Here is a 118,703-nt window from a genome sequence, read left to right on the forward strand (position 1 = left end):
ATATATATATATATATATATATATATATATATATATATATATACATATATATATATATACATATATATATATATATATATATATATATATATATATATATATATATATATATATATATATATATATATATATATTGTCAGTGCACAGTGTGTTGTTACTGAGCAAAAAGGAATGAATACCTAACCTAAACGAGGACTTGACCGGCTCATATGTGACACTCTCACCTCTGCCAAAATGACTCCTTTATGTGGCCACAGGCCCATCCTTTCAGCTGGCTCACCATAGAGCTTTCTGGGCTCTGTGTTAGACTGAATGGGGACCACACTGCCTGGAACTGGCTTCCACTAGCCTGCCAATCAATTTGTTTAACTCCCCAGGCGAGGGCAGCGATTGGTGGACCCTGCACACACACTCTCTTCCTGACAACAAAGAAACCCATATGCCCTCCCAGCAGGCATCGTCCTTGATATGGGGGCTTGTGCATTTAGAGACGCAGTTATAGGAATTTTGAGCTAATCGGATAAAAGGACTACCGTGAGTGAATTGAAGCACGGAGTAAATCAAGTGGAATGCACATTCAGGGTGTCAGTCATCATCTAAGCTTTGACTCTAGTCTGCTCTCCTACCAGCTAGCCTGCACCACCACCAACTAAAGACTTTTCAATCGCATGGATGTTAATACAATTTCACCATAATAACATGAACTAACAAGACTAATGCTACTTTCATTATTGTTAACAGGTGTGGGTCATGACCAAGCAGAATACGATTGACATGTCCTGTTTGGAATATGAATATAGAATGGAAAAAAAATGTTTTTTAAATGCTCATAGGTTCCACTAATTAGCAGTTTTATTTAAAGATGTGCTTCTTGCGAACCTTCATAATTTTCATAAAATTAGATAATACCATGTATTACATCTACAGTATAGAGTGTAGCCGTTTAAGTGTGATCTATCTTTAGGTGCGATTTTTAACTTTAGATAAAATGACATGCTTTGAGAAAATGCCTTCAATTCCACTTGAATGATTTTATCAATAAAAGTAAGTGAAAATATCCAAACATCCTTTTTTTTAGCTGCTTATCCTCACTAGGGCCACTGGCTTGCTGGTGCCTATATCCCACGTCATCAGGCAGCAGGCAGTGGACACAGCCAATTGCAGGGCATACACAGACAAACAACCATTTACACTTATAATCATACTCAAATCATATTCTCAAATAGTGGGGCGGACCCATTTTTTTGGGGGGCGGGGGCGCTTGCAGATGACGCCAGTGAAAAGGATTTGTCTTGCCACGCAAAGTGTAACTGTGTTAAAAGATTGGCATCCTTTTTTCAGCCACTTTAATACACTTGGGTTTTCTTCTGCTAAAGCAAACCTTTAACCACTATAAATGCTTTAAAAAATGTAGTTAACAGTTGGTGAAGTTGGTCTATATTGCTTTTTCCTTTTATCAATGTTAAAAAGGATACAGTTAAAAAATACACAATTTTGAAATGATAATCTTATTATGGCCGGTGTGGCTAGTGAGGGCTTTGCAAAATATAATTTAGAAGCATTGCCTTAGGACAATTTGGAGTGTCCAAAGATACCTAAAATGTATGTTTTTAGAATCTGGTAGGAGACTGTAGTGCTGGGAGAACTTGCAAACTTCAGTCAGGAAGGCCTGGGCAGACTGGAACTCAACACACCAAACACCAAAATGAGCATGACCTTTTGAGTGAGGCCATGTTCCAAAGCAGAAGTGGCAGCAGAGGAGAAGTGCAAACGGCAGAAAAAGAAAAATTAATTAATTAATTTCTGCCGTTAAAGTCATATCTCGGGATTCCTTCTGTTCAGGTCGTCTGTAGTAAGCTCCTGTATGTGTTCTCCAGAAGCGCGATAATATATGACTCCTACTCCTCCTCAACAAGTAGACATATTAATGTGAGTTTCATGTTGCTTTAAAATCAAATGAGGAGTTTGAATTTTCAAGTTTTGTTTTGTTTTATTTTGTTTCTTTTATCTGCTAAGTCATTTTTATGAATAAAAAGAGAAAACCCTATACAGAACCCACCGTATCTCGAAGTTTCACTGGGTTTGATAAATTATACCAACAGATTTCTCCTTGGTTTTTGTCGTGTTTTTTTCACCAACGCGGGTGATGTCACAGATGTTTTTCGTTTACGGTTGAAAAGAAAAAATAGCAGAAAAAGTACAATTGGTAGGTAGTAGGAAGTGGTCTGCAATAAAAGGCACGAGTGGCAAAGTCCTACTTCTGTATTCCTGCCACATCAGTGATATGTGAAAGAGTAACACAGTCAAGGAAATGCGTGAAAAAATATGGACATTCTGCTTTTTTTCTTTTTAAATAAATGTTTCATATGTGCTCATAGATGTCAATGATTTGTGGAGTCTGAAAAATAACACATAGAATTTGTCTATTCTAATAATTACTTCTGTTTTTTTCAGTCATTGTTAATATAAATGCCATAGATTTTTTTGTAACAATTATTACCCATATCACAACGCCTTTGCTTTAAAGCAATATACTTTTAAGAAACAATACCCAGCACAAGTACCCAGGTCTAAAACTGCTTTTGAGGATATGTTTTGGGTATAACTACTGATGTCTATACATGATCATTATTAACTTAGCTAGGATTAAAGGTCTTAATTATGCTCAAGGTGAACACATTTCAAAGTCCTTAATTGGTTTACTGAGCCTCTCCATTAATGTTTTTGGATTAGTAAAATCAGACTAATTACAAATAAACCTTCCAAACATATTGAAACAAATGGATCTCTGAGGATTTAGGCAGTAGAATTATCTTCTTAAATCATCGCTTTTACATCTGTGAGCCATTTGATGCCTGTAGCGCTCTTAATCACAAAGCCGATTGTTTTCACCCAACAAAATTATTTAGAAAATATCTCTTAATCTCATTCCCATGTCGAGTCTGTTTCGGTCAGACATAATCTGCCAGTCTGATTGAGCAGCATAATCCCTGCATGAGGAGCAGTCCAATCAACCCCCCCCCCCCCCCCCCCCCCACACACACACACACACACACACACCGCACCCCCCACACTGCCCCTCAAGCTTCTATTGGCTATCTCCACTGGTGGCTGGAGAAGTGACCCCACCCCCGTTTCCTCTGGCGTAGCTTCACTACTGTATGAGTCTGCCCTGGGGGCTAAACAATATGCCTCTGTTTTTCTAAATGAAACAAACTTAAATCTGTGTCTCCGCAGTCTGTCAGATGATTAGGATTTAGTCTTTCTCTGTCCTTTCCCTTTACTCTTTTACTCAATCCGTTTTTACCTTAAGGGCCCCAGCCCCACCTTTTTATCCTCTTAGCTGTCTTTTTCTATCCTTTCCTGTTCTGATGGTTTATAGCCTCCATGTCAGAATTTCTTTCTATTTCCACAGAAAACAGAATGCATCCTGCCCATCTGTCCTCACTTCCAGTCATCATGCATCAATTTTTCCTCGATCTTTTTCGCTACATAACTGTTAACATTACCACACCCACCTGCCATCCATTCACTGTACGTCTTCATGCTTTTTGAAATTGAAATATGTCAGTGCGGTCATATCCTGACCAGGCATAAATGTAGAGTGCAGTCAGAGCTGGTCTGTTTCATGCTGTATCAGTTGATAGGCAGTTGCTGTTTCCTTTAACCATTTTCAACCCCGTTGGGACAAAATATCCCACAGCTTTTGAAAAAAGGTCTGTGGGTATAGGAATTATAGTAATAAGATGAAATGGCATCCCAATGGTTCATCACCCATCTTTCTACAGATTCTAGTGGCTTTTAGCAACTTTTCCATACACAACAAACCTTTGCTGGGCCCACTGTCAACAAGATAGCTTGCGTTGTACAATTTCTCATCAATTAACCACCATCTAGAACTGTGAAAATATATTGATAATATGTGCTATGTATGTGTGTTTCTATAGATTTCACTGATTACTATGTATTGTAGGTGTTTGGCGATCATTTTCACTTATCTGCCATGTTTTTTTAAACAAGTATCATGGTCCATGGCAATGGTTCTCAACCGTTTTTCAGTGATGTAGCCCATGTGAAATATTTTTTCAGCAAAGCATTTTTGGGTTGGAAAAAAAGCATTAAAACTTACCATCAGTGTCTGATTAATTAAACTTTAGAGCCTTTCAAATTTCACGTATTGGTCCAATTAAAAATAGTCAACCTAAAGTGTCATTTTGGATCATAGAAGGAATTTGTTTTTAAAAAGAAATCACTTAATTATTAATAAATATTTTTCCACGAGAAATAATCATTTTAAGTATCAGACCTGTTCTAAACACAAACATAAAAAGTCCTGTTTTGGTCTTACAGTAGAGATCTGTTCACAAAAATGAATCATTAACATCATTATTAATAAATATTACAAAAACTACTCAACATAATTGAGTATGCAGAAATAATTACTAAAATAAAAAACACACAAATCCATTTAAAATAAAACAAACAGAAAAATATTCAACTTAAACAATCTTAAGAATCTGGCTTTTTACAAAAATGAAATTGTGCAACCGCCTGAACATAAAATTTGTTTGATGAACATTTTTGGGTATTAAATAAATGACTAAATGAATTAAATAAATATAAGAAATTGCAAGTTTGTGAAAACAAAAAATTTTAAAAAAAAAGAGTTCAAATATGCCATCTGATTTATTAAACTTTAGACCCTTTCATACTTCATTTATGTTGATCCACAAAAAAATAATCATTCTAAAGTGTCCTCTTTTGGATCAGTGAAGAAATAAATGATCAAATTTAAAGTTAATTATTAATGAATGAATAATTAATAAATAAATATTTAATGAACAGAATTATTAATAAATATTTTTCCACAAAAAAATAAACAATATAAAGTGTCAGACCTGTTCTGGGATTAGAGATCTGTTTACAAAAATAAATACTTGACTTGATTATTGATAAATATTGGTCCACAACATTGGTCCAAACTTTGTTTGATGAATTTATGTTTTTCTGAAACAATGAATTCAACAAATATTTGTAAAGGATTTTTGCATGTTTGTTTGTTTGTTTGTTTTGTTCAAAATATCGAGTACCCCCTGAAGTACCCCAGGGGTACAAGTACCCCAATTTGAGAACCACTGGTCTGTGGGATATGCAGTTCCCAGTGTTATTTCTTGGTGTAAATGGAAGAGGGAAATTTTTTTTCAATTTATTTATTTTTAACACATTTTCCAAGTATCTAGAATATCGAGACACGAATAAAAAAATCGGTCGCTGTTACTATAGCTGTTACTATAACTAATAATACTAAACAAGACACCCCCCAAAATAAAAAAAAATAAAGATTTGTTGTATTACACCTCACTAATAAGGTAAGATTTTGATTACCTTTTGTATTTATATAATTCTCTTGAGATTCATTTCACTGTTTTTATGTTAAAAATGAAGTATGTTTTCAAAAGAAATTCTCAAGATGATTAAAGCTATTTTTTTCATATACAGTGGGCACCCGTGTTACGAGATTAATCTGTTCCGCGGTTGGGCTTGTCAGATGAATTCACCGTATGGCGGGCAATCCAAACCTATGTTAAATAGCTTATGCATTGAGAACCCCTGGTAAAAACATCAAAATTCTACATACATATTAAAAATTGGTACCAAAATAATACAGTAAGTGCTACACATATATAACATTTATGTATACACTCAGAAAGTATTATAAAGAAAAAATATAGAAATGATTTATTTACCTTTGAGTGGAGCTTGTTATGCCCATATTCCCTAGTAAAGGTAGCGTACTTCATATTCCTTGATTATCTCCAGCTTTGTTTCCTTATAAATCATCTTCTTACTTCTCTCTCTAACATCACAATTAATCTTGGGACCCATGGACAACCCTTTCAAGTTTGAATTATGCAGTAAAATGCACTATAAATAGGGTTTTGTAATCACTCACAATCGAACAAAGCTTTACCGTTCTGCCATTTTGAAAAGAGTGAGGCCGACCAATAGCACACCAGCATCTCCGTGAGGAGACACTGACCAATAGCAGACCAGCATTGTAGTCACGCGTTGCATGGAAGCAGTTTGACAGTAAAAAGGAAATAAGTGCAATGAACTAAAAACGCCAGCAGATTGAGGCAAAACAACACAAATACCAGCCAACACCCTTGGGTCATGACAATTGTTTTTGTCGCAAACCCGGAAAAATACAGTAAAGAGGGGACGGAAAAACTCATTATTTCATGTCACAACATAAAAACAACATAAGCCAGGGACGCTGTAACATGGGAGTCCACTCTATAGGAAACCTAACAAAGTATTATTTAAGACACGGGTCAACACCGACTCGTAAAACATGGGATGGGAACTGAATGCTAACACAGGAGAAAGGTTAAGATGGGCCTGAAAGCACAAAGCACAACTTGCATTTCTTATACCCATTCATTTAAATTAAAGCCATTTTTTTCATATACAGTGGGCCCCCATGTTACGAGATTAAAGTCACCGAAAGGCAGGCAATCCAAACTTAAGTTAAATAGCTAATGCGCTTAGAACCCCAGGTAAAAACATCAAAATTGGTCAAACATATTAAATAATTGGTAACAAAATAGTATAGTAAGTGCTACATATATATGATTACATGTATACAATAATAAAACATCAGAAATAAAACATATACAAAGGATTTATTTAACTTTGAGTGGCGCTCATTATGCCTTTATTCCCTAGTAAGGGTAGCCTAGGCTAGGCTAGCTTCCTATTTCTTGATTACCTCCAGCTTTGTTTGCAAAGCCATTTTGAAACTAGTGAGGCCGACCAATAGCAGACCAGCATCTCCGTCATGTGATGGCAACAGAAAAGAAGTGCAATTACCTAAAATCGCCTGCAGATGGAGACAAAAGAACACAAATACAGCCAAGCTACTGTGGTCATGACAGTTGTTTTTGTCGCAAAGCCGGGAAAATATCGTAAAGGCGGAACGGAAAAACTGAGTAGTCCACATCGCAACATGAAAAAAACGTAAGCCAGGGATGCTGTAACACGGGGGTCCAACGTACAACAAATGGTTCAGTAAAGCGTCTTAAAACTACAATGACATGTTATCAGAATGTTAAGCTATAGCATCAAGCTATTTTATTCGTACTAGTCGTTTTTCGAGTACAGTTTTTATGTCTAGTTTCTTAGTCTAGCATTTCAGACTTAATTCCTAATGCTCGCTGTGATTATGTTTTGTTTTGGTGTATATTAGTGCTTGGTATTGTGTCCTAAAAGTGTATTGCGATATATTGTGAGACAACAAAGGCATGTTGCGATACTTATTGTTATATATTGGACAATGTTTGTACAGTTATGGCAGATATATTAACAAGGACTGAAAAAAACTGAAGTAGAAAAATTATATTTATTCTTTTTCAGAAGGCACATATCATTTACATCTATGATTGAACACATATTTACCATTCTTTTAGAAAAAAATGGAGGAAAATGGAGGAAAAAGGTGATTCAATCCTCACAGATCAACACTGAAAAAATATCTTCCTGCAAGATTCAATGTTCTTGTGGAGGCCATTAAAAACGTGGAAGGAGATGAATGAGTGTGTTGAACGAATGGCGGTAGGTGAACACACTTGAAGCTAAAAACTGCTTTGGAAGACAAATCCCTGGGCTTGAAAGATGGATCAAGGTGAAACAATTTTAGGTTTGTAAACAGCAAGTTACTTCATTATTGAAATTCATTATTCATTATTTATTAGTTTCATTTCAAAGTAATTAGTTACAATAACATATTACTGTATTTGAAATGTAATGCATTACACTACTTGTTGCACAATTTTTATATTACTCTCACCGGCATATCTGGAAATATAGATTTGCCATTCTCAATGTAGCTCATCACGCTCATTACACATCCAGTTGAAGCTTGGTTTAAGCCTGAAATCGGTAAAAATCATTTAATCTGTATTGTATTGTAAACCTTTACAGACAAGATACAACATCTTGTTTTTGTACTTTAATCCCTTTATTACTTACCTTCACAGCATAGTGATGCATCATTTATGCTTTAGGCAGAAACAGTTAGTGCGTTCCACAATTTCAAAGTTAATAATCAAATTCAAGTTCAGTCGGCTAGGCTAGACACAGACATTTAAAATAAAATAGATGGTTTCCGGGGGGGGCTAACGTTAGCCTACATCATCGTCACTGTGTTTAACATACTGTTTAACATGAGTTTTTGTAAGGTCATCATGATATATGTTGACCAGAACTATTCATAGGCTATTAAAAACAGTAAATGTACTGTGAAAATTAGTGTTTGCTTACCTTGTCATTATTGCTAGTTGCGAGAGGATTCTCGCTGACGAGGTTTCGAAATGCTGGTGAATCCACTGTGGAAAGCTGAAGCATATCTTCTAAGTAAGACATACTCCGCCATAAATCTCCTAACCTCTTGAGGTGGAAGTGGCATTCCTGAGCGAGAGAGCGATCATTTTGCCCTCTTTGTTTTTGCCCCACTCTGAAACCTCTGCGTGTTTACTTTTCACTAATTTCACATTTCTATAGCTACACTCTAAATAGTTTGTCAAACCACTGGTGCTATTTGTCACGCAGTAGTGTTGGGAGTAATGTATTACAGTAATTATATTACTCTTTGTAATGCATAGTTCCCAACACTAATGCCCTGATGGTAACTGAAACACTGACGGAATAAGTGGTGATGATAATGTTGTTTGGCCATTCCCCAGACCGCCACAAACTTAAAAAGCAAAAACAAGGTGGAGTTTGACGACCAAGAGGAGTAGCAATAATCTAAAAAAATGGTGTGGTCCAATTTCACCTTTCGATCCTAAATTAATGAATTGTGTGCTGTTCCACGTGTAAACATGTATGTTTGTTTTTTTTGTTTTTTGTTTATACGAACTGTCCGAAAATAGTGGTCCCCAAATGCAATTTAGTAATTAAGCACAGAGATGTCACTGTCATGCTGTAATTGAATTACGTGCTTTTAAAGCACCCTCTACTGGCTAATGATTTTATTTTCATTTCAGTGTAGCAGAAGTTGGGAGAATGTGTGCCTTCCTGCCAGGGTTGCATCTGTATCAAATTTAGTATTTAGTTGATGAAAAAAAAAAAAAACTGAAAAAAAAACACTCATCAAAAACTACTTTAATAGAAAGAATACAAATAAAATGTCAATTTTTCCAAATGAGGGCACTATGAATGCAATTGACATTACAGAACATTTGTTAAGCCTGTTCTTGCTTTGTGATACACTTTGGCTTTTATTAAAATTCCAACTGAACTCAGCAATTTATGTAGCCACCATAAAAAATGATCATTATTCACTGAAGTCCAATAATACTAGTATGTGCCTCAATTTTATTGCAGGAATTTGTGTTTGTTGTTTATTATTTTAGGGGTTCTATGGGGTCCAGAATTGGGAGGGCCTTTTTGTTCATACCTTATGTCTGAGAACAATAGACCATCTGTGGTCAAGAACAATTCCAACGTCACCATAACTTAGCCACATACAAACGGGGCGGGGTTAATGAGGTAGGAGTGAAGGGGGGTGGCGGGCAAAGAGCAAAAGGGTTTTCGTAGTGGAACAGGCGGCAAACTGGTGAAAATAACGTGAAGCTTCTGTTCCATTGCTCGAAGAGAGCAACTGTGTCATGCCTCCCTCTAGTGTCCATTAAATACTACAGTTACAATTTTTGACTGTACAGGATCACTCCTTAATTTAAAATTTTTGAAAAACATTTATTTCTCAATTATGACGATACATTTTTTACGACAGTTTATGGCAGCCTAAGCAAATTTTGTATGCTTTCTAAATGTCCCAACTAGACAGTAATATAATAAAAATTAGTGGTTGTGGGCTCTCTTGCACTTCACCTTTGTCTGTTGGGTTTGAATGTTCTCTGTGCCTGTGTCAGTTTTCTCCCGGTGCTCCGGTTTCTTCTAAAGTTCCGGAAAAAAATGCGTAGTATATATAATGGACAATCCAAATTTACCTTAGGTGTGTGTGTATGAATGTTTGTTGATTTGTGTGTCCTGCGATTGACTGGGAACCAGTTCTATGTATATCCTGCGCATAGCCCGAAGACAAATAATCTATAAATTGATACAAGCTTTGTAAATCAAATGTTCCGTTAAAGTAATTTGAATTTATTGAAAAACTACTGCAAGTGTCAAAGAAGAAAACAATCAAACTGGCTAATGATGCCTCAAGAGATGACTTGTAGGATGACCCGAAGCCGACTACATCTGGTAAGAGGTGAAAAGTCCTGACACATTTAAATGATTAACATTTCTTTACCTGCTATTGGACTTCAATTTAAAAAATTAAACCACATTTTCCTTAAAATGTGTGTGTGTGTGTGTGTTTTTTTTTCCAAAACCAGGCTTATGTCGGTTACATTGAAAATCGAGATATTGATATTTCCAAATGCAACACAAAATTCCCTTTAATTATATATAACACTTTAAAACTGATGAAGTCACAGTAATTTGAATGTTGTCAAGTTGCCAAATTATTAGTTTTAAGAAAAATGTGTTTAAAAATGTAGTACTTTTGTCTTTGAAATGTCCATAGCAACCTGACTTGAAACCTCCAGGAAGAGTTAAATGACTACCCTAGAGTAAATTCCAATAGCCCGGGAGAACCTCTGGGATGGACAGGCAAACAACCACAGATAATGTGCTGAGAATCAGCCAACCTTGAGGCCCTGGGAGCTGAGGTGGAGCTCTGATAGGGACAAGTACAGCAATTTGGCCAACTATCAGCCAATCTTGAGCCACTGGAAGGCAAGAGAGAGCTCTGGGAGGAACAGGTTGGTGGTGCAGCAACTTTGCCAACATTCAGTCATCCCTGAGCTCCCAGATGCCCAGGATGTTCCATGCGTCGGAAGGGAAATGCCAGTGAGTGCAGCAATTTTGCAGATAATCAGACAACCCTGAGCCTTTGGAAGCCTGGTGGGAGCTCTGGAAGGGACAGGCCGGTGAGCCCAGCAATTGTGTCAACAGGTAACCACCCTTGATGCCGTGAGACCCCAAGGGAAGCTGGTGAAGGAACAGTCCAGGGAGCCGTTTTCTACAATCAGCCTATCTTGAACCTCTGGAAGCCAAGAAGGAGCCAATCAGGCGAGCACAAACCTAAGCCTTAGAGGTGATTCAAGAGAGACGGGCAGGCAGGTGCGGTATGTGGCCAAAAATAAAGTACATTGGTACCTTACTTTTCGTGGTTAATTGTACCCCCCGCGATAAGTGAAAACTTCATACTATACATATTTCAGACAAACATTACTGCAATACATTAATTTAATGATATGATATCTTAAATCATTAAACCTTATACAGTAACTGTCATCCTTCCTCATCCATTTTGCTGTCTCGCCTGTGGCCATATTAGCATATTAGCGGAGCCAGAAAGTCTACTTAAAGTGAACGCGATAGAAAACATGATAAAAGTCACAGTTTACACTTGAAATTCCAATTTATTACAAAAGAAATCCGGGTACGAGATTTCCAACGGCACGGTGAACTCGCTTTCCTAATCCCGCCAGTGTGTGTGTGTGTGTTTTTTTGATTACCGGTGCTGCCTTGCTTGGGGCACATAAAGTGGTCATAGTAGCGCCACACGGAAGTCTAATTAAAGTGACGGCTGTAGCAAACAAGATAAGCTTCGCAGTTTACACTTGAATTTCCAATTTATTACAAACAAAATATAGGTACGGGATTTTCAAATGAGCAGCGTAACTTCTTCCTCCTCCTAATGCCGCGTTCAGATGGAGCGCGAAGAGTGTACGGTTTTGTGTTGTAGTCAATGGAGTTCGCGCAACGGGTGCGATGACGCGTCAAGCGTCGTGATGGACGCGATGGAGCGACGCGCGGCGCGTAATTATGCGTGACGCGAGAAGTTAAAAAAATTGAACATTTGTCGTGTGTTGCGTCGTGTCAGCCAATCAGCTTCGGGAACGTTCAACGTCTCAAGCAGGGGGCAGGAATGAATTATGGCGGCTGCTTTGTGGTCACCGGGAGCTATCCAACACGGCCAGCTGAGCTTTCAATACAAAACGGAGCCAAGCAAGAGCACTCACCTGGCTTGTAGAAAAGCGGAAGGGAGGACTTGGGACAACTGGTATGTGCAGCGTTTGCTCCCTTTTTTTTAACAGCTGTTGAACCGTAGTTACTGTGCTAAGCTAACGATAGTGCAGCACTGGCAATACAGTCTTTAGCACGGTATTGGCCACTTTTTGGCCATTGAAACTTTTTTTTTTTTTGGCAGACGTATTGCCGTGAAAGCGAGGGACATGCAGTGTAAAAAAAGAATAATAAAGGTGCTGTCGGAGAAAATATTGGCTCTGCCATATCTCGGAAAAGTGAACGTTCTCAGCAGTGCTCTACTTTCTGGATCCACTGTAAAGTGCACAGCAAGCTCACTCTCCTCCCCTCGCATGATACTGTTGCGTGAAAAGTGCACTTCATCTTGACCTCGCGACAAAACGCCTCGCGTAGAGCGTAAACAACGCGCTCCATCTGAACGCAGCATTAGAGCCTGCGCGTTTTCTAGTTGAGATCTGTGCTGGTCTCTTGGACAAACCAGAATGGAAATTGTGGTGGGAGTAGATTACAATCCTGACCTGATTGGTCGATAGTTGCGCTGGAAGCCAATCACGTGTCATATAGAAGTGCCAAACTCCCTCCTGAAATCACTTTTGAGTGGCCAGCAAGACATGCGATTGGCGTGACAATCAACCAATGAGAGCAGGAGTTGTAATCTATCCCCGCCCCATCTTCCGCTTGTTATGTAGACAAAGGCAAATAGCTCTATGTCAATCAGAAAACATGCAGACTCTTGGGAGGAGGAAAGCAACTTCACCGTGCTGTTGGAAATCTCTTACCTAGATTTCTTTTTAATACATTGGAATTTCAACTGTAAACTGTGGCTTTTATCATGTTTTGTATAGCGTTACTTAAAGTAGACTTCCTGGTGCGGGCTAATACCCGTGAGACCACAGCCACTCAAACTCACATATACTGTATAACAGGGGTGTCCAAAGGCGGTCCTCGAGGGCCGTTGTCCTGCATGTTTTCCAGGTTTCTTTTCCTGACACACCTGATTCAAATGATCAGGATCGTTATCAAGTTTCTGCTGAGCTTGCTGATGAGCTGATCATTTGAATCAGGTGTGTCAGGAAAAGAAACTTCGAAAACATGTAGGACAGCGGCCCTCGAGGACCGACTTTGGACACCCCTGCTGTATAAGGTTTAATAATTTAAGAGTAAGTAAATTTGCGAACTGTAGTCGTTGTCTGTCCAAGGAGTGTCCGTGGCAAACTGCATTTATAGTTACCTCTTCTGTCTGACATGCAGGAAACCTTTGTAGTGTGTCTATCGGCACTATAGTTTATTATTTATTTTTTTTAAATAAAACAAAAATCCATGGTGCACTGAGGCCGTGATAGGTAAGGCGCGATATAGCGAGGGATCACTGTATCCCCTTCCTCCTGGAATCGGGGGACGAGATACAGGAGTGACAGGCCAGCAAACGCATCATTTTTACAATGAACAATGAACCACGCGGCTTCCCGGAAGCTCAGGGAGGGTCCAGCCATCGAATGCAGCAAATTTGATACCAATAAGCCACTGCCGAGGCACCTGGTAGCCTCGGGGGAGCTTTGTGATGGACCGGCCGGTGAGCGCAGTATGTTCACGAACAATCAGACTCCCCGGAACCCCTAGGAGCCCAGGAGGAGCTCTGGAAGTCACACACCTTGTGAGCTTTATAAATTTTGCCGACAATCAGCCATTCCTGAGCCCCTGGCAGCTCAATTGTGAGGGACAATCCAGCAAGTGCTTTTGCCAACAATCAGCCATTCCTGGGCTCTGCTTAGCCTACGGAGTGATTCAAGATAGACAGGCATGCAGGAGCTTACCCCCTTCTCCCTGGAACCGAAGAAGAGATCCGTGAGGGCAAGGTCGTTAAGCACAGAAATGTTGCCAACAATCAGCAACCCTTGAGTTCCTAGAAGCCTAGGGGATCTCCAGGTGGTACAGGCCGGTTAGTCCATTTGGTTGACAATCAGCCACCCCTGAGCTCCTGGAAGCCCAGAGGCATATGCCACTGCGCACAGAATATTTCCTTACAATTTCCCTAACCTCTTGATGCCCATGGGAAGCTTTGGGAGGGACTGGCCAACAAGCAATTGCTTTAGGAGAGATAGGGGAATCTTTGGGAGGGACAGGCCGTGAGCTATAGTTCCAAGAGAATGAGCCTGAGAACGCAGAAGTTTTGCCAACAATCAGCCATCCCCGAGTCCCTGGAAGCCAAGGAGGCGCTATGGAAATGACACGCCGGTGAGCATGTGCTCTAAGACAGACAGTCCAGCAATCGCAGACATGTGGTCGAAAATCAAGCATCCACTTACCCCTGGAAGACCAGGGGGAGCTTTGGGAGTGACAGCTCGGTAAACGTAGATATTTTGCAGACAATCAGACACCCATGAGCCTAACCCTTGAAGCGCAGGGGGAGCTCCAGGAGGAGCAGGCGGGCCAACGCAGCACCTTTGCCAACCATGCACCACCACTGATCCTCTGGAAGCCCAGCTCTTGGAGGACATGGCCAGGGAGAACAGCAGTTTTGCCATTTTCATCCATGCCTGAGACCTTGGAAGTCCAGGGGGAGCTCCAAGAGGGACAGGCCAGCAAACACAACAGTCACTATATCGGCAAACTCATCTTATCCAAATCTCTGAGATTTTCCGATTGTACTGGTTCTGACAGGGCAGCTATATCTTCATCGTGTCATGTTTCACTCTCATCTCATTTTATAGGTATCTTGTTCTCTGAGTAGGGTATTTTCACTTCCTGCTTCCAGTCAAAATTTGCTTCATCGAAGACGACATCTCAGTGGATTAGAATCCTCCTCTTCTCTTTATCATACACGCGTTATCCCTTGGTAATGTTTGCATAACCAACAAAACAAAACTTCACATCCTTTTTGTCCCGTTTCCTTCTTTTTTTGTCTGGGATATAAGCATAAGCAATACATCCAAATACCTTAATGTGGCTCATGTCAGGTGTCTTTCAATACCATCTCTCATACGGGTGTCTCTTCCTTTCAGGTGAGCTGTGGGCAGCCTGTTCTGTATTTAAGCTACTGTGGCTACAGCCTCTGCCCAGAACAATTTTGGTAACTCTGCATGTGACAGCACGCTTCTGGCTGCTTCAACTAATATCTTGCTTTTTTTTTTTTTTGAACATCATTTTGCTGTGGTAAGTGAGGTACAGTCTTTTCACAGCAGATGCCCTGAGACTTCAGATATTCTTACTGTATAAGCCCTTTGATTAAAGGCATGCCAAAGCATTCCTATAAAGTGGGCATCTCCGTGATCCAAGATAAAGAAAAGAACAGTATCACTTTCAATCAAATGCATTACATTGAAGCCATACTTCAAAAATATGGACTGGATAATGCAAATCCTGTGGCAATCCTTGCAGATGCCAAGGTTAAGTTAAGGAAAAGTGATAGTGTCAGTAAGCCAATGTAACAACATATCTATCAGTATTCCTATCATGGTATCTTTGATTGCTGTATGTGCATGATGGTGAGCAAAACTCTGCCAAATAATACATTATTTAATTTTATGAAAGTTAGTGAGTCTCAAAACTCATTTCAATTTTGGGACTACAAGACAGTATTAATTCCCAAACACAAACCAGAAAGTTATTCATTACATCATTGAAAATAGTATTGGCTAAAAATATTAATCGCATGCAATATCGCATGTCTTTCTATTGAAGTCAAAATTCAATAATGTATACTTAATACAAAATAAATCCTACAGACCATTATTAGCTTTGAATCGATGACAGCAGTCAACATGGCTGTGAAGTCAATGTGAGACCAATCACTGTCATGTTTTCATGAGATAAAAATGCTAAACATTATTCTACATACAAGCAGGACCAAACAGGTAAACAAAAAGTAAATTGACAAGCCCTGGTTGTTACATATTTTGAGATTATGTAGTTGTGGTTTGCAGTTTAAGTATGAGTCGGTTGATTTGCCCTCTACAAATTCATATTATTTCTCTAATTTACTACCCTTGTTTCTCTTGTTCTGCCCTGAGGTTACTTTCTCTGTCACATTCTTACTCACCCACAGAGTCCCTTCTCTCGTATCTAAGGCGTGTGTTGCCTGGAGTCTCAACTGCTAATAATAACACATAATTGTTGCAGAATGACATAGTGTATATTCTTTAGAATTAAATAAATTTTCTTCATTGGCCTCATAATGACAGCAAAGAACCAAAGACTAAACAGTCAAGTGGATATAAGGGGAAAAAATACAGCTAAGGGAAATTTGAGCTCTTCTACAGCATGATGCTTTTGAATAGTGACAAGTTTCTAATGTATCAAGGTTAAATTGTATCTATGGAGCTTGGAAGGAAAAATGTGTATGTCTCATAAAGGAAAATGACATATATTCTTATTTTGGTTACACTGGATTTCTTAAAGCAAATCCATAAGAGCCTATGGAGAATTCCTGTTGGAGAGGCCATGGCTGAAGCCATATTTTGGCTGAAGCCTTCCTGGCTCGTCAAATCAGAATCTTGATAGTGTCATTGATAGAATAGAATAGAATAAAATATTGTCATTGTCACAGGTACAATGAAATTGAAAAGTTCTTACCAGTCAGTGCAACAGATAAGGTTAAAAAAATATGAATAAATAAGATAAAAGACAGCAACCAGGGCCCAAATGCACATCATGCATATGCACAATGCACATCACCTCAACACTTCAAAACTCATACATTTAACTATTCCAATACTCACCGCCACATGCACACAGTTCATTCAGTGTCTATTGGATATAGCAGCATTAAGACAGGTTATTGCAGTCGGGTAAAACCTGCGCTTGAATCTGTTTGTCCTTGGTCTGGTTGATCTGTACCACTTGCCTGAAGGCAACAGTTCAAACAGGGTGTAGCAAGGATGTGAAGTGTCTTTTAGGATGTTTGAGCTCTTCAGACAGCGCAAACTGTGGAGATCATCTAGTGTGGGGAGGGGGCAGCCAACAATCTTTTGGGCGGTGTCGATGACTCCCTGGAGGCCCGTCCTCTTAGCTGCTGTGCTGCTGTTGAACCAGCTGCGTATACTGTATGTTAGAACGCTCACAATGGAGGGTCTGTAGAAACACACCAATAGTTTCTGTGTGATGGCTTTCCTACAAGACATGTGATTGGCTATCGGCACGACTATCAACCAGGGAGGGCAGAAGTTGTAATCCACTCCTGTCCCGACTCCTGCTCTGTTAGGTAGTCCAAGAGGAGTGATGATTTACCTCATGAAACACACATGCTGTTAGATACATGCAAGGGAGACGAAGAATGAGGCTTCATCAAAACATTGTAAATCTCTTACCTAGATTTCTTTTGTAATTAATTGGAATTTCATGTGTAAACTCTCATTGACCTCCTGGCTAATATAATCCCTGCTCTCCGTGATACTACAGTAAAATTGATGAGAACGGCCAGGGACAACAGTACAGTTACTGTGCTGAATAAGGTTTAATAATTCAAAATGTAAGTAAATATGTATACTGCAGTAGTTCAACGTCCAAGGAGTGCCCGTGAAAATTGCATTTAAAGTTAACTCTCTCTCTCTCTCTCTCTCTCTCTCTCTCTCTCTCTCTCTCTCTCTCTCTCTCTCTCTCTCTCTCTCTCTCTAGTTCTGGGCCAAATTGTGCTCTGTCAGACATCGTTTATAATACAGCAGAGGAGGCTTTGGCCACAATGCATGTCCACTGGCATGATGAACATTAACCCCAACAGGATGAACCCTGGCTGACCTTTTACCATCACATTTATAGTTTAATGTTATGTTGCTGGGCTTATTTTTAAAACGGAGGACAGTGGATACCATGAAAGCACTTTAATGGGGTTTTTTTCCGATATTTTTCTTACCTGATGTGTACAAACCATTTCACTTGAAAATGTTTCCACAATTTACAGATTTTTTTTATTTTTTTATCCAAAGGCAACTGGGATAGTCCCCCACCAGATTAAGCACATAATGGGTTGTGCAGACGTACATTTTTTTTTCTTTCAGTTCTAAAGAAGCAGTCTTGTATTTCTTTTTCTTGCTTTAGTTTGTAGTTGAAAATGTAATTTACGTCATCCGTATTTCATACCATATAAAAAAAAGGGTGGCACGGAGGCATATTTGTGAGCACGTCTGTCTCCCAGTTGAGAGGTCCCAGGTTCAATTCTAGTTTGCCTCAGCCTTCCTTTGTGGAGTTTGCATGATCTCCCCATGCTCACATGGGTCTTATCTGGGCACTCCAGTCTCCTTACATATTCCAAAAACATGCATGGTAGGACAGAGAATTTGGACACTCAAAATTGCCTTGAGGTGTGAGTGTAAATGGTTGTTAGTCACCTGTTTGCCCTGGGATTAGCTGGCAACCATTCCAGGGTGACTTCCACCTACTGCGCGAAGACGGCTGCAATAGGCACCAGCAAGTTAGCGACCATGGTGAGGATCAGCAATCATAGAAAATGGATGGATAGATGATTGGTTGATAAAAAAGATCCACAAAAAAGGCAAAGTAGGTGCAGAGAATAAAGTGGATGGTCTAAAGAATAATCAAACATCATCAGGCTACCCCGGCTGCACTTAAATAATAGGTGATTGTATTTTGCGAACAGGTGTGCAGCCTGTGATTCTGCCCTCTGGAGATGGACCGGCTCAGCTCTGCAACAAAAGAGACCCCCACCAAGGGGAGACTGAATAGGACACCCCAATTTTGAGTTTGAACCAGCCTAACAGCCTGTTAATATTTGGTCTTGCTCAACCACAAATAAAGACACTTTTGCATAACCTCAACCACTGCTCTTCAGTCTACATCAACGGAGTCATGGCATTAGTTTAAGTGTCAGTTTGTCCCAAAAGAATACACAACTAATTTTCACAATTCTTACAGTTGTTACGGGTATGGTGACTGAATGTAACTGAGATCTAAATGTGGGTGGGGATAGAGTGTGGATGCATGAATGCAAATGCATGCGGCAGTAATTTAGTGTGGAAGAGAGTGTTGCTCATGTGTTGAAAAGGAGTGTTAACAGTTGAAATAAAATGAATACTGCAATATGAACTCGACCTCCTGTTATCCTCTTTCTGTCTTTCTTTCTTTCTTTCTTTCTTTCTTTCTTTCTTTCTTTCTTTCTTTCTTTCTTTCTTTCTTTTTCATCTACAGTATGCTGTACTAGAGCTGCTACCCGAGAGTAACTCAGGCCCTGGAGAGAGAATCTCCAGGGCTGGTCAGGATGCAGACAATAGGAGTCGTGACCATATTAGCATTCAAGATCTGGCAGAAGGGTACCCAAGATAACTTCTCCAGTCCTTACTGATCCAAATTCACCAAGAACTGAAGGCCCAGACCCCAACGGAGACAACGGCGCACCCATCTCACCGTGAATGCCGGAACCTCGTCAATGAGGCGAAGCTGTAGGGACTAAGAGGCTCTCAGCTACTGGCTTGATCTTGGAGATGTGGAAGGTTGGGTAAACATGCACAGAGCGAGGTAGGGTGAGGGGGACGGCCAAGTGGTTAATCACCTTTGGCATGGGTAAAGGCCCAATGAACCAGGGTGCCAGCATACGGGACACGATATGAAAGAGTAGGTCCTGGGTGGACAATCTTATGTTTTCTTGCCCACCCATTAGGTGAGTGCTGGAATGCAACTCATAATGGCCTCCTACCCTACAATAAAGGCAGGGATGGTTGGTGTGATGGTGGACCCATTCCTCTGGTAGTGTGACCCAGCTATATGAGCTCGGGATCAGTTCCTAGTGGGTCTTGCATTATTGCCTGGTTGATTATGGTTCTCAAGATGCCTCCCAATGCCTCTCCGGCCGTTGGTGTTGTAACTGAACATCAATACAGGTGACCAGGTCAATCACTCCGTGGAGGGGAGAAGGACCTTCTTGAGAAACAAGCTCATCCATGAGCCTGCCGAATAGTCCGTGCAGTAAGGCATCAACTAGGGCAGGGGCCTTGCAGTAACTTAGGCTGGCTTCTGGTCCAGAAGTAGAAGGTGTAATCAACCCTTCTTTCCCTTTCCTACTGACCCAACTCACCTTCTGGCAGCTCTTCCAAAATAGATGAATGCAGAGACACATGCCGGTGGTTCCCCACAAACTAGCCTGCCTTGTCCAAGTATAGGTGAGGTTACCTTAACCTGTTCTGAAGCAAATGATTGGGGATAGAGGGTGAACAGAAATAAGCAGTTGACTAATTCTGCGTGCACACCAAACGCGAACGAGGCGAAAAAGCGGAGAGTTTTGTATTGTAGTCAATGGACTTCGCATGACTGGGCGCGAATGCAAGTCGGGCGACGCGATGGACGCGAATGGTGCGACGCGAATGGCCGCGCGCGGTCATGAGAAGCGAAATTTCGCCTTTTGCGTGAAGTTCATTTTTTTTTACTTTTTCTGCGTTTTGCGTAGCGACAGCCAATCAACTTCGGGAACATTCAACGGCTCACGCTGGGGCCAGGAATGAATCATGGCGGCCGCTTTGCGGTCACTGGGAGCGATCCAACACGGCCAGCTGAGCCTTCAATAAAAACAGAGCTAAGCAAGAGCACTCACCTGGCTTGTAGAAAGGCGGAAGCGAGAACTTGGGACAACTGGTATGTGCAGCGTTTGCTTTACTTAACAGCTGTTGAACCGTAGCTACTGTGCAAGCTAACGATAGCGCAGCATTGTCAGTACAATATTTAGAACGGTCTCGGCCACTTGATTGCGACATTGAATCGTTTATTTTTTGGCAGGCGACTATTGCCGCTAAGCGAGGGACATGCATTGTAATAAAAAGAAGAAAGGTGCTGTCAGTGAAAATATTGGCTCTGTCACATCCCAGAAAAGTAAACGTTCTCAGCAATGCTCTTCTTTCCAGATCTACCGTAAAGTGCACAGCAAGCTCACTCCACTCCTCTCGCGCGACATAAAAAGTCGACAAAAAGTACAGCAGCGACAGAAAGCCCTGCGAGCGTAGCAACGGGAATATTCGCGTTCGGTGTGCACGCAGCATAGGAATGCAGAGGATAGTGAGAAATGCAATTTCGATTCCTTTGTATGTTAAGCACATGTGAAGAAATTGACAATAAACTTGACTTTGACTTTGACTTGACTTTGACTTTGCAAGTCTCAGGGCCACCATCATAGTGCAACGAGGTCCCAACCCAGGGGCAGATAGTCTAAACAATTCCAGACAGAATCGGTCAGGCAGGCAGAGGGGCCTTTGTTACAGGGACAGCAGTTGTTCAAGTATTTAGGGACAGGCAAGTCGAATCCAAGCAGGCAGAACAGGAAGGTGTGTCAGAGGGTTTAGCATATTTTAGAAAGAAGACAAGCTGGCAACAGAAAGTAGAAAAAAGCAGGCTGAGTGGGTGATCGGTTCACTTGGTGGTGATTAGACTGATTAAGTCGAATGTGGTGAGAAAATGGACTGGTAGGCTTTGACACCGTATTTTTATTGTTGATATTTTTCTTCGTATGTTTGTCCTTTTCTGTTGTGCTGTCCGTAACACGTACTGCGTTGTTGTTGTTTTTTCCCATAATGCTATTTATGTTCTCATGTTATGTCTTGTCATTTTAGGTCCCCTTCAAAATTGTGCTGCTCAGTGGGCTATCCTAAAATGAATCTTTAAAATTTGGGACAAAACTGCCCCATGTTTTAGATCAGTGAGTATAAAATTTGATCTGGCATTAAATTCTGTTCTCCTCTCTGCTTATATGGCTTAATGAACAAGTGGTAAACAGGATCTTCTGCAAAGGCTGTAGATATCAAGAACTGAATTTTTTTGTCGAAGGGAACCAATGGCAAAAAGACAAATATTTTTGTTGTAGAATGTGACTATAGAGACATCAGGATGGATTCATAATGTTTTAAATTTATAATTTAAAATGCTAACATTGCCAGAATATATGAGAAAGAGAGAACGAGAGAGAGAATGAAAGAGAGAGATCAAGAGGGAAAGAGACAGAGAGAGAACGGGCAGGGAGGGGAATTAAAGGGGAAAAACATTAAACGCAGGAAAGATGGGAGAGTGGGAGAAGGAGATGACTGTGAAAGAGGGAGACAGAGATCAGATTCATTTGGAGCAGGCAGTTCATGCTACGAAGGGACTAAACAAAGGAAAGTGACAGGAGACAAACCGGATAAAAAAAAATGACTGACTGATCGAGACAAATTAAAAAAAATAATAATCAGAGGGGAAGAAATAAAGTACATCTAAAGTCAATGTAAAGTCAGTCTTAATAAAGCACCAGAGAGGAGGAAGACAGAAAAAACCTGGAGTAACTAACAAGGGCTCAACCCAGTGGATAAGATGTCCAAGTCCCCAACCCGGCTGGGTCGACCCGGATCAGCAGGATCCCAGACCTGCATATTAAAAAAGAACATCCAAGGTAATCGTTCATGCATGCTGCGTATTGGAGAGAGGCTGATGAGAGCAGGCAGTGAGGGAAACTTGGTCCAGAGACGTTTACCAGCCCAGAGCCAAAACCAAAGCCAAGCTTCTGGACTAGGACAAGGAGATAATAGAGCAACGAAAGTTGAAGATGATGACAAAGCTCTTGAACCGACAGACAAGTGCTGCAATGAAGGTAAGATGGCCTCGTAAGTAACATAATGTGACAGCCAGTATCGGGAAAACCACCATTGGATGAGTATTAATTATATTTTTAGCTATAAAACTACAAACAACCTTTGATGCTGGAAATTTGTTTTTACTTCAGATAATTGTCAATATTTATAGTAGTCTTCAGATAGTTCAGTGAAGTTTGTTCAAAACTGTTATCGGTTTATTGAAATAAACATTTTGTCATGACCATAAGGGCTGTTAAAACAGTCCTTTTAGGTTAGGTGCAATATTATTTGGCAGGCATGAACTTGCACTTGACTATCTGCAAAACAAAAAACAAAAAACAAAAAAAAACAATTAAAAATGACAAATGTGATAAAATAGTAGAATTTGTGCAGCTTTCGTCAGCTTTGCCACTGATTCTTGGACATTGTTGGCAAGTCTGCTGATGCTGACAGGGACACATACAACCTGCAACTTTAACAAGATTGCCAGTACCTGCACTAGGTACACAGCCCCCAGCATGATAGAACCACTACCACATTCAACTGTGGGTAGCAAGTATTTCTTTTGGAATGCTGTGTTCTTTCCATGCCATGCCATGCCATGCATACCGTCCCTTAATATGTCCACATAACTCAAGTTTAGTTTCATTTGTCAATAGCTAATTATTCCATATTGAATCTGGCTTGTCCATATCTCAAGTGCCTCTATTATGCCATGTGCACAGAAAACTACTATTGCACATTACTCTCCGATACGGCATTCCTTGTGCACTGAGTAGTTGAATGACGCTGAATGACACCATCTGTACCAAGATCATGTTGTAAGTCTTTGAAGATGGTCTATAGGTTGTGTATAAGTGTGCATAGACAAGTATTCTAGTGTAGATAGGACAGCAAATGCAAATACTACATGTTATTAAATTGGTTTATCTGCGTTAGCATAGAGAATGTGATTGTGTCTCAAAGAAATGTTAACATTTGTCAGAGTTCAGTTCAGCTTTTACAGTCTTCTTATTCAAACACGTTCCTGATCTTCTTGAAGCAGTCAGCGTGTATAACTTATAAACACGCGCCCATGAGTCAAACACCTCAGAGCAACGTGTGTGTGGTGTGCGCGTGTGTGTGTTTGGGGGGGTTTGAGTGCACAAATCAACTACTGCTGCAGCACGTTACACAGTAATTAGGTAACATGACTAAGTCATCCACTAATGTGTTGCTGTGTGCAGGACTTTGCAGATGAAGTCAAGAGTGATTAAAATGTTGAATTAATTCATCATATGTCTCTGAGTTCACTGGTTATGTTGATTTTATCAGGTCACTGCATAGATGATGGGGGCATTTTGAAGTGGCACATACATATTTTAAATTGTTAAGGTCATGCATAATGCCCACAGTGCTAATAGAAAATGGCAACAGCTAAATTTAGCCATAAAAGAACAAATTCTCAGATCAACTTTATTTATACTGTGCATGAATTTAAAGCAGATATCTCTGCATTCTAAATGGGTGAAATTGGTTACGAGATGTTAAACACAATGAAAACAGTAAGCTAAGACAAATGAGGCCAATATACAAAACATCCATCCATCCACTAACCTAAACGCTTATTCTCACGAGGGTCATGAACATTTTGGAGTCTATCCCCGCTGTCTCCAGATAGTAGGCAACATACACTCTGAACTGGTTGTGCACCAATTGCAGGGCACAGAAAGAAAACCAACCATTCACACTCACAATCAGCAAACCCATTCAAGCATGGGGAGAACATGGAAACGCCAGACAGGAAGGCAGATTGTCAAATCGCAATCCTTGCAGGTGAGGTGGACATTCAGAACACTTTTTCACCCCAAAACGAGAATAAATAAATAAATACAAGCAATTAAAAAAAACTACAATACGACAGTGCAGAGTCTCATATAAGACAAAAGCCAAAGAAAAGATAAAATAATAAATAAAATAATTATCGTCAAATACATTTTTGAGACCCTTGACTAGTGCTTATCTAATAGGAAGCCAATTGAGCAATATAGTGTAAACTGTGACCATTGGATGGCAGAGTTGCCATACATACAACACATATACAGTATTTTTTTTTTTTTTCATATGATAGCACCCATGTTTACATAGACATAGCACATAATAGTCTGTCGGCCTTGAAAGGAGAGTGAAAAAGGTAAATATCCTGGCACTCGATGTTGCCCTTTCCAAAGACACTTGGCACTGAAAGAGTTAATGAAAGGTCATTTCAAAAACTAGGTGATACCACAAACTTGAAACCTTCAACCTTGAAACCTTACGCGCTATTTTTCCAAACAATGCTGAATACAGCGAGTTAAAGAGTGCATCCTCATAGAAAGTCAAAAGTCACTATAATCAGTGGTCCCCAACCTTTTGATCACCACGGTCAACGCCTTACATTTATATTGTAGACCGGGGGGTGCTCTAAAAGCCACATCATCCTTCTCAAGATGTATGCAAATATATGTAATCAAGTAAAAATACTGGCCAACAGCGGCCAGAGGCGGCACCAAAAGTTTTCAATGTCGCAATTCCACAGTGGCCGAGACCATGCTAAATATTGTGCTGACAATACTGCGCAATCATTAGCTTAGCACAGTAGCTATGGTTCAACAGCTGTTAAGTGAAGCAAACACTGCACATACCAGTTGTCCGAGGTTCTCGCTTCCGCCTTTCTACAAGCTAGGTGAGTGCTCTTGCTTGGCTCTGTTTTGTATTGAAAGCTCAGCTGGCCGTGTTGGATCGCTCCCGGTGACCGCAAAGCGGCCTCCATGATTCATTCCTGCCCCCTGCGTGAGCTGTTGAATGTTCCTGAAGTTGATTGGCTGTCGCGACGCGAAACGTGGAAAAAGTAAAAAAAAATGAACTTCACGCAAAAGGCGAAATTTCCCTTCTCATGACAGCGCGCGGCCATTCACGTCGCACCATTCGTGTCCATCGCGTCGCCCGACTTGCATTCGCGCCCAGTCACGCGAAATCCATTGATTACAATACAAAACTCTCCACTTTTTCGCCTCGTTCGCGTTCGGTGTGCGCGTACCATTAAACTAAATCATCTCCAAAACATTATTTCGGGTGCAGCCCACGCGGCCCGGTACCAGTTGATCCACGGACCGCACCGGTCTGCGGACCGGGGGTTGGGGACCACTGATGATAATTACTTGCCACCTGCTGGGCACTAAACGCACCAAAGCTCTCTTTAAATACCGCAAAAAAATAAAAATAAATTGTACACATGGTCTGAGTTTCTCCTTGTTGCTGCTGGTGTCAGTTACATCAGAGGCAATTTGGAAATGATCTCAAGCTATGCTCTTCAGCATACAGAGGTGCAGCCTTTCAAAATCCATTGGTAATAGGGGTTTTGATGACACTGTTCTACAGTTAGGAACCACGAGCAAACTTCAGCCATAGTTGCTCTTATAAGTGTTACACTCATGCTTCATTCACTTTTGCATGCGACTTGTTTTGGAAAAAGATTACATCATCCAAGTCTCCCACCGAACTACTCAAATTACTTCGGACAGTTGCATTGGTCAGTTTGACACAAGTCAAATCAAATCTATTTAGATAGCCCTGAATCACAATAGAGAATCAAAGAGCCTCACTGATCCACAATGGGTTCCTCCAATTTCAGGAAAGAATACCTTCTAGGATACCTGGAAAATTAGTTTTAAAAAATCCCACTTCCATAGTTTAGGTTACAGGCCCTGGGATTTTTTTGTTTGATTGGTATTTTATAATAATATAATATCTTAACCTTTAAATTGTTATGATAATATAAAAATATACAGGTGCCAGAGAAGTGAGCATTATCACCAAATGCCTACAATACATAGTAATCAGTGTCATTTATAGTAACACACATATATGTACATATTATGAATATATTTCTGCAGTACAAGATTGTTAATTGAGAAGCAAGCTACCTTGTTGACAGTACCATTCCAATACCTGTTGCCAATTTTTGAAAAGCTGTGGGACACATTGTCTGAGCGGGAGTCAAAGGGTTAAGGAAAACAGCACCGTTTATAAAAAGTCTGGGCAACTCCCTAGACCTGCAGCTGAGCCTGCGTAGCAACACTAAGTAAAAGTACACTCTTGCCACATAATCGATGGAAGTGTATTTCCTACGCCTTATGTAATCATAGTTTCATCATAAAAATTGCTGTACGTATGTACTGGAAGACAATCTTGCTAACTTATTTTTCCAATTAAAACAGATCTCTTGAGGGAATAACTAGAAGGGGCAAAGGAGCAAATCACAGGGTGAACATTGGTGCTTTATCCATCCCATCTATCCATTTTGTATAGCCAGTTATCCTCATAAGGGTCAAAGACTTACTGGTGCCTATCCCAGCTGACTTCGGACAGTAGGTGGGACACCCTCAACTGGTTGCCAGCCAATTGCAGGGCATGCAGAGAAGAACAACCATTCACGCACCATGTTCATGTATTTTTCATTTCATTTTCCATTCATTTCATGCAATGTGTGGAAAAATGCATTATTTGGGATACATAGGGAACCAAAAACAAAGCTATTTTACTGTATTTATCTCTATTTTTTTCATTTTACTTTTCAACAATATATTTACAATTGACATCCACTATTTGCAAGGAATTGCAGCGAGGCCAGCCAACATAGCAAAAATCTTCATGTAATTGACATGAACTGTTTTTAAGATATACAGTATAGTATAATTTTAACTGTTCAGCCCACTTGAGAATAATTTTTTCTCCATGCGGCTGGAGAGCTAAAACTGGTTTGACACCCTTGGGTTACCGCCGGTAGTAATCAAGTCAAGTCAAATTCATTTGTATAGCCCTGACCACCACAGTCTTCAAGGGCTTCACAAGTGAAAAACAAATAACATAGAACATCACAAATGACATCACAAATACACACTGGTATCTCCTAAACAAAGCTTCCACAAGAAGAAGGAAAAACTCAAAAACCTCATCAGGGGAAAATCAGAAACCTTCACAAGTGACCGCAACTGGGAGGAGCCCCCTTCCAGGCTCAACAAAATTTTGTATAAAATAAAACACATACATTCATCTATCCATCTTCTACTGTATTCCGGGATTGGGTCGCGGGGGCAGCATCTTGAGCAGGGAGGCTGGGAAGGAAATCATATATTAGGTTGTTATCATTATGTGCTTATTTCTTGTCTAGAATAGTGTGCATTGCTATCCATGTGAGCAGTCCTAGTTCATCTCGCCCCAGTCTTTAGATAAAGCTGTTGACGCAGGAAAGTGTGAGCTGGGACCTTGGCCCAGCTGTTGGTGGCGCCCGACTGGCTCTTTTCGTTATGTCTTGTAATGTGCAATGCTTTGCTGAATGAATTAAAAAAAAAGGCTTGGGCGTTGAATTAATGCAGGGGAACGCACGTGTTCATTCGCCCAAGCTTTTTCCCTATTCCATGGTTCCAGAACCTCATCCCCGACTCAGAGAGGGCACTCCACCCTCAGTGGTCTGACTGAGGACCATGGTCTCGGATTTCGAGGTGCTGATCTTCATCACAGCCGCTTCACACTCGGCTGTGAATACCTCCAGTGAGAGTTTGAGGTCACGATGTGAGTAGGCCAACAGCACCACATCATCTGTTAAAATAGGAGATGAAATGCTGAGACTCCCAAACTGGACCCCTCAATGCTGCGGCTGTACCTGGAAAATCTGTCCATTAAATTAATGATCAGAATGGGTGACAAAGGGCAGCCTTGGCGGAGTACAACCTTCACCAGAAACATGTTCGATTTACTGCCGGAAATGTGGACCAAACTCAGACATCAGTTGTATAGGGATTGTACTGCCCATATCCGGGCGTCCGGTACCCCGTACTCTCAAAGCACCCCCCACAGAGATCCCCAAGGGACACGGTCAAACGCCTTCTCCAAGTCCACAAAGCACATATAGACTGGTTGGGCGAAGTCCCATGCACCCTCGAGGATCCAACCGAGGGAGTAGATTTGGTCTTCTGTTACACGGCCAGGATGAAGGTTCCACTTCCTGCCAGACCCTCCTCTCCAGTACCCCTGAATAGACCTTACCAGGGAGGCTGGGGAGTGTGATCCCTCTGTAGTTGGAACACACTCTCCGGTCCCCCTTCTTAAAGAGGAGGACCACCATCCCAGTCTGCCAATCCAGAGGTGCTGGCTCTGATGTCCTACAACATGCAAAGCCTTCACGAACACCGGGCAGATCTCATTCACCCTTGGGGCCTTGCCACCAAGGGGTTTTTGGACCTCCTCGATGACTTGAGTCCCAGAGATGGGAGAGCCCACCTTGGAGACTCTGCTTCCTCAGAGGAAGACGTGTGGAATTTAGGTCTTCAAAGTATTCTGCCCACCGGTTCACGACATCCTGAGTTGAGGTCAGCAGTGCCCCATCCCCACTGTACATAGTGTTAATGGTGCACTGCTTCCCCCTCCTGAGACACTGGACGGTGGACCGGAATTTATTCGTAGCCACCCAGAAGTCGTTTTCCATGGTCTCACGAATTTCTCCCACACCCATGTTTTTGCCTTGGTGACCGCCAAAGTCGCAGTCCGGTACTCGCCAACTGTCTCCAAACTTCCAAAGGCCCAATAGGACTCCTTCTTCAGCTTGACAGCACCAATCACTGCTGGTTTTATATATATATATATATATATATATATATATATATATATATATATATATATATATATATATATATATATATATACACACACACACACACACACACACAGTGGGCCCCCGTGTAACGACATTAATCCATTCCTCGGTTGGGGTCGTAAGGCGAATTCATCGTATGATGGGCAATCCAAACCTATGTTAAATAGCTAATGCGCTTAGAACCCCAGGTAAAAACATCAAAATTGTACATACATCTTAAAAATTGGTACCAAAATAGTATAATAAGTGCTAAGTGTATATAATATACATGTATACAATCAAAAAGCATCATAAATAAAAAATATAGAAAGGATTTACTTACCTTTGAGTGGCGCTTGTTATGCCCATATTCCCTAGTAAGAGTGGCCTAGGCTAGGCTAGCTTTGTATTTCTTGATTATCTCCACCTTTGTTCCCGTATAAGTCATCTTTTTACTTCTCTCTTAAACATCACGAGCAATCTTGGGACCCATGGGTAACCTATTCAACTTTGAATTACGCAGTAAAATGCACTATAAATATGATAGAACAAACCTTTACCATTCCGCCATTTTGAAACGAGTGAGGCCAACCAATAGCAGACCAGCATCTCCATGAAGAGACACCGACCAAAGCAGACCAGTATTGTAGTGACACGTTGCAGGGGTGGCAACAGAAAATAAGTGCAATTACCTAAAAACGCCTGCAGATGGACACAAAACAACATAAATACAGCCAAGCCCCTAGGGTCATGACAGTTGTTTTTTTGTTGCAAAGTCTTACATAGGGGATGAAAAAACTCAGTATTCCACATCACAACATGAAAAAAAAGTAAGTCGGGGACGCTGTAACCCAGGGGTCCACTGTATTTTCTTTATATTATGTATGAATATATTTCTCTTGGTAAGCTCATATATTATAAATTCATTCATTCAATGCCAGGGACATATTTTCACTGGCTCAGTGGCAAATTGGGTGATCTTTCAACCAAGTGGTTATGGAGTCAATCGCCCAGGCATTGTGACTATGTCAAAGTGTCCTTGAGCAAGATAATGAGTTGCTCCTAATGCTGCCTCATCAGTAGGTAAACAAGTAGCCAGTGTCAAGTTCCTTGTAGTTGGAAAGCACTATATAAGTGAAATACCATTTACAATTGGCACTGGTGATTGTAATAATAATGCAATATATTAATTTTATTTTCCAGCTTAACTAAGTGGAGTAAACAAAGTGGTAGAGACTTTTATGGACAGAAAAATACATGAGGCAGCTGCAACAGTATGACATAACATAACTTTTGAGGTTTATGTGCTGGAATGATATGACTAATAAAATATTGTTCAATTGTATCATGTAGTATAATTGCCTTTGCTTAAATGTCATGTCATGTGTGTCTCTCAAAGCGAATTTCCTCTTTCTGCTCCTTGTACAAATCTCAGTGGATGCTGCTTTACAGTGTTATTTATTTGATTTGACAGCCACAATAGTTTCCTCTGAGACAGCTTCCAATTCAACGCTCTATTTAAAGCCAGAAAGAATTTGATTTTCAGAATATTCATGAGACATCTTCCGTTCTTACATTTTTTTAAACCAATGAAAATAAGTTTTGTTGTTCATATCTGCTATACTGCACACCAATTAACAATGAGTGTCCTCAGAAAGAGCTATTTGATCTGAAAACATTCACAGAGACTATTTTTGAGAATCTAACGCATTAAACCGCATGTCTCTTCAAATAAAGTTCATGACACAATTTGTTGCATGCTTTTTCTTGTCTCGCCCACAGTGTGGCTTTTTTAAGCATGATTTTGGTGGAAATGATGTGGTTAAAAGTTCTAGACAACATTTAGGGAGCAGTTGCGTCATGTTTTTGGAAAACTCTATGGTATGATTTTGAAAAATTTGGGCTGATGAACTTATTAACATTAATGCAGTGTTGGGGGAGAGGGCTTCTATTTATTTAAGTACATGGTATCATTCTTACATACTGTAGATCTAATGTACACTGTACTGTATTTACTGCATTCATTTAAATTATCTTTACCTAGGCCATGTTCCATATTCTGTCCATTTTGAGATATCCGTACATGTTTGAATGGCCAGAAGCTAATTCAGTGTTTTAAAAAAAGAAAGAAAGAAAGAAAGAAAGAAAGAAAGGATTAGCTGATTTGAATTCCTATAAGCCAGTGTGTTAAAGGCCCTGTGTTTTTGTTCCATCTGTTTTTTATAATAATAATAATAATAATAATAATAATAATATAAAGGTGCCAGAGAAGTGAACATTATAATCAGTGTAATCTATAGTTACACACATTTATTGCACATTTTATCAATATACTTCCACAGTACATGATGGTTAATTGATAACGCAAGCTAACTTGTTGACAGTGGGCCCAGCACTGGCTTGTGTATGGAAAAATCGATTGTGAAGAGTGTGTAGATAGTTGTGTAATGAACCGCTGAGATGCCATTTCATCTTATTGCTACCATAAGATGCATTGTGCCAACAGAAGTGAAAAGGGTAAAGTGTGAGTTTGAAGTTTTCAAACTGCTACCAAGATTTGAATGCGGTCTCACTTTGCACCCATTACTCTTCCGAGTCTCAATCTAAAGTCACGGCGCGCACTAATGTGAAAGAATAAATAGAATTAGTCTGAATTACTCCTTCTGTTGTTTTTTCAGTGTTTGATAATATATATATATATATATATATATATATATATATATATATATATATATATATATATATATATATATATATATATATATATATATATATATATATATATATATATGATAATAGAAACACACTGCTGCTCAGCACACAGTATAAAGCTGTGATTTGTATAAAGCTGTGGTTTCCCTCAGGGCCTCTGCTGAACTAGATCAATCAGATTTACTTTGTCAAGGAGTCGGGAGCACGCGAGAGGAACGGGATGGACAATTATCATGGTGCATACAAAAGCAAGATTGTAAAGGATCCTTTGTCACATCAGAATTTATTTTCATGAAAAATCACACGTAATTGATATGGCATTGATATGGCATGGGCCAAAACTATGAGGAGGAAAAACGGGCTTTGCTTGTATCTAAGACATTTATGCTCTGCCAAAGGGGCAGCTTGGATCAGTTGGTCGTACTCTTAGTATGAGTTTGCAGGTTTGATGCCCAACTCCCAAGAAGCCCTTCTGAAATATCCTTGAGGTAAACCCTAAGTCTTACAATGGGTGAAGGAAGCAACAATTCGAGCACTGTACATTGCAATCAAAATTTCAGAATCTTATCAGAATCTTTCTTATTTTCCTTCATAAACTCTGGATTCAAATATTGTACGGGAATAAAATGTGACTGTAGAAAGCGAAGTCAGATATGAAGGTCTGAAGTGATTTCAGAAAGTCACTATCAATCCTAAAATAATTAATCAAAGGTTAATCATAAAATCTTAACAATACTTTTAATCATCAAACATTTCAAGTTTTTCATTTATGAAAAAATTCAGCTAATTTTTGTACGCAAAATTATCTCGTGGGTCCGTTTAAACCTTTTTGTGGGCCAGGAAAGGGCTGTATGTTTGGTACCTCTGATTCAAAGCTACTGTATATCTGTAAACCAACACAAGGTCAATGGTGCGTTCTCAAAATTACCACCTAGGCAGAGCCAACAGAATATAGGCAGCATTATGTTTCATGCAGCTACAGATGAATTAGTCATGTGTGCATTGTTTATGTGGAGTTAAAACAGTAGCAAAGAATAGTAATGCAAACTCCCCTGATAAGCTCGTACAACAAATGAATATGGTTTGCTTGACACGGGGACGTTAGCAAACTTACCATGAACTTAAAACAGACTTGTTGCCTAGCTATCTAAGACTTGATTTACCTCCGCTGCTGCGGGTGAATAACTTTCTGGTAATTATTTTTAAGTTACTCCCGGAAGCAAGATCGTGACAATGACTTGATCATCTCCATCATCATTAGCTTACGGTGTGAAGCTCATGGGGTTTGCAGCATTTATTTAATGAAGCTGAGTTATTTTTTTTCTCGATTAACATTCTTTTACTGCAAGTTCAAAATAAACATGGCGGACGAAGTTATCAAAATAGAGGTCATCAACTATTATTTTTCAAATGTTACGGAGCTCTTTAACTTAGCGAGTATGGGTGAGCCAAAAAATAATTTGAATCAGAATCGCAATTCTCATTTACTATTATTTAAATTGATATAAAATGTAATTAAATCAATATTTTAAAAAAAATAAACAGATATCGATATGCTTCCTGTCGGCTTCTGTCTTTAAGCCCTGTGTCATGACGTCACCACGCAGCCCTTTCCAAGATTGTCAAGGTTGCACTGTTTGAAAGCAGTCTAATCTCTTTCCTACGCGTAGGGTTAGAGTTTAAATGTTTCTGTTTTGCTTTTCATTTACAGTAATTTGCTCTAGATGACTCTTGCTATGTTTTTATTTTGCCGCAAATTGTGCTAACAGGAATCTTGGTAAGTTACACAGTTGGGGGAAAAGAAGGAGGCAGGGTATATCAAAAAACAGGCTGTTTTCTCCTTTATTTTTAATTTCACTCTACTGATGTTGACGCCAAGATGTGCATTAAAAGCTACTAACTCCTATGAGAAAGTCTTGCATCATCACTTCAGAGTTTAGCTTGTTGTCGAGCTCGGACTAAGCTTACAGTATAGTTGTTTAAACATAGGGGTGTCCATATGTGCACGTGGCACCAGGACACCCTAGGCCGCAGTTCAATGATTGACTTTGTGGTGTCTCATCGGATTTGTGGCCATGTGTTTTGGACACTCGGGTGAAGAGAGAGGTGGAGCTGTCAACTAATCACCACCTGGTGATATGTTGGCTTCGATTGTGGGGCTGCAGGATGCCGGTCAGACCTGGCAGACCCAAACGTATTGTGAGGGTCTGCTGGGAACGTCTGGCAGAGTCCCCTGTCAGAAGAAGTTTCTATTCCCACTTCCGGCAGAATTTCTCCCATGTCCCGGGAGAGGCGTGGGACACTGAGTCAGCGTGGACCATGTTCCGCACCTCCATTGTTTAGGCGGCTGACCGGAGTTGCTTCCGTAAGGTGGTTGGTGTCTGTCGTGGTGGCAATCCCCAAACCTGCTGGTGGACACCAGCCGTAAGGGATGCCGTCAAGCTGAAGGGCCTGTGGGACTCGAATGTGGGAGGAGTTTGGTGAGGCCATGGAAAGCGACTTCTGGACGGCTCTGAGGATTTTCTGGTCCACCATCCATGGTGGATGTGTTCCACTCTGAGTTTCTAAAGGCTCTGGATGTTGTGGGGCTGTCTTGGTTGACAGGCCTCTACAACATCGCGTGGACATTGGGGACAGTGCCCCTGGATTGGCAGACTGGGGTGGTGGTCCCCCTTTTTAAGAAGGGGGACCGAAGGGTGTGTTCCAACAACAGAGGGATCACACTCCTCAGTGTCCCCAGTAAGGTCTATTCATGGGTGCTGGAGAGGAGGGAATGTCAGATTCAGGAGAAGCAGTGTGGTTTTCTTGCAAATGAATAAATATACTGTCTCTACTCTATTAAATATTTTGTTACAAACAATTGTGATAATGCTCCCGATTATCAATTTAGCTGCTCACATGAAAAAGTTCATATTTATTTCTTTGGTTATCGTAAATGTTCTGATATCAATATTTATATTTTCCTTTGGGCAACAGTTTAAAAAGTATAATAATGTTAACTTTTATATAAATATAATATCGTGGGATATGATTTCTACTTTTTTTGTTTTATCTTATACTATTCTATAAAAGCATTACAAAGCTATACAGTTAGCTTAAAAAATAGCAGATGTCATTTGCAGATGCTATTTTTGTGGAAAAAGCCATGCTCCTTACAAATCAAAACTTAAAATAAATATAAACTATTTCCCTTTGTTCTTCTCTCTTGCAAAAATGACCCACATAGTTTGATGATTCTTTGCTCTTGTACAGATTGAAGCAGAAAATGTTTTTAAGTCATTGAATCAAATCGTTTTGAATTGAAAATCGTTGAGAATGGAAAATTGTATTTGAATCGAATCAGAGAATCCAAAATTGGAATTGAATTGAATTGTGAGACTGCCAAAGATTCCCACCCCTAGTAGCCAGTGTGAGGAAATGAGCGAATCATTTGTCGAACATTTGATTAAAAAATAAAACTAGCTTGGTTTTGAAGGGGCAGCTCGGTGGAGCAGTGGTCAGCATGCCCACCTGACAGATCGGGGACTCGGGTTTGAATTCATCTCCTTCAGCCTTCCTTTGTGGAGTTTGCATGTTCTCTTTGAGTCCATGTGGGTTTTTTCCAGGTACTCCAGCTTCCTCCCAAAAACATGCAAGCCAGGTGAACTGGACACTCCAAGGCCTCGTCTTCACCTGGCTGGGGTTTTTGCAAACAGGCAGTAAATATCTCTGTTTTGCCCTATTTGCTATACATAGCCAGCCTTTTTTTTCATCATAGCTGAATGTTTCAACACCTCTAGCCAAAGTGGAGATTTGGCCAAGCCTCCGGTTTCGTAGTTGCGTGTGACCAGCTTCAACGGGGATTTGTGTCATCGCACTACTCTTTTTCTCACCGAAGATGCGGATACCGGTGACGTCAGAGGTGGAAGTTCTTTCTGATTGGACAAATCAGAGGTGGAAGTTCTTTCTGATTGGACAAATCAGAGGTGGAAGTTCTTTCTGATTAGACAGAATTTGCGACGTTACTGCCGCCTAGCGACTTGGCATGCTTGCACACGAATTTGAAACCACAGTATGCGGTTTCATATAGACATGACATTTTTAAATAATCAAACAACGACGAGAGGGAGTATATGCGGATTTAAATGAGGTGGTTACATGTAGACAAGGCCTAAATTGTCTTGAGGTGTGATTGAGTGTGTGAATGGTTGTTCGTCTCTGCTGTGCAACTGGCTGGCAAGCAGTTCAGGGTGTCCCCCGCTTGCTGCCCAGAGACAGCTGGGATAGGCTCCAGCCGGCCTGCGACCTTAATGAGGGTAAGTGGCTACAAAAAATGGATGGATGGTTTTGAAGGCTCTGCATTTCATGGACAAACTGATTTTTCCTTAGTAGCTTTACATTCAGCTCGTTTATGTTTGTCCGTATGTCCACAGTAAAAGATAAATCACGTTCAACTCTGAAAAATTGTCAGTATTTTCAAGTAGTTCCAAAAATGAAAAAAAAAATCTCCTGTTTGAGCATTCGTACACATCTTAAACTTGACTAGCAGACATTAGAATGGTACATTACGTCCGTGTAATCAGCGTAACTTTCCTCAAGAAAATGAATAAACTGGCGATGAAAATGAATAAACTGGTGATAGTGAAGTCCCTCAAATAAAGTAACAAGTTTCACAACTGGCTTTGAAACGTGATCAAGCTGCAACACAGTGATTTCTGGTAAATTATACAATGCAGGAACATTGCCTCCTTTTGTGCTCTTTCACGCTATCCTGAATTCTCTTGAACATCCCGATGTTTTTTCCTGTCAAATTTGGTGATCCTTCTGTGGTAACCCGAGCAAGCGTATTCCAAGGTAACATGCATCTGTACGAGCGCTGCTATGCTATTACGTAGTTCCTTTCCCATTTCCAAAAACTCCTCCATTATCTCGAAATTCTCATTAATCCCTCTAATAAAAATTAAAAGATGAGCATTGTCTTTTATTTTTTTGCTTTTGTCCAGTGCCAAAGAATATAATGGAAATTAAACCGCTTTTTTTTGTTTAGCTTACTAGTTAAACACCTGTCACTGGAATACATTCCCCCTCCCACCCTCTCTCTCTCTCTCTCTCTCTCTCTCTCTCTCTCTCTCTCTCTCTCTCTCTCTCTCTCTCTCTATCCATCTATCTTCCTTGAGGCTTTGCAAAGTAATGTCACTGCGCCTGCTGTGCCATGTGATGTTGAAATGCTTGACATTACAAGTCAAAATGAAACCAACACAGTCACTCACATCAAGCCTTAATTCTGTACCATCGGATTAAAAACACCAACGGGGCCGTATCCAGCGCGAAGGCCATAGTTTGTCCATATCCATACTAGGGTGTGCTTACTGAGACTTTTTTTTCGACCACTCAAATAATTAAAAAATGTTTTGTCTGCTTGTGCCTTGGCATGCCTGTCCCCGACTACTTATGTGCCTGCCAGCCAGTTTTGCTTGACGCTTTTCTGCCCATTGGGGTCCCCTGGTCCTTTTGGAGATGGCACACTCACTAAGAGTTGCATGTCTTAATGTCTGTAAGTCAACACTTGCCTGTCACAAGGCCTGCATGTCTTTTGGCCTTTTACGCCTTAAACATGTCTTTAAGTCATCATACTACTTGTAGTATCAAGCTTGGGTCTTTCTGTGAAATCTGTCTTATCGTCACATACTCTCTTGGAAGCTGTCTCATGTTACACCTGCTGGACCCCAAACCTGCCTGTCTCCTGCTGCTTGTGTGCTGCTGCTCTCATCAACCCGTCTTGTAATTAAATAACTGCTCTCAACTCCTACCCCTGACTCAAGCATGCTCATGGGTCCTATCCCACACCTTGACAGTGATGGAATCATTGGACACTAACTCACTGGGCAGGTGACACGACAATGATCCGACAAGAACAGAACAAAAATAGGAAAATAAGTACAAGCTAAATTGACGAGACAACACTGAACACCTGGACAAGACACAAGTGGTGCAGGGTGCTGATTTGTTGACACAGAGGAAGGAATCAAAACCATATAACAAACACAGAACTTGACAGAGTGTTGTCATAATATAAGGAGTTATTAAAATCCATCTGCATACATTGGGACCAATATTACAAAATTACATGGCATACCTAATTGAGACTCCAAGCATAACACAAGGAAAGGAATTTATTTGATCTGAAAACGTGAACTACACTCCATATTACTCTTTTGTTCACAAAGCTGTGACCTATTTGCCACTAAAATATCATCTTGGTGACATGATTGCTGCCTTATCCTTTTTTTTTCCTAACGCATTGTGCTTCCAACGAAGGTTTCACATTTTCTTTGTGGAAATAAATAATTGGTGATAAGAAAGTATATGTGTAAGTCTGTTATTAAATTAAGATTATGTTTTTGCTATCATTTTCTAAATTAAGAATAATGGTCTTGGTCTTTAGATTGAAGAATATAATGCAAAATCAATTTTTTTCATTTTGTTATTAGAAAAAACAGAATCTTAATAAGAAAAGTATGTAATTTATATCCTGAAATACACATTTTTGCTGTACAAAATGTTTCCTTTTTATAGAAAGAAAATTCTTATTGAATGGCTTTTTTAATTTACTTTTTACAGTATACATTACTATAGTCCAATTCAGCGTTATCCTTTATTAAATTAATGGGATTTGAGACTTTGAGGGTGAATTTAGGACATAACAATCTGAAGTGACAACATTAACACAAGATCTCTCTATGTGACCTTTGTAGCAAAGGACTGAATGTGACAAGGCAGTCATGAGAAGTCTTTGTGAGTGCATCAAACACTGCTGGGCCTAAATTTCATTTTCAAATGTCACTGTAGCCTAGAAGTTTATTTTTGCAAGGGGTTGTTTTTGCGATGCCCTCGAATCTCTGAGCCATTACTTTATGCTTGATTTTATAATGACATTTATCTTTATGGTTTTCAAATCTGTAACTTATCTATTGCACAAAGTTGATACGATTTGAATTTCACTAAATTCATTGAAGCACATCGAGTGGAATGTAAATGCGTTGTGTTGAAGCAGTGTTTGGCATTTAAAATCTTTCGCTGAGAAAAGTCAAAACCAAGACGACAACTGAGTTTATAATCTTTGTAAAGGTCCACACAATTTTAGAAAGAAAAAAATAGCATTTTCAACTCCTGAAAACCAATGCTACTTTAAGGTTAAAAAAAAAAAAAAAAGAAATCTGTAAAACAATACCTGCATGTTTGGACTGAATAATAGGGTTGATCTTTTGGGAAGTCAAGACATTTACCAAATTCTGTAAAAAGTTGTGGCCCAACAACAATGTTAAATTTTCAAGGCCCATTTAGCAAAATCGAAATATTTTATTTATGCACAGCTTTATCATTGGCACTGAAACGGTCCCAAAACAAAAAAGATTAGTTGTAGGTGTTCTTTTTTGTTGTTTTTTTAAATATGTGATTTTGCTTATTTTTTAGCAAATATATTACCCGTCCATCTATCCATTAGGTACTGCTTTGTCTGGCTCGGTTCATGGGTGCAGCAACTTGCCCAAGGAAACCCATACTTCCCTCGGCCATTGCGTCCAGCTCCTACACGAGGGTCCCCAGGCGTTCCCAGCACAGCCTGGTTTGCCCCCAGGGTCTCCTCCTGCTGGGATGTGCTAAAACACCTCACCAGAGAGGCATCCCGGAGGCATCCTAACCAGATGCCCAAGGCACCTTACCTGGCTCCTCTCATCATGAAGAAGCAGTGGCTGCCCGTCCCTCACAGATGACCGAACTTCTCACCCTATCTCTAAGGGAGAGCCCACACACCCTGCCATATGAAAGGGTTTGTTCCCTTGTATGAGGGATTTTGTTCTGTCTGTTACGATCCACAACTCATGACCTGAGGGCAGGAATATAATTCGACTGGTAAATATAGAGCTCTGCCTTTCAGCTAATCTTTCTCTTCAACACAACAGACCCGTACAGCGTCTGCATCACAGAAGATGCTGCACCAATCCACCTGTCAATCTCATGGTCCGTCCTTCCCTCACTCATGAACAAGACCCCAAGAAAATTGAACTCTTCCACTTGGGCAGGACCTCATCCCCGACCCTGAGAAGGCATTCCTTTTCCGACTGAGGACCATGGTCTCAGATTTGGAGGTGCTTCTTCTCAGCCGCTTCACACTCGGCTGCGAACCGCTCCAGTGAGAGTTGGAGGTCACAGTCTCTAGAAGCCAACAGCACCACATCATCTGCAACTAGCAGAGATGCAATGCTCAGACCCCCAAACCGGGTCCGGTTTGCCTCAATGCTTCAGCTACGCCTAGAAATTCTGTCTATAAAAATAATGAACAGAATCAGTGACAAAGTGCACAAGTGCACATAAATGTTTGAACATGGTGTTTGTTATGGACAATCCATGATGAGCAATGAAGTTCGATAACAAAGCACCACTCAGTTTCAGATTGGAATTTTCAAATAGTGTATGTTTTTTGTAATTCCTGTTATTTTTCTCAAAAAAGAAAAAAATGTACAGTATTTTGATATATTTTGGTATAGTGTTACTTCAGGAATCGATTTTTTGTCTTTTTAAGGTACAGAAGTGACAGGCAGTTAGTCCGCCACCAGAAGTAGCTGAGTTTGGCTCCAGCTCACCTATAACCCCGAAGATCAGCAGCAAATAATTCCTGCCCATTTAAATATTCAATTTAAATTTTTTGAAAAATTCAAGAGCATGTTCATTTTAAGGTCAATACTTCAAGCTCAAACACAGCATGGATGAATACATCATTACAAACATGAAGAGCTAAAATAGCTAGACTAGGCCCGGCCTTTATTCACAGGCTTACAGGGCCTGAAGGGAGATACTTTAAAGTAGCTGTGGAACCTTCTGTTCAATCCACCCTACATAAGCATGCTATGGAGTGATTTAACACTAGAAAGACCAGAGAGGTGCCATTTGACACTTCTGCCTATAAAGACCATCAAAGTGCTAAATGGCACCAAGGATTATAGCTTGCATCCTGAATCACCTGTGAATGGCTAACTGTGTTATGTAAATTGAACAAAATAGAAGTTGCACACTCACTTTATCTTGTTGGGGGAGCATCAGACTTGCAAATGTGGTCACTATGTGGTGGTTGAAGAGCTTGCACAGATCCATCTTTTGAAAAATTCATTCGTCTTCATGTGATCCCAGAAGGCCTTCAGGGATCACATGAAGACGAGGAGTATCATTGATTTATTGATTTCATTTATTGAACTTATAAACAAATTAAAACATAAATAAATTAATAAAGTCAGAAGTCATCATCAATAGGTGTCCTAGTTCAACACATGTTCAAAGGGAGAAGAAAGCAGGACTAAAACTTCAAGAGTGTCATATTTAGACATTAGTTTGTTTTGTATACAATAGAATAATGTATACAAAAAAAACCCTGAAAACCACGCATTTCTTAGCAGTTCTGGAATTTCTACAAATTCCAATGTCAAGTCATGTCTGATTCATCCATCCATTACCTTTCGGGGTTAGGTCGCGGGGTCAGCAGCTTGAGCAAGGAAGCCCAGACTTCTCTTTCCCTGGCCACTTCGTCCAGTTCCTCCGGCAGGATCCCCAGGCATTCCCAGGCCAGCCGAGAGACATAATCCCTCCAGCGTGTCCTGGGTTGTCCCTGGGGCCTTCTCCCAGTGGAACATGTCTGGAACACCTCACCAGGGAGGCGTCCAGGGGGCATCCTAACCAGATCCCCGCACCACCACAACTGACTCCTCTCAACACGGAGGAGGAGCAACTTGACGCTGAGCCCCTCTTGGATGACCGAGCTTCTCACCCTATCTCTAAGGGACAACCCAGCCATCTGCGGAGGAAACTAATTTTGTCTGCTTGTATCCGGGATCTCATTCTTTCAGTCACGACCCACAGCTCGTGACCACTGGTGAGGGCAGGAAGGATCCCCAGGCAATCCCAGCACCTTCGCCTTTCGGCTCATTTATTTCTTCACCACAACCAACTGGTATAGCATCCGCAACACAGCAGACGCTGCACCGATCTGCTTGTCAATGTCCCGTTCCATCCTACCTTCACTTATGAACAAGACCCCAAGATACTTAATCTTTTCCACTTGGTGAAGGACCTCATCTTAGACCGGGAGAGAGCACACCACCCTTTTCCAACTGAGGACCCTGGTCTCCGATTAGGAGAGCAGAGATTCCGAGAAATTTGTCGGATTCATTTTTTTTTTTTTTTTTTTTTACACACAGTCATTGCAAACCCTTCATTGAACGCACACACTTTTTTTATTAAATCATTCCATTTTTGTTTCATAAACTAATACCTTTTACGCACACGCATTTGCTTTATATTAGTTTTATATTATAATATTTTTAAAATCCCAAGTGGACCCTAAACTATAACAACCCTCTTTGATTAAAAAAAATACAGTGGCATGATTGGTTATCATATTATTTTATATATTACTTGTGCTGTTTTGAATTTAACTAAGATATATAATTTGAGTTTGATTAATTTGACAAATAATGGATTATGTCACTGGTTTTCAAGGTCTCTCTCCCAATAACAACCGATTCAAATAATTCGGTCATCACCAAGGTCTGCATGAGGTTGAAAATGATCCTAATCATTTAAAGGGAGAGAAATCAAGCAACGTTCAAAACGTTGTGAATCATTAATCATTCGTACAGATTTTATGGTATCTTAGAAAGACAAAGTGCCTTAACCCTGGCAGTAATAATGAACTAATATAATATGTAGAATGATTCCTTAGTTAAAAGTGCCTTAGTTAAATACATCTAAACTTTGAGATATGTTTCTTCTAACATTTTTTATATATATGTTTTACAACATAGATCTGCATTAATTACAGGGTCAATAAATTTATTTTCATTCTATCTTTCTTTTTCAATTGAGTCAACAGTGGTTGGTTTGATTGGTGGTGTTTGATTTTCTTGTTGCCGAAAGATCATTTGTTAGGCCGGATCGTTGGTGCAGTGGTTAACACGTTTGTGTTGCAGTTAAGAGAACTGGGTTCGCACATAACTTTATAAAAAAAAAAAAAAAAAAAAAAAAAAAAAAAAAAAAAGAACATCAGCTACCTCTTGATTTTCTTTCCTTTTTTTTTTTTTTTTTAATGCCCTGAATGGACAGTTTGAACTTTATTTCAGAACAACACTGTGTTGTTCACATCGGAGCCAGAGATTATCAAGTTATTTGAGGGTTGTTGCAATTATGCTTTTAGGGGTAACATCAAATAAAAAATGTACCAAGGGAATTCATGTCATATATTACTTGTACCATAAGTATAGTTTATTTTGACGCATTGACTGGCCTCCTCAGAACGTGTGACTACTACTATAATACAGTGGATTGACAGGCAGTGCATTCTCTTGTATGTTTGTATTTCTCATCACACTTCTGAAAAAAAAAAAGTCCCATTAAATATGCACCATGCGTTTATTTTTAAATGCTTACAAACGGAGGTTAGAGATTTATACTAAGAACTTCAAAAACCATCACTGGTAATGATAATAGCTTAACTTTGAAAATGCCATATAGAATGTGGTAGAATGGTAAAAGTGAATACACTCATGATAGCTGAGAGGAAGGGCTTTGTCCAACCAAAAAAACGAGGGATGGGTACAATGTTGGGAGTAGTGCAATACCAAAGAAATGTAATTACTGTAATGCATTACTTTTTGCTGTGTCTCATTCGTGTAATATACTACACCAAAAAAATAGTAATATTGTACTTGTTAAAAATGAGAGTTATGCAATGAAATACAATGCATTTTTAGCCTGAAAGTGGTGTTATTTTTTTCCACAAATTCGCCAAAAACAATGCGATGTCACACTCTGTCAGTCCGGCCACTCATTGCCCAACTCATCACACCTGCTCAACCCCCCTACCAATAAGCCTTGTACATCAACAGCTGCCACCACTCAACCACCCAGTATAAAACCCGGTCTCTGTCCCTCACAATCCGCCAGATTGTCTCCATGCGCCACGCCGAGCCTTCCAGCATTCCCGCCTGTCTGATTGCCCGTGTTTTGACCCCGTCCACTCTTGACCACCCGATAGTCTGCCGATCTAACCCGACCTCAAGCGCGTTGACCCCACCCGATCCCGATGACCCGATAGCCTGCCGGCCCCACGAGTTGGCCTGTGTCCCCGCGTCGCTTGCTCCCAGCCAACCGACCGCCTGCCATCTCCCAACTGTGCCTGGCGACCTATCACAACAGCCCGTCCCCGCCAGCCTTCAAACCAGCAAGTGTCCGCTCGTAAATAAAGATCCCTCAACAGCGCTGACCTGTCTCTGAATGCTCTTGGGTCCTCTCTATTTCTCCCTTGACATGCGAGGTCTGAGGAGAAAAGTTCAGGGCAAAATGTTTAATTGCTGTTGTTGGTATCTACAACAGCATAAAATGGTCTTACTATTGAAATGAATGCGGCGGCAGCAGACCACAGGTAGTATATAGCAGTGGTGGTCTATGCGTTTCACAAAGGCTTTCAGTGATTCGGCCCCCTCAGAAGCACACATACTGTACATATTACTGGTCTACACAGGCTATTTTCCAGAGCATTTGAACATATATAAACCCGCATCAGCAATTGAAACGTATCACGTATCACGCCAGGGAAAAACAACACGAAACCAAAATAACTCAAACTGCACAAAATAAAGCCACAACAGGAAAAATCCAGACAGAACATGACACCAGAAGCAAAATAAGTCAATAAGCCACAACAGGAAAAACCCAAACGTGACACCAAAAGCAGGCAAGCTTTAACAAGATTGTACACTAAATTACAAATTGCACTTTAATATAAGAACATGATTTTATTTCTTTACCAATAATTGAATATGAATAAACTAAAATTACTAAAAGATATTAAAAATGAAACAAAAAATATGCTTGACTCACCAAAACGCGTGTCTCCTACTTCTTTCAATACAAAATCCATTTTTCTTTCTTTCCTCAGAAAGACTTCAATGATTTTCTTATAGCGTTTCTGTGTTTCATTTCCAATAATAAATCCTTTTGTATTGACATGGACGCCAATGCTGAAAAGTCGTGTCGGTCCAATTTCCGTTTTGTTCTTTTGCAGCAATTGTGGGTTAAAAAAAAAAAGAGAAAGAAAAGAAAAAGTGAGTCGATGTGAATTTTCTGCTTCGATGTACGCTATGCCTCATGGTAGCTGTTAGCTTATGGTTGAGCAACATGTTTTTTTCTTTTTTTCCTGTTCTTTTCAATAACTTTATTTGACGACTTCCAACGTTAAACATGGTGGATCAATATAGCACCGCCTTCGTGCAGTGAGCATCCAGTCACGTCAAGTTAAATATGAGTCCTCTAGATGGCTCGATTGACTATAGCTTTTGATTAAGCATTAAGGCCACTGACATATCCATCTGCGCTTCTGCAGAGGCCCGCGCTGTGTCGATGCGAATGCCATGGTTTCTGGCAACAGCAGATTGCACACAGCATAGCGACACAAGTTAGCTGAATTTTAATTGGCTAAAAACTGTGATATTGCAAGAGCATAACCAAATGAATATAAAATGACATGAAAAGAGCAGAATACAAATAATTATATATATATATATATATATATATATATATATATATATATATATATATATATATATATATATATATATATATATATATATATATATATATATAGTAAAAATAAGTGTAAAATTAAAGTGATTTTTATTACAGTTATTATAATTATTATAGTTTATTATATTTATGATAATATCACATTATTTTAGGCTAGCAGGTTTAGGTTTACACAAGATGGACATACCCTCATTACTTTTAGTTCCTCAGAGATTAAGACAAAAACAATAGAATCATTAGGTGCACACCTAAAGAGCTGTCCACTTCACCAAATAGGACCATTAATCTGACAAACCATTTAGTGCAGTGCCATAGTAACGTGAAGTTAGCGAAAAGAAAACATGCAGAGCATGCGCTCTTTTGCTAGGGGATGCCACTTTGCCCTCAAGAGGTTAGCAGATTTGTTTTGCTGGCGCGTTCCACAGTGGATTCAATAGCATTTCGAAACCATGTCAGCAAGATCCCTGTCGCAACTAGCAATAATGACAAGGTAAGCTAATACTAATTTTCACTGTACAATTGCCATGAATAATAGTCTATAAATAGTTCTGGTCAATATGTATCATGATGAACCATACAAAACTCATGTTAAACACAATAATAATGATGTAGGATAGCTGCTAATGTTAGTCCCACGAAACCATCTATTTTTGAAACATCTCTCCCTAACCTAGCCGACTGAACTTGAATTAACATTGAAATTGCGGAATGCACTGTTTCTGCCTAAAGCATAAACAATGCATCACTATGCAGTGAAGCAAAGTAATAAAATAAATTACAATGCAAAAAACGATTTTGTAGCTTGTCTTTAAAGGTTTACAATGCAATACAGATTAAATGATTAGTACTGTTTTTTATGCATAAGACAACCTTTCACTAGATGTGTAATGAGAGTAATGAGTTACATTTAGAATGGCAAATCCATATTTTCAGTTTTGGTGGTGAGAGTAATTTAAAGGGAATACAACTGTAGTGTAATGCATTGCATTTCAAATACAGAACAGTAATATTGTAATGTAACCCATTACTCTGAAATGTCAGTAATAATAAATAATGCATTCCAGTTTTGAAGTAAATTACCCAACACTGGATAGGTACCTTTCACTTTTTTACCAATTCAGTTCAGATTCTTAGTTCCCAGGAATCGAAATATGTGCTGTACTTAAACATATCAATTTCCAGTGCTTATGTCATCAATGGCTCTTTTTTAGAACTTGAATCACATAATAAATTCATTTGTTTGTTGTATGAATTTACTTGGGGAGTGTGTATTTCACCTGCTTCTTTTACTTTTTCTTGTTTAACTGTTAATTTTGTTGCATTTATTGTACTTCGATGTTGTGTCATCTTTAGTGACTTGCCTCATTGCTCACTTTTGCAAGCTCCCTGCGATTGTCTGCTCTTGCCTATTCTGACATACATACTGATGATGTAACCCTTTTCATAATGAATTCACTTCTGATATCAGGGAAAGAAAATAATTATATATTATAATAATTATAATTATATATAATAATTATATATTCTTTCATTAAATACATTGTTACAATTTATTATTTATCAGTCATTTCTCAATTCTCTGTATTCTATTTGTCCTTGCCATCCTGCCATCAACGCTTTTAATCCTAGAGCATGCAACATTTGTTGTCCCCTCCTCTTGCAATGTAGACAGGACGACTGAACATCACCTCCCGAAGAAACATCACCTGAACAACTTTCTGTGCAACCCGGGTGGAACTCCAAACTCTCCTAGCACTCTATGCCGAAGCTTTGCTGCCAATAGCAGGGAAAGTGACCTCGAGATCTTGCTCATGCAACACTCCAAAGTGGAGAGGAAGAAGGAAGTGTTCCTGGATCATCTGAGACAGAAGTATCCACACCATGCTGCCATTCTCCTGGGACACCAGGAACACATGAGAGACCAGGTAAGGTCTTCATCAATTGTCTTCAAAAACTATGTAGCCTATGTCTAAATTTTCAATTACGACTACATTGTATACTCAATTTACCATCAAGTCAGAGGCTGAGGTGAGTCACTTAATATGTGCAAGTCACAAACAAGGTTCAAGTTGTAACCTTCAAGTCTCAATTTCTGTAAAGGAAAATCAAAGAACAGCTGTTAAGTCACCATCAAATTTCAAGCAAGCCAAAAAGCATTATTAGTCAAGCAAGACGTTAGTCAAGTCATACAATCTTTCTCATTAACAACAAATACTAAAGAGAAAATAAAACTAATCACAACACTAACTAGTTATTCACACCTTTACATTGCATGACCATATTTGCTGATGTTTAGTCATCTTAGTTGGTATATTGTCATTTGATTTGTCATTTGATTTAAAGATTAACCTTGAAAATATTTGAAAATATTTTACTGCAAAAAGAACTGCCTGCTGCTGGCAATATAGGTCATTTATTTTATGTAAGTTTAAAAGATGACCTGGGGGGAAAAGTTTAGATTTTATGTTAACATTACTTCGTTCAACCCATATGGGCCAGCTCCCTCTGTGTGAGGATCTTTCAATGCATTGTTTCCCAACTAGGGCTACATGAGCACATTGCAGGAGGTATGTAGAAACTCATTAAAGCTTGGATGACTGCTCAAAATATTATATTTAAAAAAAAAAAAAAACATAATCCTTGATACAGGAGACATAGTACTAAACATTATATGACTTATATATTGTACATGGATCCATAACAAAGACAGGTTTATTATTTATTTTGATTCATTGATATATAAACCACAACATTGGAATACGGAAGATTAGTTACTGTATTTGGTCAAGTATTGTTAACATAAGTGACTATATGGACCACAAATTGCAATTAAATAAAACATCAAAGTATTTTGATGACCATTCTTCTTAATAGAGTGCTTTGACAAGTATTTGCCCCATTCCTGATTTCTGTGTTTTTTGCATATATATCACTCACAAAGGTTTTATTTTTGTTTGTTTTTTTCATCAAACCAAATGTCATGTAGACTCTGTACCGGTCTGTTGTGGTTAAAAAAAACAAAAGAGCTGAGCCGAAGGGTAAAGTTCTCTATTTATCGGTCAATCTTTGTTTCTGCCATCATCCGTTGTCACGAGCTGTGGGTTGTAACCAAAAAGAACAAGATCCCAGATATAAGCGGCCGAAATGAATTTCCACCGCAGGGTGTCTGGGCTCTCTCCCTTAAAGATAGGATGAGAAGCTCAGTCATCTGGGTGGGACTCAGTGTCATTCGCCTTAAGAAGAGCCAGGGTTAACCCTAACCCTAATATTACTGTATTTGCAATGTAAGGCATTACACTACTATTGCATTACTGTTTAATTACTCTCTCAAAAATAACTGAAAAATATAGATTTGCCATTCTAAATGTTGCTCAATACTATTATTACGATCACATTCAGTGGAAGGTTGCCTTAAGCCTAAAAACAGTACAAATCATTTAATCCGTATTGTTTTGTAAACCTTTAACGACAACATACAAAATCATTTTTGTATTTTAATCCCTTTATTACTTTGTTTCACACCTTAGTGATACATTGTTTATGCTTTAGGCAGAAAGTGTTAGTGCATTCCATAATTTCAATGTTAATTATGAAATTTAGGTTCAACCACAGATAAGGACAGACATTTCAAAAATAAATGGTTTCGGTGGGGCTAACGTGAGCAGCTAGCTGTTTAACATGAGATTATGTATTTTTCATCTTGATACACATTGACCACAACTATTTATAGACTATAGCAATTTTACATTGAAAATTAGTGTTAGCTTACCTTGTCATTATTGCTCGTTGCGAAACGCTGGCAATTCCCTCGTGGAAAGCGGCAGCATACCTTCTACGCATGACACACTCTGCGACGAGTCTCCTAACCTCTTGAGATGGAATTGGCATCCCTGAGTGGGAGAACGATGATTTTGCCTGCTTTGTTTTATACCCACTCTCAATCCCCCGTGTGTTTTCTTTTCGCAAAATTCACGTAACTATGGCTCCACTCTAAATGGGTTGTCAAATTACTGGTGCGGTTTGGCGAAGTGGTCAGGTCTTTAGGTGTCGTGTACAAAGTACACGTAAATATTATATTCTTCTTGTCCTTAGCTCTGATGAACTGAAAGTAATGGGTGTATGCCCATCTTGTGTAGGTATTGTTCATATTCAAGCTGTCGTTTGCTAATCCTGCACTCATCTCTGCTGTTAGTAGGTACCAAAAATGGACAGTAAACATTTTACCCCAGAATTTTCTCCTGTGTTCTCATGGTGTTTTTGGCAAAATTGGGAATAAAAACACCACACCACAGATTAATAATGCATTGTAATGCTTTGCATTGCTCTCATTTGTATCGAGTAAAATATAACTATTTTTTGTGTGTAATGCATAACACTACCGCGTTACAGCAAAAAGTAATAGATTACAGCAGTGGCGGTCCGTGGATTTCACACTTAGGCCTTCAGTGAATGGACCCCTCATGCGCAAGTACACAGGCTTTTTTTCAGAGCATTTAAACATCAATAAACCCACATCAGCTATTAAAGCTTATCATTATACGTGCCGAAACTTAGAAAAAGTCATAATTTCAAATGATTTGTCCAAAATGTTTTATGAAGTCCACCAAGAGCAGAAAAGCTTTAACAAGATTGTACGGTAAATTACAAATGGCAATTTAATATAAGTGTCACGTCTGTATGGTCATGTTGAGTTGAATTGGGAGGAGGAAGGAACGGGATCCAACAAATGCAAGAAAACTGAGAAATATGTAGCTCAAAAAGAAACTTTTAACAAGGAAATGAGGCAGGACTGAATGGGAGCAAACCTGGATGGACAAAGTATCACCAAACAGGTGGATGAAATCAAACTAACGAGAACGCAGACAAAAAAGGCAGATGCGAGTGGAACAAAAACATGAACAAAACCCCACAACAACAAAAGCCAACCAAACATGACAATTGAATATGAATGACATAAAATGACAAAAACATATTAACTCACACAAATCGTCTGTCCCCAAATTATTTCAGTACAAAATCCATTCTTCTTTTTTTTCCTCAGAAAGACTTTCATGACTTGCTTGTAGAGTTTTTCTTTGTGTTTCATTTTCAATAATAAGTCCTTTTGTATTGACGTGGACACCAATGCTGAAAGTTGCGTCGGTCCAATTTCCGTTTTTCTCTTCTTCAGCCATTGTGGGTTAAAAAAAAAAAAAAAAAAAAAAGCATCTGTGGGTCTTGACTTCTATTTATGCTAACGCTAACGTTAGCTGGGTAAGCAACATGTTTTATTTTTTTCTTTATTGAGCTTCTTCCACCGTTAAACATGGAGGATAAATATAGCGCCGCCTTCCTGCAGTGAGCGTCCAATCACGTCACGTTCTACGTGAGGTTTCCTGAAGGCGGTTTTATGGGTCGATTGGCTGTTGTAGCTGTCTAACAAAACTATGGGCCCATACACAGTACGTCATTGCACACTGAACAGAAGCCTTCTACTTGTTCAAGCGAATGCTCCAGGTTGGCAGTCATTGTCTGCCTGGAAGTCTGCCTGGCGACACGCGTCAGCTCAGGGGTAGGGAACTCCGGTTCCTCGAGGGCCATATCCTTTCACACCTGTTTCAAATAATCAGCTCATCAACAAGCCCTGTGGAAGCCTGATAATGATCCTGATCTCTTCAATCAGGTCTGTCAAAATGAAACACCTAAAAAACAGGCAGGATTTTATGGCGTTATATTTGTGCCACAATTACGAGCATGTGGAAAAACATTTTGAGCGTCGGAAATAAAACTGAGCGAGCGAAAACAGATTTTGAGCGCAGAATAAAAGTTCTTGAAAAGAAGTTTCTCGCTCAAAATTCCTTTTTGCTCGCTCACAACAGCATTGTCGCGCTCAACATCTTGCTCTCGTTCCCAAAACCAGCCAATCAGAGCTTGTAAAAGCACATTGATTGACAGCTTGGTATTCAATGAGATTGCTTGTTGTGTTCACCCGGAACGAGCAAACGAGAGTGCGTCACATCGACGTGGGCAGGAGGAGGTGGGCTTATATTATTAAAGTACAAAAACTAACAAGGTATTTCTGTCAAACGATACAATACAGTAATAATAATAATATTAAAAGTAATTATCCAGCCCAAGTCCGTGTTGACGCACTCTCGTTTGCCCTTTCCAGGTGAACACAGGGCAAACGAGAGTGTCAACGGATAGCGTACAAGCAATCTCATTGGATACCAAGCTGTCAATCAAAGTGCTTTTACAAGCTTTGATTGGCTGGTTTTGTGGCACAAATGTAACGCGTGAGCAGAACTGAGCGAGCACAGAGGATGACTCGAGAGAGCGAGAGCTCGATGTTGAGCAAACGCGATGTTGAGCGAGGGAGGGAGGAGTATCGCGAGCGAGAGCGAGATGTTGAGCGAGAGAGGGCTATCCCGAGCGAGCAAAAAGGAATTTTGAGCGAGCAATTTCTTTTTCTGTGTTCAAACTCCATCGGTGCGCGCTCAAACTCTTATCATTACGCGCTCAATAGTTTTTTTCTTGCGCTCAAAATCTGTTTTTGCTCGCTCAGTTTGATTTTCTCCGCTCAAATTCTTTTTTCACGCACTCGTAATTGTGGCACAAATATAATGCCATAGGATATTGCTCTCGAGGAACCTGAGTTCCCTACCCCTGCGTTAGCTGAATTCTAATTGTCTAAAATCTGTACACTAAAATGGCAGCACTTGTAGTGGCGTAACCGTCTGGATATAATCCATCCATCCATTTTCTATAGCCGCTTATCCCCACAGAGGTCGCAGGCTTGCTGGCGCCTATCTCAGCTGGCTTCGGGCAGTAGGCGGGGGACACCCTGAACTGGTTGCCTGCCAATCGCAGGGCACACAATCGAACGACCAATCACATGCCCAATCACACCTAAGGACAATTCAGTATGTCCAATTCACCTGCCATGCATGTTTTTGGGGAGTGGGAGGAAGCCAGAGTGCCCGGAGAGAACCCACGCGGGCTCTAGGTGAACATGCAAACTCCACACAGGAAGGTCGGAGCCAGGTGGATTTGACCTTTGAACTGTGAGGCGGATGTGCTATTCACTGCGCCACCGAGCCGCCCTTCTGGATATAATATGACACAAAAAGAACAAAATATGGAGGATAATTTTACATATAAAATACACTGTACATATTTAGTAAAAATTAATTTAAACATAAATTGACTTTTATTATAGTTATTAAAATTCTTAAAATTTATTATAGTTATGATAATTTCAGGTAATATTTGGCCAACCTTTCTGGCAGTGGCAGCTCACCACTGCATTACAGTAATTACATTACTTATGTAATGCATTAGTCCCAACACTGAGAACAGGTATGCTATTCAGTAAGCTTTTATCTGGGGCAGCACTTTCCCCAAATTTTGTCTGAGAAGAGATTTGCTCTGTGTCAACATTCATAAGCACCAACACAACCCACTTTATCCAGCATATTAAGCATGGCACCTTGGGCTTCAAGCACAAACTCTCAGTTGTTTGAGTAATCATATGTGACAGCTGTCTCACATTTCTATAAGAATGTTTTGGTAGGTATCTAATTTATTCCATCACATTTGCAGGTCTAATGCAGAAACATATGCATATTTTTCATTTGTTGTGTGACATGCTGGATTCAAATGTCACACTTTTGTTACAAACCCACATCAGGTGGAAAAAACTGAAAAAGACAATGTGCATTTTAGCTCTTTGGGAAATAGTGTACCTGCTCAGTTACATTATGCAGTCGGGCAGCAAATGGTACTAACAATATAACATATAATACTACATTCCCATAAAAGGAACACTTGTTTATGCATAAGCAATAATGCCTTTTCAGGCTGACCTCTTCCAACATCTTTCAAGAATCTATGCATAACACAACTTTAGTTGTTATACAATCTTGGGTGAATAGTGTTGGGCAAGTTACTTCAAAACTGTAATGCATTATTTATTATGTATTACTATTTCAAAGTAATTAGTTACATTACAATATTGCTGTATTTTAAATTACTCTCACCGTCATAACTGGAAATATGGATTCTAAATGACGCTCATTACGCTCATTACACACCCAGTGAAAGGTTGTCTTTAGCCTAAAAACAGCATACATTATTTAATCTTTATTGTATTGTAAACCTTTAAAGACAAGATACAAAATATTATTTTTGTACTTTAATCCCTTGATTACTTAGCTTCACAGCATAATGATTGATGCATTGTTTATGCTGTAGGCAAAAACAGTTAGTGCAGTCTACATCTTCAATCTTAATCAAATTTAAGTTCAGCCGGCTAGGTTAGGGTCAGACGTTTCAAAAATAGATGGTTTTGGTGGGGCTATCTTTAGCAGCTAGCTTACATCATCATCATTGTGTTTAACGTGAATTTTTGCATGCTTCATCTTGATACACAATTATCAGAACTATTTATAGAGTATTATGAATAACAATTGTACAGTGATTATTAGCAGTAGCTTTCCTTGTCATTATTGCTAGTTGCTACTAGGATCTTGCTGACAAGGTTTCCAAATGCTGGGGCATCAACTATGGAAAGCGGCAGCCTATCTTCTACGTATGACATACTCCACCACGAGGCTCCTAACCTCTTTAGTGAGAGTTCTAATTATGCCTGATTTGTTTTATTCCCACTCTCACTCCTCTGCATGTTTTCTTTTTGCTAACTTCACATTACTATGCCATCGCTCTAAATGGTTTGTCAAATTACTGGTCTTATTTGACCAAGTTGACAGCTCCAGGTGTTGCGCACAAAGTGCACCTATTATAACTGTATGTTCTTCATGTCTTTATCTCTCATGTCTTTATCTCTGACGAACTGAAAGTAATGGGCACATGTTCATCTTGTGTACAGACCTTTCTCCTCAGCTCTCGCAGTATTTTTTTTTGGGGGGGGGCACTTGCAGGCTATAAATGAGTTGTAATGTATTACTCTACTCTCATTTGGAACAAGTACAATACAGTATTACTATTTTTGTGTGTGTAATATCTTACACTACCGCATAACATAATGCATATATAAGTTTCCATCAATCATTACTACATACCTCTGTGTTCCATCTAGTTGAGGACCCCCCAACCTTCTGAAAGCACCACCAGAGAAAATGTGTTAGCTGGAGAGAGCATGTCAGATGGAGAGACATTGACAATGACCGTTCCTTTCTCAAGGGGTTGTAAGGCTCGATCAAGTCTGCCAATTGGAAGATCAGGAAGTCAGGCAAAAGAGTCGGTTGGTATGTCAGTACACACATTCAAATCTTATGGATTCATCCATTTATGAACCATGTGAGCACAACTTAGTGTTCTGCATGACTGTTGTGACTTTGACGGATTTGTTTGTGAGCAGGGCTGTTTGTGTGCTATTTTTTCACTGTAAAATCGATTCAAGGACTTTGAATATGACCCTCCTGATTTCCTGTCTAGGGGTTCTGTACTTGCAGTATGGCGATGAGACAAAGCAGATCCGGATGCCTGCAGAAATCAGCAGTGAAGATACGCTGCGGGCTCTCTTTGTCACTGCTTTTCCTCAGCAGCTAACCATGAAGAAGCTTCAATCTCCCAACATGGCCATTTACATCAAAGATACACGTCGCAATGTTTACTTTGATCTAGAGGACATCAGGTGAGGTGATTAGGATGCTGCCATGGTGTTGCCATGGTGTATATTCAACTGTGATGTACAGTCAGGGCTTCAAAGACCTATTTTTTGGACTGCCTGGTAAGCCACTGTATCGTAGGCAGATGGGGAGGGGGGGGCGTTTGAGCGTGATATCCTTGCGATGCGATCGGTCTATTTGGGCCGCCGTGGCTCAGGCAGCAGAGTTGGTTGTCTAGTAACCGATGGGTCTGGTGTTCAAATCCTGCTCTGTCAGTCATGTATTGTTGTGGCCCTGGGCAAGACACTTTACCACCGTGCCTCCAGTGGCTGGTCGGAGGGGCTGTCGGCATGATATGGCAGCCCCACCTCTGACAGTCTGCCCCAGGGCAGCTGTGGCTCCACAATGTAAGTCAGAGCGTTTGGTAAAAGGAGTTGTCTGCATGAGCCCTTGAGTATTTGAGGATGGTAGAAGAGCACTATATACAGTAAGTGCGATATCCATTTACCATATTTGTTTAGATAGATAGATAGATAGATAGATAGATAGATAGATAGATAGATAGATAGATAGATAGATAGATAGATAGATAGATAGATAGATAGATAGATAGATAGATAGATAGATAGATAGATAGATAGATACTTTATTCATCCTCGTAGGGAAATTCACATTTCCAGCAGTATCCTCAAGTCGAGATATAAAATATGAGAAATAAAATACACAAAGATACACATAAGTCCAGTACAGAAGTATACTTAAGGTGCTTGTTAACAGTGTAAACAGAATAGTGTGAATCGTTGGAGTCTAGTGCAAGTATAATTAAGGTGCTTGTATAAAGTGAATAGTGCAGTGCAGAGTATGAGGTTTAGAGTTTAATGTGAGCTTTTACTGCCCCGGGTGGAGTTGAAGAGCCTCATGGCATGGGGGAGGAATGATCTCCTCAGCCTGTCCGTGGAGCAGGACAGTGACAGCAATCTGTCACTGAAGCTTTAGGCTACCTGTCTATTTGTTTAGGCTTCCTGTTAAGCCACTGTATTGTAGTCAAAGCCAAATGTTTTGAGGAAGTCAGCTAATCCTTCAAGACAACTTGTGCTTAAGTTACAGATGACACTGGTACGCTTTTATTTGGATTTTTTTCCCGGAAGCATAGTCACGGCAAAACTCGACCAGCTTGATCTTTGGTTCCCAAAGTGAGAGCAGGCTGCTCAAGGTGCTGGTCTGAAATCAGTCCTTCACACGGTATTTTTTTGCAAATTAAGTTCAAACTTTCAATTCCGGGCACTAAAAAAACAACAAAGTTAAACTGATGTTGTTTTTTTTTTTTAACTGATCCTCACACGTTCTTTTTTCGGTGTTGTAGCCTAGTTGCTGGCTATTATAAAGTCTTTTGAAAAGCACTTTACTGTGAACAATAGGGATCGAGTCTTTGTAAGGAGTTATTCCACTCCATCAACACCCCCTCCAACCTTGGCTTCACATGGCATGCCATCATGTCTTGTCTGCTTTCAGAAATATTACATCCCACTCCTGTCTGAAGGTTTATCATAGAGATACATCACATCTGTTCAACCGCCACAACAGGCCTACCAGCAAAGAAGGAAGGGTGAGTCACTCCATGCAAGCTCCGCATTTTTTCTCACACACAATGCATTTTAGAAAAGCTTTCAATACTGCTCTTTTAGTTTGACTTTACTCTGAAAATCTATTGTTAATGTTTTACACAAATAACCTGATTAATGACATTCTGAATACTTACTTCGGGAACATGCAGGATCATTGGAACTACATGCCGCATTTTTAACAGTGGGCATCTTTAAAATGGTTTGCTTTACATGTAAAGTAGGTTAGTGTTCATTCAACAAATGACCTAATTGGGTCTTATTACATTCTAAAAATACGTATACAATCGATCACGATGTGGTGTGATAGGATCCAAAAGCAACTTCCGGCAGATAGTTCATTTCTAATATTTATTAACAAAATCAAAACAGAAATGCAAACATCCTAAAGTAGAGAAGAGTAGAGAACTTGATATAATCTGTCATAATCTGACAGAGATTTCACAGAAGGAATTCAATTTTTAGACTAGGCTACTCTTCATGACATACAAGTCTTAATAACATTTTATGATGTGATTAAGTTTGAAAGAAAAGAAAGAAACATAAAAGTAAGGTTTTGGGTTCTGTAAAAGGGATTGATTATAGATTAAAACCACATTGTTCCTCCGCTTGTATCAGGCCACACAATTTCAATTTGGGTTCCTGTTTGGATTAGGTTTGGATTAATTTAATCATTCGAGGCCACGCATGCCCAAAACCCTCAAGGGCCGCCTATCCTGCTGGTTTTTGAAGTTTCTGTCCTCCTAACACACCTCATTCAAATGATCAGGTCATCAGCAAGATCAACGGAAGCCTGATAACAATCCTGATCATTTCAATCAGTTGCATTGGTTGGTGGAAACATCAAAAACATGCAGGATAGGCATGTTAGGCACTCACTGGAGCAGTCCACTGCCGAGTGTAAAGGGATAAAGATCAGCACCTCCAAATCTGATCTCATGGTCTTCCGTCAGAAAAGGTAGATGCCCTCTCCCAGTCGGGGTATGAGGTACTGCCCTATGTGGAAGAGTTCAAGTATCTTGGGGTCTTGTTCATGAGTGAGGTCAGGAAAGAAGGGGAGATCGACAGGCGGATCAGTGCAGAGTCTGCTGTAATGCGGACTCTCTGCCAGTCTGTCATGGCAAAGAAAGAACTGAACCGAAGGGCGAAGGTCTCTGTACAATCTGCATTCCTGCCCTCACCTATGGACACGACCTGTAGGTCCTGACCGAAAGAACGACATTCCGGATACAAGCAGCCCAAATGATTTTCCTCCGCATTGAGTGGAGCCAATTGAGGTAGTCTAGGAATCTAGTTAGAATGCCTCATAGACTCCTCTCTGGTGAGGTGTTTCGAGCATGTCCCATTGGGAGAAAGCCCAGAGGACAACCCAGGAGGAAAGGCCCCTGTTGGAGAGACTATGTTCTCTCAGAGGAGCTGGACGAAGTGGCCAGGGCAAGGGAAGTCTGGGTCTCCCTGTTGACCTGACCCCAGAAAAAGCAGAAGATAATGGATCGATGGATACATAAAGCGGCTCAGTGGATGAGTGCTGCTTTCAAATCGAGCTTGCTGCTGCCTTCCTGTGTGGAATTTACATGCTCTCCTTGAGGCCGCGCGGGTTCTCTCCGGGCACTCCGGCTTCTTCCCACACTCCCAAATTATGCAGTGCAGGTATATTTAACACTCTAAATTGTTCTTAGGTGTGATTTAGTGTAAGAGTGATTGTTCATCCCTCTGTGTCCTGCAATTGTCTGTCTAGGCTCTAGAAAATGGATGGATGAATTAAAAAAAATAAAAATAAAAATAAAATAAATACAATAAGAAAAGAAAAAGGTAAAATAAAAGTACTGACATCTTGGATTGCATAACAATAAAATATGAAAATAAATAATACATTTTAAAAAGAAAGCGGCAGAGCAAAAATGACATTAGGCAGGATAGGCAGTTTTAAACGTGAACTGAATTATAAACGTCTCTTCCAAACTGCCTTCGTTCTGCTACAGTATGTTGTTCTTTCGCAAAGAATATATGCTTCTTTACCATGTGTACGAATCGGGGGAAACTGACGCAAACTGCACTCAATCTGTCAAACTGTATTACTGGGGATTGCATACAAGAGTTCTTTAAATCATTGTACATTCTTCAAAAAGGAGCCATCGGAATACCACACAACATACCTTTCCTTAATACCAATAAGTTGTTCATATAGTCTAAAACTAGTTAATGTGTTGAGTTAATTGAATTGTGCTGTAAATTACGGGAACAACTAAATTTTGAAGTCCACCGCACACTCACAACAGACCATTTGCCTTGTTAATCACGGAGTTAACTTTTAAATTTACGGAGTTAAAATTTGGAAGAAGTTGTGTGTAAATGTGGGTTTAAACATAAGACAGTTTAAGAAGAAAAATATAGGTGTCAATGACAAAGAAAGACATCAACAAAAACACCTGTGTAATTTGGACGTGTATATTGTACTGTATCCATATTGATGTAGATATTGTGTTGCTTAGAAAACAATATTACATTACCGGAAGATAACATGAAACTTGTTATAACAATAACAATCGTCATTAATACATGTTTAGTCATTATCATCATACATGCTGGAAGTATTGTATAAATCAAGTACCTACAGTTCCTTTTTAATTTTGACAGGGACATGTCAGTGAGGCTGTCACAGTGTCTAGTTTGACTCGTTTTGTTTTTTCTATTGGTTTATTTTCTCTTTTTGTTTATGTTTGATTAATTTGATTTAATCCGTTTTTTTTTTTTTGATTTTCCAAAAAAAAGATAATCAATCAATCTCAGTGAGTTTGTTTGCACTGGTTTGCCATTAGTGCTATATTTTTTGGGAAAAGGACATTGAGATGGAGCAAATGGCCTATGTGACAGGTTCACCTATTAGACATTTGTGAGAAACTACACAAAGAAGGAGAAAAGGCATTTTTTTTCTTCTCATGCATGAGGAGGATGGAGAAAGACTAGACAATGTACGATTCTACTTCGTTCTGCCAATCTTCTCCACACCCTCTCTTTTTATTAGCTCGAGGGTTCCCTCGAGCAAATGTCAATGCAGGGTTGGGGAGGGGAGATATTTGTCACCTATGTAAACAACAGGTTTATGATGGTAAGGAATGCAGTTTAGTGTCCATGGTATCGTCTTCCTCAGGAGGAGGATGCGTGACTGGTTACAAAACCCCCGTTGGTCATGGGCCTGTCTCCTTCCCGCAAATGCTCGAGACGCGTCAGTTCATCTTCTTCACAACCAACACTAACAGAAAACATTCGTCCCAATCTACCAACATACTGAACACATAACAAAAATACTAACTGATTGCATAACAAACATACTAAGTGATTGCATAACAAATATGGGATGACCTATAGGCAATTATTCTAACAGGATGCAATTACACAGAGGTGAGCAACTTAATTTTTTTGCTGGTCCGACATTCGTTAGAGCCCCGCCCCCTTTCCATCATCATCAGTCCGTCATTTTTTCAAGCTTGACGAAATTGTAATTGTCTGTCTGTCAGTCTGTCGGTGTATTTGTATTTTTGCCAACCTTCTGCCACCACCAGAGGACGACATTTGACTTTTTTGTGATCGTCTTTCGTCCAGAGCTGGACTACCTCTGTCTGCGTGCACACTAATTATTTTTTCTGTTTTAGTACTTAAAGTTAACACCATGTCTGTGGTTCTGCAGTTACAAGGCAATTGAAAAACAACACAGTAATATAAGTGTAACATGAAAACAAAGCCAGCTAAGAGGTTTAAACCCTAGGCTATAAAACACCATCATTTTTATTAACGTATAGCTAAAGGAATGCAAGTAGGACAAGAGTGCAATTGGCTCGACTGAATGTTTCTCCACTGCTTGGTGGTTGGTGGTGCTGTAACATGACTATTGTCACATTGACAGCAAGGCTGATTGCACTTATTATTTATATTTTAAAGATATAACAATATAGCAGATAAAAATCCAAGTTAATTGAATTATATTTCAGAAAGCAATAACCGGCATGGCGGGCTGATGGACGTCTGGCGGCAAAGTGACATAAAATCCACTCAGACAATTACGACAGATGAAAATTGCAATTCTGATATTTTTCATGCACCATTTTTTGAGCATTCTCGTCATTCGTCGGTCCGTCTGCAAAATTGGCATCCGTCAGCGATGGACTGACAGACAGTCAGTCAGTGCTGAAGTGCCAACTTCTGCAATGACAGGCACTATCAGTGGCCGCTGATAGTGTTCATTCTTCGTGGGTTTGGCCCTCAATCAATTTGTGATCGAAAGTCCAGAGAATGTGATTATTTAATCAAAATTAACTAGGCTTCCTGAACAAAATGTTGTCTCTCATGGCATTTTCTTATGATATCCTCTGCATTAGAGCAAAAATTCAAGAGGCCATCAAATATTTGCTCAAGTATCTGTACTCTTCTGCCGCCTCCACATGTACCTCAAGGAATTTAAAAAAAAGTTGTTCAGCTGTATAGTCAGTCTTTTCAGTTAATGTTGAAATGAACAGGACTGAGCATGTGCCAAAAGACATTTGCTCAAGTTTTATGTGCTGTTGGATAAAATTTGTATCATGATGTTTAAGCTCCCGTTAATAAGATTAATACCACAATGGGAGACGAATCGCATTAGATATGACCAAGTTAACATAGTGAAATCATTTCTGATATTTCATAGTCTTTAAGTAGCAGCTTCTCTGAGGCAGTGGGCATGGAAAACAATATAAAAAGCCATGAAAATATAGCTTTATTTTCCCAGCAGCCAGAGCAGATCATTTTGTTGTTTTGGCCATCATGTATGGTTGTGCAAAAATGTTGGGGCAAGGAATGGGCAAGACTGTGAATGATGTGAATGCACGGGGCGATGTTTTAAATGTAAAACAGTTGTCACGGTGTAGGAACCTAACATCAGCCTCATTAAAAAAAGGTCAACAAAATTACATTTGATAGATGACCTTAACACAAACAGAACTTGGAAGCAGTCCATAGTGGGACTCAAAGCGTACTTATAGCCAGGATCATGCTTGCAACCAACAACTCATATACAGTAAAGATAAACCTACTTTGACATTCCTCTTTGGGCTTAATCTGGAGTGTGTGTGTGTGTGTGTGCGTGTGTGTGTGCGTGTAGGTGTGTGTGCGTGTGTGTGCGTGTGTGTGTGTGTGTGTGTGTGTGTGTGTGTGCACGTGTGTCTAACAAACCTGAGTCAGTCTTGCAATCTTCCAGAGGTGGCCATTCAACCAACACTGACAAAAAGGGCTGGGCCCTGAGGTACTCGCTTGTGCCCCCCCCCCCCCCCTTTTTTTTTTTTAATTCCGTCAACACGCTTTCTAGGATGGCTAATCAGGGTCACTTAGTGAGGAAAAAAAGACAGGTCAGATTTACATAATAAGATAGATAAGATAGCATTTATTATCATTACACCAGCAGTACAAGGCAAAAAAAATGGACTCAACAAGCTCTAATCATCAAAGAAAAATTCAACATGACAGGGAAGACGACAAGGCCCGACAGTATTCGCCACAAGGAATGTTTCGTTGATAGCATGAAACCTGGTACATGTGGAAAAATGGGAGGGATTTAAAAAAAAAAAAAAAAGCAAATCTTCAGCCATGCCCCAATTGAGGGAAATGGCAAAAAAGATGAAAGATTGGTATTTCAAGAACTCCTTGTCCTCTGGGGGCAGAAAATCCAAATACTGTTGTTGTTGTTTTGGAAGCAGGTCGATAAAGTGTGCTCGACCTCGAGTCCATAGCATGAGACTGAATGGGCTACAGTTACCCGAATTAGCAATAAATTGTTCAATGTGAGCTTCCTACTTCTCCATGATGACAACCATTCTGCTTGAGGAGTCAAAAACCGCATCAAGTTTGCGGTTTAGGTCACTCATAGCTAGAGTCTGTGCATTGGTGACTCATGCAATGCGTACAAAATGAGCAGCCTCTTCTCCTATCCGGCTGTACTCATCCATGCACTTTATCAATACAGCAGTAATCCACCGACTCCAATCACTGTGATAAAAAAATCCAATAATGCGGATGTCCTCAACGTACTCTATGAACAAAATCGACCGACAAACTACCCTCCACTTGTTCCATGGATTATTGCCATATCTGGCAGTGAGCATCCCAGGCAGGCAAGGCTCCCTCCTTCTTGCCCTTCTTGTCAAAAACATTTTCTCAATTCAATCAAGAGCCCATCTGACCAATTCCATGGCTAGATTAAAGGGCACAAGATACTGCAAGAGGCCACAATGATGTATAAAAACAAAAACATCATGCAACAAAGTGCAGCAATCGGTGGAGATAAGGATAGGAAGGAGAAGAGCAAAACGCATCCGCAAAAAGCCAAGTGGGGTGACTTGGCAAATAAAACATTTTTCACAAAGATGGAAACACCAGATATGTATCTAACAGAACAATTTGTAGAACTGTACTGTTTCCTCAATCATCCCTTGACCCTGATAAGCCTTGGATTTTGGCCCCTATTTATAAACCCTTGCTTTGGCTTATTGAGTAACATGTATGACAAAAATATGGAAACAATTCAAGAGTTTTAATGTCTTATGCATAGTTATACTACATAATTAAATTATTAGTCTGTTTTTCAGCGATGATTGTGTTGAATAAAGAGCTGCAATCAACAAAGAGCATTCTTACATACGTGTCCTTGCCCGTGAGCGCTGTGTGGATGGTGGTGTTGACTGCATCATCCGTGGACAGTTTCTGACGATATGCAAACTGTAGAGGGTGTCGGGAATGGTCTTTTTCATATGAGTCATGAGAATCCTCTCAAAACACCAAATTGTGATTGGGGTGAGCACTATGGGATGGTAGTCATTCAGGCAGTTGTTGAAGTTCTCCCCACATGCATCAAGGGTCAGCGATGGAGTAATAATTCCCCTAGCTTCTGCCTGTACTGTCGCTTGGCCTCTCTGATGGCTCTACTCAAGGTCATATCTGGCCTTTTTGTAGTCTCAGCAGTGCCTGAAACAATAGCAGATGCGTGTGCATGTAATTTGGCCCTCACATCACAGTTTATCCAGGGCTTTTGGTCGGGATGTATTCTGAGAGGTCCTGCCCCAAGTGGAGGAGTTCAAGTATCTTGGGGTCTTGTTCACGAGTGAGAGTAGGATGGAACGTGAGATCAACAGGCAGATCGGTGCAGCATCTGCGGTAATGCAGACTCTGTACCGGTCCGTCGTGGTGAAGAGAGAGTTGAGCCAAAGGGCAAAGCTCTCTATTTACCGGTCGATCTACACTCCTGCCCTCATCTGTGGTCACGAATTGTGGGTTGTGACCGGAAGAACGAGATCCCGGATACAAGCGGCCAAAATGTGTTTCCTACGCAGGGTGTCTGGGCTCTTGCTTCGAGATAGGGTGAAGAGCTCGGTCATCCGGGAGGGACTCTCCACATTGAGAGGAGCAAGTTGAAGTGGTTGGGACATCTGACTACAATGCCTCCCGAACACCTCCCTGGTGAAGTGTTCTGGGCATGTCCCACTGGGAGAAGGCCCCGGGGACGACCCATTACATTTTCTTTTATTTTTAAATTTCTTTTATTCTTAAATTTTATAATTTTACTCAGTGTTAAAATGACAATGAATCATGCAACTTTTAGTTAGAGTATCAAAATTACCCCTGTTTATTTATTTACTTTTTACTTGTTAGTTGTACTTGGCTTCTACTTACCTGATCAGCTTGTTCCTGTTTTATTAATAATAGAATCAAACCATAGCAATATCATAATATTATTTTGTTTTTGCAGATTGTCAATGGAATCCTCTATGGTAGCCACAGTCCTATCCATAGACTTTCATCATCCAGCCGTGGCACCTTTCATAGCTTGCAAGGCTCTATTTCTCCCCCAATGGTGCGTTCGATGCCATCTTCTCCCTCCAGGGTGGCCTATGGTGGAAGGAGCGCACAAGGTTTAGTAGGAGTGATGGATGCAGGCAATACTCTCTTGTCCCGCGACTGTCTATCAAATGCAACCCGATCCAGCAGTTTATGCACCAGCAGCAGTGCCATCTTAGAGAGGAGGGATGTCAAGCCTGGTAAAATAAATACAGTAGTTAAAGAAATCTACACACACGCACGCACGCACACACACACATACACACACACACACATATATATATATATATATATATATATATATATATATATATATATATATATATATTTATATATATATATATATATTTATATATATATATATATATATATATATATATATATATATATATATATATATATATATATATATATATATATATATATATACACACACACACACACACAAACACACACACACACACACAGTGGGCCGAGATGAATCCGTTCCGCGGTAGGGCTCGCAAGGCACATTCACCATATGGCAGGCAATCCAAACCTATGTTAAATAGCTAACACGTTTAGAACCTCAGGTAAAACATCAAAATTGTACATACATATAAAAATTGGTACCGAAATAGTATAGTAAGTGCTACTCATAATTAAAATACATGTATACAATCAGAAAACATCATAAATAAAAGATATAGAAAGGATTTATTAAGTGATGCTTGTTATGCCCAAAATCCCTAGTAAGGTTAGCCTAGGCTAACTTCGAATTTCTTGATTATCTCCAGCATCGTGTCCATATAAATCATCTTCTTACTTCTGTTTTTAACATCACTAGCAGCCTTGGGACCCATGGCTAACCCATTCAAGTTTGAATTAACCAGTAAAATGCACTATGAATACGGTTTTGTAACCACTCCCAATAGAAGAAAGCTTTACCATTCCGCCATTTTGAAATAAGTGAGGCTGACCATTGGCAGACCAACATTGTGTTGCATAGCATTGCATGGAGACATTGACGGCAACTGAAAATAAGTGCAATTACCTAAAAACGCCTGCAGATAGAGACAAAACAACACATATACAGCTAACCCCCTAGGGTCATGACAGTTGTTTTTGTTGCAAAACCGGGAAAATACCAAAGAGGGGACAAAAAAACTCAGTAATCCACATCGCAACATGAAAAAAAACATAAGCCAGGGACGCTGTATATACACACACACATACATACTTCACACATCATTCAGACACATCACTTAAGTCTTTACTTTGTTAAGTCAATCTGTTGTGTAACTCTTGGTCAAAGATGATCAAATAGTATAAATCCAGGTGAGTAAACAATGAGCGATTTTTTACAATTCTATTGATGTGTGCCTTAGATGAAGATGTTGGCAGCTGCAAGAGCATGGCTCTGGTGGCCCATGGAGAGGGAGGCCAGCGTTACCAAGACTCCAATTGCTCCTCCTTAGAGGATGGAGGGAGGAGAAGCTTTGCCTCCTCCCAGTGTAGTGGTTCGTTGACTTATGCTGCGGAAATGGCAGACGCCGGGATCACTGGGATTCATGGAGACGTACAACAGTACTGTGCTTCAGTCAACCCCCTGATGGGCTGTCGGGACATCTTGGAGCAGCACACGCAATCCCTGCACAGGTACAGTATGTTTCACAATCAGAGGCAATGTGACAACTGTCACTTTACAGCACCACCAAGTAATGGAGAAATATGTTCAGTTGAGTGAAAAAATGGGTTGGTTCAATACACAACTTGTCATTTACAGATAAAACATCAGACTTTACCAGAGATTTATTTGTAGTTGCCAGAGGCAGGCCGTGACTTTCACACGCACGACTTCTGGGATGTCAGACTCTCGAATAAATAGCCCCCATGCGCACATGTACACATTACTGGGCTAAAAAGGCTATATTCTGGAGCTTTTAAACGTCAATAAACCCGCATCAGCCTTTAAAACCATTTTACATGATGCTGTCAAAACTTTAAAAAATTAATAATTTTAAATAAAAATCCACGAAATTGTATGGTCCAAATTACAAATTACAGTTTAATATAAGAAGAACATTGTTTTATTTCTTTACTATTAATTGAATATGAATGAAATAAAATAACACAAACATAATAAAAATCAAACAACAATTAAAGAAAAGGCTTGCACTCACCAAAACAAATGTTTTTTAAAGAAAGGTTTTTTAAAAGCACCGCAGCGTATTGAGGAGATCGCTTTACCTTCGAACTGAGATGTACTGTATATCCACTCGGGTGTCCCCATAAGTTTTTAAAAGCACCGTAGCGCGTGTGTCCAGCCATGCTTTGGTGTTTCGTTTCTGCCTTTGTTAAAGTTTGCAAATCCAATGTAGCTCCAAACACCAAATCGAAAGGCATTCCCAGCAGAACTATTTGCCAGGATTAGCTGACACCCCTGGTAGCCCAAACAGTAATAGGTTAATTTATAGCTACGCTACACCTCTAAAGCAATCAGGCAAAGGCAACGCCGCATAGCTTGCTTGTTGAGCATTGCACCGCCTTCCTGCAGTGAGCATCTACTCACATCACGTTCAACGTGAGGCCTCTAGATGGCAATCTTGTGAATCGATTGGCTATTACAGCTGTCTATTAAGTTATACGGGCAACTCACATATCCATCTGCGCTTGCGCAAAAGCCCGCGCCGAGTTGATGCGAATGCCCTGGCTTCTGGTTAGGGCAGATTACATACAGCCTGGCGACAGAAGTTAGCTGAATTCTAATTGGCTAAAAACGTATACAACTTAAAACTACAACACTAGAAGGACCCTAACCAAATGGATATAATATGACACGAAAAGAACAGAATATGGAGAATAATTTTATGAATAGAACAATATATATATAAAATATATACTTAGTAGAAATGAATTTGAAATGAAATTGACTTTCATTATAGATATTATAATTATTATAGTTTATTATGATAATGATGTCGGGTTATGTTAGGCCAACAGAGAAGGCCTTGCTGGCCTGACGTTCCACCACTGGTAGTTGCTCTCATTTTTAGTCCTGTTTTCAAAAACCAAAACTCATACTGGACACAATCTCACCGACCAAAAGTTAAAAGTAACGTTTACAATTAAGTGTTAAGAGATTTTTTTGTGTTATCTTGCTTTGTAAATATGTTTTACATAAAGAAATTCCTTGCTGATAAGAAAAACCTGGGATGCATTTCTACTGCAGGTGGTCACTCTTTTAAGTTAACAGTGGGTCTGCACCCAAAGTTGCATTCTTTCTCTGATTGGCACTTGGCAAGGAAATGCAAGATAGACATTTTTAATTTCCTAATTAAAGTCGTGTTTTTGTTAAATTCAACCTCAGCGATACTTTGTTTTATTTGTAGTATATGTGACCAATAACATTTTGACAAATTAAGACAAATGATAATAAAACCATCTTCTGTAGTTGTAGGGCAGGCAGTTTTATATGTGAACTGACATCCATAATATAAGCTCATGTAAATTATAAAACCATCCAGTGGACATGATTGCAGTGTAATTGTAGAACCACAGACATGGTGTTAACATTGAGTGTAAGTACAAAAACAGAAAAAAGAATTAGTATGATTGCAGGCTGAAGTAGACCAGTGCCTGACAAATGACGGATCAGAAAAAAAAAGTCAAATTTCGCCCTCTAGTGGTGGCGAAAATACACTGATGAACTGACTTACAATTTCATCCGGCTTGAAAAAAGGATGGCCCGACGAAGACAGAAAGGGGACCGGGCTCTGAAGAATGTCTGTCACATCCCGTGTACGTAAACCTCTGTCCTTGCTCGCAGATTAGTGAGCAGAACCACTGGCCGCACACCTGCTCCTAATTCTAATCAGGACACTATTTAGGTGCGGTCAGAGCTAGAGGGCGTTGCTGGATTATTGCTTATTGCAGCCTTCAGTGTCCATGCCAGTTTCGACTCGTTTCCTCGAACCATAGCGTTTCTGCGTAAGAATTTCTGTTACTACTTTTGCTGTCAAGCCCTAGCTGTTTGTTCTGATTTTTATGTTGGAACTTTGCATTTCATGGCGACATCCTCCTGCCAGTTCAACCCCCAAGTCTCGTGAGTTACATGCCTTTTTGCATTGTCTCTTTTATTTGTACTTTTGAGCCTTTTTCACCTTTGTGTTGCACTTTGAAGAATTTCCGTTATTACTTCACGTGTTGCTTGCTCTTTTTGTAAATAAACCATTTAGTCCCACCCAAGCCCTTCTCTGAGTGTTCCAGGGTTCACTTCTCACTCGTCTGGGTCACGCATCGTGACAATGTTGGACCAGCAAAAAAATCGCAGTTGCCCACCTCTGTGTATATATATATATATATATATATATATATATATATATATATATATAGGTAGGTAGAATATTTTGTAGTTATTTATTTTTGCTCTTTTTTTATTTTTAACGTATATGAAAGACAAATGGAGGAAAAAACACACCTATAACACAATCATTGCATCAATTAAAGAAAAACAAAACTATTATTTGCTGTCAATTTTGTCTTTCAACTTTCCCCTGAAACATTTATATTGAATGGACATTTTCATATGGCGTAATTGTGTTATTTTTATCTCTTATTCAATTTTAAAAAAGGATCACATGATCACTGTTCCAAGACAACTCAGAAATTTTGAAACAACATTTGAAACATTTTGAGGGTGTAATGAAACGCAAAATGGAACCGTCAGGTGACAGTGTCAATTCTGATACAAACCTCCGCACAGTGTTTCGAATCTGACATTGGTTTCGGCCCATGTTTCGATTTCGCCATCACTACTGACCAGTCGTAGATGTGTTGCCGAAATAAGCGCCCACCATCCCTCACTCTGTCGCTGAGGAAGGAGAAAGAAACAAATTGAGAGCATAAACATGACATAAGGAAATTCAGTAAGAAATCAAATAAAATACATAATGAATAAAAAAATAAACGCTCCTGAAGAGTCAATTGGTTTTGTTTGACTCCATCCTGATTCCATCCGAGAGCAAGAAGATTATGATGTAGAACAGATCATAAACGACAAATAAATAAGCAATGGCCACGAAAATGCTAATTAATCCGTCCACACGCTTTGTTTTTTCTCTTCCAGACAAAAAAGTTGGAAATATGGTGACTGCCAACTTCCTCAATCAGCAACATCTCCTCCCTTCCCCCACCGAGTAAATGAAGTCAGGATGAATGATGGACAGATCATTGGAGGCGTAGGCCTGGTCTCAGCTGAGCGGATGTCCCCGATTCATCGATCCCTGAGACAGGGAAATAATGGAGCTACTGTGGAGAATATAAACAGAGACAGACGTAGTTGCTCATCATCGTCTACATCGTCCGTGTTTATGGACAGCCCATTAGGACAACCTGAGATGCTGATGCAGGGTCACATGAATGCCTTTGATGTTCAGAGGTGAGCATAACTATACAGATACTGCTCTATAAAATTTCAAGGATCTATTTAAGTATTGTTTCACATTTTACCTAAGTAGTTTTTAATTCAAAATTCAAAAAATAAATAAATAAATTAATGAACATGATGTAATGTTAATATTGTTTTCCAGTAAACGAATGAAAGCGATGGAGGAGCAAATAGCCAGTCTAGCAGGTCTGGTTCATCAGGCATTGTCTGTGGGAGGAGATATTTCAAGAGATAAGGGCCACAGGTCAGTAAATTGTGTGTGTCTGTAAATTGTGTGTGTTTTTTTTTATATATATATATATATATATATATATATATATATATATAAAAAACAGTAATGTATTTACTGTGTTTCTCAAATTCCCTTGGGGGGTGCAAGGCGATGCCAAGTAGGGTACGAGTGACCTCATGGAAAAGGATTTGGTTTTGTGTAATGCGATGCGTAATTGTGATAAAATATGGATTGGCTTGTTTGCTTTAGGCCATTTGATGCACTTGGGTTTTTTTCTTTTTAGATAATCCTTTAACCTGGATAAATGCTGTAAAAAAAGTTAATAATTGTTGAAAGTTTTTTCATATTGCTTTTTTCTTGTGTTAATGTTTGAAAGGATACAGTTTTAGGTATGCTTATAGAATTATTATAGATGCTAATCTTATTTTATGGTCAGCGTGGGAAGCGGGAAGGGGGTGAAAAATGTTTCCTCTTTCCTTGGAGTTGCTTTATAATTTAGAAGCTGTCACGTTCTGCCTGAGTTACGTTCTGCTATGGGTTTTGTTGTAGAGATTTTGGGTTGTTTGTTTAGCCATTTAGTTTGTATAGTTTCTTCCCTGCGTCTGCCTCGCCTCTCTGTCCATTAGTTTAATCTTGTCCACCTGTCGCCTGTGCGTTCCTGCCCTTGCGTGTCACCCTGCCTCTTGTCTATCGCAGCTGTTTCGCGTTGTCTTGTAAGAAGCCTCATGTATTTAAGTTGCAGACTTTTCACTGTTAGTTGTCGGATTATTGTTATGGTCACCCTCACGTCCTTGCTCCCTCGTCCACAGTCACTCTGGTTCATTGATTGCCCTTCCCCATAAGTTTTTGTCTGTTTTTGTTCCTGCCATCTTTTGTTCATTAAAACGGTATTTTTGAGCACATCCCCTCCTGGCTTCCTTGCTCCTCGCACCCCCGGTCCATCCTCCCGCACACCCGCATTCAACTCGCCATTCCCCCCTGTGACAGAAGCACTGCTGTAATGCATTACTTTTTGATGTAACGCAATAGTGTAAGGTATTACATACTATATTTAATATACATGCATACAATTAAATAATATCATAAATAAAAAAATATAGAAAGGATGTATTTAACTTTGAGTGGTGCTTGTTATGGCCATATTCCCTACTAAGGGTAGCCTAGGCTAGGCTAGCTTAGCTTTCTTCATTTTTCTTAATCATCCCCAGCTTCATTTCCATATAAATCATCTTCTTACTTCTCTCTTTAACATCCCTAGCAATCTTGGGACTCATGGATAGTCAATTCAAGTTTGAATTAAGCACTAAAATGCATAATAAATACGAGATTGAAAGCACTCTCACAACAGAACAAGTCTTTAGGCAGCCATCTTTGTGACCCCGTGCGTCAGCCAATAGCAGACCAGCATCTTCGTGACCTCGTCACGCTGACCAATAAAAGACGGAGGAGTCAAGATGGCGACTAATAGCAGACAAGCAGACAAGCATTGTAGTGACGTGTTGCAGCGGAAGCAGTATGATGCCAACAAAAAATAAGAGCAATTACCTAAAAACGCCTCAAGAGTGAGGCAAAACAACAAACACAACCAACCCCACAGGTCATGACAGTTGTTGATGTTAATCGTAAAGCGGGATAAATGGCTAAAAGAGGGGACGAAAAACACTCAGTATTTCACATCGTAAAGTGAAAAAACACAAGCCAGGAACGCCGCAACACGGGGGTCCACTTTAATTTACTCGGTACAAATGCGGTAACAGGCGTTATAATTCATTGTAATGTACAACCCCGAAAAAATTCTCCTCACATTTACAACATTAACTGAAGCAGTAAATAGCATGAATGAAGTTCATTTGGTTGCCTTGAGATGGAGCTGGAGTATTTTTGGTATGCAGAAAACTTTGTTTCGGTCATTTATATGTATCTTTTTACTTTCCATTTCCAGCAATCTGGGCATCATTTACAAGTCCAAGGAAGCAATAGTATATATATTTTTTGAGCATGTAAGTTTACTTTTAGTTTGAGGTCATTTGACTGGATGTGTAATGAGCATAATGAGCTACATTTAGAATACCAAATCCATTTCCAGGTGTGTTAGTGATAGTAATGTAAAGGCAATGGAATACCTTACATTTAAAACACAGTAATACTATAATGTAACTAATTACTTTGGAATGACAGTAATAATTAATAGATAATGTATTACAGTTTTGAAGTAACTTGCCTAACACTGTATATTTGCATTTAATATTTACAGTATTAAAAAAATATTACAGGGCATTTATATATTTTATTTTCTATACTTGGAGTTTTTCCTCATCATTCCACTTCGCACTCTTTTATGTAGTATATACAACAATTGAATAACATGCAGAGAGGAAAAAAAAAAAAGATTTGCCAGAAGGTTCTAGGAGCTACTTAAAGATTTTATACAACCAGAGAAACTCAAACTGCATTTGGATGAAATGTCATACATGGTATATTTTTCCTTCTGAAAATCACAGCTACACTGTAATATTATACCTTCAAAGACTAAATGAATCAAAGTTCAATGTGCACACATACACCCTCTCCTAAGATCTTAATGTCAGTGGCCATTTTAATATATTTTTAAGGATCAAAATTAAAACAAAAGTTACAACAACAAAAAAACTTCCCCTGCCCTCACTGGCGACATTAACGCATACTTTTACCCAAAGTCAGCCATCTTCAATACCCCTGCATCCCTGAATAGGATAATCCGTTTGAAAATGGAGAAATGATCAAAAATACCACTCGCCATTACCTACTGTATGTGTCAATGTACTGTGGCGATATGATTTATTCGCACAAATATTTTATGACGAAATGACATAGTGGTGTGGAGTCATGCATATATAGCGTTCCCTTTTTTTGGTTCAATGTAGATTTTTGTGCAACTTTATCTATACACTTATCTATCCTTGGCAAAGGTTTGAACTTGAGCATATCAAAAGGAAAGAAGGAAGTGTTGAGAGATAAAGGAAGGAGGTTTTGATGGATGGATTGATGGCTGGATTGATGGATGGATAGATAATCAAGATTTATTGATCTACTCCTGCACAAGTACCTGGAAAAATCTTCCAAGACACATAAAAACAAATAAATAAATAACAAGGGAATGCAGAACAGCAAGGCCAGTCGGCATGCAGCATTTGTGCAATACTCCAAGAACTTAGATAAATTAAGGAAAACGCAAGGAATAAGGAGGGAAAAGAGTCCACGGGATTTTCCTAACAAGGGCTATAGCATAAGCCAGCAAAATATATCCTCGCATGTGCATAAACAAAGAAACATCACCCCGACATTTGGAGACATATATGTAAGTGAGGAGTGGGGGGGGTTATGACACAACCCATCCTAACTAGCAGCCATTTCCAAGTTCATCTGCAGCAGTTCATGTGATGTGGTCAGAAAATCATGAACTGAGTGACGGGAACTATTGGAAGTCAGCTGCTTTTGTGTTAGCACTGCTCCTGTATCAAATATTTATTTGGGGTGAGTTTTTAAGACCAGTCATTTTGGATAGATGTTCAATTTTAGGCAAAATGAACAATTATTTCAGTAATTCACCAAGTCAGTAGGAAGACTTCACGTTTGGCAGAACTGCAGTCAAGTTTCCTTCACAATTGTTTAAGTATGCAAGTTTCATCTGTAACCTTGGCGTACACCTTTTTAGGGTGAATTTTAAGTCTTAAACCTTTTGGCGCCAAAGACTTTTCAATCAAATGCTGTATTCAATTTTTGTATCACCATGCTAGCACAGTTGCAGACCGGTTAGCACGTCTACCTCACAGTTCATATGTCCGAGGTTCAGTTCCAGCTTGCTTCTGCATTTGTTCCCGTCTTGCGTGGGTCTTCTCTTGTTACTTTGTTCTTCTCCCATGTACCAAAACATGCTTCTCCCATGTACCAAAACATGCATGTTATAAGTATTGGACACTTCAAATTACCCGTATGTGTGATTGTAAATGTGTGAATAGTTGTTTGTCTCTGTGTGCCCTGCAATTGGTTGGCAACCAGTCCAGGTTGTCCCCCGCCTAACTGCCTAAAGTTGGCCGGGATAGGAACCAACAAGCCTGAGACCCTAGTGAGGATAAGCAGCAATAGAAAATAGAAAAGGTGCAATCCTTTGAGGAGAGGCTTTCAATCAATATATACATAAATGAAATGAAAGACAGCGGATCATCATAATTACACCTTTATCTAATAAATTATGTAACTTTTTAAGACTGTATGTGAAAAAAGTACCTGGTGGTGTCTAGAAAATACAACAACGTATTCTCCAAATTATTGGACAAATTGTCAGATTTACATATTTATTAACTATATGTGTGTTTGCAGTGGAAGCGATTGGAAAAGTCATCCAGGTGAGTTTTTGATGTTATCTACTCAATTCTCAATACAGTAAGACCTTGAAGCTCTTTCAAATTCCATTCTGTGGTGGCGGTCTAACTTCTGTTTGGTTGACTTTTAAGTTAAGCATTGTCTCATCGACATTTGTTTGAGGAATATTTTGAGAGTCCATACCACAGTGCTATCCCAATGGTTAAAAAATAAAACAATAAAAAAATAAAGGGACAAGCTAGAAATAAAATAATGAAATTTCAATTTTATATTGAATATACAGTTACCCCTTGCTACTTCGCGCTTCCCCTATCAGTGCATCGCGGACTTTTTTTTTTTTTAAGCTATAATGGGGAGAGATGCGCTGTGAAGATTTTGTATTGTACAGTGATCTCCTGCTACTTCACGCCTCCCCTATCAGAGCATTGCGGATTTTCTTTTTCCACTTAAAAAAAAAAGCTATAATGCGGAGGGATGCGCTGTGAAGATTACCTGCATACTAGACAGACAAGTTAACTGTAAATACACAGGTCACGGGCACTCCTCTGACATCGAACTACTGGAGTACACATATTTACTTAAATCTCAAATTATTACACTTTATACAGTATCTGTAGTACTGTTACTCCTCTTTTTCATGTCTTGGCTATACGTTGTCAGGATTATGGTGAGACGCAATTGCCCGACGAGTAGGCGCTCGGACATCTAGATTCAAGATTCAACAGTTGTATTGTCATGTGCATAGTAATACTGCACAACAACATTCTCATTCTGTTCACTTCCCCGAGCAGACCACATTCCACAATCGAGTAAATAATAAAGGAGGCAATAAAACAAAAAAATAGTAATAGAGCAATAAGAGCATTTATAATGAACCACTAATGAATGAATAGATTTATATTCTGAGCATATTATGGAGTAGATGAAGTGGAAGAAACTGTATACATGTTAGGATGATAGCACAAGATATTATAGTGCAAAATATTATGTCTTTATCAGCTTTCCTGCACCATGCAGGATTTGTTATGTTCATGTGTGCGTGCGATAAAGTGACTAGTGATGAGGCAGATTAGTGCATGAGGGATTTGTTCAGAATCCGGATGGCCTGTGGTTAGAAGTTGTTTGCCAGCCTGGCAGTCCTGGCCCTCGGGCTTCTGTAGCGTCTGCCTGATGGCAGCAGTTCAAACAGGTTGTGTTGTAGGGTGAGTATTGTCCTTGCTGAGGTTTTGTGTTCTCCGCAGAACCCTGGTGTGGTAAATGTACTGCAGGGAGGGGAAGGCTACTCCACAGATTCGCTGTGAGGTCTTGAACACATGCTGGAGAGCCTCTCTGTCTTGTGCTGTACAGTTGCTGTACCAGATTGTGACTGAGGTGGAGAGGACACTTTGAACTGTACATGCATCTGTAGAAGTTGTTGATAATCTTTGCAGGCATGCCAAATATCTTCAGTCTCCTCAAAGTACAATCTCTGTTCGGACTTCTTGATGATCTGTCAAGTGTTATGGGACCAGGTGCGATCCTCGCTGATGTATTTGTCGAGGAATTAGAAGGCTTTCACCCTCTCCACCTCTGTCCCTTTGATGACTAGTGGTGGTTTGTGCGGCTCCATCAGCCACCTTGGGTAAATGATCAGTTCTTTGGTCTTGTCTGTGTTAAGGTGGAGATTGTTGCTGCAGCACCAGGCCACAAGGTCTGCCACCTCTTTCCTTTGTTGTCTCAACCTCACCAGTGATCAGCCCGATGACTATAGTGCCATCTGCATATTTAATTATGCTGGTGTTGTTTGGGAAGGCGACTTAGGTGAATAGTGTGTAAAGCAAGGGGCTCAGCATACAGCCATGTGGTGTCCCTGTGCTTACAGTTCTGATGCTGGATATGCGGTTCTGGACCCTGACTTATTGAGGTCTGCCTGTGAGAAACTTCAGCACATAGTTGCATAGATGGAGTGCCAGACCTCGTGTCAGTTTGTCAGAGATGACTGTGTTGAATTCTGAGCTGTAACCGTTGAAGAGCATTCTTATATACGTCTCCTTACCCTCTAAGAGTGTGAGCGCTGTGTGGATGGCGGTGTTGACTGCATTATCTGTGGACCGATTCTGATGACATGCAAATTGTATAAGGTCCACAGTGTCTGGAATGGTGTTTTTGATATGAGTCATGATAATCTTCTCAAAGCACTTCATTGTGATTGAGGTGAGCGTTATGGGATGGTAGCCATTCAGGCAGGTCACGGTGCATTGCTTGGAGACAGGCACTATACTAGTGGCCTTGAAGCAGGTGGGGACAGAGGCTTGTGCAAGGGACAGGTTAAATATGTCTGCAAACCTATCAGTTAGCTCTGACTAGCAAACCCTGAGTGCACTGCTGGGGATGTTACCTGGACTGGCTGCTTTCCGCGGGTTTGTTCTGCTCAGAATCTTGGGCATGTCTGCTGGTGAGACCCTGAGAGGAGGGTCCCGCGCACACTACTCACCCAGCATCCTTCTCTGCTGATCAAGATTCTTAGCGTCAAAGCGGGCGTAGAACTCATTCAGCTAATCTGGCAGTATGGCTTGACTGTATGTGACTGCGCTGCTCCTCTTTCAATAGACGCAGAACTCATTCAGCTAATCTGGCAGTATGGCTTGACTGGATGTGACTGAGCTGCTCCTCTGTCAATAGTCTGCGATGTGTTGATGTGCTCCCCACATGCGTCGAGAGTCAGTGGTGGCGTAATGACACTCCAGCTTCTGCCTGTACTGTCTCTTGGCCTCTCTGATGTGCCTGAAACAAAAGAATGCATGTAATTTGGCCCTCAGTTTATCCAGGGCTTTTGGTCGGGATATATTCTGAGATGCTTAATAATTTTAGTTGTCTTTATGCATGTGCTAAAGTAGCTGGTAACTGCAGAAGCATATGCATCTACTGTAGATCTACAGTGTCAGTGTCTTGACACATGGCTGCGGTTTTAAACACCTCGCAGTTTGTACAGTAAAAGCAGTCCTGAAGCACTTAATCAGTTTCATCAGACCACAATTTAACAGCTTTACTTACCAGGGGATCCTGCCTGAGAAATTGTCTGTCGGCCGGATACACGAATACAGAGATATGGTCAGCTGAAGTCCCCAGCTGTGATGAATACAGCATCCGTCTGCTTGGTCTCATGTTTGCTGATGACGCCATGCAGCTGGCCTAGCGCGCTAGCGGTGTTAGCTCGTGGTGGTATTTAATCAGCAGTTAACTGTGTTAACTGTGAGCTAAATTCACTATGCAGGTAGAAGGGCCTACTATTCACCATCAGCAGTTCAATGTCCAGAGTACAGTATTTTGCGACAGTTCGCGCATCCGAGCATCAGCGTTTCTAAACATGTTTACAAACACCACCACCTCTGTGTTTCCCGGATACTAGTGTCCGGTCTCCTCGGTAAACAGCGTGTGTTTCCAGCTCGATCGCCGAGTCCAACGTATCCTCTGTCAGCCTGGTTTCAGTGAAATTGAAACAACAACACTCTGATCTTATGATGAATGGTCTAACTAGAGTGAAGCAATAGCTGACTAAACATGATTAAAAAGCAAAGTTTACACTTAGGATTCCAACATTACAAAAGCAAAGAGGTTTTCAAAGCTTTCTTTCCTACTCGCTGATCTCTTTGAGCCGCTTTTGTGTAAAGTACAGAGAACTTCCTCCGCAGTGACAAAAAAAATAGGCTTGTGATAATTTTCTTAGGCAAATTTAATCTCCAAATTGCAAAAGATTTGTTTGAACTTCGAGGTAACACTGTGTCATAAAAGTACTGCTTTATCTGGTTGTGAGTAATGAAAGTAAATATCTTTTGTGACATTTGTGACATTACCATACTTTAAATTTTTATCTCTATTTCAAACAGTTCCACTCAAGCCACAGGGAGCCAATACTGTCAATGACATGACCTACTTGGCTGTTCTGCCCCCAACCACGGATACTGACCTGCAGCAGTGCTTGGTGCAAGTCAAGAGCAATGTTTCAGAACTACGACTACAATTAAATCAACTCAGATACTTACAGGTAACTTTGCGTCCTGGGTTGTGTATTACTGGCTATTGTTACCTAAACAAGACTTAATCACTCATATTCACATGTAGGCTATAGTTTGCCGAGTATTTATTGTAGGCATGTCCAAACCCGGTCCTCAAGGGCCACATATCCTGCATGTTTTTGATGTTTCCGTCATCCAATGCAGCTGATTCAAATGATCAGGTTTGTGTTTCAGGCTTCCGCTGAGCTTGCTGATGAGCTGATCATTTGAATCAGGTGTGGTAGGACAACAGGGACAGGGACATTACCAGGGACATTCTCAGACCTGATTTTATCGGAATACTGCTTGAATGCCAAACTCTCATTTGAAACATTACTTTGAAACCCAAATCCAAGTTTAAAACCTTAAATCCAAACCCTGATCCTAGTTTTAATCCTTGATTTGAACCCTAACCCTAGATCGAAATTTTACATTATTTTTCAGATTTTTCACAAATCTGGCTTTACTATCACCCAACATGAGCTGAGTTTGAAAGGGTCATAACATTATCAAACATATGTCTACATTCAACCCAGGCCTATCCATACGGGCCTCTGTTCAGCGGCTACGCTCGTAACTCGAATTGCTCGTATGACGGGCAATCCAAACCTATGTTAATTAGTGAATACGTGCAACGCGTGCAAAAACCTTAGGTAAAAACATCACGACTTTTTACACAAATTAAAAATTAGTAACATAATCTACTGTACAGTTCAATTAAATAACATAAATATAATAGAAAAAATTACATTTACCTTTGGGGCGACGTGACTTGAGCTGGCGGTTGGTGGAGGCGGAGGAGAGCAGAGACGAACCCGCAGAATTTATTTATTTATTTTCTCAAACAATAACTTTTCTCAAAGGAGAACCTATCACCGGTGATTTCCTTCTCTTTAATCCAAAATAGAAGAAGCCTTTCCATTTTGTTGTTGACCGAGGTCCCCTGACAAGGAAATTCTTGCCCTTAGAAGATTGCCGAGCGGTTACGGCCATACTCACTAGCAAGGTTAACAGGTTTCTTCCTTTACCTCCACTTGCAATTTTAGAAGCCATGTCTAACAGATAAAGTTTGCAAAGTCTTCACAACACACCGACCAGCTGTGCCATCAAGCTAGATGAAGGCGTTCGGCCAATTGCATATCGGCATTTCTGTGATTGACGTGACGCCGGCCAATAGCATATCCGCATCTCCGCGGCTATAGAAAATGGATGAATGGATGGAGTTCAGGCTAAGTCACTCAAGTCATTGAAGGGCTTGCTAGTTGTCCTCTAGCGCTTCCTGGTGGTTTGGATCTCAAACATCAGGTTTTCAATATGTCCAAAAAGTACAATATTTCTAATTTATAATGGCAGTAAATGAGCCCAAATGTCATATCTACTGGGTGTAATTCTTCACCTCCTGTTTGCTACCATTTAGTAGGGACAGCAGGTCAGCATATTGGAAGTCCACGTTTTGGCGATCTATGTAATATTTTAGCATCCTTCATTTTTTTTTCTTTTTCGTTTATCACACGTCAAAAACATCTTAATTGCTAGAAGGTGTATATTATTAAAATGGAAGAATCCAGCTCCCCCCTCCCATGCACACTGGATGAGGGATGTAATGCTGTGCATGGACTTGGAAAAAATACGATTCACAGTCCGAGGCTCTGCGAATGAATTCTACAAGACTTGGCGCCCCTTTCTGACCATTTTTGAGGATTCTAATACTGCTTTTTCTGAGTATTTTTTTATAGTTAATATTTTTATTATTTATTTTTTTAATTTTAATAGACACTTTACCTGGGCCTGTATGTGTATGTGTATGTGTATATGTATACTGTATATGGTGTGCTGCCTTTTTGAATGCATGCATATCTATGCAAACCTTTATCCGTTTGCAATTGTGTATGTTTATTTTATTTATTTATTTACTTTTTTATTTTTCCCCCTCCCATTCTGTGTGGGTGCATGTGTGTATGGAGTGGAATATGTGTGTGAATAAGCATTGCTGTCTGAGAAATAGGGTTTTTTTGTCAACTATTATGGAAATCTGTTGTTTGTACATGATCCTATTACATTTGTGTCATTAAAGTTTTGTAAAATCAATAAAAAGACATGAAAGAAACCATAACCTAAGTTTAATATTCTAGTGTAAAACTGTAAATTAGAAAACCTTTTTTTTCCAGGAAACTTAACAGTACTCAGGTTTGATGGAGAGCCTGTCTTAAAATGTACATGTTACTGTTTTGTCACAGATATCACATCAGCAAGCCATTAGGTCCATGTTGCAAATGGTTGGCCAGGAGTTGGTGTTGTTGATGTCTGATCGGTTGGTTCAGTCTGAAGAGAGGATATGTGGACCAAGAGCTGAGATTGAGGAAGAGAAGATTCAATACCTTGCTACAGAAGAGAAAATACTCAAACAGCTCAGGTCATATTTCTGCAAGTGTTCACCACTAGACCAATATTGTTTTATGAGCATGTAATTCGGGACTGTATTTGGTTTATTCCAAATGATATACAATGTATACTGTATATGAACAAACAAAGAAAATAAAGGCATATATTTTCCAATCAGAACATGCCAGGAAACAGAACAGCAATTTCAGCTACATGTAAAAAAGGGATATGAACAAGTGCTTATTCATAACCATGTGACCCCCCCCCACCACCACCCTGACGGAATTTTCATTCATGTGTATGTAAGTACAGTAATCCCTCGTTTATTGCGAGGGTTACGTTCCAAAAGTAACACGCGCAAAGTGAACTCCGTGAAGTAGCCAGCTTTATTTTTTTATTATTTTACAATGCAATACTAAACTATAGAATAAAACCAAAAATCAAAACCTGTTTTAAAGCCCCAAATTTGTTTAAAACAATCATTTTAATATAGTAATATAAAGTCGGAAACATTGTCACTCACATATTTCATAGTCCCAGCTACTGTATGCCTCTTCGTCCTGAACCCGCACATTGTTATGAGTACTCGTAGTGCTCTTTCCTTTTCCGAGCAAGAAGATTTTTATAAACGGATATGTCCGGACATCGAATTAAAGTGAAGACTCTTACATCATAACAATACACTTGAAATTTCAATTTATTATAAAAGAAATAAAAGTCAGATTTGCAAAGCTGCACATTTCTCCGTTGCTGTCTGTGTGTCTACATAGTGTGTGCGCTTGCTCTCGGCACGCCTACGAGTCACGTGATCGGCTCCCAGAGCCCAAACTGTCAATCAATGTGCTTACTAGCACGTTTGCACACGACAGTCACAGGAGAGACAAAAGCAAGCTTTTGGATCCTCTTGCCTTTTATAATAAATTGACAAGTGAAAAACCAATACATTACAGCGTCAATATTTAATTTCGAGACAACAGTAAAGCCCCTGAGCCATTCAGGATTCAGAGCACAATGCGCTGTAAAAAATATATATCCACACTGTAAAAAATCCGTGAAGCAGCAAACCCGTGAAAGATGAACCGCGATACAGCGAGGGATTACTGTACTTCAATTTTTAAAATGTGAAAAGTATTTATACTTTACAGTTCTCTCTCTATTGGCTCCAAGTAGTGTGTGCTTTTCATGAGGGATAGGAGCACGCCTCTCTCAGTCTGCCTAACAAGCATGTGTGAGTGTCATCAAGGAAAGGCAATCCTACAAGACACGTGATTGGCTCCTGGCGCGACCATTGACCAATGAGGGCAGGAGTCATAATCTACTCCCGCCCCAAGTCCCACCTGTTAGGTAACCCAAGAGAGGAGTGCCTGTCTCCCTCATGGAACACACACACTGCTAGGATGAAGGGAGAGAGGAGAGCGTTGTTAATCTCTTACCTAGATTTCGTTTGTAATAAATTGATATTTCAAGTTTAAACTCTAATTGTTTGGTCAGCTGCAAGCTGCACTCTAATTAGACTACCGGCCGCTGCTAATACAACCACGGCTCTCAGTGAGACTACAGCTAAATGGATGGGAACGAGAAGTCCCAACAGTACAGTTACTGTACTGTATAACATTTAATAATTTAAGATATACATATGTGTACTGCAGTAGTTCAATGCCAGTGGCAAATGCATTTATAGTTAACTCTCACCGCAATATAACTTTTTTTTATTAAAAAAAAAAAAAATCTGCTATGCACTGAGTGATAGGAGAGACGCGAAGTAGTGAGGGATCACTGTACTGTATATTCACTAATATAGTATATACAATATACAGATACCGTATATATGTACACATTAGATTCAGGTACTAACAGCACAGTGGAAGAGTGGTTAGCACGTCCGCCTCAACTGTGAGACGTTATGGTGTTAAACTGAAAATATGAGAGGTGGACCCCAAACAGACTGGGCATACCCGCAACAGTATGTTATTCAATATACAAAGAAGAAATGCATCTAGAAGTACTATTACAATGACAAAATTAAGGTATTTTGTCATTTTAATAACACACTCCGTGTGTTTTAATAGGACAGGGGTAGACTTAGAATTGCATTTTGTAAAATTCACCCAAATTGAAGTAAACTAAAGTCAGGGGTACACTTAGAATCGCATTTTGTAAAATTCACCCTAATTGAAGTAAAAAAGGACTTGTACACGGAAAAATACGGTAGTCATATTCGGGTGTGTGGATCAGTATGCAACGGGTCTAAGTGTGTCAAACTACAGCTCAAGCACTATGTTCTAATATTAAAGAAGCAAACTATGTTTTTTTATCACCAGTACTCTTTGTTTTCTCTGCTAGTCATTTTCTGTCTCGTGTTTATACAGTACGTCTGACTGTTCTTTCTCTCCATCTCAGTGAACTTGAAGATTATGTGAATCATCTACAAACAACCTCTGTATCCATCTCTGGCCAGTTGCCTATCACTCTGAGAGATGTAGAAGAGGGAGCAGTAAACCTGCGTAGAGTAGGGGAGACTCTGACCATCCTTAAAGGTAGTATCCATGAATCGATGCTTTCATTTTCTATATCACTTTTTGACAGAGTCAACGGGAACTAGAGCCAGGTGTCTTAGTGCTAGGAGTTGACTTTGGTTGTCAATCATTTGGTTGATCAATTGGTAGTTAGGCATTAGGTAGTGAATCGATTGGAACTCGGATTCACTGTAATTATTCTGAAATCCTTCTGATAGATGTGATAGCTTTTTTCAAAAACATATGCAGTGTACATATGTATGCTAGCAAGTTTTCAATGAAAAATTAAAACATGATCTTAAGTTTAATATTTAAGTAAGCTGTCACAGCCAATAGTCAAACTTCAATCAATTTTACACCAATAGAATAATTGCACAGGTGAGTGCAGCTGGTTTGGAGGAGAGGCTGCAAGCCCATTTTGAAATCATTGCACGAATGACCAATGCAAAGACTCTTACTAATGGACCACAAACTTGACGTGGTTCTTGAATCCTCAAGCAGAACGGTTGTCATCTTGGAGAAGTTTGAGGCTCGCATCGAAGGATTTGTTGCTAATTTGGCTAATTGAACCCCATTCAGAGTCTCATGCTACTCTAGGTCGAGCACACTTTATCGGCCTGCTTCCAAAACAACTGCTATTTGGACTCTCTCTCCCCAGAGGACAATCAGTTCTAAAAACACCACAATCTTTCTTCTCCTTCCTATCAGGTGGCCTTGGTTGGACTGGACTGGCAGCTCAAGGGCACTCTTACATACACATACACAGACTTCAAAACATACACACCCCCACATTCAATGTTGCCACTGATCTTAATCTCCACCTTTGTGACTACGCTGTGAAAGAACTGGGACTACTGCTACCAGCTGGCTGTGTCGAAAAAAATTACAGCGTAGGTGCATCAGTTAATTAGCGTATTTTGCCCACCCTATGACCACCACTAGAGGGTAGAGGGGGATATTTGCCAATAACTTCTATGCCGGGGTTAATTTGGTGCTGATCTCCATCTGACTGCATTCATTCTTTTTTTTTTCCTCGTTTTACTGTTTACAAACAAAATTTACCGCAGATATGATTTTATAGTTATTTTGCATTTTAAATACAGAATACAGCCATGGATAGCATCCTTCTTTTGATGAAAATTCAGAGAACATGTATGGCACAATAGCCAATCACGTCTATTGGACAGTATAAAATGCTTTAATTGGTTTTGATTTGATGCAAGTCGGCTATCTTTATACCTGTTGAGCTTACAGTTTTAGAAGAATGTTTCATTATCATTTGTATAAATTACATTTCTCACATACACTAAAAGCAAAACAAAGCATTGCTGAGGTTGAACTTAATAAAAAAAATATAATAAATAATTAAAAAGTCTTTAAATAGGGAATTTAAATAACGTTAATCTAGCATTTCCTATCCCATAACAAAATGCAAATTGCGTGCAAGCAATTGGCTGCTTGAAAGAGTGACCGCCTGCATTGCAAACGACCACTAATGTCCTCACTGAGCCTCACAAATCCCTCACTCGGCCATCATTAATCCCAGAATGCCCTAATTATCAGCAAGACATTTCTTTATGTAAAACAGTTTAAAAAGTAAAATAACACAAAAAAATCTCTTAAAATTTGATTCTAAACATTACTTTTACTTTTTTGTCAGTGAGATTATGTATAGTATAAATTTTGATTTTTTTTTAAACCCTGAAGTTAAAAGGGTGTAACTCCAAATAAGTTTCTGTTAAAATAAAAAAAATAAAAAATAAAAAAATTGCCTAGTATGATCAGTGTTGAATTGACACAATGTTGGTAAATCACTGAGTATGGTTCTCCACCATTGAGTGGCACTGGTAACTGACCATTATTGTATTGACATTAGACTTAACATAGTAGCTTAATAAAAGGCAGTGATAGGCTGATGGAGGTCTGACATCATGACAGTCCTGACGATTGCATCGATGGATGACAATGACAAATGTTTTGGGCATTCCAGTCATTCTTCTTGCACATATTTTGGAAATTCCTGTCATGCAAAATGGGCGTCCGTCCGTGACAGACTGACCTCTGCCAAATTTGCTGTCTTGTGACGCAAAGGTTAGGACACTGCATTGATGACTGAGTCCTCCCTGTTATTTTCCCTACATAACTACCAGTTATTTCACTCCGAAATCTAATTTATGCCACTGGATAAAAAGAGATGTCACCACAGATGGGGAAATCCACGTCCAGAAAATAAAACTTGCCACAATTTGGCTTTAGGCATCGGTGTTTCTACCCATGTGCCTGTGGTTGAGTAGTATCACCATTTGTGGCCAAAGTCATACTGTGGCAAAGGTTTTTCATTTCTGGAGCTGGATTTGCCATCGCTGGATGTCATCATGCTGATAATCTCTGTGGCGTGGTCTTGGTCCTTTGCACCACAGCAATACATACACAACAAATAAATTGGTCAATGGTGTGCTATTCTACATGTCGTATGAAAAGGCCTTTGGACTCCAGCTTATTCCTGTGTTTTCCTACTGTCACATGTTAAATGCTCACGGGACAATTGAGATAAGCAGTATCAATGCTGGGAGCAATGATGGGGTATCTGGGTTTTTTTTTCCCAGAGGAGTTTCCAGAACTGCAGGTAAAGATGCGTTCCGTGCTAAGGCTAGAGATGGATGCAGTTCGCTTTCTGAAGGAGGAGCCTCATAAAATGGATTACATGTTAAAAAGAGTCAAAGCCCTGACTGAAGCACTCAGCTCTCTCCGCAGGTAACATTTCATTTTTTATTTTCATGAGAGCAACATTCAAAGTGTAATGTTATAAGCAGCAAAATATAGCTGTTGATGCATATGTGGTTAACAGATGTGTGTCAGAATCAACCTTCCCATCCAAAGGTGCCCAGGCGCAATCTCTAAAAGTTTCTGATATAGATCAAGAGGACTTGATGACCCAGAGTCCCCAAGCCTCACCTCAACCACAGCCTCAATCCTCAGTCAGGGGCCCTCAACTTATTTCATCATCCTCTTTAACTCAGCCTGAGCTTGACAATGCAGGTTCAGGTTCCCCAGCTCCAAAATTTAGAGCTAAGATGACTCCAGCCACTGTGATCCAGGCCTACCAGAAAAGCCCACCACTGAACCCCACCCAAGACCTACAAAGTGGTGCCAAGGTACTGTTTTGGGGTAACTGAAAGTGTCTCTAAAATGAACTCGTAGTCCAGATTTGGATGTGCAAATACTCTCAGCTGTATACTGAAATTATATACATATGAACGGAGCACATGTGTGATTGAATGGTAGCGTCCGTGAAGTCCTCTGAAAGCCAGGTTTCGGTGAAAAAAGCACATCATTCTCTTATTGGGGGCAGCAACTATGTAAAAAGAAATACTGTATCCAAATATTGTGAAACTAAGAACAATGCAAATAACGTTTTTCTTCTTGCGTTTCAGCTAAGTTTTTTCCCTAACTACCAAATTTACTGAATCATTGGCTATTTTGTAAGCAATTTTAGGTTGATGTCTGTTTGTTATTTGGGTTAAGTTGTTTTTAATACGTAATATCTGGGAGGTACAGAAAGGGTGGACCTCAGATACACTGAACGTAGGCAAAAAAATCCCAAAAGTGATATATTACAAAAAGTGCACACAACTCGTGGATGAACAACTCAAAATAACAAATTAACAACAAAAACTCACCAAAGGGAATCAAAGTACAACAGAAAAAGACATGCCAAAAACCTACGTAAAACAAATTAGTACCAACCATGCAGAGGAGACAGAGCCAGTAGTAGGATGATGGCAACACGAATTAACAACTGAAAACCACAATAACAGGATATCTAGAACACGAAGGAACTTGGAATGGGAGACCAACATCGGCCACACTTGTGCAGGTGTGCGACCAGTCAAGGAGAGCCTCTGCAGACAAGACGTGTTATTAGGAACGCGAAATATGACCGAACGCGGAACTTGACTGTTTTGATCACCTATAAGATCACTTAATCAGAAAACAATTATAAAAAAATACATAAATAAAAATATCATATTTATTGTACAGTGGGACGAAATAGTTTGGGCACCCCTGATAATTTTCAAGATTTTCCTTTATAAATCATTGGTGATTTGGATCATCAATTTCAAGATTCAAGACGTTTTATTGTCATATGTATGGTATTATTATATCACACAATGAAATTCTTATTCCGTTCACTCCATGAGTAGCAGACTACATTCCATATAATCCATGTTAATACATAGATGAATGATAAAACATAAACAATAAACAATAAAACAACAGCAGAAACAATGGTGATAATAATCTAGTGCAAATATCATGCAGTGCAAACTATTAGTGCAAAATATTTAAACATTTAGTAAGAGGCAGATTAGTGCGTGAGAGATTTGTTGAGAGTTTGGATGGCTTGTAGGTAGAAGCTGTTTGCAAGCCTGCCAGTCAAGGCCCTCAGGCTTCTGTAGCGTTTACCTGATGGCAGCAGTTCGAACAGATCGTTTTGTGGGTGTGTCTTGTCCTTGATGAGGTTGCGTGTCCTCCGCAGAACCCTGGTGTGGTAAATGTCCTGCAGTGAGGGTAAGGCTGCTCCACAGATGCGCTGTGAGGACTTGATCACACGCTGGAGAGTCTTCCTGTTTTTTGCTGTGCAGTTGCCGTACCAGACTGTGATGGAGGTGGGAGGACACTTCAACACTTTGCTGTTATTGCTTCTAGGGGAGGCTCTACTTAATATTGATGTAATTGTTATTTTGGGATGGCAGAATTTATGGACCTTCCTACTTTTGTTTAAATATTTATTCCCCACTTTCTGTAAATCCTATGAACTTTATTGCATTTCTCAAATATCACAGTGTTTTCTGCTATATGATTTATTTTACTGAAATTGTTGATCCGAACCACCAATGATTTATAAAGGAAAATCTTGAAAATAATCAGGGGTGCCCAAACGTTTTCATATCACTGTATATGGATTGAAGATACTTTTACAATTGTCATAATGTGTCATGCAGGAGAATCCTGGCAACAAGGAGGGCAGAACTGAACTACAGAAGCAGCCCACTCCTCTCCAGTCCACTGAATTTCATAGAGCAAGCGTCCTGGAAACAACACAGGAAAGTCACACAACAAACCAAGTCAAAACCTCTTTAAAATCCACTGTCAAACCTGCTGAGGTGAGCATTACACTTTCTGAGATCACAGTGGCATCTTTTACTTTTACCAACATACTGCCCTATGTCTTTAAATATTATAATTTTCTTTACCGTGGTGTTTTGATTTAGTGTCTTCAACTATTAACCTAGTGTGAATGTGTGACAGAATACTGAACAACAATTTCCAAAAGAAAGTCTAAGTCAAGAAACCAGCAGTGTCAGCCAACAAGGCAGCCATCAAACAAACCAGCACGCATCTACCAGCAGACATTTGGACAAGGACCTGCAAGAAGCTCAGGCTTGCCTGATTAATTCAATTCCTGATGTGTCAAATACTAAAACAGGTCACTCAAGTTTGGCTTCTGGAGAGAAAAATCCCTCTACTTCAAAGACAAAGATGGAGAAACCACTGGACACAAGCCAAGGTTGACCCTGATTTATATGAAAATCATATGCATGTAACCTGAAATGTCATAAATGCTTTTCGTACTTGAAAAGGGCAAATAAGACGTTTAAATTTGTTTTTAATTGGGTTGATAATGTTATACAGCATAAGCTAAAGGTTTGGACACAAATTCGCATTCAATGCAGTTTCTTAATTTTCATGACGATTTACAATAGATTCTCACTGAAGGCATTAAAACTATGAATGAACAATTCTAGTTAGATATAAACAAGGTAAAATAACAACAACATTTTGTATTGTAATTTCTTCGAAAATCTGATTATTTCTTTGCACCCTCTTGGCATTCTCTCCATGAGCTTTAAGAGGTATTCACATCAAATGGTTTTCTTTTCAAAGGTGTGCCTTCATCAGGGTTAATTAGTGGAATTTTTCAATGAGGATCATCTTAAAATCCCTAAATTTAGTCTATTCTATCAGTTGTGTTTTGTAAAAGTTCACACATAGCCGAAAGCCCTATTGGACAGTGTGAACAGTCATATAATGGACAGTTGTTAAAATTCATATGAGGGTAATAACAAATCAGCTAAGTACTGAAAAACCAGTGGCCATCGTTACTTTAAGTAATTGAATGAGGTGAGTCCAAACAATTTGGCCTGTACTTTAAAAAAATAACTTTTACAATATCTGACAGTTAAGATTAGTTCTTCGGGCATAGTGTTTGGATGCCTCCCAGACGCCTCTGTGGTGAGGTATTCCAGGCATATCCCACAGGGGAGGAGGCCCAGGGGACAACTCAGGACATGCTGGAGGGACTATGTCTCTTGGCTAGCCTGGGAATGCCTGGGGATCCTCCTGGAGGAGCTGGACGAAGTGGCTGGGGAGAGGGAAATCTGGGCTTCCCTGCTCAAGATGCTCAAGATGCTCAATCTGCGACTCGGCCCCAGATTACAGTGGAAGAAGATGGATGGATGGATGGATGGATGTATTAAAGTCACCTACCAGTTTCACATTTAAAAACCAATGCCAAAATGATACTTTTGCGCATAAAATAATAACGCTTGAAAACAGAAAATTCAGTCAAGCCAAACACAGCGGATCCTAAGAGAAAAAGTATGCAATTCCAAGTTGTCGCACATCTACATGAAAACTAATCTAGATGAAGCAAGCTGAAGAACTGTAAACAAACATAAAACAATACATTCACAATATTTTGTCAAGTCACTATTTTAAATATTGACATGCAAAGGCAGAAGGCTGTCTTGCTCTGCTGGTAGAGATAGCTAGCTTTCAAAACACAGTAGCAGGAGTTGGTAAGGTTTGACGTGCCGAAACAGCTTGTACACGACCCAAAACCTGTCTGGCCTCACGTGATATGATGCTGTAATCCGTTACCTGGAAGACGCTAGGTGAAGGAAGAGGAATAACAAGCCAACTCCAAAACACTCCCCCAAAGGTGAGGGTTGGGTGTGGGGCCAGCTACCTCACCCTGTAAAAAGTCTTCAGCTACAGAAACATTGACGAAACTCAGACATTCCTCAAGCCTTGGGATGGAAGCCTCTGCAATGACCCAAGCTAAAGAAACTATGATGACGTGTATGGAAAACCAAAAGGAGACTGTTTGTCCAAAGGGGCTTAGGACCTCAAGGCGACCCACCACAATAGCTGCATGGAATCACATTCCATGATCATGGACCATGTATGCTGCAGGGAAGGCAGCTGGGATGGGATAACATAAAAGATGAGGAGATATGGGATATCCCTCCTTGGTCTGGGAGAAACCAGGTGGCTCCAGTCAGGGCAGGTGAAGCTGGTGAGTGGAGAGACCATACTCTACTCAGGACACCCAGATCACTTTGCATGACACACCAAGGGAGTAGCGTTCATGCTGTCTAAAGAAGCACAGGGGGCCCTAATCAGCTGGGAATCGATCAACTCATGGATCATCACTGCCAAATTTAAAACCACACATGAAAAAATAAATAATTAATATAAATGAATCCAAGTGGTACAATGCTATGCTTCCACCAATGACACACATGATGAAATCAAGGACCAATTCTATAATCAACTTTACACCATTCTACAGGCCAGGAAAGGGAAGGGCGTCATAATCATGATGGGAGACATGAACACAAAAATAGGGAGAAATAACAACGGCTTTGAGACAGTAATGGGAAGAGAAGGATTTGGGACGATAAATGAGAAAGTAAAGAGGTTCACAGCAGCTTGTACAGATCACACCCTGGTCATCGGCGGGTTAGTATTCCCACACAAGAACATCCATAAAGTCACCTGGGTGTCTGCTGACCACATCATAGAAAAACAGATAGATCACATCTGCATAAGCCTGAAGCTTAGACACTCCCTGCTGGATGTCAGTCAGAAGAGGAGAAGACACAGGATCTGACCATCACCTCCTCACAGCAAAGATCGAGTTGAAGTTAAAATGCATGAAGCACAGGGAAGGAAGAATCAAATTCAACACGCAGCAATTTTAGGATATTAGTACATCAGAACACTACAAAGTTACACTACACAACCGGTATCAAGCCCTAGAAATAGAAACCCTGAGCAGAGTGGAGGAAGTATGGGAAGGTTAAAAAAAAAAAAAAAAAAACGGAAACACACATGAAGAAGTAGTGGGAAGAAGGATGACAGACCACAAACCCTGGCTATCAAGAGAAACAGAAAAGAAAGTGGGTGAGAGAAGGAAGGAAAAAGAAGCAGTAAACAGAAGTAAAACCAGAGCGACCAAAGCAGCAGCATGGAAAGAATATGCAGCAGCAAACAAGGAAGTAAAAACAAGTGTAAGGAAATACAAGAAGAAATTCATTGAGGATCTAGCCCAACAGGCAGAAGAATAAGCTGGAAAGAACACCCTGAGGGACCGATACCAAACTACAAGAACGCTGATGGGCAAATTCAGACACACAAAGCACACATTAAAAACCCACAAGTTGTTCTCCTCACAACCAAGGAAGACCAGGTAAGGAGATGAACTGAACACCTCAGAGATCTGCTCAACAGGCAGCCTCTTCAACTGAATTATAGGAGGGAAAGCAGAGGGACCAGATGGGATTCCAGCAGAAGCTCTTAGGGCAGACATTGAAACCTCCACCATCATGCTCCACCTCCTCATGAAAACCATCTTGGAGGAAGAAAATGTTCCATCTGACTGGAAAGATGGCCACATTGTGAAAGTCCCCATGAAAGGACACCTCCTGGAGTGTAAAAACTACAGAAAAATAATGCTCCTTTCAACACCTGGGAAGGTGCTCAACCGCATCCTGCTTGAGAGGGTCCAGAAGGGAGTTGATGACAAACTGAGGGAGAACTAGGGTATAACAACCACCATACTCAATAAACAACTTTAGGAACAACAGCTCATGTCGAGACCAAATTGCCACTCTTAAGATTATTATCGAAGAATCCATCAAATGGAACTCCTCAGTCTGTATGAATTTTATAGACTTTGAAAAAGCCTTTGACAGTGTGGATAGGGAACTGCTGTGGAAACTGATGGCCCATTATGGGATCCCAGCCAAGATCATAAACATCATAAGGAGTACCTACCAAAGGACGAGATGCCAAGTCCTTCATGAAGGATGTATATCAGAGGCATTTGAGATCTTGACTGGTGTGCGGCAAGATTGCCTGCTCTCACCCTTCCTTTTCCTCTTCTGCATAGACTGGGTGATGAAAGAAACAACAAGCAATACACAAACCGGTATTCAGTGGATGCTGACTGAGCAGCTTGAAGATCTCGATTTTGCAGACGACCTAGCACTACTGGCCCACACCCATCAACAGATGCAGGATAAATCTGGAAAACTAGAGGCGACTGCTGCCCTAGTCAGACTTAATATAAACATGGACCAAAACACACTCGAGGATGTAAACACCTTCACACCTGAAGAGCATAATCTCAGTGGGAGGTGGCACAGAGGACAATGTCTAAGTGTCAGGTTCATTTGTCAGACATTTGTAAGAAATTGTACACAAAAAAGGAGACAAGGCAATCTTCCCAACTCATGCATGAGGGGAGCGAAAAGGAACTGGCCAAGGACAATTCTACTGCGCTCTGCCAATCTCTCCGACTCCCCTTACTTTTATTTGATACAGAGATCCCTAACTACATGAAGGTCCCGGCCCTCAAGGGACAGGAAAAAACACAAGTCTATGGCCGGGACCTTGTGTACTTGTCCTTTTATGTGTGAGCATGTGGGTGAGAAACTAATGCATGTATGAAAAAATACGTAGCGAAACATTCTGATAATGCATAGCAAAAACATCGATAAGAGTCACAGCTGTGGGAACGCTCCGACTGGCAGGCTTGAGCGGCCTTCCTTCTGCTTGAGAGAAAACAATGACGAGACAGTTCTTTTCCCACAAACAGTGCACTCATTCTCCCAGCGTACCATCAACATACCTAGCAGTACATCAGCAGTTTATTCATTCATTATTATCATTCAGTATATGTTTATTCATACACACAGCAAAACATTTCTTCATTGCGAGCATTAATATTTTGTAGCAAATGTATAATCACTATATCTATAATTATTCTAACATCAAGCCAGGATTGGAAAGGCAAGGACAATATTCAACATGCTCAACAATATCTGGAAGGCAAAAAATCTGTCACTCAAGCCAAAATTCAAATCTTTAATGCAAACATAAAAACCACTCAACGTTACTGCTCAGGAACCTGGAGAATAACAACCGCCATACTCAATAAACTACAGATCTTCATCAACCGGTGTCTCAAACACCTCCTCGGGATATTCTGGCCAAATACCATCTTAAATGCCAACCTGTGGATACTCACCAAACAAGACCAAATTGAAATACAAATCTGGAGGAGGAAATGGAAGTGGATTGGTCATACACTCAGAAGAATAATATCAATCAGCAAACAGGTGCTGACATCGAACCCACAGGGCAGGAGGAAGAGGACAGACCAAGAATTCCCTGTAGAAGAACCACAGAGCAGGAGATGAAGAAAGAAGGCTGTCATGGAAGCAAAATGAGCAGAAAGCCCAAGACAGGAAAGGATGGAAGAGCTTTATCAATGGCTTATGTTCCTTGGGAACTTAAAGGCCTAAAACGGCAGTAGGCGTCATGATTTCATTATGTTGTAATACAACAGATACCAGTCCTCTCGAGAAGGGTTGGACTCTGTTCTACTTTGAATTGCGCATAGTGAGAGCCGAAGAGCAGGTGTGGGCATACTGATTTCCAATGGGCTCAGCACATGCCCCGGTGGATGTGAGAGTTAGCCTCCCTCCACCTTTGGGTGGGGGGAAGGGTCCTGAATGTTGTTTGAGCCTATTCATCAAACAGCCGCACACAGTACCCACCCACTTTTGAGTCCTTGGAGTTGTGCTGGAGAGCCCTCCCTCTAGTACTCCTTCGTTCTGCTAGGGGACTTCACGTGGACAATGACTGTGAGACATGGAGGGGTGTGATTTGGAGGATTGCCCCCCCCTGATCTGAAGCAGAGCGGTTTTGTTATTGGACTTACACCATGTGCAAATACAGTGTAAGGGTACCTATGTGGGTACCATATGTGTACTTGGTACCGGGACACCCTAAGCCACATTTCATTGATCAATTTTATGATCATATCATTGGATTCTGGGCCACATATTTTGAAAACTCGTGTAAAGCGAGGAGCGGAGCTGTTAACTGATAGCCACCCGGTGGTGTTTTGACTCCGGAGTTGGGGAAAGTTGCCAGTGATACCTGGCAGACCCAAATGTATCATGAGGGACTGCTGGGTACGTCTAGCAGATTCCCGTCAGAAGGAGTTTTAACTACAAACAACAGCAGAATTTCTCAGTGCCTGTCGTGGCAGCTGTTGGACACCAGCAATGAGCGGTGCTAGCCTTTTTGGCCTGTGGGACTCCAGAGGCTGCTGAAAGGTACCGACTGGCGAAGCGGAGTCTGGCAAACACTCGGGTGTGGGAGTTTGACAAGACCATGGAAAATGACTTTCGGATGAACTAGAGAAAGCTTTCGTTCACCATCAGGTGCCTTAGAAGAGGGAAGCAGTGCACCGGTGGGAAGGAAGGACATGTGAGGAAGCAGTCTGGAAATTCTAAGATGGGCTCTCCCATCTTAAGTCACCAAGGTGGTTAAAAAAAAACCTTGGTGGCAAGGCCTCAGGGTGGATGAGATCTGCTCTGAATTCGTAAAGGCTCTGAATGTTGTAGGGCCACCAAATGTATTCCAACTGAAGAGGGATCACACTCCTCTGCTTTTCCAGTAAGGTTTATTCAGCGGTATTGGAGGAGGACAGTCTGTCAGAAGGTCCAATCTCAAGATTGAGGAGGACCAGTGCGGTTTTCGTCCGTGCCGTTTAACACTGGACCAGCTCCTCCTTGACAGGATCCTCGAGGGTGCATGAGAGTTCACCGAACCTGTATCTTCTGGATTTGGAAAAGTGTTCAAAACATATTCTTCAAGAAGTTCTTTGTCGAGTGTTTCAAGAGTATCAGGTACAAAACCCCCTGATAAATGTTGTCCTGTTCTACCGTTGTCAGAGTTTGGTCCACATTGCCGTCAGGAAGTCAAATTTCTTTTCAGTGTGGGTTGGCTGCCCTTTGTCACCAATTCTACTGTACGGTTTGAGGGTCTCAGAATTGCATCTCTACTCATTTCAGATGATGTGCTGCTGTTGGCATTTTCAGGCCGTGACCTCCACCTCTCAATGGAGCAGTTCACAGCCGAATGTGAAGCCGCTGGGATGAAGATCAGCACCTAAAAATCTAAGACCATGGTCCTTAGTCAGAAAAGGGTGGAGTGCCCTTTCTGGGCGAGGGATGAGGTCCTGCCCCAGGTGTAGGAGTTTAAGTAGGAGTGTGTCAAAAACTTGATTTTTAACAGTCGCGATTCTCATTTACTACTATTTAAATCAATATAAAAGGTCATTAAATTGAAATTACGACCAAATGGAAATCGATGCATTTCCTGTTAGCTTCCGTACTACATGCTGTGCTATGACGCCACCACGCAACCCGTTCGAGACTGCCAAGCTTGCGCTGTTTGAAAGTAGTCTTTGCTTTCTCACGGTCACGAGTTTTAAGGTTTCTGTTCTGCCTTTCAGGCAAGTTTCAGTTCATTTGTTCTAGTCTACTCTTGTTTTGAAGCTATGCTTTTAATTTGCCGCAACCTGTCTAAACAAGAAGTATGCTGCGCTTGCAAACGTGGAAGTAGTTGGGGACGACGTGCTGGGGAAAGTCTGGGCTTCCTTGCTGAAGCTACTGCGACCCCAACTAAGAGTGCAGTGGTAGAAAATGAATGGATAGATGCAAATTATTAAACATATTAAATGGATGCCTTTTTGCTGAGGACCATCAATTTAATGTAATATTTGTATTTTAACTAACTGTACTGTATGTTGGAATGTGTTTCTTTTCTGCAGCCTTGCTTTCTAGAACACAGGACCAGAAGCCAGCACGACAACATGATGAAGCAGATCTCTGCCAGCAGAAGCCCCCTGGTAAAAAAGATTTGCTGCTAGTACACCCCCCCGCCCCCCACCAAATATGAAGTTTTAAGAATTTTTGTACCCAGATTATTTTATTGTTTTGTCACTTTTAATGATATTTCCACCCCTATTTATTTTTATAAATGCTTTCATCTCCTTTAATATTCATTAAGTTTTGATTTGTAAGGAGCATACCATTTGCAACAAAAGTAGCATGTGGACAACAGCTATTGTTTTAAACTAACTATAAAGTGAATAGCTTTTATAGTATAAAATAAGATAAAGCAAGCACGTGCTTGCGCAGTAAGACATGTATTTAACTACTACAGGGGCCATGCCTGTGTGTATTATGTTGTTTGTTAAATTGTTAAGGTGATATTTCAAAGCTAAATATGATGTCAGTTTAAGGTAATTGCTGTCAAACTGTCAGGTAATTTCAGGTTCTCTTTTACACCTGCTGTGAATTTGTCCTGTCAAACAACATGGCTGATTTGAGTTCTTCATTTTTAGTTTCACTCTGCTGATGTTGATGCCAAGATGTGCAATCAAAGCTACAAACTACTATGAACTACTATGAGCCATGCGTCATCACTTCAGAGTTGAGCTGTCGTAGCTTGGACTAAGCTCATACTCATTTCAATGACGACAGTACCCATTCACTTTGCTTTTATGGAACAGACTTGATTTGAAAAAAATGAGCTACCCAAGAAAAAATATTCATACAGAAAGAAAGCAAATGTTTTATAATCAACACAACACAATCAAAAAACTACAGCATGTGTCCAATACAACAACAAAAAAGAAAAACTAAAGAAAATAAAATACAAAACAATGCATGCAAACTCATAAATTAATTCACCAACAGATGTTACTCACATACATGTAATTAATGAAAATACAGTCTCTACTGTGTATTATTTAGTAGATACCGTATTTTTCGGACTATTAGCCACAACTTTTTCCTCATGATTTGACCCCTGCGGCTTATAGAACAACTATGAAATCAAACTGACAAGATGTGAATTAATGACTGTGCTCAAAAAGAGTTTTAAAATATATTTTTAAAAAATATATACATCTAAATTGAATAAGATCTTGTATACAAGTTTATGATGTGCAAATTTGATATACAGTATGCAGTATATATGATTGTATTTATAAATGGATGATTGTATACAGTGGGCCCCCGTGTTACGACCTTAATCTTTTCAGCGGCTAGGCTCGTAACTCCAATTCGCTGTATGACGGGCAATCCAAACCTATGTTAGTCCGTGAATTCGAGCAACGCGTGCAAAAACCTTAGGTAAAAACGTCACGACTTTATACACATATTAAAAATTAGTAACATCATTTACTGTACAGTTAAATTAAATAACATAAATATACAAAGGAAAAATGACATTTACCTTTGGGGCGACGTGACTGGAGCTGGTGGTGGGTGGAGGCAAAGAGGAGCATAGACGAACCCGCAGAATTTTTTTTTTCTTAAACGAGAACTTTTTTCAAACAAAATTTTTTTAAACAATGACATTTTTGTTTAAACGAGAACTTTTTAAAACGAGAACTTATTTTTAAACGAGAACTTATTTTTAAACTAGAACTTTTTTTTTAAACTAGAACATATCACCGGCGATTTCCTTCTCTTAAATCCATAATAGAAGAAGCCTCTCCATTTTGTTGTTGACCGAGGTCTGTCCCCTGACAAGGAAAGTCATGCCCTTAGAAGACTTGCTTGCTTTAATGGCTTTCTTGTTTTTTGAGAATTGTACCGATTGTCGAGCAATCACGGCCATACTCACTAGCAAGGTTAACTATGTGTGCGCCTCCTTCGGATATTTTTATTATCTCCTGCTTCGTTTCTTTTGTTGTCATCCTCTTCTTCCTTTACCGCCACTTGCAATTTTAGAAGCCATGTCTAACAGATAAAGTTTGCAAAGTCTTCACAACACACCGACCAGCTTGTGCCGTCAAGCAAGATAGGGAGTTCAGCCAATAGCATATCGGCATTTCTGTGATTGACGTGACGCTGGCCAATAGCAAATCGGCATCTCCGTGACTGCCTCAATCGACCAATAGGATATGGGCATTTCCGTGACATGCGAGAAAAGTTGTTTTTGTTGATGCTGCAAAGCGAAAAAAATTGTGCGGACACACTGACCGGCATGTTGGATGGTTCGTAGGACGAAAGGTTTTTGCGTAAGAGGGGGACAAAAAAACGCCGCGGTCCAAGTCGTAAGATGAAAAATATGTAAAACAGGGAAATAATCTTTCAATTAAATAACGGGAGACAGAATAAGATGCTATCAAAGTATTGATTTCGAGTTTGAACTGCTATTTAACTCTGTTGTGTTCTGTTGGTGATATGTTGAAAATATCCATTTTCTATAAATATGTTGGGACTAAACATGCAGGCATGCTCAGTCTGTTAAAGAGAGGATGTTGCTGTTGGCAGACAATTAAATAAATAAAGGTTCAAAACTTTCATTTACTATTTATTTATTTAATATTATTTGCATAAATATCTGATGTTATGACCAGTGATGGGCAAAAGTACACCGATTGTTTACTTGAGTGAAAGTAAAGCTACTCTAAGTAAAAGAAAATACTTAAGTAAAAGTAAAAGTGTTGAACTAAAAATCTACTCAAGTAAAAGTAAAAGTGCAGGCTCTGAAATGTACTTTAAAGGATAATACAAAGTAAAAAGTATCTTTTTTCGTTATCCAAAGATCACAATTCTAATTGTTTTTTTTCTATGTCGTTAAGATAAATATTGTCAGTTAAGTTCAAGAAGGGGCAGCTCGGTGGAAGTGTGGTTGGCACGTCCACCTGACAGACCCGAGTTCATATCCAGCCCGCTCCAGCCTTCCTGTGTGGAGTTTGCATGTTCTCCCCGAGCCCACATTGGTTCCCTCCGGGCACTCTGGCTTCTTCATTCCAAAATATGCATTGCAGGTGTATTGGACAAACTCATTTTAGCTGGTGGGCTAAAAATCTATTCCCAAATGGGCCGGACAAATAAAATCATGGTATATATTTATATAACTTTAAAACGGCAACTTCACATTTATTATTCTTTTTTAAAACTGTCTAAAATGGTACAAGCAGAACATCACTTTTAATCATAAAAAAAGACATTACTATTAATCCTAAAACATTTCAAGTTGTTCATTGATTTAAAAATTCAGTTCATTTTATACTTTACATTACAAAATCATCTCAGGGGCCAGATGACACCTGTTTGCGAGCCCGCGGGCAGTATTTTTGGCACCCCTGCTCTAAATCTAAACCCTGTCCTTAGGTGTAATTGAGTACGTGAATGGTTGTTTGTCATTGTGTGCCCTGCAAAAGACTGGTAACCTGTCCAGGGTGTCCACGCCTACTGCCTGAAAAGTGAAGATTGCTGGGATAGGCACGAGCAAGCAAGCGACCTGTCATGACCAGAAGCAGATACAGATTATGAATGAATGAATGAATGAATGGTGTTCAAGATGACCTGCCAGACAAGATGATACCATACCATAAGTTAGTAACATTAAATGCATTTGTTATTTTCTTCTGTGTTCTGGATGAGACTGGGATTAGTCTAAAAAGGATCAAATCTTACTCATAGGCCCATCTTTTAATCAATGATTTTAATAATACCATTCGTGGAGTTTACAACTGTGCTTTTTATCATTCTCAAGGAGGCACAAGCATTGAGTGGTACAGCCAGACCATAGGTGTCAAACTCCAGTCCTCGAGGGCCGGTATTCCTGCAGGTTTTCCAGGTTTCTCATCTTAACACACCTGATTCAAATTATTAGCTCATTAGTAAGCTCTGGGGGAGCTTGAAAATGATCCTAATCAGGTGTGTTTAGGAGGGAAAACCTGCAGGATACCGGCCCTCGAGGGCTGAAGTTCGGCACCTTTGAGCCAGACTCTTACACTAATGAATTACATTGTCCAATTCAAAGCAAATACATTTGTGTAAAGTTGCACACTGTGCAACTCATCTATCCATCCATCCATTATCTGTACCCTCACTAGGGTCACTGGCTTGCTGGTGCCTATCCCAGATTTTCACCGGCAGTAGGTGGGGGACACTCTGGATTGGTTGCCAGCAAATCGCAGGGCACACAGTGACAAACAACATTTCACAGACGAAATCACACCTAAGGACAATTGAGAGTGTCAAAAATGCCTGCCATAAATACCTGTTTTTGGATTATGGTAGAAAGCCGGAGTCCCCGGAAAGAACATCACACATTCAGCACACATTCACAGCAGGTGTAAAAGAGAAATTTAAATTTTCTGACAATTTGACAGCAATTACCTTAAACTGACATCATATTTAGCTCTGAAATATCACCATAACAATTTAACAAACAACATAATATACACAGGCGTGGCCCCTGTAGTAGTTTAATATGTGTCTTGCCGCGCAAGCACGTTCTTTTCCCTCGTCCCCAACTGTGTAACTCCTATGCTTGCAAGCTCACCACACTTCCTGTTTACACTGCAGAACAGTTCATTCTGACTGATATTTTGTGGACTGGCATCATCTCTTATATTCATGGTGATGACATACATTTTGGGAATACAGTGCTACACTACAGACTTTTTAGTAGAGCATTAGGCCCAAAACAGGCCTGGATACAGCTGTATTTATTACTAATGCAATTGAATTTATCACCTAATATCTCAGGTACAAAAGGTGTACTTGATTATGCTTCGTTCTTCTTTTACAGCTGAAGCGCTACAGTCAGCTTCCCCATCAGCCTCTCCGAGAGCCAAGCGGGTCATACGTCCACAGATGGAAAAACCTAGACGCTCCAGTATAGAGAAGAAACTGAGTCCTGATAGGAGTAGCCAGTCTCCTGCAGCTATCCCAAGGTTCTTTGCTGTGAATTGCCTGTGTTCATTCTTTAAACTGTCTCTTTCATTGTGAATTTCTTCCTTATATTCTTAGGAGTCATGCAGTCACCACCGGTCTAACCACTAGAGGTACTGCAGAGGGTATCCATACGCCCAGGAAAGAATCCAGCGGAGAACAGGTGTGCTTATGTTTGTTCGATAATTTTGAACAGAACTTCTTTTCAAATCAAATGGGACAATACTGTGTGTTTTGAAACAATTTAGTTCATTTCAGCAGAGAAAATGTAGAATATATGTTCAGGGGCACTAACACCTTGTTATGTTTCATTATAGCTTCACATTTTAACTTTTAATTTTTGGTGATCATGGGTTCATTTGGTGCCAAATCGAATAATAATTACTTTATCATTTTAAAAAATACATCTAGGATTGTAAGAAGATAAAAATAAAACAATTGTACACATGCACACATGTGTTCAGCTTGAATTGTGAAGTTTTCATGTGACCAACTTGTTTGAGATGGAGATCTTGGGAGGTGATTTGCTGATCATCTTACTTGGGATGTTCTTTACCCAAGTGACGACAGTGAGATCTGAGCATTGAAGGTTGCCCTTCGCTGTTTTTACCTCCACCCGCCGACATCCATGACGGATTTTTCAAGCACACATCAAAGGGCTGAAGGAGACGTCAAGCTGTGTTTTCATAATGTGTGGGAATAGTTGGGGACGACGTGCTGGTTCACCGGAAAAATTATCTGTGCAGCCTGTTGTTGACAACAAAGAGGCAATCAGGCGGCGCTTGACGAAAGTGCATTTGAAAGTTGAAACGCGCTAAAACGGATGCATACTTTATCGAATTTGAGGTATATATAATTATTTTAAGCCTTGTAAATGACATATTATTTTGCATTCAAATTTGTCACGTTCTGTCTGTTTTTTTTCTGTTGTGAGTTTAGTTTATGGAGTTTTTGGTTTATTTTGCCTTTCAGTTCGTGTTTGTTTACCCCGCCTTTGCCTTGCCTCGTTAGCCTGATACCACCCACCTGTTGGTCCCCTCTTGTTCCTGCCCCTTGCATGTTAGCCAATCCCCCCCCCCCACCTGTTCTGATCACCCCTCATATTCCCCAGTCTCCTGGTCGCAGTTCTAGTTCTCTGTGAGTTTATTTTGGTTCTTGTTTGCTTGCTACTTTGTCCAGTGTTTGTCTTTGATTGTTCCTGTCTTATTCTATTTATTAAACCTCAATTTTTGACACATTCCCTCGTGGCTCCCTTCCTTCCCTAGGTCCACCTTCTGCCTTCCACTCGCCATGACCCATCATGACAGAATCAATGTTACTTTTATGTTATGCTCCTTGAATCTCACTGCAGATATGATCAAGTATAATAATAAACTAATTATAATAACCCATTCTATTCTGTTTGTTTGATCTGTTTGTTGTAAGAGGGTTAGTGAGAAAAAAGCATCTGTTTTTCCGCCCAAACCCCTGAGACAACCACCGGAAGGCAAAGCAAAGCCTTCTGACACCACTCCTGCTTTTGCCTCAGAAATCAAGGGTGATGAGGAAGATGACAAAAACACATTTCTGAAAGAATTGCAGGTATGTTCATTTCATTGATAGTGACAGTAAGATTTATTCACACATTTTAATACCATGAGAAAAGGTATTGAGCCATGGGTGTAAATAAATACCGTAATTAACCTCATATAATATGAAGATGCACTTTTAATTTCGGGGTCAAATTATGGTATTATCTATGTTACTGTGTATAAAACGCACCAACACTTTGACAACAATGTCAAAACAATAGCAAAGGAGAATAAATCTAATTTATTGTAAACTCTTCACATTTTCTTGTTTTCATTATCTTTAAATTAGATAGTTTTTGCACGTTAAGTTTAGCGTCTTCAAATTCCCCACATTGTGAGAGGTCAGTGAACGCCTTGCAAGTGTAATGTTGAATGCGCTCAAAGCAGTTGTTTTTCATCGCGTCGTGGTTCGAGTTTATTATACAATAAATACTCGAAGTTGAGCATCATCCGTGGTTCACCAAGTTTATGGTTGTGTATATATGCCAAAAGACTGCAATTAATAAAGGAGTTCTCTAACCGGAGCATTCAAATGCATACCTTGCCACTCTTGATTGAATCAGCTGGAGACATAAGTTTTACATGATCCTTTTGGTTTTAGTAATATCCATATGTGTGAACAAGGATGGACTCTGACATTGGTTCAGCCTGCTCGCTTCTTTTAAAAAAAAAAAAAAAAACGTAATGAATGAAAAATGTACAGATTTGGGATGTACAGTGTAATGGTACAGTGTACACATTTAAAAATAAGGGCTCCCTTGTACAAATTACGCCAAATCCGTACAACTTGACAGGTGTAGTATTCATTACTCTTCAATAAACCAATCAATTCAACCGATGCTAACGGAAAGCTCTTATCAACAAGGAACCTGAAACGGGAGCAAGTACAAATAAATCTCCAGTCAAGTCAGCTTTAATGTACGGGACTTTCACTTATATAGCATTTTTTATTTATATTAAAACATTAAATTAGCATTGAACACAACCACGAACTCTAGCAGTCTAACCTTAGATCAATGGGGTTTCAATCAATATGTTGATGTCAGTAATATTTATTGAACTTTATGGCTTTCCATGTGGCTTCCATGAGTCTTTTCTTTGGCATTTTTATTTTTAGACGTTGCTTTACCTTGTGAGATTTTACACATTTTTAGGTCCCTTCTAATTGCAATACGTTTTACATATTTACATCATTTCAAGTTACTTAAAACTGTCTACCTTTGTTGAAAATAATCCCTCCAGACTTCCAACTCTTGTGCTCAAGGAACTCACTCCAGGTTACTCCACTGTACTCCGTTTTCTGGCTCACCTAAACAGACAACCGACGGCCAGCAACTGGCATCCCCCAAGCAACCGCCCCAGGTAAAGATTTAGATCACACAATAATCCAATAATCTTTTCAGGTATAATGAATCAATACACAAAAGTAGATTAGTATTAGTAAATCTCAGGTCCAAAATACCTGAATATATAATTGGAGAATATTCTTTGAGTATGCCATCCAATGTCATATATTATGGCTGATTTTCCTTCAATCTAAAGATAGTGATTGCTACTGTGACCTATTTTTGTGTCTTTATTACCTGTACGTCTACTTTCGGATGTTCGTTTCTCAAGGTACAATATTTTTCCAAGTACAAATCAAGTTTTTTTTGTCATTTTCAACCCTGACTTAGGGGGACCGACTTATAACCACATAACTCAAAACAAACCCATTTTTTCCACATATGTGTATGAATACCACTAATTCTACTGTAAAATAAGTAATATGCCATCTACAAGGCTTAAAATGATTATATATACCTCAAATTAGAGATGGAATGTATCCGTTTTAAAGTGTTTGCAGACCTATGTTGCAAAATGCATTTTCGTCAAGCGCCGCCTTATTGCCTCTTTGTTATCAACAGCGAGGCTGCATGGATCATTTTTTTTAGTGGACTTTGAAGCATTATGAAAAGGAGAAGACGGCTTGACCTGTCTCCTTCAGCCCTTGAATACCGACATGGATGTCAGCAGGTGGGGGGGAGAAACAGGGAAGGGCAACATTCCACGCTCTGATCTCACAACAATTATCACTTGGGTAAAGAACGTCCCAAGTAAGATGATCAGCAAATCATCTCCAAAGATCTCCATTTTAAACACATTGGACGGGTCCAAAGATGACTATCCATGAAAAAGTAAAGAGAATGTTTGGGCAAATGACGAGCAGGAAGGAGAGGACATCTGTTTGGCTTGTCAGACAGTTATGATGACTTTTAGGGCTTTTTGACAAATGAATACCGTAATTCCCTAAATATAAGACTCACCCGTGTCCCATGCTGCGTTCACACTGAACGCGACAGTTTTGTATTGTAGTCAATGGAGTTCGCGCGTCAGTCGACGCGATGGATGCGTATGGAGTGACGCGAGACATCGCGTGACGCCACGCAAAGCCGCACAGCGCGTAATTTTAGATTTAGAATTTTAACATTTTAAATTTTGTCGCGTGTCGCGCCGCGACAACCAATCAACTTCGGGAACGTTCAACGTCTCACACAGGGTCCAGGAATGAATTATGGTGGCCGCGTTGCGGTCGCTGGGAGCTATCCAACACGGCCAGCTGAGCTTTCAATACAAAAAGGAGCCAATCAAGAGCACTCACCTGGCTTGTAGAATGGCGGAAGGGAGAACTTGGGACAGCTGGTATGTGCAGCGTTTGTTTCCTTTTTTTAACAGCTGTTGAACCGTAGTTACTTTGCCAAGATAACAATACTGCAGCATTGACAGCTCAGGATTTCGCACTGTATCGAACATTTAAATGCGACGTTGAAACTTTTTTTTTTTTTAGCAGTATTGCCGCAAAGCGAGGGACACTCAGTGTAAAAAGTAAGAACAAAGGTGCCGTAGGAGAAAATATTGGCTCTGCTACATCCCAGAAAAGTGAACGTTCTCAGCAATGCTCTTCTTTCCGGATCCCCTGTAAAGTGCACAGCAAGCTCACTCCCCTCCCCTTACGCGACAAAAAGTGACTTCACAAAAGTGATCATCTTGACCCCACAACAAAACGCCTCGCGTAGAGCGTAAATGACGCACGTTATCACGTTTGGTATGCATGTAGCATAAGACGCACCCTTAATTTTTGGGTAAAATTCTGATATTTTCTATATTACTGTGTACAGTATAAGACTGTCAGGATCACCTGTTAGCCATCTGTGAGAAACTAACACAAAGAATGAGAAAACACATTCGTTTACCAGCTCATGCATGAGGAGAACGGAGAAGGACTGCACAATTCTGCTGCACTCTAAAGCAGTGTCTCCGAAACCTCTTTTTTTTATTTGGTTCAGAGCTTCCTAGGTTATGTGAAGATTCTGGCCATAAAAGGGCAAAAGTGCAGCTTTTGAAAAAAAGATTTTGAAAACCTACTTTAGATTTCAATTGGGTGAAAATAAATGTGTTCTATCCAACCAAGATATATTTTTAAATGTATTCGTAGGTCTAATAATCACTATTTTCATTATATGGGGAGTGCCTGCCAGGTAGGGGCATTCATGTTCCTTTTAGCTACGTAAAGCGAAGGAAGAAAACTAACTTTCGCCAATGTAATTTAAATCATGATTTGGATGTCCCACGTTGTCTGTGAATGCTGTGCCAGTGTAATGTTGAATGCGCTCCAAGCAGTTGTTTTTCCTTTTCCTCACGACGCTGTTCAAGTTCATATTACCCTTAAATACCCGAAGTTGAGCAGCATCTGTGTTACACCAACTTTATGAGTATGTGTATTAAATAAACGAGTCGAATGGAAAACCTTTCTGTGTTCTCTAACAGGTTAATTGGATCAGCTGGAGACATCATAACTTTTACATGATCCTCTCTGTTTTACTAATATTTCTGTGTGTGAACAAGGATGGATTTTTTTTTTTTAAATAATGCCGTAACAACCTCAGCTAACACGAGCTACTGTTAGCTGCAACAGACACTTGATGCTAACAGCCAACCGATGTCCCCCTCCTCTAGCTCGCCCCATTACAGTAAATATTGTAAGAATACGGCCGATGTAAAAATGCACATCTGTAAGTCAAAACTTGGCTTCTGTGGTTGACAGATCAATGTTCCTCAAATTGTGTAAAAAGAAAAAAAATTAAAAGTTTTTAAGTTAACATTTATAGGACGCACTCATACTTTTGGTCTTGATTTTGGGGAGAAAAAGTGTCTTACATATAGTCTTATATTTTGGGGGATTACTACGGAGCCCCTAAAGGGACATGAAGAAAAAAAAAATGATCGCGAGATCTCGCAATAGTATTGCGGGATCCCACAATAAGGGACATGCCCCTAAAGGTACAAGGAGGAAAAAAAATTATTGCGAGATCTCGCACTACTAATTGCACACACAATCCTAGTTCCAACATCTGTGAACCAGAAGTTAAACAAACACGCCGATGGAGCAGCCTCAGGCGACACATCATCCGAGGGAGAAGTTTATTGTTTTTTATTTTAGTATTGGCCTAACATGTAAAGACATTAAATCTGTTCTTACACGTAGACATGGCTTTGGCATAAGTGAAAAACAGCTGAAAAGAATATTTAGGGCGAAGGGGCATTCTCGTCAGATTTGGTGTGTTAAAAAGTAGGGGGGGCCAACCTTGGCGGGCATTCTCTACATATAACAACAATTAATTTAAATACATTTCAGCGAGCTGTTCAGTGTTTCACATTTTCTTTTTTATTTTAATTTCAGCTATCTTAATCATGTGTTTTGGTTCATTTGAAACATGCATATCAAAATTGAATTGACATTAAATATTGAAATTGAATATTCACTTAGCTTGACTTTTTTTTAACACTTTAATTAACTTTTTTGTAACAGTTGAACAGAAGTAATTGTACTGTTTCAAATTACATTTGAAACATAAAAAAATACCTCACCATGGCAGTTTAATATTTATAAAAATTGTAAACACAATAACAGAGAAATGAACAAGTAATAGTCATATCAACAAGTGCCAGGCTCATTTAAAATATGACATTAGTGACTATAAATGTTAATTGGATTTTTAAATGGTTATTATTCTGGAGTGAAACGTTAAAAAAAAAACATTTTCAGACTGATCGTAAATGAAAAATGACTCGTCCGCATGAGTGTGATGGGTGAAACTGAGATCTGGAGTGCAGGACAAAGGCCAGGTGTGGCTCTATGCAAGTAGTATGGATGCCCAAGATGTCTTTTAAATGAGAGTCCGGTAGCCGTGTCCTCACACGGCTCTTATTTAAGTTCATAACCGAAAATGTCTTCTCACACAAATACGTCGACCCGAACAAGCTTAGCATTTTCTTACCAAATGCTCAAATCTCTCGGACTTGTCCTTATCCAGCTGTCGGTAAAAGTTGTAAAATATTGCTGCTGTGAGATTAAACTAGATGTTTCAGTTTCTCGCTGCGTATATTACCTGTGATCTTGCCATATACATCAGCATGTTTTGGTTGGTAATGTCGCTTTTCATTGAACTCTTTAAAAACAGCCACTGTCTCCTTACAAATGAAGCAGACACAGTTGTTCCGTATTTCAGTGAAGAAATAGTCCAATTTCCACTCATCCTTAAAACGGCGGCCCTCGCAGTCAACTTTCCTCCTTTTGTTGATTGTCGCCATTTTAGAAAGTTAGGGGCTCATACAGTCAATTACTCATATACTAATTTGCTGTTCCTAATTCAGCCTATAGATAGCAGCAATTAGCACATGCACGTAACAGCGCTGCTGTCCAATGTATTCATTCTCCATGCGGGCCAGACGTTATTGATTTTATGACGGAGGCTGCGGGCCGGATGGAAATTGACCACGGGCCGCATTTGGCCCCCGGGCCAGACTTAGAACATGCCTGCTTTAGGGGCGCCGTAGATTACAGTATTCAGCTGTGTCACAAAATAAAGCACTGAAAACTTCAAATGATTTCATTGTTGCAACATTAGTTTCAGCATTTGCATCCATGCGCACGCATACATAGCCTCACAGTCTTGTCTCGCTCCCGCCCCACACCCTCACACGTTATTTGATATACGATGAAGAAATGCCTCTAAAAACAGCGTAAAGCTCTCATTTTAATAAGACACAACATGTGTTTTAATTGGACAGCAATGATCTATGTAACCAATATATATATATATATATATATATATATATATATATATATATATATATATATATATATATATATATATATATATACATAGACACAGTGGACCCCTGTGTCACAGCGTCCCTGGCTTATAATATTTTTATGTTGCAACGTGGACTATTGAGTTTTTTCATCCCCTCTTTATGGTATTTTCCCGGTTTTGTGACAAAAAAACAACTGTCATGACCCTAGGGGCTGGCTGTATTTGTGTTAATTCATTTCCATCTGCAGGCGTTTTTAGGTAATTATTATTTTCTGTTGCCTCCCTACAACGCGTCACTACAATGCTCCTCACGGAGATGCTGGTCTGATAGTGGTCGGCCTCACTCGTTTTAAAATGGCGGAATGGTAAAGCTTTGTTCAATTGTGAGTTACAAAACTGTATTTATAGTGCATTTTACTGCTTAATTCAAACTTAAAAGGGTTTGCCATGGGTCCCAAGATTGCTAGTGATATTAAAGAGAGAAGAAGATGATTTATATGGAAACGAAGCTGAATCAAGAAATACGAAGCTAGCCTAGCCTAGGCTACCCAACTAGGGAATATGGGTATAACAAGTGCCTATCAAAAGGACATAAATTCTTTCTATTTTTTTTATTTATGATGTTTTCTGATTATATAGATGTATGTTATATATACGTAGCACTTACTATACCATTTTGGTACCAATTTTTAACACGTATATACAATTTTGATGTTTTTAACTAGGGTTCTAAACACATTAGCTATTTAACATAGGTTTCGATTGCCCGCCATACGGTGAATTTGTTTTACGAGTTCAACCGCGGAACGGATTAATCTCGTAATACAAGGGCCCACTGTATACATATACAGTATATTTAACTGTTAACTTAACTCTAACCTAAAACTACAACACTGGAATGAGCGTAATCAAATGGATATAATATGACAGATAACAGAATATGGAGAATAATTATAGAGATAGATATATATTTAGGAAAAATACATATAAAACTTTTACTATATTATTTATAAAACTTTATTATATTTTGATAATGATCCCTGGTTATGTTCGGCCAGCAGAGAAAGCCTTGCTGGCCCTGAGGGCCCACTTCTGATGTGATGTGTTTTCACAAAATCGCAACGTGGGAAAACAGGATTTTAATTTGACAACAATTTAGTATGTTAGTTCTCGTTCCCTATTAGTCTGGGAATGCGCTGGTTTTGACATGCCGTCTTCCTGTTTGCAGGCTGACAGCAGAGGCAATAATGCAGCTGTGGATAACCATTCAATTGTTCCTTTGCGTGCTTCTAAGATCCCAGCCTTGTGCCATATTTCTGGAAGACACCCTTCATCTTCCGCCTCTTTGTCCACTCCTCACTGCTCAGATGCCACAGATAGCCTCCAGACCTTCTCCTTATCTTCTGCTTCATCTCCCACAGTTCCTTCCACTTTTTCCTCTGGGAAACACTCACGACTTTCATCTCCTCCTTCCAAAGCCTCCAAGTGCACCTCCCATTTGTCTTCTCCCTCCTGCACTCAGCACACTAAGCAAGCTTACCTCTGGTCCTCCTCTTGCCCACCAGGGCTTAAAAACTCAATCAACTCCCCACATTGTTCCTCATTACTCTCTTCCCCTTCAAATTCTTCCTCTCTCAAGTCGTTAATCCCTTCTCTGAATTTGAGTCATCTGCTCCCCTCATCTAGCAAGATCTCGTCAGAATTCCTCGCTAGTGGCGACCAGGCGATCCCAGGCCTCACCCGAAGAGGGCCTGGCGGCAGCACCGGCATACGTCAGCATCATCACCTCACGCTCGCCACCAGCGCCGCCGCCATGTCTCAGCTCACCTCTTACTCTTCATCATCGTACTCCTCATCATCACCGTCCTCGTCCTCCACCACCTGCTCCCTTTCTCCCACCACTTTGTCATCTCCGCTCTCTCCAGCTTCCTCCTTCCTCCATTCAGCGGTGTATCATGAAGAGAGGAGCAGCCAGACATCACAGTACAACCCCAGTTCTCCTGGTTGCTGCAAGAAATTCAGTGGAACCCAAAGTGGCCCAACCAAACACACGATGGCATCGTCCACAAAAGAGACAGTGGGACGGTTTATGCATGCTAACAGTCTTGCATGCAAAAAATGAAATACTGTGATTTTAATACAGATTTAGAATATAGGATCGAAGTCTATTCACTTATTACTGTTGTGACTGCTGCATCCTTCTATTAGGGGGTGCCACAATGAAGGATATGCATGACTTTTTTTTTTTTTTGTCATAATGTGACAGAGGTAGACACTTTGTCAGCACTGACTGAATGTCCATGAGTCAGTCGTTGATGGACACCGGTTTTGCTGACTGATGCTGACAGATAATGACAGAAATGAAATTCTAAAATGTGTGTATATATATATATATATATATATATATATATGTGTGTATATATATATATATATATATATATATATATATATATATATATATATATATATATATATATATATATATATATATATATATATATGTGTGTATATATATATATGTGTGTATATATATATATATATATATATATATATATATATATATATATATATATATATATGTGTGTATATATATATATATATATATGTGTATGTGTGTGTGTGTGTGTATATTTATGACGGACAGACAGTCAGTGCTTACGAAGTGCCCATCTCTGCATACAAGATACTGGTTGGTTGGCTGCTAACTATTACAGTTCAACACACTATTAAATCTTTTTTAATGTGCATTCATGTCTTGTTTTATAGTCAATTTGTTCTGTCATCAGTGGTGGACCAAGTACTGTTAGAGTTCCTGATATGTTCTTGCTGTTGCCATTATAGCTAGTTGTTGTTAACATGTGAAATGATTTTGATCTTTTTTTTTTCCACCATTCCATGGGATATTACATCATTAAGTCTACTACCAATCCTATTCTATGAATTTTCTTTTCTGTAATTTATTAGCATCTGCTTGTCTATTTTCCATTGTGATAGAATCAAAGTAATACTATTGTAACTGTAACAAATACTACTCCAATTTTACTCTTGTAATTTTAATTTTGAGGGCTTTTTGCGTTTCCCCTTTTTTGAATATGAAAATTTGCACATTAAAGTCATGTTTTTGTTTTTCAAAGCTTCAAAATGTTTTAGGAAATCCTATGTAACAATGACAAAATGACAGATGGCAATCATGATCAATTTCCCACATCACTCAGAGTACTGAATTTTATTGTCTATTATGTCATGACTATGCTACTGAGAGCAACTTCAAAATAAAAGCCTACCAAGGCTGGTTGTGTCATTTATTACTTGTACCATAAGTACTTTTTTTTATGGAAGGATTGGCTGGCTTCCTCTCAACGTTTGGCCATTCGTAAATTTAAGTGGCTGGACAGACAGCAGATTGTCCCTATGTCTCGTAGCAAAAATAAAAAACAACCTACCATTAGTGACTGACCCCTCCGGCTACGATGTCTTTTTTCAGACTACTTTTACATGTTACATTCAGTATGTGATGTTTTACTGTGATTCAATAATAATAATGATATCCTATCACAATCCTAAAGAATCCTTTTTAAAAGTATTTGAAATTCGGGTCCCATTTTTTATTTTATTTTTTGTACTCTCCCATATCAATAAAATATATTTTAGTGATTGTGTTCACTCTGTTGTTTGTTTTGTAACTTGTTGGGGTAACTTGAAAGTCTTATTATAATGTGTAACCCACCATGCTTAAAAGGGGGTAAAAAACTAACAAATTTGCTAAAAATCCTAGAAAAATGGAAGGAAAGAGCTGAATTTCATTAAGATTTACCTGATTTTTTTTTTAATGAACCACAAAACAATGAGCTAAATAAAAGAGACGTTTATGGTGTTACTGTTATTGTTGAGTTGAAGGTTTTTGTTTGTGAACTACACTGCAATCATTTCAAACTGCAGGTTTTCGAGTTCCTGATTTGCGCAACCAGGTTTTATTTTTCTGTATGAATTCCAAAGCATCCTCATATATTTTTGTTTGTTTCCAGAGTGTAAAATTCTCAAAAATTTTAAACCCTACTCCAGGGGTGTCAAACCTATTTTTATCGTGAACCACAGTGTAGTAGTCTGTGCAGTGTAGTGGTCTCTGTCAGAGGGCCGGTATGACAGTGAAGTCAAGTAAATTTTAAGTGTGTTTGTCACACACATACCTAGTTTTGAAATCAGAGGCCGGTAAAAACTGTTCATAAGATAGTTTTTGTTTTTTTTTTTTTGGGGGGGGGGGATTAAGTTGAAGACAACTTGCAAGTTTGGTATTTTAGGCAGAAACTAAAGTCAAATTAATATTTCGCGGGCCACATAAAATGATGTGGGGGGCCTGATCTGTCCCCCAAGCCTAGAGTTTAACACCTGTGCCCTACTCAATTTAAATTAAGTCATGTGGATTTTAAAAAAATGTGCAATATGTAGGATACTTCATTATGATGCTGCACTGATTTGACTTGATAACAGTTAGACAATGGCCTTTTTTTCTTCGGAGGAATAAAAGTTAATTGGAGAACACATGACAACAAAGAAAAAAAACACTTTACTATGTCCAGGCTGCTGCTAATATGACTGCAGCTGCACGAGACTTCAAAGGAAAGGGGTTACTGCTCACTTACTATAGAGTGTATAATGTTTAATCATTTAAGCTTTAAGTAAATATGTGTCGTTCCACATCCGAGGAGGGCCCGTGGCAAGTGCATCAGCAAGTACATCGTTATTCTGGCATGCAAGAAACCCTCACAGTGTGTCACCGCAATATAGTATAGCTTTTTTTTTTTCCCCTAAAAAATCCGCGAAAAAAACGAGGGTGCAAAAATCGAAGCGCGAAGTAGTGAGGAATCATTGTATTCGGAATCAGGTTTTACATGTAAATCATTCCAAGCGCTTCAAAAACACCACAATAAATGTTACGATATACTGTATTACCTTTCGAGTGACGCCATGTTCCAAAGCAAAAGCAGTGGCAGAGGAGGAGGGCAAACAGCAGAAAAAGAAAACTTTATGATAAGAAGATAACATTTCCTTCGTTACAAGCATTGTATTCATTTCTCGGGTTTCCTTCTCCTGTTGAGGTTGTCCGTAGTAAGCTCCTGTATGTGTTCCGAGAAGCGCGATGATATCTGACTTCTAATACTTCTAAACAAGCCATATTAACCATGGGAATATCGAGATTTCAAGTTCTGCTTTGTTTAATTTTATTTAGTTTCTTGTAAATGCTAAGTACTTTTTGTAATATTAAGGAAAAAACATGCACAGACACGACCATATCTGGGGGTTTCACTGTATTTGATCAAATCTAACAGTAGATTTCTCTTCGGTGTTGGTCGTATTTCTTTCTTGAAAGCGTTTCGTTTACGGCTGAAGAGCAAAAACGGCAGAAAAAGAAGAGTAGGACGTGGTGTGCAATAAAGGTACGTGTGCCAAAATGCTATTTCTGTATTCGTGCAACATAAGTGCCGTGTGAAAGAGTATTCTCAACTGCTGAAGACATGATAACACAGTCAAGGGTATGCTTGAAATGAAAAAGCTGGGGAAGCTTTGTTGTTTTGAAGAATGTTTAATGTGTGATCATAGATGTCAATGATGTGTAGCTTCTGAGAATAAATAGAATTTGTTTATTCTTATCATTTTTTTCTGGTTTTTGCAGTCATTGTTAATATACAGTAAATGTCTTAAAAAAAAAAAAAAACAAAAAAAAACAATGCTGTTATCGCAATATATCGAAATACACTTTTAAGATACAATACCCAGCACTACCGTACCGTATATTTTGGTTTGAGGTTGGATGGTTGTCTGGAAATATATGAACCTCTGCATCACCATTGAGTGTTTCACTTTCTCTTTGAAAGATTAAAACGTACAGTATTAAATAAGTGTCAATTGTTATCTGTCATAGTAAATTGGCAAAATTAACTGCTTTGACCATGTTGATGGGGGCGCACTGTAAACACAAGGAACCCAAACCCTTTGACTTATACAACAGCACCTATAGATAGATTAGGATGGCTGTCAAAAGGATGTAAGCATGTTTAACAATTTTGTATAAGTACGACTCGAAAGTGTGTTGAGTTTACGAGTTGAAAACTTGCTAGTGCAAAGTATTTTGAATACAACTATTGTGTGCGCCACTATGACTTTGCGAGACACACTGTGACGCCCTTGCATTTGTGGATCTGATCCAGTGCATTTGTGGATCTGAGCCTTTGGATTTGAGATGAATATGCCAATTCAGATGATGTCAAACCACGCATGCTTAAAGCAAGAAAAAATTAACCGAATTGAACGTGAACAGAATGTTAAATAGAAGCTTTCAATTGCTCATCAGGCTTCAGTCTTAAGGATAATGGATGCACATTTTTAGTCATGCTCAAATGACGCGTTTGTTGGCTATTTGTGGCCATTTAGGGACAATTTACTGAAAATTTCATTTTGGGATGCATCTCTAACAGCTAGTGACCTCTGCTGATAGAAACATGCACTGCAGTTGATTTGGAGAAAACATTCACTTTGAATTGCACACATAAATGTTGAAGGGGTTTCCTATTATTAAATAAAGATTAAATAACTACAAAGAAAGATTTTTATATTATTCATTGTTTACTTATTTATTGTTGTGGTTATGTGGCAGTTAATCTCTTAAAAATCATTGTGACGGACCAATTTATAATTTGTATTAATGATGTTCAAACAATATCTGGATTCAGAATCACAGGTTAGTAACAAACAAAATGTTAATACATATCATGTTTGATTTTTTTTCTTCTTTTTTTTTTGAGAAGGTGAGAGCAGCTTAGGACCTCTACACACCAAGCCGACGTTGGAGGTTGGAATTCGCCGCATACCGTCAGCTTGGTGTGTCGAAACACCTTCGGAACTTATCGGAACTCATCGCCCCATGGCCACTTGGACAAAAAGTCCAAAAAAAAAAGACAAAAAAAAAATGAAGAGCACTTCATCACCATGTTCTTCTATCTGCCGAATAAATGTTTACACCTGCATTGTGTATGGCATGCCAAATTTCTTCAGTATCTGCAGAAAGTACAGTCTCTGTTGGGACTTCTTTATGAGCTGTCAAGTTTAGTAGGAGCAGGTGAAATCCTTGTTGATGTAGGTGCTGATGAGTTTGAAGGCTTTTACACTCTCCACCTCTGTCCCATTGATGAATAGTGGTGGTCTGTGCGGCTCCATCTGCCGCCTTGGGTATGTGATCAGTTCTTTAGTCTTGTCTGTTTTGAGGTGGAGATTGTTGCTATGACACCAGGCCACAAAGTCTGCCACCTCTTTCCTGTATGCTGTCTCAACCCCACCAGTGATCAGCCCCATGACTGAAGTGTCATCTGCATACTTAATAATGCAGGTGTTGTTTTGGGAGGCGACAGGCATAGGCTCAAGCACACAGCCCTGGCTGGGGTGTCCTTGTGCTTACAGTTCTCGTGCTGGATGTGCGGTTGTGGACTCCGACTAATTGCGGTCTGCCTGTGAGTAAGTTCAGCACCCAGTTGCAGATGTGGGGTGCCAGTGTAAGGAGTTTATCTGTCAGTTTGTCAGGGATGCCAGGGATGTGTTGAATGCTGAGCTTTAATCGACGAGGAGCATTATTACATACGTGTCCTTGCATTCTAACTGTGTGAGCGCTGTGTGGATGGCGGTGTTGACTGCATTATCTGTGGACCGGTTCTGACTATATGCAAATTGTAGAGGGTCCGTGGTGTCTGGAATGGTCTTTTTGATATGAGTCATGACAATCCTCTCAAAGCATTGTGATTGGGGTGAGGGCTACAGGACGGTATCATTCAGGCAGTTCAAGGTGAGTTGTTTGGGGAAAGGCACTAGGGTAGTGGCCTTGAAGCAGTTACATCTCTGCTGTTTGTGGATGATGTGGTGGTGTTGGCTTCTTCAGGATGTGACCTCCAACTCTCACTGGAGTGGTTCGCAGCCGAGTGTGAAGCGGCTGGGATGAAGATCAGAACCTCCAAATCTGAGCCCATGGTCCTCAGGCGGAAAAGGGTGAAATGCCCTCTCCAGGTCAGGAATGAGGTCCTGCCCCAAGTGGAGGAGTTCAAGTATCTTGGGGTCTTATTCATGAGTGAGGGTAAGATGGAACGGGAGAATGACAGGCAGGTCGATGCAGCGTCCGCTGTAATGCAGACTCTGTAACTAGTCTGTCATGGTAAAGAAAGAGCTGAGCTGAAAGGCAAACCTCTCTATTTAACGGTTAAACTACGTTCCAGCCCTCACCTATGGTCCGAGCTGTGGGTCATGACCGAATAAACGAGATCCCAGATACAAGCGGCCAAAATGAGTTTCCTTCGCAGGGTTCCCCGGCTCCTTCTTGGAGAAATGGTGAGAAGCTCAGTCATCTGGGTGGGACTCAGTGTTGAGGCGCTCCCCCCCAGAGGAGTTGAACAAAGTGGCCAGGGAGAGGGAAGTCTGCGCTTCCCTGCTGAGAGGGAAGTCTGCGCTTCCCTGCTGAGGCTGCTGCCCCCACAACCCAACCTCGGATGAGCATTGTTGGAGAAATTTGAAAAACCTTTCTTTAGTCATTTCGTAATAAATCATGGTAATTAATCAATGGTGTCAATTAATCAATCAACATCATCAATACAGCAATCAGTAGTACTCAGTTGAGTAAAGCATGTGTACTAATCATTCATGTGTTAGCAATTACATTGATCAGACATTCTTGATTGTTGATATGATTTAATATTGTTGTTGATTCATATAGTGATTATACATTTGACACCTTTTCCTTTGATGTTAGGGTAGCTACATTTCCACACATTTCATGTGCGTTCTGGGTCATGTTAGTGATAATGGTTGTTGAAGTCTTTTCGAAGGACAGTCGTCATCAGTGCTCTGTCAAACAGCATCCAGGGCCCAGGGTCACCTGAAGACTCCCCCGAAAAGAAGAAGTTGGTTGAGAAAGTGCTGTGGACCTGAGCATTCGACTTACTGGAACATGTTGCTGCATATTGCATTGTGCCACTCACACACATGCGCGCGCTCATCTTTCACAAATGTGTATTTCAAGACTTCGGGTTCCGGCCACACATATCGCTCCCTCATGCATTTCTACCCTTTAGGGCCGGAACCTTCATGTAACCTAGGAATCTCTAAAATAATAAAACTAGGGGGAACGGGGAAGGGCCTCAGAGTGTGGCAGTACTGCAACCTTTGTGGTCCTGTCAAGTTCTCCTCATGCATGAGAAGAGACGTGCCTTCTCTCTTTCTTATTTAAGACACTGGGTTCAGCAGGTGTCTACTCAGTGAACCTAACAACCGTTAATTGTTTTTATTGGTTCACCTATTTTCCAATATCAGCGCCATAAAACATAAACAATTAGCCAGCATCTACATGTATTTATTTTTGTCCAAATTA

At 39.9% G+C, this 118,703-nt stretch overlaps 1 protein-coding gene across 5 annotated transcripts; it reads left to right on the top strand.

The window, feature by feature from the left end:
- Positions 1-22,139: 22,139 nt before the first annotated feature.
- On the top strand, positions 22,140-111,719 carry LOC148415213 (sickle tail protein homolog). Of its 5 annotated transcripts, none has more exons than XM_088430285.1 (24): positions 22,140-22,678; positions 47,302-47,558; positions 54,710-54,878; positions 55,069-55,267; positions 56,754-56,847; positions 64,635-64,923; positions 66,091-66,361; positions 69,831-70,142; positions 70,294-70,395; positions 74,743-74,768; positions 78,612-78,769; positions 81,017-81,192; positions 83,562-83,698; positions 86,284-86,431; positions 86,526-86,832; positions 88,684-88,845; positions 88,991-89,249; positions 96,657-96,734; positions 101,450-101,594; positions 101,671-101,755; positions 103,018-103,173; positions 104,406-104,525; positions 105,702-105,845; positions 110,987-111,123. In XM_088430285.1, exons 1-23 carry the CDS (start codon positions 22,402-22,404, stop codon positions 105,813-105,815), a joined length of 4,041 nt encoding a protein of 1,346 aa, XP_088286411.1. In that variant the 5' UTR covers positions 22,140-22,401; the 3' UTR covers positions 105,816-105,845; positions 110,987-111,123. The 5 variants fall into 5 exon arrangements, with proteins under 5 accessions (XP_088286411.1, XP_088286410.1, XP_088286408.1 ...); XM_088430284.1 differs by lacking the exon at positions 110,987-111,123 and adding an exon at positions 110,529-110,675; XM_088430282.1 differs by lacking the exon at positions 105,702-105,845 and having other exon boundaries at positions 110,529-111,719.
- Positions 111,720-118,703: the final 6,984 nt, after the last annotated feature.

Source organism: Hippichthys cyanospilos, chromosome 12 (assembly GCF_059441005.1).
Source record: "Hippichthys cyanospilos isolate Australia breed blue-spotted pipefish chromosome 12, RoL_Hcya_1.0, whole genome shotgun sequence".
Taxonomy (NCBI): domain Eukaryota; kingdom Metazoa; phylum Chordata; class Actinopteri; order Syngnathiformes; family Syngnathidae; genus Hippichthys; species Hippichthys cyanospilos.

Bases quoted from the DNA above. Each gene is read 5' to 3' on its own strand.
- LOC148415213 (XM_088430282.1), top strand. From the start codon at position 22,402: ATGTCCAAGTCCCCAACCCGGCTGGGTCGACCCGGATCAGCAGGATCC. The intron at 88,846-88,990 runs GTGAGCATTACA...AATGTGTGACAG, and splicing joins CCACTGTCAAACCTGCTGAG to AATACTGAACAACAATTTCC. The intron at 96,735-101,449 runs GTAAAAAAGATT...CTTCTTTTACAG, and splicing joins CTGCCAGCAGAAGCCCCCTG to CTGAAGCGCTACAGTCAGCT.